We start from the raw sequence: 115,835 nt of genomic DNA on the forward strand, positions 1-115,835 counted from the left end.
AAATTACAAATACTGTAGTTTATATTCAATGTGAATAGAATGTAGTTCTAAAACTAGAAAATAAAATTACAAAATTATAAATCAAGCAATTTATTACACAATTAATAATATGGTAAACTTATAGTACCGTAGTGATAATAATAATAATAATAATAATAATAATAATAATAATAATAACTAAAATTTACCTTTCCACATTCTTGTGACCATCAGTTTCCCTGTTCTTAGGCATATTATCTTCTGTCCTAACTAATCCTCTCCCTATGACACAGCCAATTAATTTGGCTTTCTTTTATTTGTTTACAGTTCAAAAATTCATAATTATTTTCTACTCACAAAACTGCCAGAAACAATAATAAAGGAAAAGCTAAGGGCTTGCAATTGTCAAAGGAAAAGAAAATGAACAAAAAAAAAAATTATCTTATTCTAGAGAAATAGTGTATTGTTTATCATAATATTGGCACCTATCAGAAATAACTCATTACTTCACATGTGAAATAATTTTTGTTGATTAGAAACAAACATTAATTTATATCTGGCTGGTAACTTAGCAACAAACGAATTTTTACATCATGCTTGGGCTTTCAACAATCCATTATGGCTAACTAATATTATATAATACATATAAGTAGGAAAATAATTTACAGTAATTACTAGGCTAAGATAAAACGTTGTATTGGCTAAAGTTCGTGGGAAAATATGACATTCGCAAATAATGAACAATTTAAGCCATTTAATTTAATTTATAACTATTATATCAAATCGATGCATTTCACACATAGGTATATCCACTCAAGGATTAAGGAGCAATTTTGAAATATCTCTATAAAATGTAATCATTCATTTCTCTCATATTTTATGTTTACATCTGGTATTCTTTTTTCTTTTTACAGTTTCATACTTATGTTAAATTTATGATTTGTATATCTATAGTCTATACCGCTCCCATGAAATATATTTCTGCATTACTTTATTTTCCTAAGTCCAATGTTCAAACTTCAAAGCGCACTATAAATTTTGATGTCCCACACTGTAACCACATGGTTTAAAGTGGCATATCTTGGACTATGATACAGAATGAGCGCTGGCTCGAGTCCTAATGGGGAAGAATATTCTTATGAAATTTCGGTTTGTGTAAAGGACTGGTGTCCACCCATCATCATGATTAATTTGTAAAGTTACGATGGGTAGTGAAATCCAGTAAAAAAAAAAAAAAACACCTATAATGACACTGTGCTAACCATACAACAATACATTACCCCTGTGCTGTTTGGGTACAGAGAAGCAGTTGGCTGGTCGGGTCTGGCCCTCTATGGGCTGTCACACCACGAATTTTATTATTATTATTATTATTATTATTATTATTATTATTATTATTATTATTATTATACTTCTGTCTATGAATTTCCTGAAATGTTTATATCTATAATGCAGCAACATTAGAGCTCCAAAAAAAATGTTGAAGGAAATATAAATAAATCATCTGTATGTTACAGTTATACTGATTTTATACACAACAAAATGTTAAGTCAGATGCAGGAGTAAAGACAAATTCTTTTGGAGATGGCCAATGTGTTAGACGTGCATATTGGCATGCCACACAAATAAAGAGCACTGGTATGATAAAATGAAACTCGTTTAAACTATATGCAACAGAATGCAGTCGTATTTACAACAATCTTATTAAATCTTACACATATACAAACCTCTCAACTTTACAATATATTACACATTACCTCTTTCATTGTGGTGCCAGCCCTCATTAATTTATCTTTCAAGTTACGGTTCTTCCTTTTTATTATACAATCTTTCAACCAAAATACATATCCTTCTCAAGTTTCTATAATATTGAATATTTACAATGAAGTTTCAAAGGAACACATGTCTATCCTTCATATCATTGGCAATCAAACACAGCATAACCACACTTTCTCTTGTGCTCTAAGATAATGAGTGTTGAATCACTCACATACTAAAATTCTCATCTTGATAATTTACAGAAGAAAAATAATTAAAATTACAATAGCACAGCATAAATAACAGTAAAAACCTTACCACAATAAAGTGAGTTCACAATTTGCTTTTATCATGTTAGGCACTCACATATATTTTAAAGAAACCACTGTCTTCTGTAAGATAGCTGCAGGAAACTGGAAAGAATGTGCAAGTCATGGTAGTATCTTTATCACAGAATGAGTTTTCAGCATTATTTACATGTTCCAGTAATGATATCCAAATCTCGATGAATTTTCTACACTGTGTTTTTCTGGTATAGGACATAAGAATTTAACATTGCCTTAAGAAACATATGTATAAATACAATGAAGAAATAATTTAATCAATGGGCCTTGTTTAGAAATTAACAGACTTTGACAATTTATAAAACAAGGTCAAAGCCTACTAATTTCTAAACATGACTCACTGATTAAATTATTTCTTCACTGTTTTTATACAGTAAGTAGTGGCAAAAAAACCGGACCGACCCTTGTAGCTGATTTCAAAGTCACAGATTCAAATTTTGCTAGTCACAAAACACATCCATCTTGTATAATTAATTGTAACAATGAAATTTATTGCATTTGTTCGATTCTTACCGTCTTTTGTTTCCTTCAGTGCCTCAAACTTACAGAAGAAAAAACTTTGAGTTTTATTTTCATCTGGCATCAATATTACATTTCTGCCTCTATTCGGCAAAGATAACTGCGCATTTTTACATTAAATAGCAGTACATACCTCTGGCTTCACTATCCATATTGAAATTACCACAGTTTGACACAATACACAGCACAGGATTCTTTTGTATCAGCTACAAGAGTCAGTCCGGTTTCTTTTTTGCCACTACTGTACATAGGTTTCTTAAGACAATGTTAAATTTCTATGTCCTATACCCAGAAAAACACATGATATAAATTATGTTTGTCATTATGATTATTGCTTTATGACACCAGAGTTTCTCAGAAGTAATATATCATTTTTCTTTTTTAAGAACATTTAATAACGGATAGCTGGTATCTGAAGAAAACTGATATAGTAAGAAAGAAATAAACATTCTATACTTCATATTATATTATTCTTGAAATTTATTGATACACTCGTTCTAATAAATTATCATTTCATCAATACCAGTACTGAAGAATTCTGTGTTTGAAGCTATTATCTACCATCTCATTGTCTTAAAAATGTACCAGTGCTGAACATTACTACAGAACACTAGGGAAACTGAAAGCCTACATAAATGCAAATGACCAAAATTCCTGACAAGAGACATGATTTTGATGTACAACTCTGCTCCACACTCTGGAATTCACTACAGAATAACTGCATTAAAATCACTAACACATCCTCCATACAGTTCAGATCTAGCCTCTTTAGACCATTATTTGTTTACTCCATCAAGAAAGAACTTTCCAGAAGACATTTCACTATACATGGGGAAAATACCAGGTAGTGCAATTGTGATTCATGTGTCTGGATATGGATTTCTTCAGCACTGGCGAAGATATTAATCTATTTTATTGTTGGAACAATGCATCAATAAATTTAGAAATGATATGAAGGAGAAGTTATATTTTTTTCTTGGTGTATATTTTCAATTTGTTATTATTAAACATTCCTGAGAAAAAAAAAGTATTAGCAGTATATCATATGAGGAAACAAAGAGGAAGGCAGAAAATAGGAAAGGCTGGAGAAAGCTGGATTTGCAGTGAAAGACCTCCCTTGGGCAGAACACTAAATGAAATAGCTTCTAAAGACTCTTGAATCATCCAGTTATAAGCCCAAATCAATAACAAAGGTAATGAATGCAAACTGCCTTATATTCTATCGAAATTTATGTCTAATGTAAGGTGTTCTGTTTAAAATATTAATTTGAATGTTTTACATTATTTTCTGCTATGTCTGACTCCTACCAACTTCCTGCAAATTAATTATATAAAATGCATCAGGAAAGCCTATAATCAATGTGCGTATATTCTTAAGTATGACGAAAATGCATTGCTGTACAGACCCAGAAAGAAAATTTGGGCCACCTGAATTTTCCAAGTTCCAGTTATAACATATTGCATAAGCTCAGTGCTCACGTAAAAAATTCAGGTGGCCCAAATTTTGTTTCTGTATCTGTACATGATTAATGCAGTAGTATTTTTTTTTTACATAATTTCATATAAAATAATGGAGATATAATTAAGAAAGTATGTGCCATTAATGTGGGACTTGCCTCCAGTGTTGCCAATTTAGCGAGTTTGTCGCCAATCTGGAGACTTTTAACTGTTTTTCGGAAATAATATCTTTCAACTTTTCTATCGCTTGTATAGAAATTTAACGACTTTTTCAGCACCTTCTAGCGATAAAAATAAAACTTTCTCTATAGATAATATTAATTTAACTGTTGCATGAATTTCGGTGAAGTCCGGAGGGCCTAATTAGTCAAATCCACTCTCCTTATCTCCACACTGGGGTCTCTGGGATCTCTTAAGATGCGAAAAAGAGTGTGGTGTAAGGAAAACAACGGGAAGCTACCGCATTTACCTTTCCCAGGAAAAACTGCAGACATGGCATAATGGGTCTTTCCATGGTAAAGGCAGAAAACAGGAAATACTGGAGAATGCTGGGTTTGTAGTGAAAGATCAGCCCTTGAGCAAAACACAATGACTGAATGAGTAAATGAATGAATAAGGAATCTAGCAACTTTTGAACTACTGTCTGGTAAAGGCTCATTCACAATGAAAATTAAACATAACCGTAACATAAACACAGAAGTTTGTGCCCAGGCTACCAAATGGAATCATTCACAATGATTCACATAAGCATTGACATAAACATTACCGTAAGACGTTAACATGAAAGTTTGCAAACTCCAAACTTTCATGCTTATGCTTACGTGATTTGCAAACAGAATACAATCGTGGAGCACTGAAGTATATGACAGAATATGAGGAAATGGCGTCGTTGTTATGTTCCCATGGTTACCAAGTATGTTTGCTGTTATGTTTATGTTCCCATCATGAATGATGGTATGACTTCTTGATTTTACCGTAACATTTACATTCTTTTGTTATGTTTAATTTTCATTGTGAATGAGCCTTTACTTTACATACACTTCAGTTGGCAACACTGCTTGCCCCCCAAATTTATGATAAATGCATTTTAAAATATGAGTCAGTAAAATCTGCAACTATGCAGATTTATTTTGTGCCTGTTTAATGCTTCTTTGTTCAGTTTTCTCTGCAAACTATCCACACCAGTGCGTGTTTTATCTTTATAATCAGTTGGACCACTGAATTGTTATTCATTAGCATTACTTAAAACAAAAGTCTGTAACACATTTCATATGTGGTAAGGCATTATCTGGCACTGTCATGTTACACAACGAACAACATTACGTACATAAAAAAGTAGCAATCAATATAAATAGAGGTCTACTGGTACTTAAGTACATAACAGTTCAGAAATTAATCAGCAAGGTATAGCATTTGCACTCTGATTCAAACAAATTATTAGGTAATATACAAACTATATGTACAAACCCATCGTGAAACAAAACACACTAACACCATGGCCATCTCTAACTTCTACGAGGGCTAGGATTCTGTGTGTGTGTGACGCATGAGGAAAGCTCTAATAGAGGTGAGGGACTAGTCAGGTGAAGACAGAACTGTGGAGAGAAAATGTTAAGAAGTCACTAACATCACGCAGTGCTGCCAAAGAGCTCAAGTCCAACTCTCAACAACCTGCTAAAACAATTAATCTTTCATATTACATCTGTGCACAATCTAGAACACATAGGAGGCAATGAAATGAATTTTAAACAAGAAATCCTGTTTCGGTTCTATCAGACTAATATACAAACTTTACTAAGCTTATATCTAAATAAAAATAATAAATAGAGAATATTTAAAAAAGACTGATACACACTTTCTCTGTAAACTTCACGGCTTCAAATCCAGCGGAGGTAAATTTAGTTTGGAAGGAAAGTAAATTAGTGGGTTCAATCTAGCAACAGTTTACTTCATATGAAATATGAAGCAGAATCATGTATGTAAGCAGAATCATGGGATGGTCATTTGTAGTCAATTTACGAACATCGTGACACCTGAGAAAATTTGTCCTGTAACAAAACTTGTACGTCTGTACGTCTGTACAGCAGCATCAACAGTTGGGCAGTTCTTACAGGGAGAACAAGGGGAATACAAAGAAAACAAGGGGAAGACAAGGAGAACCTTGACTTGAGAATCTCTTATCAGGTCAGGAGAACAAGGGGACAAGTAGAACAAAGGGAATACAAGGAGAACAAGGGGAATACAACGACAATGTGGGGAATAAACGGATAATACAAGGAGAACAAGAGAAATACACGGAGAACAAGGAAAATACAAGGAGAACACAAACGAATACCAGGAAAACAAGGTGAATACAAAAAAAACAAGGGGAAGACAAGGAGAACCTTGACTTGAGAATGTCTTATCAGGTCAGGAGAACAAGGGGACAAGTAGAACAAAGGGAATACAAGAACAAGAGATATAAACGGAGAACAAGGAAAATACAAGGAGAACAAGGAAAATACAAGGAGAACAAGGGGAATACAAGGAGAACAAGGGAAATACAAGGAGAACAAGGGGAATACAAGGAGAACAAGGGGAATACAAGGAGAACAAGGAAAATACAAGGAGAACAAGGGGAATACAAGAACAAGAGATATACATGGAGAACAAGGAAAATACAAGGAGAACAATGGGAATACAAGGAGAACAAGGGGAATACAAGAACAAGAGATATACACGGAGAACAAGGAAAATACAAGGAGAACAAGGGGAATACAAGGAGAACAAGGGGAATACAAGAACAAGAGATATACACGGAGAACAAGGAAAATACAAGGAGAACAAGGGGAATACAAGAACAAGAGATATACACGGAGAACAAGGAAAATACAAGGAGAACAAGGGGAATACAAGGAGAACAAGGAAAATACAAGGAGAACAAGGGAAATACAAGGAGAACAAGGGGAATACAAGAACAAGAGATATACACGGAGAACAAGGAAAATACAAGGAGAACAAGGAAAATACAAGGAGAACAAGGGGAATACAAGAACAAGAGATATACACGGAGAACAAGGAAAATACAAGGAGAACAAGGGAAATACAAGGAGAACAAGGGGAATACAAGAACAAGAGATATACACGGAGAACAAGGAAAATACAAGGAGAATAAGGGGAATACAAGTAGAACAAGGAAAATACAAGGATAACAAGGGGAATACAAGAACAAGAGATATACACGGAGAACAAGGAAAATACAAGGAGAACAAGGGGAATACAAGGAGAACAAGGAAAATACAAGGAGAACAAGGGGAATACAAGGAGAACAAGGGGAATACAAGAACAAGAGATATACATGGAGAACAAGGAAAATACAAGGAGAACAAGGGGAATACACGGAGAACAAGGAAAATACAAGGAGAACAAGGAAAATACAAGGAGAACAAGGGGAATACAAGGAGAACAAGGGGAATACAAGAACAAGAGATATACATGGAGAACAAGGAAAATAAAGGAGAAGAAGGAAAATACAAGGAGAACAAGGGGAATACAAGGAGAACAAGGAAAATACAAGGAGAACAAGGGGAATACATGGAGAACAAGGGGAATACAAGAACAAGAGATATACACGGAGAACAAGGAAAATACAAGGAGAACAAGGGGAATACAAGGAGAACAAGTGGAATACAAGGGAATACCAGGAAAACAAGGTGAATACAAGGAGAAAAGAGGAATACAAAGAAAACAAGGTGAATACAAGGAGAAAAGGAAAATACAAAGAAAACAAGGGGAAGACAAGGAGGACAAGGAAAATAAGGACAATAAAGGGAAAACAAATGGAATATTAGGAGAACAAGGGGAAGATAAGGAGATGAGTGAGAATATAAGGAGAACAAGGGGAACAAAAGGAAAACAAAGGATACACGTACTTGTACGTAAAGATATGAGCACAACAAAGCTCTGCACCTCTCTCTTTTTATTTTATTTTGTAATTCTCAGAATTCGGTATAACCTTCATTAAAATACAGCATTTCCAGATTGTGACCTCCACTTCTATAGTTATCAGGCAGAAACAAAAATGTCATTAGAACAAAAATGCCTAGAATTAGAAACCAACCAAAACACTAGTGATTTAAGAAACAATTTTTAGCTATGAAGTCCATAAAGTATTGTTACTTGTATCAGTTGTCAACGAGCAATACAACTATAAAAAGTGCGTTTCATTTTTTTTTTGTCAAGGCATCAATTAGATAAAGCATTGGTGAAGCTTCTATTATAGTTTCCAGGATAAGAGAACACAGCTTTATAATTTATCAAATTAACATCTGCAGATCACAAGAGGATACGTAAGAGTTGACTTCTTCTTCTTCTAATGTGAGAAACATGACACCACTGTGAGAAAGAAGAGTTGGCTAGATGAGCTCTTTGTAGCAGACATAAGCAGTCTAAAATTTGTATGACACATGATGATAAACAACTTTACAACTGCCAGACAGAATTGGCAAGTATGACTGTTGAAATGGCCACATGAAGATAGAACAAGATTATGTAGGACACTATCAGACAAGAATATGCAGTTGGTAACCCTGTCTTATCATTGTACAGCCTTCAGAACCAATATCTGTAAGTCCACATCACTGAATTTCACTGGAGATCTCAATTTACCAAAATTATTCAAGACAGAAGTACCGGTACAATTTTTAGTGTTCAAAATTAGACTCAATTTTCAGTAATCTTACTTCAATTTTCCTAGAAAACAGTGTAAGTATTTTCTTTTTTAAACAAGAATATTAAAGAATAAAAGCACAAGAGATTCTCTGATTGAAAAAAACTGAGTAACTTGGTTATTAGTGAAAGTTTTGTTTCTTTTTGACAGAAAGAACCATCTTATAGCTCTTCTCGGGTTCTCAGCCAGGTGAGTTGGAGATTTGCTTCCAAGCTTTCGACGGCTAGCTCTGCCATCTTCTTCAGGGAATGAAATCTCTAACTCACCTGGCTGAAACCCGAGAAGAGTTATTCTACATCAAACGCCGGGAAAGCCTCAAGTCATACAAGAACCATCCTTTTTTGCAGTCCAGTCAAATGTCCCATTACACCCATGTAGAGTACATGGAGGGTAAGGAACCCTGCTCCGTCGTGCACAAGGTATAGAGAGACAGCATACCAGCCAGCAGCCACGAATGCATGCTAGAGCAGTGTTTGTCCGCAGTAGGAGATGCTAGCCCGCGAGTGCAGTGTTCTGATGACCGCTGTCCTAGAGTATTGACTTTCTACACTGAAGACATGAATTCTAAATTCCAGCGAGCCACAATAGAATTTGTGCTACTCTATTGGTGGTCAAAGATGGATCTGGGATAGAATTTCCTGGATGGTTCCAATCCTCTATCATTCTTTTTCTCTCCCAAATTGTTTGCTTCCCTCGTGGCTCTAAGCAACAGACCATGTATAATATTCCAGATGTCAACTGTTCAGAAGTTGCCATGCCAACATGGATTATGTGACACATTCCTGTCTCAGCAAGATTTTATAAATGATCGTATCTGTACCGAATATCTTACTATAATAATACCGGACAGCTGTATACTAGCAGCATTGGCATGAGTGCGAAATATCGCGGACCTGACATCTAGGGGAGAGGGATGGAATTACGTCCACATATACAAATATTAACATAGTGAGATTCGGACTATTGTTTAAAACGTGAGTTACTAATATGGAATTGTATATGGAACACTTAAGAAATGTTGAATAATATTTAATGTAAAATTATTATCTTATATCAAAGCTGCATATTTCATATTACTTTCCGTAATTAATTGTTACATATTTTTTCTTTGGTTTACCGAGACAAAATCAATCTGATATTAGGAATGAATTTACAGTAATGTTTTATATACGCATTGCAGACAACTGCAAAGATAAAATTGATAGTAATCTGATGCTTGTAATAATTAGTAAAGGCATGTGGACAACAATAAAACTTAATTTGATAAAACCTTAAAATCCAATACATTTTCTATTTATTTACTAGGTCTAAATAAAAAAACGAATTTGTATTTTTCTATCAACACAAAGACGAAGGAATTAGGCGTACTAAAGAATGTTGTTGACTTAGGTTTTATGAACTATCGGAAATCGAAAGTACGATTTGGAGCAATTTGTAATGCTGCAATTATAAACCGCACACTTACACCCTGACATTTTAACACAGGACTAATTCATAAAACTATTAACAAATTAACTAGCCCAGCAACAATATACATTACAGTTGATTACAGCTTGTTTCGCGAGTATCTCCATCCCGGCAGGTAGGTAGCAGCACCATCGTCGTTCGCACGTAAAACTGCTAGCTGTCCGGTATTATTATAGTAAGGTATTTGTCTGTACACCTGTCATGTCACAAGTATCTTTCACTGACAGCTGGTAAAAAAAAAAAAGGATAGAAATTATTATGTGGAGGGGGAGAACAATTATTTCTCCATTCAACCACCACTTCCGACTAGCCCTAGAAAATACTGCATTTGAATGTGGTATTTGAGACCTCAAGTCTAGTGGACTCATGCAACTTGCTTTCAAAATTTCATTTCACATGCAACAAGTCAGTGTCCCTTCACAACCCTACAGTGTGCATAAGCACTTAATAAATACAATATGAATATAAGCCAACTGCATCTCTGTCTGATGTTGTCCCTTCCTATTCTGTACAATTCACTTCACATCTTAAAAAAGTTCATGGTATAAATAAATAATGACAATAAAAAAGAAACTAAATGCAATAATGCCACTTGACTTGGACACAAACAATAAATTACAGTAAAATACTGCAGAGAAAGTAATAACAGTCGTCCAATCAATAATAAATATTATTTATAAAGAAATGTAGTCAGCCCTCGACTGCACAGAGAAAGATACAAGTAGCATTAATTATCTATGCTTGCCACTAGAGAGCTAAGTTCATGGGTTCAAACCCAGCTGAGGTGAAGGATTTTGAGGGACAATACAAATCTTTACGGAATATGTATGATAAGAGCTTTTTATGTTAAATTTTAACGTACCTTGTTTACATGTTTCGACCTATTTATAGGTCATCTTCAGAACTGGTCGTTGTTGGTCTTGGTGCCTCTTGTTGTTTCCTGTGTGGATCCATTCGTAGTGTAGAGCCAAAGGGTGTGTGTGTTTTGAAGTTGAGTTGTGTGTTGAGAATATCGTTGGGGTGTGTTTTCGTGTGTCTGTATATTTCATATTGTTCTAGTGTGTTGAGTTTATGGCTTTTTGGTTGGATGTGCAGTATTTCCATGTCTGTGTTGATGTCTCTGTAGGTGTGGTTGGCATTTGTGATGTGTTCTGCATATATGGAAGTGTTTTGTAATTTTGTTACGGCTGTGATGTGTTCTTTGTAACGTGTTTGAAATGATCTGCCTGTCTGTCCTATGTAGAAGTTGTTGCAGGTGTTACATTTGAGTTTGTATACGCCTGTGTGGTTGTATTTGTTTGTTTGTTTGTGTTGTTTGTGTGTTGAGATGTTTTTGTAGAGTGTTATTTGTTCTGTATGCGATGTTGTAATTTAATTTCTTGAATGAGGTTGCAATTTTATGTGTGTTTTTGTTTTCGTATGTTAGTGTGATGTATTTTTTGTGTTCTTGTGTTTGTGTTGTATTCTTCTGTTTTTTGTGGTTATGTTTTGTCTTACGTATTATGTTGTCTATTATGTTGGGGTTGTATCCGTTTTCTTGTGCTATGTATCTGATATGCAGAACATATGCAGAACACATCACAAATGCCAACCACACCTACAGAGACATCAACACAGACATGGAAATACTGCACATCCAACCAAAAAGCCAGAAACTCAACACACTAGAACAATATGAAATATACAGACACACGAAAACACACCCCAATGATATTCTCAACACACAACTCAATTTCAAAACACATACACTCTTTGACTCTACACTACGAACACACCCTCATAGGAAACAACAAGAGGCGCCAAGCCCAATAACGACCAGTTCTGAAGATGACCCATAAATAGGTCGAAACATGTTAACAAGGTACGTTAAAATTTAACACAAGAAAGTCTTATCATACATATTCCGAAGTGATACAGTGTTAAAAGTTGTGTAATCAAGATGTACAAATCTTTAGTATGGCTTCCTTTGGAAATAAAGTCAAATCGGGGAACCCATGTATAGATTTCTGCCCCTATAAACAAGTCCTGACAAAATTCATTATTTTTCACCCTCGAAATTTCTTGCTTTGTGGACAGATGATCTGTATAGATAAGCTCTAGCCATAAAGGGGAAGAGAAAAAGAAAGGAGATACCCTGCCAATGTCCTTTTCGCTTACACTTCTTTAGAAACAAACACACAGTAAAGCAATGTGCATCAGTGGTGGATTTTAGGTGACCAATGAGAGTTGAACGCTATAGGTAAGCGTTTAGTACATCGTATCGCACTCCTCATACGAATCGCACGCAACGGATATTTTAAGTGCAGTGTGTTCACTGTAACGGCTTCACCTCATCGCCTCATCGGATTCCCCTATCAGCTGTTTAAAACATGACGTCGTACGATATTGACATTGCTGAAAACAGAGGAGTTGAGGTTAGGTCTATTAATTATGATTGTTAGCGAATAAAAATTTGTAATTACTTCTTGCGCCTTAATTAAAGAGGAAGAACCGAAAGAAATATTGGTTACATAATATATATGTAAGACATGACTTGATTACTGTAATGGGAATGCTTCAAATTACATAACTCTTCGCAATTTTCTACACGCGAAATAAGTTTTCCGTCCGCCATTTTGGCGCGACACTGAACATGGCACGACATAATAGTAACAGTTGACCAATTAAAATTGATTTATTAAAGAAGGCCATGATCGCACGCATCGGAAAAGTTGCTCATCCGAGAAACGTGGATGGATTTGCCGAGAGGCGATGCATGTGATACGATGTAGTGAACGCGGTTACATAACAATTACAGCAAAGATAGTCTTTTTTCCGATCCATGCGATTCGTCCGATGAGTGCGATACGATGTAGTGAACGCTTAACTTATGATCTCTGTCCTATATAATCTGTCACTCAGCAATACTTGCCTTCCTGTATACTCGTATCGATCCGAAACATAACTGTCTCAGCCAGGAAAGATGGAGTGGGGAGTTAAGGGGTAGTCTGCACTGACTCGATTGAGGTATTAGCGCCCATGGCCTGGTATAGACAATGTTTTGTTGTTATCATAGAGACCTCTGTCCAACAAAATAGAAAAAAAGTAGAAATAAAATATAAGTGAGGACACAAGACATCAATAGAGATGCAATGTATATAGGGTTGGGCAGTGGATAGATCGTCAAATTGCTGTAACTCATTTTAACAATAATCAGGAATGAAAACCGTACAGCATTAAAAGCTCCAGAAACTGGTCGATAATAGGATTTTGGACGCATGTAACCCTCTACTGACCAATGTTGCTTAGCAACAGACCAGTTTTTCTTATTAATTTTTTTGATTCTATCACTCATTTGATGCATTTGCATAATACATTCGTAATTTTTTTTTCTATAAGAAAGGGACAAAATACTTCTCCTGCAGTTAAAAAAACCGCCATCAGCTTCCAGGAGTGCCACACACCAATAATTATTTTATATGTGCACTCCCCATTCATTACCACAAGCTACAATTGACTGCAATAGCTAAGTTTTGAACATGCGATCTTAGACTAGTTATGATGGCCATTCATAACTGACATGTCTTAACTACCAAAACCTGACGTTTCTTCTTCCTTCTGACAAGGTGGCTATACAACACCAAACTAAAGAAATAAATCAAAAGTGGCATAAGTTGCATAAAAATTCGGTCAATAGCGGGTCAATTCTTGAAGGATCAGGGTAAAAAATACAAATGATAGACCAAATGCAACCTTTCAGACCTGATAAACGTACAAACATTTTATGGGATAGGCAGTGGTTTTTATATGAGGTTATTCAAATAATCAGTGGCGTAGCGTCAATGTAAGCTAAAAAGCTCAGCTTCCCCAGTTAATAATAATTTCATAATAAACCTGCAGTCTATGGACAAAATTATTTATTAATTTTAATAGAATTTATATTTACGTGTTAAATATTGTGATGCGGCAGCTCAGGATGATTTATGATGCGGCAGTAAACAAGAAGCCTGCACACACCAGCTTCCAAGCAGACTGGTTTCTTACACTCATTCTTCTGTGTAACCCACCCCGCAGATTTTCCATCCCTTTCTAACTAAACTACCCTGGTCGCAAGGCTCGCAAGAAGCTAGCTTTGACATTGAAAATAAGTAGTTTCCGAGTTATCCCTTTTCGTCAGTTGTGTTCAGTTGAAGTGTTAGTGTGCATTGTGGCTGATATAATAAATAATGAGTGAAATAACAGTTCCTGACACCAATTTACTTGAATTTTTTAGGACAATTCTATTATCAAGACTGACTTACGAACAAAAGTGTGATCTAAAAAACAAATGACCGACTCCCTTGCTGTCAATGAAGGACACAACCAAAAGACAGACGCATAGTTACGTAATGATACTAATACTGTGTCTATTGACTGTTAATATTGTGATTTCTCTAAGTATGACAGGGAGTGAGCTAGTGTTATACTATATGTGTCTATTTGATGTGTAAACCGTGAAATCATATTTTACTACGTATCATTTGAGGTCATGCCTTATTGGTGTTACTTACGAGGTTCCAACCAATCTTCGACTGCTGACTTGACATTGACTACTATTTATTTTAAGACTATATTTTTGTAACACGTTTTCTCATATTGCATGAAAGACAACTTGAATTAGCGTCCCCTGCTCAAAATTTCATGCTACGCTACTGCAAATAATAGGGAATGTTTTTAAGAAGGACAGGTGCAGCCTGGTTATATTAACGCAGCTGTAAGGAAGGCATTCACTTTTTGTAACAGGTGGTAGCACAAATTTGCTTTCGCCCCTTTGGAGATTGCACCATAAAAGAGTAGCACTATGCTATTGTAAATGCCCCTTTTTCTTTATATCCTTTTATCTACTGTTATACTCTCCTTCTGGTCGTAATGCTCTGATAATGTTGAATTATTTTTTATGGAAACCTCCTCTTTTAGGGAACAATTTTCTAAGGAAGCACAAATGTTTTGAGTGCTGATTTCTGAAGCAGATTTGTGTTGTCACTTGTTCTATACTATGAGATTTAATTTTCCCTACTATTAGACGTGAGTGGGAAATAAATTAACAGTTCTTTAGACAAATGAAGCAGTTCCAAAAAATAACAGATGACTGTAACAATCTGTTCCAAAAAAAAAAACAGTTATTCTGAACAGAAGTGGTCTAGTTCTTACAGTGCTTTTCATTATATCAGAGTTCAAACCTTGCAATGGACTTTTAAGGGGCGATAAAAAAATTCTTAATACAACTACCAATGAATGAGGATTAAAGCCAGGGGTGTCCAGTCACAGATTTATGGTGCGTAAATGAATTAACTCTGTTCCTAACTGCTGAGATAACACCAGGTAAAACCAGGTGGCCCGGGTTCGATTCCCGGTCGGGACAAGTTACCTGGTTGAGGTTTTTTCCGGGGTTTTCCCTCAACCCAACATGAGCAAATGCTGGGTAACTTTCGGTGCTGGACCCTGGACACATTTCACCGACATTATCACCTTCATCCCATTCAGACGCTAAATAACCTGAGATGTTGATAAAGCATCGTAAAATAACCTACTAAAATAAAAAATAAAAACACCAGGTAAAATTACTGGCTAGTTGTTTCTCGTTCTCACCAAGTTCCCTACTCTACAAACAGATGTCTCTGCATGTTAATCTCACAATTAAAATTAAACTGTCTCTACAGTATCTCATTAGAGTAGAAAATATGAAAGCGATTATTTATAAGACAATAGGCTGCAGTGTATCCAGAGTTGGATAGCATACATGCTCTCAAAAAGAAAAAAAAAAAAGTTTTCTGGTTAGCTAATTTATTTCAAAATATCTTTCCTGAAATAGAATGCAGGAAAACATAATGCACTGAAAGACTAATGAAATGAACTATTTAAATTCTTGTCACTTCGAGGCCTTGTAATACCATTTCGTGACGTCACTTCTTTCTGGAAAGCAGTCACAGGGCTGACAACATGTTAAGTCTTCCTCTTTACTTGAGGTCACTGAATCTCGGTGAAGGTTAGTAAACAAAATCAACCGATGATGATGGCCACACCCGCAATTGTGGAACACATATCTATAGCAACCTAACCTAAGATATGCTCTATTGCCATTGAATTAATGTCTATTTTCCTTTTGTTCTGTCGGAATCACATAGAAATACACATTAGTAATCTCTCTGTATTGTGGACTCTGCCAAAACGAGAGTATTTTCTTTTAAATAACACCCTGTGTGTTATCTTCACATTGTCTCTTGGTATTTCAACGAAGAACTAGTATTATTTATGGTGTTGTACCCTTCTCATCGATCAAGAAACCAAATCTTAACACATTCACTGTCAACAGCAGCTTCACATGTTGCCACAGTCATTAAATTACACAATCCCATCTTCAGTTTATTCTTGCAAGTTTTTAGAAATCAAATTTCTGATTGTCAGTAGACTTTTGATATAGAGATGTCTCGTTATGTCGCTATTTCCATTATTCTTTAATCTCTGCATAGTAAATGACCGGACCATGGGATCTAACGTGGCAGTGAATGTGTTAAATTCTGTGCACACTTCTCCCACCTTCTTTTCCAAAATTATTGTCCCATGACACTGTTAGTAGATATTATATTTGAGGGTGTAAGATTTTCATTACCTTAATGTTTCACAATGCAACAATTTCTTTTCTATCATTACAAACACATTTACGCATTCTGGTCTCTTTCTCGTTAATATTGAAGTAATATGGTAATGAAAGAGATATTAAGATGCTTACGAAACAAACGTTTCTCAAAGCTGTGGTTTTTCCCTTTGTTGTCACATTTCTATCAACATGTTTTAAGAGTATACGATTATTTATAATAATAGACAATACAACTGCATGTGTTAAATCTATAAAAACTGACTAGAGAAATACACGTATAGGTATATATTGGTTGTTTGAACCGTTGTCAAGGAAAATCTGTAAAAACAATTGAAGTAAATATTCTACTTAAGTTTTCGACATAATCTATTACGTCTACTACTTAATGAACATCAAAACATAACATAAAAACATAACTTAAAAATTACTTAAAAATCTTAATTAAATTCAAGAAGAATTTACATTAAGTAAGATAAAATTTCTATAATTCTGCATAAAAAGAAATAATACTGTCACATTAAAAATGGACCATGCTCTCCTTATTTAGATATTTCCAAGGAATAGAGACGTCCTTATAAACGAAGTGTTTATTTGCTTAGTCACAGGCTTTTCTCGGACGCTTGGAGATTAGGCTGATATGTGGAAAGGCCTGTACGTTGACCCCAATGCCAGGGACAATATCATTGGAATATGTGGGGTGATGGAGACTGCATCTAGAATAATTTGGACAGCAATATCCTTTGATTAAAAATTGTACATTTGGATTGATAACAAATGATGAGAGAACCGTACCCGTGGTGACACACTCCGATGCGTGGTTTGTACAACGTGGTCGAGGAATGTGTTCGCTGAGTCACCCACTCGCTCAGACTAGGATGTGGCAGTCTCCTTGCGCGCAGAGAACGACACTATTGATCTGATGCCCTTCACAGAAGTCTGCAACATGACCAATGTTTTCAGTCGGTACAATGTAACGTGAAAATCCATAGATAGTCAAAGCCAACAAGCCAACTGATAATGAAATAGCTGTTAATAGGTGGCGCCTCATGGGGGAAGAAGTTTTCTCATGAAATTTCGGCCAGTGTATGGGACCGGTGCCCACCCAGCATCATAATGCACTTGGGGAGCTACGATAAGTAGCGAAATCCGGTTGCAAAAGTCAGCTATAACGGCTGGGGGGGGGGGGATCATCGTACTAACCACATGATACCTCCATTCTGGTTGGATGATCGTCCACCTCTGTTTCGGCATGTGGACGTGAGGTCAGCATATTATAGATTTATTAATTTGTCATACAGAATAATATCTGTAATACTGACAATTAATATTTGAGGAGAAAAATTCGCTCCGGCGCTGGGGATCGAATTTTTCTCCTTAAATATTAAGTGAGGTCAGCAGCCGGCTGGTCCAGTCTGAGCCCTTCAAGGGCTGTGGCATCACGGATTATTATTAATAGCTGACTTATAATTATGATTATGTCTCGTGACGAGAATATTGTACAAAATGGAAATATAAAAATTGGAAATTTATCTTTTGAAGAGGTGGAAAAATTCAAATACCTGGGAGCAACAGTAACAAATATAAATGATACTCTGGAGGAAATTAAACTCAGAATAATTATGGGAAATGCCTGTTATTATTCGGTTGAGAAGCTTTTATCATCCAGTCTGCTGTGAAAAAATCTGAAAGTTAGAATTTATAAAACAATTATGTTACCAGTTTTTCTTTATGGTTGTGAAACTTGGACTCTCACTTTGAGAGAGGAACATAGGTTAAGGGTGTTTGAGAATAAGGTGCTTAGGAAAATATGGGCAGGGCATGTAGCACGTATGGGCGAATCCAGAAATGCATATAGAGTATTAGTTGGGAGGCCAGAGGGAAAAAGACCTTTGGGGAAGCCGAGACGTAGATGGGAAGATAATATTAAAATGGATTTGAGGGAGGTGGGATATGATGATAGAGACTGGATTAATCTTGCTCAGGATAGGGACCAATGGCGGGCGTATGTGAGGGTGGCAATGAACCTGCGGGTTTCTTAAAAGCCAGTAAGTAAGTAACTAAGCCGGCTTACGAAACTGGATTTCGCTACTCATTGTAACTCCTCAAATTCATATGATGTGTGGGCAGGGTTCCATACACGGTCGAGATTTCATGAGAAAATTTCTTCTCCCATAAGAACTCAAATAGCACTCATTCTGTATTATCAGTCCAAGACATGATGCCTTAGGCCAGCGCTGTTCAAACTTTCTCAACATGTGGCACACTAAAGGTGTAATTTAAAATCCTGCAGCACACTTACGTAATCTAAACCAGTGGTTTCCTACCAGAGGGGAATTTTGAGGGTTTTGTATGGAATGTGTTTACTGAATATTGACTTGTACTGTGTTTGCTGAAAGTTGATTCTTGTGGACTCATTTTGTTACTACTGTTACTCTTTTCAATTTTACTTTTCCAATTTTTGCTACAGCAGTCTTTACTATTTTCATTTTCTCACGGCACACCAGTGGATCACACTGGCGTGCACATGTACGCATGCACACTTATTTTATTTAGAAGAAAAAAAAAGCTAGTGCGTGTAATATGAAATAATACAGCTGTATATCGAAAAATTTAGACTCCTCCCTCCCCCGCCACATGATCTTCTGTGGTGCCATGAATTGAATAGCAAGCAGAAACATTCAAGTTACCTCTTCGTTATATTACCGGAACTAATGTTTGCTTCACAATACAAGAAACAGAAATTAAATTGAGAAATCTCGGAACTTTAGAGGTCCTTATAATGAGTGAGCCTATATTTTGCAGGAAGTCTGAGAGGCTACTGGGACACCGATGTATATGTAGCTTCATGATCAAATAACTTTCACAAATATATGACTACCTACACAAATAAATATTATGATATGATGAAGATAACACAAATATATGACTACCTACACAAATAAATATTATGATATGATATGATGAAGATAACACTATACTCACCTTTTTCTTTGATCCATTTAGGAATTCTTTATACATCTCAGACCTCAAGTACCGGGAGTAACTGTCACTCTTCATCAAGTGGTAAACATGTGCCTGAGCAGAAAAATACAAGAATTAGCAGTATCCACATGAAACAATGTCAACAAAAAGAACAATGCGCACTGTTCAAAACATACAGAGGTGAGCCTGCCTGGAGAGAAATAAAAAATAGGTTACAGCCACCAATTTACTCTTCAAGGACCAATCACTCATATAAATTGAGGGAAAGAAGACAGAGGACGGACACTGGAAAGTTTTCTTTTCTCAATCGTACTATCAGGGACTGGAATGCTTTACCTGCAGACTTTACCAACAACCAAAAATGTATTTAAAAATAGGCTTAAGGACTTTACTAATAGACGGTAATTATACACAGTATTTAAAGGGTGTAAATGATATTTTGTTATTGAAGTGTTGTATCAGTGGTATCAGTGAAGTGTGTTGTGTGAGTGAAAAGTGTTCCTGTCAGTGAAGCTTTATAGTTTATAGTGGCAGTGCAAAGTATTTGAACAGTGAAATGTTTTTGAAGTGTTAGTGAAATCAGGATAGAATCAGTGAAATGTGTCGTAATTCCAGTGAAGTGAGTGAGTTGACAGCGAAATGAGTGTAGTGCTGAAAGGTACCTGTGCAGATATGAACATATCATACTCGTGGGTTTTAGTTCGAACTTAGGTTTAAGATACAATTTAGATTTATTTTAAATGTTATTTTAGTTGATCGTGCTTCATTTAATTTAGGATATTCCCTGTTATTGTTATTATTATTAATTGTATTTTTAATTAATAAGTTTATTATTGTCATTATTGAGTGTAATTAGTTACCACTGCCACCGGGTATATACCCATTGCAGTGTGAATAAATACATACATACAATTTGAAAAGAATAAAAAATCAAATTAGCAGCAAATATTTACAATAGGATTGCTATAAGTAAAAGATTTTTCAGCATCATTTCAGACTCCACTTAAAACCCAGTGACCCAAAATGTTGATTGGGATTGAAAATTGTCTTGCTTTTAGAGAGAAAATATTTTATTCTGAAAATGAATCAAAACGTTGGATATCTCTACATCTTCGACATTTTAAAAATACCCAAAAATTTCGAGCCATAAATAATTTTTGTTTGAAAACTAATACATAAGGGTGAAGATAATAAATAAAGGCTGAACGTTTTCAGTTTCTACAGCAGACACTTACCGCTGCCACATCAAAACTCCACCGATCATTGTTCTCCATATTCTTCTTTGTTATCTCGTAGGATCTGCCATCCACGTTGATGGGGCAGCTAGCATCAGGCGCCAGGAACTCCGCCCAGATCTCCTCCACCTTGTCCTGCACATCCTTCTGGGGCAGAGCCTTCAGTTGCTGTACAGCCTCCCAAAATCTGTAATGAACCAGTCCCATGTTCAGATCATGTACAGTAGTGGCAAAAAAAAAACCAGACCGACCCTTGTAGCTGATACAAAAGAATCCTGTGCTGTGTAGTGTGTCAAACTGTGGTAATTTCAATATGGATAGTGAAGCCAGAGGTATGTACTGCTATTTAATGTAAAAATACGCAGTTATCTTTGCCGAATAGAAGTAGAAATGTAATATTGATGCAAAATGAAAATAAAACTCTCAAAGTTTTTTCGTCTGTAAGTTTGAGGCACTGAAGGAAACAAAAGACGGTAAGAATCGAACAAATGCAATAAATTTCATTGTTACAATTAATTATACAAGATGGATGTGTTTTGTGACTAGCAAAATTTGAATCTGTGACTCTGAAATCAGCTACAAGGGCCGATCTGGTTTTTTTGCCACTACTGTACATGAAACTTCTTTGGAAAAACAAATGAACAGCTGAGCAGATATTGATAATAATTTATTATAAAAGCTTATAATATTAGTTTCAATATGATCAACGGGAGTAATTGTGTAAGTAGCATTTATGTTACTTTAAAATAGATTATATACATCATCATAAATTTAATGCAATTTATGTATTGTTATTATATTTCTTATTTCTTTATTGAATATATACCACCTATCTGTACAAATATTTACAATGCATTTACTGTATTTCATCTGAGTTGGTTTCGAGATTCAGTAGTAGGCCTATGGGTCTATGTTAAGAGAAATAAGAAATATATTTTTTATTGTGATGCACCGAAGTACGTATGATATTTCCATGTAGGAATTCTGCATTACCATATGATGAAGGATAGGTGGAGTGGAGAAAAATTCTCTCTGGCACTAAGACTCGAACCCGGGTTTTCAGCTCTACGTGCTGACAGTTTATCCACTAAGCCACACCGGATTCCAGTTCCGATGCCAGATTGAATTCTCTCAGGGTAAGTACCACCTCTTGGTTTTCCTTTAGTGGCCAATCCTTATGTACTGTGTCACAGATGTGTGACAATGGCAACACACTATGTACAGAGGTGCATTCATTATGAGTGACTAAGTGGCCGGGATTCGACCGAATGAGCGCCATCTTAAATCACTAAGTGATTATTTATGCATATCATATTATTGTGATGTACCAAAGTACATATGATATTTCTGTGCAGTGATTTAAGACGGTGCTCAACTGGAATCTGGTATGGCTTAGCGCAGCGTTTCTCAAACTTTTCTGAAGTGGGGACCACTTTTTTAAGTCAGAACAGTTCCGCGGACCACCTTACTCTTGTTCCCTTCGAAAGCAAATTTATCATTTATGTAGCATATTTTAATATCAATCCTACTTACATTTTAATGTAGAAATAATTAATTAAAATTAATTTAATTCAATTAATTTTATATTAGTATTAACTAATTAAGTTAATGTTAAAAGAAGGAAATTTCTTGTATTGTCATCTGCAAAAAGAGAAATAAAAAAAATTAATGCAGAAACATGCCCGATTTTCAACAAGTAAAGATGCAATTTTGCATGTTCTATTATTGGTGTACGATGTACAGTACATGACCATTTCAATGTGCAAAGTATTAAGAAAGTCATAAATACATCAAAAGGTTCGGTACTTTGGTCCTGTTATGAATTCGGGTAGTCCCTAGCTGGGTTACAGGCATGGTGCCAGATGTGCAGGGAAAAGATAGCGAGAAACACCACGTTCATAGCGCTTTAAATCGCTCTTTTTTGCTGAGGGTAGAGTGGGAAGGTGATAGACGGGTAGGGTAATAAATTTCATAAAATGTCAGTACTGGGAGAAAAAGTGAAAGGTGATTGCCATGTGTCATTTATAAACTCTGAGATTTTCAGCTATAGTGTGATATGCAATTCCTTTGAATTTGATTTTTTCTTCTGTCTTTTTTGAAGGACCACAAGGGCTGACTTCGAGGACACGGACCATAGTTTGAGAAAAGCTGGCTTAGTGGATAAAGCATCAGCATGTACAGCTAAAAACCGGGTTCAAGTCCTGGTGCCGGAGAGAATTTTTCTCTGTTCTATCCATCCTTCATCATACGGTAACGCAGAATACCTGCATGGAAATATCATATGTACTTCGTTACATCATAATAAACAGACAGAATGCTAAAAACATGTAACTCTCGAAGATGGTTTCCGCAACATAACAACAAGAAGGGGCCACTTACTTGAGGTTCTCCCCACTGAACTCCTTGTCGAGGAACTTGATAAAGTGCTCCCGTCCCACAGGGTCCTGCAGAAGCTCCTGCAAACTGAAGGCCCAGCGCTTCACTCGCCGCGCAGGGATGTCCTTTCTGGAAGCAAAGACATCTTCAATTTAATACAAGAGAAAATGCCATGTCACACAGACTCTTTGCAACCTAGCAAGACTACGGATTTCTCCATCTGGTGGGCACCAAAGCTGTAGTTCTTTCAACAGCCACTAGGCATTACCCTTGGTGCACCTTGAGAGGTGAACTGCACAAGACTAAGAAAATTGGTTGATTCTATTCGAGCCTTATACAGGGTGATTCACGAGGATTTACCGTCCCTTAAGGAGCTTATTTCCTAAGATATTCTGAGCAAAAAAGTCATATAAACATTTGTCCTAATCTCAATATTTTCAGAGTCACACTAATTTGAAGCTATAAATAAAATACCTTTTTTCTTTAGTTTTGAAGGTAAAAAAATATTACAAATAGAGAATGAATTATTCAGAAGTATTATTTCTTTAATTGGCTAATGTTCTGAAGCTAAAAATGTGTTGTTAATTGCTTTGTACAGATTTTGTTTTTCAATTTTTAACTAAAAATTACATCATACTTATGCACTTATTACAAAAATTGTTACAAATCATACGACTTTAGTAACTTGATTCTTTACAGTTTAATTATGCATCCTAATGTAGTTTTAAAGAATTTACAGGAATGGCGTGATTTGTAACAATTGTTGTGATAAATGCGTAAAAAAATGTAATTTTGTAGTTAAAAATCTAAAAAAAAAATTCTGTACGAAGCAACTATGGAATTCACAACACATTTCTAGCTTCAGAATATTAGCTAATTAAAGAAATGATAATCCTGAATAGTTCATTCTTTATCTGTAATATTCTTTTACCCTTAAAACTAAGGAATAATGGTATTTTACAAACAACTTCAAATTAGTGTAATTCTGAAAATATTGAGATTAGGACAAATGTTTATATGACTTTTTTCCTCAGAATGTATTTGTAAGGAACGGTAAATCTTTGTGAATCATACTGTATTCTTTTTACAAGGTGAAAATATCTGCAGGAGGACTTTCCATCTGTTGCCATTTTGACGTTGAGACCTAACCTACGATGCAGGCATGAGGAGTGGGGGGAGGAGAAATATAGTAGTGGAGTCAAACGTCCAGTGAAAATGAGATATAATCTTCAATTATTGTCGTCAATTCATTTCACAGAACTATAATGATTATCAAAATAACTATAACAAGAGCATTTAAACCCATGTTATAGTGACAATCCATTCTGTTAATAAATTCTTGTCGCACATGAGTATCTTCCTTTTAGGTTATAACTTTGAACAAAATTACGAAAGCGGCGTGACAATTTAATTTCCAAAATGACCGTGTAGTGTTGCATGGTGTTACAAGTTGGGCAGAAGAGTGTAGTTAGACATGTTTCTGCTAGTGTGTACATAAATAGCAGATCAGTAAGGCTCTTCATTACTGAGTAAAAAAAAAAAAAAAGGTAAAGGTATCCCTGTAACATGCCATGAAGGCACTTGGGGGCCATGGAGGTAGAGCCCCATGCTTTCCATGACCTCGGCACTAGAATGAGGTGGTGTGGTTGGCATCACGCTCTGACCGCCTTTTACCCCCAGGAAAGACCCGGTACTCAATTTTATAGGAGGCTGAGTGAACCTCGGGGCCGTTCTGAAAGTTTGGAAACGAGAAAAAATCCTGGTACCACCTGGGATCGAACCCTGGACCTTCCAGTCCGTAGCCAGCTGCTCTACCAACTGAGCTACATAGTAGGTGTCTGTGTTCTAGTATTGGCAGAAAAGTGAATAATGGAATTTACATCAATATATTAATATCAAAGTTTGTGGGAATATTGGCAGAACTGACAGCAAAACGCCTTTTGAAATTATTATTTTAGTAGAGAAAAATCAATTATCAATCAAATCATTTTTAATACACCTGTCAAAATTGCCAGGGAGCTGCCTACAAAAGAACGATCCATTTGACATCATTAATATAAAACACGTTATTGAAAGTGAAGCTTGAAAAAAATAGATGAAAATAGTCTTGAAAAATGAATAATTCAGAAAAATCTGATATTTAGAAGTTGCCTGTCTATGCTGATTCCACAAAAGTCAAAGATGTTATCTGAAAGAACTTAAGAAAAGTTTGGAAGTTAGTGTAAAGAGAAAAAAGTAGCTCTGGCGGATTTTTCAAATTTATGTTCTATACGTAAGCCTTGTACAGTATTTTACGAAGTATACCTATTCGATACTTCGAATCACAAATTATCTAAATAAAATGTGGAAATGAGTAAATACGAGTATGTTGTTGCATTTTTTTTAAAGAAAATCAGATGGTTATAAACTGCAGAAATCCAGAATATTTTCCAAGAGAGCAGTTTTAAGATTCATGAAGGACGCAGATGATGAAAGGTATGCAAATAGTGCTGATTGTTGGTGTATATGGAGCCTGTAAGAGGGTGAAACTATAGTCCCGTCACTCTAATTTCCGGCAGCCAATCACGTTGCAGGTCGGCTACATTTAAACGTGTGCGTCTTGTGATTCGCTGATGAAGATGTTAAGCATTTCCTAAGACTGGATAAATACTTAATATAATCGCCCGCCATTTTGGCTCTTTCGTTGGCGTTCACAGAAAGCACACGAGGACGTTATTTGCCACTCAATTATCTGCTGAATTACAGTGCGTTTGACTTATTATCATAGAAGCTACGACATGATAATGTTCAACGGTGTGGCAAATAGATCCCTCGTCTGGTAGCTCGGCAACGAAAGAACAAAAATGGCGAACGATACTACCTACCTAGACTTTATAGAGCCTTCACTTCCTAAGACGTAAGCAAAGAGGAGGAGTCACGCCGGGAATAACAGCGTCGTGACTATAACTTGTTTGCGTATGGATGACAGTAAAGATGTTTCTTCTTTCATTATGATTACTATCCTCAATACAAAAAGCAATGTGCCAAGATTATTTATAATAACGAAGGGAAATATGCGTGTAAAAGAATGTAACTTCGAAATTAAATTGAAGATCAAAAAGCTGCTGTTTTAGTATGGCTGTATAAAAAATTATTTCAAATTCAAACTACTGTTCTTAAAACAAATTCGTTACTAGTAACAGATGTCGAGATTTTGAAGACTGCATAAAGTTAGTGAAGACAGGATCAAATTAAATTATATTTTATGTTTTGAAAAACCATATATTTTTCATTTACTTGTGAAATTATAAAAACTGTGTGCCTTTATGGATGTTAAGAACACAATAATCTGCAGCTGTGAGCTGCGTCTACAGCTTCAGAGGAAGAAAGTGCTAGCTGCCAGTAACTGAGTAAGTAACTTACGCCATCTTCTCTTGCTCCCAGAACTCTGTGCTATCTGACGTCCATGGGTTGGGGAGCTCTGGAGGGGTGAAGAAGGGGTCGTACTCCGCATACTGTTCAAAGTAGCTGATACACCTGCAAGTACAGCAATAGGAATTCAACTCCGTGGAAACTAGATAGATAAAGTGCATTTATTGATGCATAATAAATTATACAAACTCATGTACACAAGATCCTTCGCACGAGCCCGTACGGCCATTTGTATTATAACTATGCACAGTTTGAAACTTCAAAACAAAAATAATACTACTAATAATAAAATAGTAAAACAACAATTATTATTATTACTACCATTATCATTATCACCATTAGGGCCTACAACTAATCTAACTTCATACCAAATTTCACAAAAATAATAAAATAAAATAAATGTAAGATATGAAAAGAAGAAAAAAATAACACACAGTGAAACATTATCATTATCATCATTATTAGTTCATAAGAAAGATATTATCCCACTTCGAAGAAGTTCATACAATTTTAATAGTGTTCCAAAAATGGGGTTAAAAGAATGCTAAGGGAGAGATCCAATACTTGAAATGCTATGGCGTGTCGTGATTTTTATATGAAATTAACTTGCAACTTTATGCAAAAATAACTACTGATAAACATTCCACATTTGTTCTCGTTTCCCCGCAAATAAATTAACAGATGGTAAGAACTGTCTCAAACTGTTCAATTATTGTAGTCTGAACAATCGTTATTATAATGGGAGGATATCTTCTAAATTGGTGTACAGTAAATGATCGATATTAGACATATCTGCCAAACTGCAAACATCCATCAATACTGCTTTCAAGTCATATATCTGATTCAGTATTTTCCAAAACTGAATTATGCGTAAATTTTACTTCCATGATGTCATTGCAGTTCATATTTTTAAATCTTCGTTTGCTGAGTACATAAAGATAGCAGCTTGATACATAGCAGATAATAGAAAATATAGATACCGTAACAGCTTAAACTGTATCACTTCCCCAACACCATACCAGAAAGAAAAGGTGTTAATAATGTGTAACTGTTATGACATTTAAATTTCCGTGGAAACTAGTTCATATCTTATGTGACAGAATTAGATTCGATTAAATTTTTAGTAATTATTTACAAAGACTATGGTTTGCTTATGCGAATAAAAGACGAGTATTTTCCTAAAAGACGAGTATTTCCCCTGGACCAAAAATATAATACAAATGGAGTAAAAATTAATGAAGTTAAAATAAAAGTACTCACACTGCCAACAACCATGGTTACTTTAGAACAAAAACCGACATAAAAGTAAACCACAGTATTTGTAAAAATGTACCCAAATTCTTTATTCTCATAACAAAGTGCTGGTGACCCATTTGGTTCAAAGACCAGTTCCAAAAGTTTATGTTTTAATAATAATTCTGCTCGATTTACTTCAAGTTTTGCATAATTTATATTTATGCCGTTGAGAATAGCTGAGAAGCTGCTTCCTATGAGTAATACTTATTAATAGAGACTCGTGAAATTTGCAAGATGCAATTATGCAGGCTGTTGTGATTTTGCCAATTTTTTTTGCACAATTTCTTTATATTTTTTCCCATAATCTAAAAAAATACACTTCTGAACAGTATGTTGCTAAGAAATCCATCAACCTCTCTCAAATACTGTTTATTATTGAGCAGTGCAGTGAGTGAGTTGACAGCGAAATGAGTGTAGTGTTGAAAGGTACTTGTGCAGATATGAACATATCATACTCGTGGGTTTTAGTTCGAACATAAGTTTAAGGTACAAATAAGATTTACTTTAAATGTTATTTTAACTGATCGTGCTTCATTTAATTTAAGATATTCCCTGTTATTATTATTATTATTATTATTATTATTATTATTATTATTATTATTATTATTGATTATTGTTATTATTAATTATTAGTATTATTATTAATTGTATTTTTTATTAATTGTGTTTATTATTGTCTTTATTGAGTGTAATTAGTTACCACTGCCACCGGGTATATACCCATTGCAGTGTGAATAAATACATACATACATACATACATACATACTTTTTACTTCTAATGGTTGAACTTACGCTTCAGCAACTTTGGAGACCTTGATGTTGCGTCGATCTAGTCTCTGCTTCAGCATGGCTATGTGGCGCTTGATGGCTTCCGTTGGACTCGCCAGGTCAGTCTCTGACGTTGATGGAGAGATGCGTCCACCTGCAACACCGAGCTGCAAGTGTCGACTGCTCTTGAGTGGCTTGTTCACCCTACACGCCTTCTTGATGTCCACTTCCGTGGTGTTCACACAGCCCGGCTGAAACATGGCGTTAAGCCAGTCACAGATTGGCAAACATCTAATATTTGATATTCGAGATGTGCTGTGTAAAAGGAAGACAAACAGTCTGTCTAAACATAAAACAACATAGTCTATTGTTTATATCTAGACTGAAGTTTTATATACACTAAAATCTGCCAAAATATGCATGCACTTATGCACTAAAAACCTCTGAAATATATAATTAAATATGAAGAATTAAAAAATAAGCTGACTATGGAATGCTTTAGTGCATTCTTAATGAGATATTCACTTAACTTCTAACTATAATTTTACTTTACAAAATTCTGATAAGTATAAAATAATTTCAGTTGTGTTAATGCAACTGCTTTTGCCGTAGTTTAAATCTATACAGGTTTACTCCAGGTTTTCTTTTGACAACCAATGGCTTTTTGCAGTTAATTCAAGCCCGACTGCTGAAAATGAATGTTCAACATCACACGATGTAACTGGGCAAACTTAAAAAAGAGGGACCCTTGTAAGATTCCCAGTACATAGTCCAGAGTTCAGATGCCACTTGCTGTGATAGATTTTTGAGAGAATTTCTCCATGCTCCTTTCAGCCTCTCCTCTGCATCTTCAACTACCGCCAAGGAGTCAAGGAGAGGTAGACCCCTGGTCTCCAGTTTTTCAACGGTATTAGGCAGGAACGAGTAGTATGCTATTAAGAATTCTAGGCTCTCCTACAGACCGGACGAACCAGCGCTCTGCCCTTTATAGGTGTTTGCTGGAACTTAAGAGCCGGCTATTTGTAATTGTCAGTTTCTGAACTGAGAATAAGCTGTTCATTTTCTTCTTATTGGGGGCTGGCTCAAACCAAGTGCATAAACAACCAAACATACTGGAATATTTGGTCAGCACCATGAGCTACGAATTCCTTGACCAGAAAAAGTTTAAGAACCTGTACTATAAACACTGTAAAGGAAATGAACATTTATGGCATCTTAAAATTTATAATGAAAGCGTCATTTTCATTACATGGTTTTTAAAATGCAGGCAATGATCTTTCCAATAGTATTGTATGGATGTGAAAGTTGAACACTAAAAATTGAGGGCTTTGCCGGAAGAAAGGTGGATAGACCTATACGCCCTTCTTCGGGAAAACGGTTTAAAATGTCGTGAATAATTCGCTAATTATAGTAGCGAAATTTTGTTTTGATTGTACTGTACATACCTGCAGGACAGGGCTGCGTGCGTGTATAACATTTTATTCAGGTGCATTTTAAAATCTTAGATTGCATGTATCTCAATTCGCCATATTGACATATACGCCCTTTTTCCGGCAAACCCCTCAATTGCAGACAAGAGAAAAATGGATGCTTTTGAGATGTGGTCATGGAGGAAGATGCTAAAAGTAACATGGGTTGACAGAAGAACAAATGTATCTATTCTGCAAGAAATCAAACCTAGTTGCTCTCTGGAAGCTACAGCCACAAAACACAAGCAATCATATTTTGGACACACAGTGAGAAGATCGTCAGCGATAGAGAAGAACATCATGTTAGGAATAGTTGAAGGAAAAAGAGGAAGGGGAAGAAGAATGAGATGGCATGATGAAGTCAAGAAAGCAATCAACCTCCCGTAGACAGAGATAATGAACTTGGCCCGAGAAAGAAACCAATGGAGGAAGATAATCAAGAACGTGACGACCAGAAGAAAAAGACAATTCGAGCTGTAAAGAAAGGCTGACAACCAATTGCTGTGTATATCCAGTGTGGATCATCAACGGTACTACTACTACTACTACTACTACTACTACTACTACTACTACTACTACTACTACTACTACTACTACTACTACTACTACTACTACTAGGTGTTCATTTCGAAGTGTGTCATGACGTCACTGTTGATGAGTCAGCGATTTGAAGCGAGTTTCAGCTTTTGTGTCAGAGAAGTTGCCTATTACTCAAGGCATTCAATCTGAACTTGAGAACGTGTACGGTATAACTTGAACGTTGTAGCAACAGATGGCGGTCTGTACAGTCTGTGTGATACCATAACCTCTTTTGAACTGTGTTTTGCACAGGCAAGTCATATGCAGGGTATTTGTTTTCATTGGTTGCGTACAGCAACATTCTACAACACAAATCAAATGCTCCGTGTCCATGTTGACCGTCGAAATTAGTGTCAACAAATACGTAAGTAATCGTCTTAACCCTCTCCACATATCCCGACAGTAAGAAAAAAACTCACCTCAGTACATGTTTCGAAACAGTTCACATTCCTGCCACTACCGGCATTACCGTACATATCGGTAAGTACTCTTCTGAATGAACGCTGTACTTGCTAGGTAACTTCTCTGGCACATAAGTAATACACCTTTGCGAAAGTGTAGGAAGATTGAATTCTCTAGGCTCATCGACTAGCCACATGACGGCATACAGCGAGCCATGACACACTTTGAACTGAACACCCAGTACTACTACTACTACTACTACTACTACTACTACTACTACTACTACTACTACTACTACTACTACTACTACTACTAGTGTTACTCTAAGTTAGGGGCTGGGGTTCAAATCCCACTCCACTCTGAATTTTTAATGTGTGTTGGGTAAGCTCAAGGTCCAGACAACACAGGGTTTTCTTCGGGTGTTCCAACAATTCGTCATCATCATCATCATCATAATCATGATCACCACCACCACCATTCATTACGAGTGTAATGTAGACTCACTGCCTGGAGCGCAAAGTCTCTGTCAAATTAAGTGGTGCACATTTCTGTGCACTAGAGACAAATATGAGCCATACGTATAGAGTGAAGACAAATAACAGCAAGTTAAAGGTCCTGCCATTACACAAGAGCTTTAGAGTGAACCTCTTATTTGGCGGCACTCACCATGGGGCGGTGGACGTCCCAGAAGGCGCGCTCCTGGCTGTCCAGCACCTTGCGCTCCAGCTTATCTCTCTTCTTGTCCACCTTGCTCTGCGCCTCTGCCTGCATGAAGATGAACTCCCACTTCCGTGAGAACATCTTCTGCAGTCTCGCCAGGTTTTCTGCCTCGTAGTCCGCCAGCTCCAGCCGTGTCTTGTTCTGCATGGTGCGCTTGCAGAGGTACACGGCTGCCAACATTATCAAACATAAGTCACACATCTTTAAGTCTTCTGATAAGTAAATAATATATACATATAACTTTTAGCACTTCATTATATGAAGTACGAAGAAAGTACTGAGATATCGAAAAGCTGATTTCAAGTTTCTTACGATTTCAGTATTCTTGACACTAAAAAAAGATTAGTCGATACGTTAAAAAGTGTTAAAATTTAAAATAGGTTATGTACCTTAGACAGACAGCCCATTCCGAGGCCGGTGCTGCTGCCGAGATATTACTGAGAGAGACCATGTGGCATGGCTAATTTTATATGCAAATTCGGCACCCTCATGCCCGTAACAAGGAAAGGTGGCATCATTCGGGGTGGACACAAAAGTTACACTGGTTCATGGCCTAACTACTAATAACATTAGCATTCGTCTGTGGCTCATAGTGTTGTTAAAGTAAGTGCTTGAAATTCTGACATTTTTTGTATCACCATGGATCCTGGAATGGGTACCCATACTCGGTGCGGGGAAAGATATATTATTCTGTGTCAAAACGAAGTGAGATTATGTGAAGCTCATAGTCTGTAACTTTTTATTTTCCCAGGGGGCGCTGCCTACTTCACTAGTATTGTCTCTTTGCTGGATTTCAAATTCTTGGCTGTTTATTCTAGAGTTACAAAATTGTGCATTTGTAGTGTTCGAAAAGTATAAAAGTGATGAATTCAAGCTTATTTTTAATTTGCTTTTGCTATTATTCCATACTGGTTCTTTTTATATCCAATTCCACTGCAAATAATTTACATTTAAAAACAGCATATGTCTATAAAAAAGAATCGTTCAAAATGCAGAGCATTATCATCAATACGTAACTGATCTCTTCCTACTGCAGAAAAATATGTATAAAGAAAGAAAGAGAGAAAGAACACTAGTCACCCAAAAAATAAGTTACTGAATAATATGAAATATATTCAAGTTGCAATACAATATTCACAAACATGTCAGAAGCTTGATTACATTTGATTTATTCATACTGAGTGATAGTACTCATGTAATGAGATCTGGCAAAAATGGAGCAATGATGAAATGAAAAGGAAAGAGAAACCGAAATAACAGAAAAAGACTTGCTCTACAGTTGTATGAAACTACTAGAAATAATGCTCCGGTTCCATCCCTAAAATGTCCTTGCTATTTATGTACCGCTAGTGATGTGTGAAGAGTGGGACTGTACTCACCGTAGTCGGTGTTCTCAGGCTCCCAGCAATTGGACGGCCAGAAGTACGGTGTCTGTTGGAGAAGAACAGCTGTTAATAACGCTTCATGTAAAGAGAAATGCTGAAACTGACTGTTGCCAAGGCAACAATGATTATCAAATGTTTGAACTGCATTACATAACCTGTCCTACCCAAATCCCATCCTCACTTCCTGTGATGCAATCTGTTTTTAACAAACGAGGCTCTGGGGACCGAGTCACAGCGGTATAACTGTTCCAGCGAAAATGGAGGAATTCCCATTTCAGCATGCTGACCTGCCATGGCATGCATAAGCGTCCCCTAAGTGGTGAAGAGAGGATATGGTCGTTGGAGTTGTCTGACAATCCTCCGGCTAGGTCATAAGGACACGCTAACCAAGGGTCCTCCAAATAGCTTTGGTGTTGAGTGTAGGTGATATAACCGCCATAATATAAAAATATGTTTTTTTATTTTATTTTATTGGGTTATTTTACGACGCTTTATCAACATCTAGGTTATTTAGCGTCTGAATGAAATGAAGGTGATAATGCCGGTGAAATGAGTCTGGGGTCCAGCACCGAAAGTTACCCAGCATTTGCTCATATTGGGTTGACGGAACACCCCGGAAAAAACCTCAACCAGGTAACTTGCCCCGACCGGGATTCGAACCCGGGCCACCTGGTTTCGCGGCCGGACGCGCTGACCGTTACTCCACAGGTGTGGACAAAAAAAAAATATGGTGTCTACATTAAAATGATTATATTTTTTGTTACATGACTCTCCTATATTAGATAGCAAGAGAGTTAATGGCTTTATTGTCAAGAATTCAGCATTAGTTAACGACAACATATTTCATACTTACTTACTTACAAATAGCATTTAAGGAACCCAGAGGTTCATTGCCATCCTCACATAAGCCCGCCAGTGGTCCTTATCCTGAGCAAGATTAATCCAGTCTCTATCATCATATCCCACCTCCCTCAAATCCATTTTAATATTATCTTCCCATCTACGTCTCGGGCTCCCCAAAGGTATTTTTCCCTCAGGTCTCCCAACTAACATTCTATATGCATTTTAGGACTCGCCGCCCATCTCAAACGTCTGGATTTAATGTTCCTAATTATGTCAGGTGAAGAATACAATGCGTGCAGTTCTGTGTTGTGTAACTTTCTCCATTCTCCTGTAACTTCATCCCTCTTAGCCCCAAATATTTTCTAAGTACCTTATTCTCAAACACCCTTAACTTATGTTCCTCTCTCAGAGTGAGAGTCAAAGTTTCACAACCATACAGAAAAACCGGTAATATAACTGTTTTATAAATTCTAACTTTCAGATTTTTTGACAGCAGACTGGATGATAAGAGCTTCTCAACCGAATAATAACACACATTTCCCATATTTATTCTGCGTTTAATTTCCTCCCGAGTGTCATTTATATTTGTTACTGTTGCTCCATGATATTTGAATTTTTCCAGCTCTTCAAAGATTAATCTCCAATTTTTATATTTCCATTTCGTACAATATTCTGGTCACGAGACATAATCATATACTTTGTCTTTTCGGGATTTACTTCCAACCCTATCGCTTTACTTGCTTCAAGTAAAATTTCCGTGATTTCCCTAATCGTTTGTGGATTTTCTCCTAACATATTCACGTCATCCGCATAGACAAGCAGCTGATGTAACCCGTTCAATCTTATTGTATGGATTCGTAACAAGCTGTTTTTTACAGTGATGGGTTGTTAACCCTTAACCATCCCCCATACAACTATTATATATCTGGGAAAAAAATTACTGTCCTTGGACAGAAAAGAAGAAAACCGACTGACCTGAAACCTATAAAAGGTGTTGTCATTCTTCACTGTTAGCATGTGGTCATCAATGGGGAAAAAATAACCATGTGCTGCCATCAGGTGAGCCAGGTGTAAAGCTTCAGCTGTTGGGAAAACAAACGAAGTTAATTCCTTTCATTTCAACCCATTTATAATCTAAGACTTTAAGTACCACATAAATCAGTCTCAGGTCGTGTCTAGCAGCCACACTACTGGGAGCTTGGTACATAAACACCTCGTCAAAAATACACGTTTGCAAATGAAAATTGTCAAGCTCCAATATAGAGGAAACGCATGTTGCTAGTTCACTAACAAATGAATATCTACAAATACTTCAACAACATTAGTACAAATCGCAAGCTATCAATGGAAAAGTTTTCTTGGAACTTCCTTTTTAAAGGGAGGCAGAGGTGAATATTTCAAAATCCACAAAATTTATCCAATTTATTTGAAATTGATCATGGATACTAAGTATGTTATTAGTAATGGACATACCAAGTTTCAACTTTCTAAGTACAATAGTTCTGTAAATATTAATAATTTTATAAAACTTTATATCGTTTGATATAAAATGCTCCATGCACCATATTGTAAGAAATTTTCAATATTTCTTTTTATTTATATGTTCAGAGAAGGTATATAAATAATGATAAGTATTAGTTTATTATGGGAATAATATAGTAATACAGTTATCTTGGTTTTAATTTCATACTTTTAAGGGCACAAAATCGAAAACTAACATCGGAATATCAAAATAAAGATAATAAAAATGGAAAAAACCAAATTTTCATTTTTTCTTCACTTTTGTTCGAAAATTTCACCTCTGCCTCCCCTTAAAATTAACTATCACTGTTAAGTGACTAGTCAAACATAGATACGAGTACATACTATAAGCAAAGATTAATGTTAAGTTATTAATATGTACAGTATATGGATATAGGAATAGAAACTGATTCTACTAGTAAAAAAATAAATTTTCTCATGCATAGTACAGATCTAATTTATATTAATAAATACATTATTATTATTATTATTATTATTATTATTATTATTATTATTATTTATTTATTTATTTATTTATTTAACGATTCTGCATTAACTGCAAGTTTATCTAGTTTCGATGCAATTAGTGATAGCAAAATAGATATTTTGGCGAGATAAATCCGAAGATTCGCTATGGGATTACCAGATATTCGCCTTACAGTTGCGGAAAACCTTAAAAAAATCGTTAGATGCATAGTTTTACATGCTGCATATCTTTATATAGAACTATGTGTGTGGGTGTTGAGAGTATAAAAATACCAAGAGAACAAGGGACGACAAGAAGAACAAGGGAAGAAGAGAAGAACAGGGGAATAGAAGGAAACAAGCAGAACAAGATGAATACAAGGGAAAGACAAGGAGACCGAGAGAAAGACAAGGAGAAGAAGGGGGATACAAGGAAAACAAGGGTACCTAATACAAGGAGAACAAGGGAAATCCAAGGGTAACAAAAGGAATACAAGGAGAGCAAGGGGAATACAAGGAGAATATAAGGAAAACAAGGGGCATACAAGGAGAACAACGGAAATACAAGGAAAACAAGGAGAATACAAGGAAAATTAAGGAAAGACAAGGAGAACGAGAGAAAGACAAGGAGAAAGGGTACAAGGAAAACAAGGGTATCTAATACAAGGAGAACAAGGGAAACCCAAGGATAACAAAAGGAATACAAGGAGAGCAAGGGGAATACAAGGAGAATATAAGGAAAACAAGGGGCATACAAGGAGAACAACGGAAATACAAGGAAAACAAGGAGAATACAAGGAAAATTAAGGAAAGACAAGGAGAACGAGAGAAAGACAAGGAGAACGAGAGAAAGACAAGGAGAAAGGGTACAAGGAAAACAAGGGTATCTAATACAAGGAGAACAAGGGAAATCCAAGGGTAACAAAAGGAATACAAGGAGAGCAAGGGGAATACAAGGAGAATATAAGGAAAACAAGGGGCATACAAGGAGAACAACGGAAATACAAGGAAAACAAGGAGAATACAAGGAAAATTAAGGAAAGACAAGGAGAACGAGAGAAAGACAAGGAGAAAGGGGTACAAGGAAAACAAGGGTATCTAATGCAAGGAGAACAAGGGAAATGCAAGGATAACAAGGGGAATACAAGGAGAATATAAGGAAAACAAGGGGCATACAAGGAGAACAATGGAAATACACGGAGAACAATGGAAATACAAGGAGAACAAGAAGAATACAAGGAAAATTAAGGAAAGACAAGGAGAAAGGGGTACAAGGAAAACAAGGGTATCTAATGCAAGGAGAACAAGGGAAATGCAAGGATAACAAGGGGAAGACAAGGAGAACAAGGGGAATACAAGGAGAATATAAGGAAAACAAGGGGCATACAAGGAGAACAATGGAAATACACGGAGAACAATGGAAATACAAGGAGAACAAGGAGAATACAAGGAAAATTAAGGAAAGACAAGGAGAACGAGAGAAAGACAAGCAGAAAGGGGTACAAGGAAAACAAGGGTATCTAATGCAAGGAGAACAAGGGAAATGCAAGGATAACAAGGGGAATACAAGGAGAATATAAGGAAAACAAGGGGCATACAAGGAGAACAATGGAAATACACGGAGAACAATGGAAATACAAGGAGAACAAGGAGAATACAAGGACAATTAAGGAAAGACAAGGAGAACGAGAGAAAGACAAGGAGAAAGGGGTACAAGGAAAACAAGGGTATCTAATGCAAGGAGAACAAGGGAAATGCAAGGATAACAAGGGGAAGACAAGGAGAGAAAGGGGAATACAAGGAGAATATAAGGAAAACAAGGGGCATACAAGGAGAACAATGGAAATACACGGAGAACAATGGAAATACAAGGAGAACAAGGAGAATACAAGGAAAATTAAGGAAAGACAAGGAGAACGAGAGAAAGACAAGGAGAAAGGGGTACAAGGAAAACAAGGGTATCTAATGCAAGGAGAACAAGGGAAATGCAAGGATAACAAGGGGAAGACAAGGAGAGCAAGGGGAATACAAGGAGAACAAGGAGAATACAAAGAAAATTAAGGAAAGACAAGGAGAACAAGGGAATACAAGGAATACATGGAGAAAACAAGGAGAACAAGGGAATACAAGGAATACATGGAGAAAACAAGGAGAACAAGGGAATACAAGGAATACATGGAGAAAACAAGGAGAACAAGGGAAACACAAGGAGTACAAGGGGAATACAAAGAGGTGGCGATGGGTTTTTGATTATAATAATGATGATAACGAAAATATGGCGAAAGATTGATGATGATAATGATAACGATAACAAGATGTCGTTGGGTTGATTATAACAATGATAGCGACAAGATTGTGATGAGCTGAAGATGATGATGACAATAATGACAAGATTGCGATGGGATGTTGATAGAAGAAATTAATTTAAGTATATAAGTGTGAATTCTAAGTGTCACCTAGAGTATGTTGTGTGTTTAGTCAACAGTCCGAAAACTGATTGGAACCTCAAAAGTGACAACAATAAGGCATCACTCATGAGGCAACTAAGCTAGGAGATAATGGGATAGGGTGGCCACTTTCTTTCCCCCTACATCACTGACTAGTAACAATAACGGAAATTCAAAGTTGTGACAAATTCTAAATATTAAGTAATTGAGACCAACAATAAAACGAACCTTTGAGTTATGATAATACCCTCAAAGTATTACACAAACAAACATGAAACTTTACCTTGATCTTCGACATCTAAATTTTTCATCATCCACATAATGAGATCAGAACCTGTAAGCACAAACAACAATGAAAATTGCAGCTTGCTGACGTACAACATGTTAAATGTGTTATTTCAATGCAATCAATTTAAAGCAAAACTAGTTCAACTAGGTTATACGTACTGAAAATTCATAAGAAGCACAGATATTATCATATTACAGAGCGATTCTAGCATTTGGGGCCTTCAGACTCTGTTCTGGACCTGCAATATACCTCACGCTGCTACTGGGAAAATGGAGCCAACGTCACCACTAATAATAGTACACAAAGTAACTATTTTTACTGAAAATATAAATTTATATGTTAAACTAATAATAAAGACAATCTTCATCATTTCTCAAGACCAGTTGATTGGTGCAGTGAACGATTTTCAAATTGCGATATCAACACCACTCTTACCGGGAATCTCTCCAATACTCCGGCTTTTGACAATCATGATACAAGTACAGTGAAACTTGTGTAATTCGAATTTGAAGGGCATAAGAAAAAATTCGAATTATGGAAACATTCGAATTAAAAAAATGGTAATGCAGAAGGCAAACTACAGGTGTACTGTATGTACTATGTATTACTATAACATTTCAAGACGGGTATTATAATACAAGAAAATATAGTGCTGTATAATGATAGGCCTATTACATAAATACAGTACGGTACAGTAATTAGTAAACATTTATGCACAACACATACAGTAGTTAAAAACATACCTTACTAGGCCTTTGTTAAGTAGGATGTGATTTTAGTCTGCTTCTTTTTATTGATTTGCTGGGTTACTGTAAAGTCCTCCAGTTTATTTAATGCATCAAACAGAGAACCATGCACATTTTGGTGCCCCTCAATGAATCTTCTTAGCTCTCGGAAGTGAAAGATCGGGGTTTCGGAGTTTGTGAAAAGCAATGCACAGTGACCGTTTTAACTGAGTACGGTAACTGTACTTTCGAGGTGAATGACACTCCAAGGGTTGTCAACCCGCACTGGGACCACTTTCTCCGAAAAGGAGATACAATGCATTCCCGGTTCCAGCCTCCAACCCCTATGGTCAGGTCAATTTGTTACAGTACTGGCTCGTTCCGCCTTTGCCACATTTCACTGTAAAACTCATGTCCATTCTGGATTTTTTTTTCTTCGAATTAAACAAAATTATGTTCGAATAAAAGACGATATTTATGCACTGTTTCCATAAGAAATTCAAGGGGACAAAGGAAAACTTCGAAATAAACAATAATTCGAATTAAAAACGTTCGAATTACACAAGTTTCACTGTACTACTACGGATAATGATTTTAATCTTAATGTACCGGTTACTACTAGTTGTGGCGATATTTCCAGTGATTCTTCTGGCTTTGTTACCTGTCACTTATGTCCTTCTGGCGCCGCTAAACTTTTCAAAGGTTCCCGTGGCTTGCATGTTCATTGGTCTCGGGCCCACCCTAATATTCCATTTGCTCCTAATGACATTCCCTTTCCGAAATCATCACTAGACGATTTTCAAACACGTCTTATTCATAGTAAACAACATATACATGTTTTGAGGAGAATTCCTAAAGGGGCTCGTGCATTAGCGGCAAGCCGTTTGTCTCATTTCATTTCCCAATGTTTATCTCAAAATTCTGTTGAAGGTTGGTGCAATCTCCTATTATTTGCCTACATCGCGCTTCGTGTTCCTGAGAAGTCTGGGAAAAAAATCACTCGTTTCGAAGATAAAAGACAATATTAATAATAGAGAGCATTAATCTGTGTTACAATAATTTCTGAAAATGATGTCCATCAGCAGCGACACATTCTCAACATCGGGATAGAAAATTCCCGTTAATGCACATAAGTTCCTCAGTCTGATTAAAGCAACTTCTCGACTGATATTCTCTTTTAGTTCCTTTACTGTGTGAGGATTATTCTTATAAACATTGTTTTTTAAGTTCCTCAACAAATAAAAAATCACACAGAATGAGATCAGAGCTACAAGGGCGCCACACCTCAGCGCGCTAATAACTCTAGCCTCAAGAATCTCTTAAATAAGATCTAATGATTCGTAAGCAGTGTGTACAGTAGCAGTATCCTGCTGAAAGAATGATTGTTTCTTGTTTGAAAAAAGGTGTTTGCATAATAGCAATTCAAGGACCACTGTAATTTATAAAGTTTTTAATTTAAACAGTTCAATGTCAATTTTTCCTGAGGATTATGAAATGCTTGTTTCTTGAGCTAGTCGATGGAGAGATTTTTTTAAGTATGTTCATATATTTCATCCCATAAATCTGTGCTTCAGTGGCTGACCATGATAATATCTTTGAAAAATATTGGAGTGCAAGACGTCAAATGACTTTATTGTCAAATGCCTGGCATTAGAAAACAACAACAACATATTTCATCCCGTTTTTTCTTCCAAAAAAAAAAAATCTGCATCTATACTGTTTTCGCTGTAAGAAAAATCCTAATGTAAACATAAGCACATTGCTGTCATACCCGTGATTGGCTCCCAGTCGAAACACTCACATGACGCAGGAAAATATAGTTCGTATTTGGAAACCACAATCTTGTATTATTTGAAAATAAAAAATTGATTTCTAGTTGTTAAATACGATGAAACATTTAACTTCACTCATGTGTAAAAGAAAAGCTACTTTTATATTTTGTTATGTACTATGAACACGGATGAATACCAACAGTAATACCGAGGTAGTCTGTTCTTGTAACAAGCTGGCGTCACTTGAGCTCGTAGTTGTTCACGTAAGCACGTGGAACTGAAGTATCGCTTCTGCATCCTCAACTGTCCTTTGTGAAGACATAAGACTTAAAAATAATTTAATTGCAGTAATTATAAAGTAAATGTTTCCTAAGCAAACGAATGCATAGTAGTAAGGTTTGGCCTATTTGACGAGTAACAGGAAATGTTTACATGAAACAGAATGTACAACAGTGGGCGGGAACACGTACTGAGAATCTATGGCGCCAAACAGCGGCCAATGAAGCCTCACTTCAGTCACGTGCTATTGTTTTCATTAGGATTTTTCTTACAGCGAAAAGATTATAGTGCCTAGCAGGTTTTCTGTTAAGAGATTCTGTCTGTTGTAACTTTTTAATAAGTTGATGAACAGTTTTCGTACTTGGAACAGGATTGCAAGGATACTTTCTTGCAAGTCACCTGACCATTATTCTGCATGATTTCGTTTTTATACAGTATACATATTATATGAAAAGTCCACTGGAAGAATGATGGATGTCACTTTCTTGTCGAAAATGAACCAAGACTGTGAATGCATAGCTTAAGACATATAGAATGTACATAGAGAGTTATATGGCATTAATGCTGATAGTCATTGTCCAGTAATGATCGGAAAATCACAGTTAAGGTTTGAGAGCTAAGCATTTCGAACTTTCAATTGCTTCTCCTGCAAAATGTATTCCAAATGACATCCATCATTCTTGCAGTGGACTCTTCATATATAAAACTCTTTGTTCTAGTCTATACTTACGTTGTGGCATAACTAATAATACGATGAAAGAGTAATGGAACGGAGAAAAATTCTCTCTGGCGCCGGGACTTGAACCCGGGTTTTCAGCTCTAATATATATAATATATATAACTAATAATGGTTAATAATTATTAGTGTAAGCACAGTGATAACAATTTTAACACAGAACTGCGTAACATGTCAGCTCACTAAGGAACTCTAAACCAAACTGATTGGTGTAATAAGTCAAGCGCTGACAGTCCCAAATGCTACTAACCACTCTGTACTACGCAGTATCTCTGATTGACATGTACTATATGAATATCATGTAAGCTTTAAACAACTGAAACACTTAGAAGTAAATAATTGATTAAATGGCGATCTTACTCGTGTTAATTATGTAAGCATATGTGGCTTACAGCTGTTTCGGTGTTACTTGATACCATCCTCAGAGCCTACTAGATCTCGGCGCTATCTCAACTTCGCTGCCTGTTGTGTGGGTGCGTTCGTGTGATGAAGAGTTGTGTCAAATAGTGTGTGTGTTCTGAAATTGATCTGTGTGTTGAGAATTTGATTAGGGTGTGTTTTAGTGTGCCTGTATATTTCATATTGTTCTAGTGTGTTGAATTTTTGGTTTTTGGGTTGTATGTGTAGGATTTCCATGTCTGTATTTATGTTATTGTATGTGTGGTTAGCATTAGTTATGTGTTCGGCATATGTAGATGCATTGTGTCCTGTGGTTATTGCTTTAATGTGTTCTTTGTATCAAGTTTTGAATGATCTGCCTGTCTGTCCAATGTTACTTAGAAGTAACTCCCAAATTCTGATTTTCTTGATTTGGTATATATGTCTTTGAAGCTTTATATCTACTTACCCGTAAATACTGAGGGAATTTTTGACATAAAACTCTTGACAGTCTTGACTGGGACGCCAGTTGCTTCATCCTGCATTTTCTCGACGATCTGCTCCATCTGCAAATCATCAGATGAAACCAGTTCTTGGACTGAAGATATAGTTAACATGCTCAACAGCAAAAGTGAGCATTATCATCTCACAGAGATCAAGCTCAGGCAAGAAAAGACAGAGTCTGTGGATGTAGTAGAGTAGCGCGATCATCGAGTCAGCCACCATTGTTATTCCTTTTCAACACACTTGGGATAGCAATATTTAAAGTAAGACAATGATATTTTTAATTTTAAAGGCAGAAACTTCAAAAGTATATTCGTATATTTTAGAACATTATTGTCAGTCAACATACTAATGTACAAAAACTTCATTGAATAATTGAAGGGGTCACCAGCAAAAAGTGCTGTCTAACAAAATCTGAATTTGTGCCAAGGTGAACTTCCACTTTCGATCCTCTTATAAATATAATTCAATCTGAACAGCAGATTAGCATGTTGTTTCGGTTAATCCTTTCCGAAGAATTCTGCACTTAAGACGAGAAAATCGAATGAAGCTGATATGGAAGCAGAAGTGAACCTATGCACCACATTTAGATTTTGTTAGATAACACCTTTTACTGGTGACCCCTTCAATTATTACAACATAAATAGGCTATACAGTAGAATCCCGATTATCCGTCACCCTATTAACCAATTGGCGGATTATCCGATGGTCTATTTCTCGATTTTTTTTTTCTTCAGAAATAAATAACTTATATGAAGTACTGTTTTGTACATCATATTAGTAGGTTCTACATGTTTTTGCTAGAGAGTGTTATTACAAGCCTTTATCGTTACACAACATTGTCTACTGTTCGAATTGCTGTTCTATAATATAACTTGTATAGCGATAGGTGTTAACAGAAAACGTGTTGCTAAGTATCGAAAAATAAATGGAAATAATTGAATGGTTTGAGAAAGAGAAACTGTGGCTCATCTCGCGTCAGAATACGAGATTGGAGTTACAACTGCGCGATTTAATAAAATAAATGTCGTTGTAGAATATGTAAATCTACAACATGAGACCTCCTTTATTCCTATCTTTCCTGAGACAGTCATTACAAATGGCTTCCTTGCCCCTTAAAAACCCGTTGTTGACAATCAGACTTAAATTAGTGAACTTCTGATCCACTGCACAGCGAGTTAAATACAAGACCACGGAGGAAATTACAAAATTTTTCATGGTACGGATTATCCGATTTTTTCGATCAACCGTTCAGTCCATCCCCTTCATTACCACGGATAATAGAGGTTCTACTGTATATTTAAGTGTCCAATACGGTACATTTCTTCTTACATATCACAATATAAATTACAAGTAACAAATGAAAACAACAATGTTGCAAATAAAAAAATAATCAATCTAAACACTTCCAACTGCATTCCTCGTGCCCACATTTCGGCTTCTGCATTTAATAGGGTTTCTACTGCCTTTCTTTGTATTTTCCAATAGAGCCAAACAATACAATCTTGTTCTCAAGAATGAATTCAGAATTTTAACAAAATTATGACATTTTGGCAAATAGCAATCATAATTGAATTCAGAAATGTTTGGTGGTAAAGGGAGAAGATTGTGAAATTTGGCATTTTTTCCTAATTGATACATAATTTTAATTTGTTTTATGTACAAATGTCATTGCTGCAACAACTTAAATTCTAGATTAGTTAAAAAAAAAAAAAACATTTCGGGGCCCAAATTTTGAAAAAATAAATACCAAGATACAGTAATTTATTAATCTCACAATTAAAATGTATGCTCGCTTGGGTAATGGATCGTTTCTTTTCATATTTATAACCACTTCTTTCCTTATTTATTTCATTTTGTGACAGAAAAAACAAATGTGCGCTTTTTTCAGTTCTCTGTGAACAGTTCCGAACACAGCAGCACGGCATTTTTTTCGCACTTACATTACATTCATTCCCTATACGACTGTATACAGCATAGCACGCATTTGAATAACAATGACTGATTTGTGGGCATTTGTCGGTGCAAAGGATTGCGGTACTCTGGGGATATCCATGGACTCTTAGAAAAGAAATGTTTCATTTTACACAAATTACAAGTAAAAGGACTATGAGAAATATTGTGATATTATTATTACTAGTATTAGTATCAACATACTTTCTTGTACACAAGCTGGTTTGGCGAGTCCTCGTTGTTGGAGGCTGTCGCCGCCGGAGCCCCGGACCCCGCTGCTGGCCCTGCCTGGCCACCATTGTTGGAGTCTGTTTTGCGCCGGGCGGCCGCCTTCTCGGAGCTCATGGTGACCATATCACTCGGGCGCCTCGAGCCGCATCGCTCCCCTGCAACATCCAAATTTTCATGCATTATCCAGACCTGGAATATTTCCTAAATCCACGGTGGTCTAGCGGTTAGAGCGCCGAACTTATAACTCTATGGACCCAAGTTCGATCCCCAGTGTATCTCCGACTTATACTTTGTGCTGGACAAGATCGTGGTCCAGGTAACACAGGGGTTTTCCCCAGGAGCTCCAGTTCCTCTGTGGCATCCCAACAAATCTCTATCATCATCTCATGTCATCGCGGGTGAAGCATAGATCAGCCTCCTATGGCGCACCCTGGGCAACGACTGTGTCGGTAAATTGATCTACACAACTGGCTTCATATGGATGAATAAGTACCCGCCATTAGTAAAAAAAAATTGCTAAATTCTTTCCTGCTTTGACCACGAGTATTTTCGAATGAGAAGTTACTCTTTGGGTTACAGTTGAGTCGTCACGCGGATGAAATGTGCGAAATAGTAATATGCGTTACAAGAGCGGTATGTTGAAGTTTCCATGTTCGAGTAAAAGATTGAAAAAGCGAAACGTAGTTGAGCGAAGATCGTTTATTACATACCTGAAAGAGGAATTTGTAATTAGTTGCAATGAAATCTCCATCTTGGTTTCTGTTCAATGACGGCAAATTTGCAAAACAAAAATATCTACCTTCAACATTGTTGCTTTCAAATGTTTTCTGTGTTTACTGTACTCCAGCAGGCCGTGATATACGTCTATCTCTTCCCCCCCCCCCCCCCAGTCTATGATGAGTCTGAAATCTTCTTGATTTTTTTCACGGCTTCCTTAATGTTACTTGCATCACGAATGCAGTAACTTTAGTGGAGTTGTAGAGTTTACTTAATTTTTGCAAATATTTAAAAACAATAATTAACAGTGAACGTCTCTAAAAATAATATGTTAAAAGCCTAAAGCAGTAAAATCAATATGTCACTTAAGCGGTAAGAAGAGGGAAATTGTTATGTGTGTTAGGTTGGGAATACTGAATGTGGAATTTTAGACTTTCCGCGGATTGGTTTTGTGCGGAAACCAAGCAAATACGCACGATCTCGCACAAAAATAGAATGTTACATCGCAATATACATTTACAATATTAACAAAAAAATGTGCGCTAAAACACATAATATAGAGGTATGAAAGGGATTATTCTGAAGATTTCCATAAATATATTCAAAATATTCTGTACTGTAAGCTTGATGTTTTGACCTAAAATTAAATTAAATTGTTATGCATACAGCTATTACGGGCGATCATGCTGCAAAATAAAACTTTTCCGAATTTTAAAATTACTTCAGCTTGTTAGTGGCCCATTTTTCAGAACGTCTACAGTCTCATAACACAGAGTCACTGTATTCCAAAACATAACTACATGCGCCTGTAAATATAATTATCGGTTCGATTTCCAGAGTTTAAAATTAGCATAACAAGATAACAATGGACGATGCAAATTTGCGCTGTTTCAATTTTCCTGCAATTTGCAGAACAGTTTGCCTATTGGTCAGTTGTCACTCGTATGAAATGTATGGCGAAAATACAATGTCGCATCACAATATTCTTTGTCAATGCCTGGAGTAAAATGTGCGGCTGGGAAAAGAAATGTTTCCATGGAGGGGAGTATTCTGAGGATTTCTTTTTCATGAAATTTCCCAAATACTACAGGAAATCGTGTGGGAATTTGAAGTTTCATGTCATGGCAACACTAACGGTAAGTAACAAAAAACGCACGATCGTCTAAAAATGTCATTGTTTATGTTACATTTATGTTTAATTTTCATTGTGAATGGGCCTGCTTTCAAGAATGCGACAACTGCAAAACCTACATTTTGGAAACGGTATAAAACTACATATTTCTTCTATATTTCCCAAATTCTCCAGGTGCAGAATAAGATACAAGCACAGTCTAGTATATACAGTCACGAAGCTTGAGTTGTTGAGGGTCCTAGGAACAATAGACTGTGCAGGTACTATTTCGCATTGTCTGAGATGAGGCGATAGTAGCGATCCTAGTGGTTAGCAACTATCTATAGATGCATATTTACTACATTTTGAGCTTCGTGACTGTATATACTAAACTGTGATACAAGGCTTATTCTTCTATGACGTTACGCTTAGTGTAACCTTGGCCTCTCTAATGATAGCCTTCTTATTTCTCCATCTTTTAACCCTGACAACGATTATTTTCTTAGGGCCGTATTCATAGACATTTTTAGCGCGGGCTTCCGGTGGATGATCAGCGTTTTTCGTATTCATAAACCAGTGTTAGTGATAGGATATGATTTGAATTCTGTACTAGTAACCAGTGGATAGCCGGGGCTAGCTTAGTACGCTCGTAGCGCGTGCTGCGAAATGTCTATGAATACCACCCTTATTGTTTAACTTTAACATTTAGGTCTGTCACATCTCTTTCCGTTTAACACAATTTATTATGATTCTGACTCTCCTTCCATAGATAAACTTCATAGAATTATGACGCAAGGAAGTAAAAGTTCCGCATTTTCCATGTCAATAACGTTTTCCACCATTCAATAACCTTATATCCTTGTAAATCCTTGCGAAATGTGAGAATCTCTAAGAAATCTCGTCGCCACAAAGTCTGCAATGTATTTGTGAAGCGAGGAGGAAGTACAGATAAGGTCTTTTTCTTGTGGTTTCCTCGGCCTGCTGTAAACACTGAGAAAGCTTCCAATTGTGTCAACGATCGAGTTCCATCCCGCAGAAAATTAACTCAGCAAATACACAACTTCTTTATCGCACCACTAGTTCTGCAATTGAGACCACGTTTGATGAACCTGTACATAGAATCGTGGGATGAAAACAAAATGGAAGGACGTGTTTACATGTCAGCCTATTGATTTATTGTGGCCGGCCAAAGAGTTTTTACTTCATGTCCAACTTTGTCCGCCAAAGGCCTCTGCGGTCTCACGAGACATTCTATAGATAATCTGCAGGCTAAATCGAAACGCCGTCCAGTAGAAACAGACATTTATCCCACAGCAGGAAACTTAGCGGGGCGAGAAAAAGTATACCGTACTCAAGTCGTCGTAACTATGCACCTGACAGCGCTAGTAATGTTGGTGGCGAGAGCTGCGATGTTGCCATAGTGATACTACACAACAACTGAAAAGTTCTTCGTACCAATTATGACATCTATTTAATGCTACGCCTTTACGCAAAGCATTCTAACTCCGTGACTTATCATTCTCCGGACGAAGAGTCTTTTTTCATTTCACAGCAGCATTATAAATTAATTTATAGACACAAATTACGCACGTGGTAACAACTAGGGAAAGGAAGTTCATGCATTTGCATATTTGTTCTCTATCGTTGTGTGAATATGCTGAAAGATTATCTATATGAATCACAAATTTCTGAATACAACATATTTTGCCTTTATTTATAAAAGCATCATATTTTAACATTTATGTAGGGAAACTGCATATTATGTATGTTTATTTGTCTTTCCCTCAATTTAAAAGTGTGTAACCTGGTAAACACTACTAATTTATGTTTATGAATTTTGAACGTAACGATGACGCCCTCATAGGGAGTTAGCAACTGGTATTCCTTTACTGCAGTCTTTAGCAGATTTCGATAGAACAATATCCAGTTTAACATCAGTTCCAGGAAATGTAGGAGATAAAGTGATCGAGAAAACAGCAAATATTCTTTCCAAAAACCCTGGTTATTAGCAACTTAAAGAAATTCAAGATATTCTCGAAGGAAAAACACCCCAAAAACCAACAAAATTTTCTATAGAACAGCTCACAGCTTTTGTGCAAGCCCCTCTTACTTCTTGTGACGTAGAACGAAGTTTTTCGCGCTACAAAGCTATGCTGAGAGACAACAGGCGAAGAAGACAACAGAAAACATACGTCACTGCTTGGTTGTGAACTGTAACAGCATAAATGGAGCATTCTGCAATGAGGCAAGGACTTCAAAATCCATAGACTAAACGTAAGTTACCTATACCTTATTATTCTGATAAAAAATCTCAGACTGATAATGCATATTTTGTAGCATATTTATCTATTTTTACGGCATAAATGCATACATATTCTTCACGTTTTTAGGCATGAACTTTCTTTCCCTGATAATAACATACGGTTCCCATAATTAAAAATAGGACATGTTAGAAATTAAGAAAACCAAAATTAATCACCACATGTTTCATTTTAAATAAGACAATTAAAAGGTAAAAGGTAAAGGTATCCCCGTCACACGCCATGAAGGCACTTGGGGGCATAGAGGTAGAGCCCCATGCTTTCCATGACCTCGGCACTAGAATGAGGTGGTGGTCGGCACCACGCTCTGACAGCCTTTTACCCCCGGGAAAGACCCGATACTCAATTTTATAGGAGGCTGAGTGAACCTCGGGGCCGTTCTGAAAGTTTGGCAACGAGAAAAATCCCGTCACCACTCGGGATCGAACCCAGGACCTTCCACTCCGTAGCCAGCTGCTCTACCAACAGAGCTACCCGGCCGCCTTAAATAAGACAGTTACTACTATTTTTAGTAGGTTATTTTATGACGCTTTATCAACATCTTAGGTTATTTGGCGTCTGAATGAGATGAAGGTGATAATGCTGGTGAAATGAGTTCGGGGTCCAGCACCGAAAGTTACCCATCATTTGCTCATGTTGGGTTGAGGGAAAACCCCGGAAAAAACCTCAACCAGGTAACTTGCCCCGACCGGGAATCGAACCCGGGCCACCTGGTTTCGCGGCTAGACGCGCTAGCCGTTACTCCAGAGGTGTGGACCAGTTACTACTATAAAATACGCACATTCACATAAATTTTAGTTTTAAAATAAGCATAAATCACAAACACACATAGATCTATTTAGAAAAATGCATCTTCAAAAATTATACAACAGTCAAGTTTATATTTTAGATGCATCAGAATATTTATCGGATTTATGGACCTGTTCAAGGAGTTTTTATTTATTTTTTTTTTATTTGGGCATAGAACTCGGTATAAGACAAATCTTTAAAATTAGTTTTTACGATGGTTAAAGCTTTCACAATCTCAATTTTATATATATATATATTTTTTTCATCTGTCCACAACGCAATTATTAATGTGGGGGGGGGGGGACACGTTCAACAGCTGCAATGAATCCTGTAAGTACTAAACAAAAACTTAACATGCATTTCAGATTATCAGAATTTATATCCAGCTTTGACATTTCATTGCCAACATCGTAAGAGAATTTGATTAATAATGTTTCACTGATTTGGCACCAGTTCATATAGTTATATCTATAAACGGAATAAAATCTGTAATCCACGATTCTTCTTCAAGGACAGTCAAAAGCGGCACAATTGGAATAAATTCGGGACACCGAAACATTTTACCAAAAACCGGGACCGTCCCGGGAAGAACGGGACGAATGTGAACCCTTGTAATATAGCATGTAGCAAACCGACAGCTCACAACAAATGTTGATAATAATAATAATAATAATAATAATAATAATAATAATAATAATAATAATAATACTTACTTACTTACAAATGGCTTTTAAGGAACCCGGAGGTTCATTGCCGCCCTCACATAAGCCCGCCATTGGTCCCTATCCTGAGCAAGATTAATCCAGTCTCTATCATCATATCCCACCTCCCTCAAATCCATTTTAATATTATCTTCCCATCTACGTCTCGGCCTCCCTAAAGGTCTTTTTCCCTCCGGCCTCCCAACTAACACTCTATATGCATTTCTGGATTCGCCCATACGTGCTACATGCCCTGCTCATCTCAAACGTCTGGATTTAATGTTCCTAATTATGTCAGGTGAAGAATACAATGCGTGCAGTTCTGCGTTGTGTAACTTTCTCCATTCTCCTGTAACTTCATCCCGCTTAGCCCCAAATATTTTCCTAAGCACCTTATTCTCGAACATCCTTAACTTATGTTCGTCTCTCAAAGTGAGCGTGTAAGTTTCACACCATAAAGAACAACCGGTAATATAACTGTTTTATAAATTCTAACTTCCAGATTTTTTGACAGCAGACTGGATGATAAAAGCTTCTCAATCGAATAATAACAGGCATTTCCCATATTTATTCTGTGTTTAATTTCCTCCCGAGTATCATTTATAATTGTTACTGTTGGTCCAAGATATTTGAATTTTTCCACCCCTTTGAAGGATAAATCTCCAATTTTTATATTTCCATTTCGTACAATATTCTCGTCACGAGACATAATCATATACTTTGTCTTTTCGGGATTTACTTCCAAACCTATCTCTTTACTTGCTTCCAGTAAAATTCCCGTGTTTTCCCTAATCGTTTGTGGATTTTCTCCTAACATATTCACGTCATCCGCGTAGACAAGCAGCTGATGTAACCCGTTCAATTCCAAACCCTCTCTGTTATCCTGGACTTTCCTAATGGCATATAATAATAATAATAATAATAATAATAATAATAATAATAATAATAATAATAATAATAATAAAGCTTCATTTACTCCGTATGCTCTCAAGTTATGAACTAGAATGGCTTTCAAAACAGTCCAACATTTATAAATGTTCATTTGCAGCACACATTCCACTACAGCTGCGTCCGATCTGTGTGCTATGGAACTCGAGATCCCTGACTGCCACGTAACTGTAATCCACACGACATGCATGTGTTGCGTGTAGCGGTCACGCACGGATCTAGGGGAATTAATGATAAAATGACACATAACTATTTTACCCAACAGCGGAAATCAGAGACTGGGCTATTATCAACACGACAAAGAATGCGAAAAATCGTTACACATGAACATAGCAAGCACATGGAGCACGGCGATGGAAAACAAATGAACATAAATGCCTATCATTTTTAAATAAACGTGGAGCACAGTGATGGAAAACAAATGAACATATAAATGCCTATCAATTTTAAATAAACGTTGAGCACAGCGATGGAAAACAAATGAACATAAATGCCTATCATTTTTAAATAAACGAAGATTATAATCATCACGACAAAGAAAACAAAAAGTCGTTACATAATATGAATAAAAATAAAGAGAGATCGAATAGACAAACGCCTATCATTTTGATAAACAAATGAAGGTTTAATAATAATCAAAGCAAAGACTATGAAAAATCTTTACACTGGAAACATAATACGAAACAGGAGTTAGAAAACAATACAAACTCCTATTTTTAAGAGCAAGCGAAGAAGGTTATATTGTTCCAACCTTTAAAATTTTCTCCATTTAATTTTACGGGAATTTTCTAATTGCATATTAATATTTGTTTTACGAAACATTTTATGATTAAATTGAAATTAAGAAATAATTTATTAATATGTCAGTTGTTTCTGGATCATTAGTTATTTATAGGCTTAATTAAATTTATAATTTCTATACGCCATAAAATCTAAATTAAAATAATAGATGAGTTTGTGTAGCGATACGGCACTTGTGGAAAGGCCAACAATGCCTATAACAGTAATATGCGTTACAAGAGCGGTAGGCCTATGTTGAAGTTTTCATGTTCGAGAAAAAGTTTGAAAAAGCGAAACGTAGTTGAGCTTTTTTAATTTCCGAGAATTGAAAGAAAACATACCGCTCATGTATCGTATATTATTTTGTGCGAAGATCGTTTATTACATACCTGAAAGAGGAATTTCTAATTAGTTGCAATGAAATCTCCATCTTGGTTTCTGTTCAATGACGGCAAATTTGCAAAACAAAAATATCTATCTTCAACATTGTTGCTTTAAAATGTTTTCGTGTTTACTATACTCCAGCAGGCCGTGATATACGTCTGTCTTTTTTTCTCCCAGTCTATGATGAGTCTGGAATCTTGTTGATTTTTTCACGGCTTCCTTAATGTTACTTGCATCACGAATGCAGTAACTTTAGTGGAGTTAGAGTTTACTTAATTTTTGCAAATATTTAAAAACAATAATTAATAGTGCAATTTAGGTGAAATTGCAGTGGTAAGTTTCCAATTTATAATTATTACTATATTGAACGTCCATAAAAATAATATGTTAAAAGCCTAAAGCAGTAAAATCAATATGTCACTTAAGCGGTAAGAAAATGGAAATTGTTATGTGTGTTAGGTTGGGAATATTGAATGTGGAATTTTAGACTTTCCGCGGATTGGTTTTGTGCGGAAACCAAGCAAATACGCACGATCTCGCACAATTAATTTTGCATATTTGCTGTAAACATTGAAACCAACTCTAAAAGTTGTTATAATCCACCTACTGTACATTAATCTTTTTTTTAAATCGGAAAAAAAAAAAAAATTATAGCAGAAGGACAGTGTTTTACACATACTAATTTTCATTATTATACAAGATACAGTAATGGAGGAAAACAATGTTGAATGTTTCCAAAATTTTACTGCTGTAAAATAATATTTTACTTATGGTTTGATGTTCGCTGAATCCAAAAATGCATCTCTTTTCTTCGTATCACGTAAGATTTTTAAGATATACATAATGTGATATTTTCACACCCAGAAACTGAAAAACGAGAGACGTGACAGAGAAGTAGGCAATTTTACACTCTCAGAATGACCTGAAAATGCGTAGACAGTGGAAAATTGACACTAAAACTATGGACCCGTACGCTAGTTACAGTTCTTACTTCTTGTTGCGTGCTCATCGTATGGTTGGATACATAACCATCCGAGAATCACTGGACACCGCAAACGCGGTCTGGGAGAGACTTAATTTTCGCACCAGAGAGCATCCAAGCACGTTTCGAATGCCGCCGCGACCTGGCGTGGCTGGGAAAAACGTCGCTCGGTTCCCCTGCATGTGGAATCTGACGAAAATGACAGTTTCCAACATCAAATAAATAATTTAAACTAGGAATGCGCAGAACTTAAGCGCTCCCCACGATCAATGAAATAAAATATTCCCACAACCAATGGGAGCCGACTGTGTTTGAGAAATACGATTATAAGCAGCGGCAAAGGTTTGCAAACCGTGGATCACGATCTGGGAAGTAGGTGCTTGAGTACCCGACAGGAGCGTATAATAATAATAATAATAATAATAATAATAATAATAATAATAATAATAATGACAATAAAAGGTAAAGGTATCCCCGTCACACTCCATGAAGGCACTTGGGGGGCATGGAGGTAGAGCCCCATGCTTTCCATGACCTCGGCACTAGTAGCAAGAATGAGAAAGAGGGAAAGAAAGAGAAAGGAAGAATGAGAAAGAAAGAAAGAAGAAAATAAAGGAAGAATGAGAAAGCGGGAAAGACAGAGAAAGCAAGAATGAGTAAGAGGGAAAGAAAGAGAACGCAAGAACGAGAAAGAGGGAAAGAGAAAGGAACAATGAGAAAGAAAGAAAGAAGAAAATAAAGGAACAATGAGAAAGAAGGAAAGAAAGCAAGAATGAGAAAGAGGGAAAGTAAGAGAAAAGAAGAATGAGAAAGAAAGAAAAAAAGAAATAAAGGAAGAATGAGAAAGAAGGAAGGAAAGAAAGCAAGAATGAGAAAGAGGGAAAGAAAGAGAAAGGAAGAATGAGAAAGAAGGAAGGAAAGAAGGTAAGAATAAGATAGAGGGAAAGAAAGAGAAAGGAAGAATGAGAAAGAAGGAAGGAAAGAAAGCAAGAATGAGAAAGAGGGAAAGAAAGAGAAAGGAAGAATGAGAAAGAAGGAAGGAAAGAAAGCAAGAATGAGAAAGAGGGAAAGAAAGAGAAAGGAAGAATGAGAAAGAAAGGAAGGAAAGAATGGGAAAGAAAGAAGGAAAGAAAAGAAGAATGAGAAAGAAAGATGAGAAAAAAGAAGGAAAGAAAGAAAGAATGAGAAAGAGGGAAAGAAAGAGAAAAGAAGAATGAGAAAGAAAGAAATAAAGGAAGAATGAGAAAGAAGGAAGGAAAGAAAGCAAGAATGAGAAAGGGGGAAAGAAAGAGAAAGCAAGAATGAGAAAGGAAGGAAAGAAAGCAAGAATGAGAAAGAGGGAAAGAAAGAGAAAGGAAGAATGAGAAAGAATGAAAGAAATAAGAAAATAAAGAAAGAATGAGAAAGAAGGAAGGAAAGAAAGCAAGAATGAGTAAGAGGGAAAGAAAGAGAACGCAAGAACGAGAAAGAGGGAAAGAAAGAGAAAGGAACAATGAGAAAGAAAGAAAGAAAGAAAGAAGAAAATAAAGGAACAATGAGAAAGAAGGAAAGAAAGCAAGAATGAGAAAGAGAGAAAGAAAGAGAAAGGAAGAATGAGAAAGAATGAAAGAAATAAGAAAATAAAGGAAGAATGAGAAAGAAGGAAGGAAAGAAAGCAAGAATGAGAAAGGGGGAAAGAAAGAGAAAGCAAGAATGAGAAAGAAGGAAGGAAAGAAAGCAAGAATGAGAAAGAGGGAAAGAAAGAGAAAGGAAGATTGAGAAAGAAAGGGACGAAAGAATGGGAAAGAAAGAAAGAAAGAAAGAGAGAAAGGAAGAAAGAAGAAAAAAAGAAGAATGAGAAAGAATGAAAGAAAGAACTATGAAGGAAAGAAAGAAAATAATCTGCACAGAAGTCAGATTTATATACAAACATGCATTACAGGATATTTAGCCCTTGCGGTGAATTTCAGTGAAGTTCGGAAACCCTAATTAGTCAAATCCACTCTCCTCACCTCCATTCTGGGGCCCCCTGGGATCTTTTAAGATGCGAAAGAGAGAGTGGAGTGCGGAAATCAATGGGAAGCTACTGCTTTTATCTTTCCCAAGAAAACTGGCAAATAGGAAAGATCAGAGAATGCTGGGTTTGCAGTGAATGACTTGCCATTTGACAGAACACTATGTATGTATATTTATATGAATTACAGGTAATACAAATTATCGGATGGAATGGTTAACTGTTCCCATTTGAAAACCAGCAGGTGTTTCTGCTCAGCACTGTATGGTTATGGTAGCTTAGTATGTTATTTAACGACGTTTTCAGTTCCAGAGGTTATTTAGCGTAGAAATTCAATGTAGTAGAGAAATGGTTGACTTTTTCTAAAGTTCTCTACACAGGATTCTTCATGTGTCGCAAATCAATAGGGTTTTAACGCCCTTTAAAATGCATCACCCTCGGTCGGGTTTGAACCCGTGAACATAGGATCCAACAGTTGGCATGTAACCGCGAGACTACCAAGGACGACTACGATACTAATAATAAATACCAATAAAATAATAATATTATAATTATTATTGTAATAATATAAAATTCCCTTGTTCTTTCGGAAGACCATGTAATCACCTTCGGGGATATAAAAGAACCCAGTCTCTCAATGAGAGGGCTGCGGGTAAGATATACCGACAATTTCTCACTCAAGTCGGAATTAGGAAGTGATACGAGTGGTCTAAAAGCGCGTGAGTTTCCGTACTCTACCTACAAAGAGCCGATCATGGAGATCGAACTCTGACCTTTAACGAGGCGGCGAACACTACCGGTGGAGACAATAACCAGCGCGGCTGTGATCGCCAGTCCGATGAGCGCTCTGCTTTAAACACGGAGCTCAAAGGTGCAGGACGTCCGGACCACGGAAACAGCCCGTCTGCTGCCACAAGCTGTGCCACATGCAGCCAGCAGCAGCACGAAAATATTCACACGACACGAAGTTAGTTACACGCAATACTATACTACTACTACTACTGCCACACTATTGCTGCTACTATTTTTGTACGATACTATTACTATTACTACTTGAACCCCTATTGCTACACTACTATTACTTCCACTACTGCTACTATTAAGTACTACTACTTATATTATTATTATTATTATTATTATTATTATTATTATTATTATTACTACTACTACTACTATTACTACTACTACTACTACTACTACTACTACTTGTATACTACTGCCACACTATTACTGCTACTATTTTTGTACGATACTATTACTATTACTACTTGAACCCCTATTGCTACAATACTATTACTTCCACTACTGCTACTATTAAGTACTACTACTTATAATATTATTATTACTACTACTACTACTACACTACTACTACTACTACTACTACTACTACTTGTATACTACTGCCATACTATTACTGCTACTATTTTTGTACGATACTATTACTACTTGAACCCCTATTGCTACACTACTATTACTTCTACTACTGCTACTATTAAGTACTACTACTTATACTATTACTACTACTACTACTACTAATACTACTATTGCTACACTACTACTACTACAAGTACTGCTACTATTAACACTAGTTATTTATTTATTTATTTATTTTGCTAATAATTGTAACATAAAATATAATATAAACAGATAAAACTTTAGCTCGCCACTGAAAGAGTAGAACTCGTGCTCAGGGGCGGATTCCTGAATTGAAATTAGGAAGTATACAATACAATTTGTCTTATGTCTACTACACAATAAGAATACAGAAATTTAAATTTACAATGTTTCATTATTTATAAAATCCACACATAACTTTTTAAATTTAATACTATAACTATTAGATTTGACAAGATTAGGATACTTAAATATAAATTCGTTATATATTCTTGGGCATAAATTACTACTATGATTAAATACTGTAGCAGTGTTGCATTTTGGTTCAAAAAATCTTAAAGAATTCATACCTTTTGTTTCATAACTATGAGAATACAATTCAAAATATATTTAGATTTTATGTATGAATTGTACTATTACTATTTGTACAACAACTATTGCTACACTACCACTATTACTACTACTACCACCTGTACTGCTGTTACTACTACTTGCACTACTGTTGCTAAACTACAACTAATATTACTATTGCTACTGTACTGCGTTCCATAATATGACAGGCAAAGTAAACATTGCCGGCAGACGATCCCGATGGTGACGGGATTTTCTCGTGACCAAAATTCCCGGACGACCTCCAGTTCACTTAGCCTCCTATCAAATTCAATACCGAAGTCCACTCCTGTGGAGTAACGGTCAGCGCGTCTGGCCGCGAAGCCAGGTGACCCGAGTTCGATTCCCGGTCGGAGCAAGTTACCTGGTTGAGGTTTCTTCCGGGGTTTTCCTTCAATCCATTATGAGCAAATGCTGGGTAACTTTCTTCACCGGCATTATCACCTTCATCTCATTCAGACGATAAATAACCTAAGATGTTGATAAAGCGTCATAAAATAACCTACTAAAAAAAAGTACCGGGTTTCTGTCGGGAGTAAACGACGGTTGAAGCGTGGTGCCGACCACACCACCTCATTCTAGTGCCGAGATAAAGAATGCATGGAGCTCTACCTGCATAGCCCCATGTGCTTCATGGCATGGGTGGGAGCAGCTTTACCTTTATTTCATTAGACTCTTGCTTTCACTTATTGCTGTATTTTTTTATTACCGCAAAAAATTTGTTTTGTTATTGCCCATATTGATTTTATTTCTCCAAAAATTGTGTATGACTACAAAGCAAAAAGAGGATCCTGTTGATCAGAATTTTAATGACTTTTCTTCCTCCTTTCCCGCCCTCCTGTCTGAGAGGGCCTCGCGGCGATACTTCACACATGGTCTCCCCAAGTGTTAACGGAGGCACTGACACATGGATGACTTCCACAGACTCCAGCTTGTGTAAGTATTTTGTATTCAACTGAGAAGGAATGTACTTCGATATCTAATCCGCTTCTGCTTTGCTAATGGTGTGATCTAATGGGTAACATCTATGACAAAAGTAGTTTTTTATGCGCAGGAAAATATCCGTTCTTACTTACTTACTTACAAATGGCTTTTAAGGAACCCGAAGGTTCATTGCCGCCCTCACATAAGCCCGCCATCGGTCCTTATCCTGTGCAAGATTAATCCAGTCTCTATAATCATATCCCACCTCCCTCAAATCCATTTTAATATTATCCTCCCATCTACGTCTCGGCCTCCCTAAAGATCTTTTTCCCTCCGGCCTCCCAACTAACACTCTATATGCATTTATGGATTCGCCCATACGTGCTACATGCCCTGCCCATCTCAAACGTCTGGATTTAATGTTCCTAATTATGTCACGTGAAGAATACAATGCGTGCAGTTCTGTGTTGTGTAACTTTCTCCATTCTCCTGTAACTTCATCCCGCTTAGCCCCAAATATTTTCCCAAGCACCTTATTCTCAAACACCCTTAACCTATGTTCCTCTCTCAGAGTGAGAGTCCAAGTTTCACAACCATAAAGAACAACCGGTAATATAACTGTTTTATAAATTCTCTCAGATTTTTGGACAGCAGACTGGATGATAAGAGCTTCTCAACCGAATAATAACACGCATTTACCATATTTATTCTGCGTTTAATTTCCTCCCGAGTGCCATTTATATTTGTTACTGTTGCTCCAAGATATTTGAATTTTTCCACCTCTTCGAAGGATAAACCTCCAATTTTTATATTTCCATTTCGTACAATATTCTCGTCACGAGACATAATCATATACAATTCGTAATATGAATTATTATTATTATTATTATTATTATTATTATTATTACTATTATTATTAAACATAAAATTTACTCTGTCACACGTTAAAAGTGTTAAAATTGTTAAAAAGGTATTTACCTTCGATAGACGGCCCGTTTCGACGCTATTTGTCGTCGTCTTCAGTGTCTCTTGAACCGAAGGTAAATACCTTTTTAACAATTTTAACACTTTTAACGTGTGACAGAGTAAATTTTATGTTTTTTGAGAAAGTGTTAACGAGAACTTTAATCAATATTATTATTATTATTATTATTATTATTATTATTATTATTATTATTATTATTATTATTAATTGAAAATTCATCCTTTGAAGAGGTGGAAAATTTCAAATATCTTGGAGCAACATTAACAAATATATGACACTCGGGAGAAAATTAAACGCAGAATAAATGTAGGAAATGTTTGTTATAATTCGGTTGGGAAGCTTTTGTCATTCAGTCCGTTTTCAAAAAAAAAAAAAAAAAAAAAATGAAAGTTATAATTTATAAAACAGTTATATTACCTGTTGTTCTCTATGGTTGTGAAACTAAGACTCTCAATTTGAGAGAGGAACAGAGGTTAAGGGTGTTCCAGAATAAGGTGCTTAGGAAAATATTTGGAGCTAAGAGGGATGAAGTTACAGGAAAATGAAGAAAGTTACACAACGCAGAACTGCACGCACTGTATTCTTCGCCTGACATAATTATAAACATTAAGTCCAGACGTTTTAGATAGACAGGGCATGTAGCACGTATGGGTGAATCCAGAAATGCATATAGAGTGTTAGTTGGGAGACTTGAGGGTAAAAGACCTTAGGGGAGGTCGAGACGTAGATGGGAGGACAATGTTAAAATGGATATGATGGTAGGGATTGGATTAATCTTGCTCAGGATAGGAACCGATGGCGGGCTTATGTGAGGGACTAGAACAGATGGCGGTTCACAACTTTTGATCACTAGATTGTGTACCAATATGCCTGGGTTAAGTCCCAAATCTCTCCGCAGTGCATATGAAAAGAAGGCATATGTCACTGCTGGTAATGATTCGTCCGTCGGACATCCCCTTGGTGCTATTCGACAGGAATAGGCAACGTGCCGCACCGGGTTTCCCCTTATCCCTTCCTCCTCTTCATCATTATCCTCATCCACTATTTACACGAATATTTACACACACGCTCACCCTAGTAACACGATATAACTCTCCCGCCGAAGTGGTGTGCAACTTGAAAAATGGGTCACAGTCCTGCCATCCATCCGCAATATGCGGAAGCCGAATCACGCAAGTGCAATGGATATTCATTGGATACAAACATAATTATAATAAACGATTGGAAACAATTATCTGCAACTGCTTTTGAGGGCTGTCCCCTAACAATCAAAAGGTTAAATAGTAACTTAGGAACACTGGCGTAAATAGTAGGCATAAGGCTTTAAGAAAAGACAGACTATTGTAGAATGAAATTTCATTCAGTAGAAGAAATTACTATTCAGCCTAATTGCTATTGCTATTATAACTATTATTATTATTATTATTATTATTATTATTATTATTATTATTATTATTATTATTATTATTACGGTTTTCAGTTATGCTAGCATTTACGTGACACTTGGGGAAGATTTCAAGTGACATGAAATAAACGAGCATTTGCAAGACGTGTTTATTTAAATACCGTTTCCGATTTAACCGCAAATTACCCTAATTTTCTTATTTCAAATGAAATATCCTGTGTATTAGTACATATTTCTGTTCCTCTCAATTTTGAATCCAAAAATGCATAACATGTCCAGATTTGAAGTGATAGTCTTTTATATTTCAATTCAACGAACTGCAATATTCGTTGCTATGGAAGATTGTGGTTGGAAACAAAAGAAAGTTTGTTTACATGTGACGTTGTTGTGGACAAATTGTTATACAGTTATTTAGCTATGTACAGACGTGGACAAATTATTAGACAAAATTAATTATATCTGCAACAAAGTTGTATTTATCGGCAGAAATAATGAACAAAATGTATTTTGCACAGAAATAATGAACAGAAAATTGAGTCTTGAGGATACTAATATTTTGTGAAAATTCCCATATTCTTTATTAACACGTTGATTTTTTCAGGGATGCTGGAAACCAAAGTTTGACACTTTCTTTGAATATTAGCATCATTTGGCCAGATATCAGACAGTGCTTAAGTGAGTCCATGTTTTGTTGTAAGCCTCTTTTTGTTCACTTTCTTCTTCAGTATAGATCACATATTTTCAATTTCGTTCATGTCCGGTCTTCTTGCAGGCCATGGGAGTACAAACTGTTAAATACCTTCTGCAGTATATAATTAAAACACCAGTAGTACCGATACAGCCTGACAAAATATACTTAACCATTGGAAAAATATAACAGAAGATGTAAACAATCATCTTTACAACAATAGAGACTCTGTGAATTGTACTGACTGTTGATATGACGAATTATATTATGTTTCCAAGAAAAACGTTTTAGTCTAATAATTTGTCCACGTCTGTATATATAGAATTTTATTCAGCTTCCTCCAAGTGAAGGCTGCCTAGAAGACAAAGCTTACCAAAAAATTGTTGTTTTTTTTTGAGTAAATGGTAGGTAAACAATTGTAATGAAAAAAAAACAATGGAGAAGGAAAAGAAAAAGAAATAACACAATTATAAATAATTGAAAACGACTAAATAAAAGATCATTAATTCCAGAGAAAAAAAAACATAAAATTTTCCTAGTACGATATCTATTTGCTATTTGTAGGTGATCACAGCCGTCTATTTAGCACTAGTTGCAAGACCCAACTTAAGTGAGCAGATCGCCATAGGAAAGAGATCAATCTATTTACGTGTAGAGATGGTTTCTTAGGATTTTTATAGATCCCTTCACTGCAGATAAGGATACTTCAGTCACAAGAGTTTGTCCTAGACCAAACTGCTTGCAAAAATGCGCGAATCTTTTTATGATGGTCCCTCTAGCCCCAATTAGTAATCCAATAACTTCGAAAGACGTTAGATGATATTTTTCCATATAATATGGTATAGTGGGGTCGTGTACAGTACCTGGCCACATTATTATAATCACTCACATTTTTACTATACTTTACATATTACTTCCTCATTTGAACTCTGGTTTCCTTTCTTAAGCAGAATTCACATTACATATTTAATTTTTAAACAATATTAAGTAAAATTACAGTTATAACAATGTTAATACAAGAAATATTGATAAATAACCAACAACATCTCATTTTTACAGAAATTTCAGTATTTCGTACGACCTCCTTTGGCTTTAATTACAGCTTCAATTTTCTTTTGCATGCTTACAAAACACTTCTGTATTATTTCCTGGATCCTCTCATTGTGATTCCAGACATGTATCAGCCTTTCAATAAGTCGAACTCTGGTAGTAATGAATTCTTTTGCCATCACTCTTTTCACGAGTTCCCAGACATTCTCAATGGGATTCAAGTCCGGTGAGTTTGCTGGTCATGGCAAAAGTGGAATGTTTTTGGAAGCCAGAAACGTTTTGACTCTCCTAGCAGTGTGGCAAGGTGCACCATCTTGCATAAAAATATATTTCTCCCCATTTGGGAACCATTCGTTCAGCTGAGGGATAAGCCTGTTTTCCAATACCTGGATATATTGATCTTGTTTCATTCTTCTCTGAACAATGTAGAGTCGTCCTGAACCTTTGATTGATATCACAGACCATATCATGACTGATATTGGGTGCTTAACCAGGCATCCAGGAGCAAAATTTTCTCCCTTTCGTCGACGAACAAACATTACTTTGTCCATCAAACACTGAAGGGTTGATTCATGGGAGAAGCAAACCTGTATGCAATTCTTAATATTAACCAGTAATGAACTATTTAATACTTAAAGACCAAATTTAGAGTTTTTATCAGTTTCTTTGACAGTTTTCAGGTCTGGGAACTCGTAAAAAGAGTGATGGCAAAAGAATTTATTACTACCAGAGTTCGACTTATTGAAAGGCTGATACATGTCTGGAATCACAATGAGAGGATCCAGGAAATAATACAGAAGTGTTTTTTAAGCATGCCAAAGACAACTGAAGCTGCAATTAAAGCCAAAGGAGGTCGTACGAAATACTGGTATTTCTGTAAAAATGAGATGTGGTTGGTTATTTATCAATATTTCTTGAATTAACATTGTTATAATTGTAATTTTACTTAATATTGTTTAAAAATTAAATATGTAATGTGAATTCTGCTTAAGAAAGGAAACCAGAGTTCAAATGAGGAAGTAATATGTAAAGTATAGTAAAAATGTGAGTGATTATAATAATGTGGCCAGGTACTGTATGTCCTGATGTACCTCAGCAGGTTGATTTTCATATGTTTCCATCCTTACAGTTGGATCAATTATGAATCCGCTTGTTGATCTTGTCGGGATAGCGATGATGTCAATGCGCTTGTAGATCCATTGAAAATGGAACGTTATTATTATACTCGTTCTGAACAGGTCAGTAAGTTAATATTTGGTGAATGCAGAAGAAATGAACGCGCAGTTCGTGTTTTGTATGCTGAACGGCACCCTGATCACCATCACACGGCGGAAAATTATTTTCATAGAGTCGAACAGAAATTTCGTAAGGATTATGATAAAAGACAACATTTCGTTTTTTCTGAAGAAACAGAAACGGATATTTTAGCGTATACGGAGGTAACTCCTACTGAATCAACAAGAGAAATTGCTGCGGTTTCAAAAGTTAAGTCATCAATCTGTTTGAAGACTTTTAAGGAAACGTGAATTTCATTCATTTAAATAACAGTTACACCAGCATCTCTATGAGAATGTGAGAATAACGGAAGACGCCTTGACTAATATCAAATATAGTCCGCGTCATCGTTTTTGGCGTGTGAAATAAGTAATGGGAACGTTAAATGCTAGTGTTTTACATTTGCCGCAGTCAGTCTGACAACTGTGTTTGGAAAACGGCTCATGTGACGTGGTACAATTCTCAGATGCACTAGAAACATGTTCACAAACTGGGCACTATATATCTAGGACTCACGCCAAAAACGCTGGTGCCAGCTATACCTTACTATAATAATATCGGACAGCTGTATACTAGCAGCATTAGCGTGAGTGCGAAATATCGCGGACCTGACATCTAGAGGAGCGGGATGGAATTATGTCCACATATACAAATATTAACATAGCAGGATTTGACTATTATTTAAAACGTGAGTTACTAATGTGGAGTAATATATGAAACACTTAAGAAATGTTGATTAATATTTACTGTAAAATTATTATCTTATATCAAAGCTGCTTATTATGAGAAATATTGCATACTTCATATTGTTAATTAATTCTGATATTAGGAATGAATTTACAATAATGTTTTATATACGCATTGCTGACAACTGCAAAGATAAAATCGATAGTAATCTGATGCTTGTAATAATTAGTAAAGGCATGTGGACAACAAAAAAACTTAATTTGATAAAACCTTAAAATTTCCGATACATTTTAACGTATATTCATTTATTAGGTCTAAATAAAAAAGCTAATTTGTATTGTTCTATCAACACAAAGACGAAGGAATTAGGCCTACTAAAGAATGTTGTTGACTCACGTTTTATGAACTGTCGGAAATCGAAAGTACGATTTGGAGCAATTTGTAATGCTGTAATTTTGTAGCAATTATAAACAGCACATATACACCCTGACATTTTAACACAGCCCTAATTAATAAAACTATTAACTAGCCCAGCAACAATATACATTGCAGTTGATTACAGCTTGTTTCACGAGTATCACCACACCGGCCGCCTAGGTAGCAGCACTAGCGTCGTTCACACGTAAAATTGCTAGCTGTCCGGTATTATTATAGTAAGGTATTTGCTATAGTATTTTTCAGTTTTGTGTGTCTTATTCAGTTTTTTGCGTAAAATTGTAGTATACTTTGTAAATTTGTAGTGTTTTTTGTAACGCAGTTTTACTCCTGGTTGAGTGTTGGAGAAGGCCGTATGGCCTTAACTCTGCCAGGTTAAATAAATCATTATTATTATTATTATTATTATTATTATTATTATTATTATTATTACAGTACCGTCGCTCTTATTTCCGGCAACCATGTGATTGGCTGATAATGACGTTATGCATTTTCTAAGGCTCGATAAATACTTAATATAATCGCCCGCCATTTTGGCTCTTTCGTTGGCGTTCGTAGAAAGCACACGAGGACGTTATTTGTCACTCAATTATTTGCTGAATTACAGTGCGTTTGATTTATTATCATAGGAGCTAGGACATGATAATGTTTAGCGGTGTGACAAATAGATTCCTTGTCTGGTAGCTCGGCAACGAAAGAACAAAAATGGCGAACGCTACTACCTACCTAGACTTTATAGAGCCTTCACTTCCTGAGACGTAAGCAAAGAGGAGGAGTCACGCCGGGAATAACATCGCCGCAACTATAATATGCAGATGAAGACAATTTATTATTATTATTATTATTATTATTATTATTATTATTATTACTAGCCGTACCCGTGCGCTCCGCTGCACCTGTTAGAAATAAATATAAAGTAATTACATAATTAAAATACGACGTTTGATCCAGGGAACAACTTTTACAACAGCACAAGATAATCTGCTTCGCTCATTACCCAATTTTTTTGCATTGCATTTATTGCATATATATTTTATGTATTTTTAACACGATTCAATTGAGCATAGTTAAAATTTGAATTCTAAAATAATGGATTGCTAAGCTAACGTACTATTGCTGCATACTAAATCAATACACTCTCGTTGTTCGTTAATTCTCTGAGATTAAAATGAGTGTAAATAAATATTATTTTAAGAAATACAGAAAACGAATGTGCAAAATAGCCTATCAAATTTTCTGTGCATAAGAAGCTATTTTAATCTTACCTGTCGTCGATTTACTCAGACGTTACTGTAATAACATTATAGCATTATGTCCATCTAGAGAAACTACACTTTCCAATGGTGAAATAATAATTAATTATACAAATCGGTTAATTTAGCTTCTGATATTACTTCATAAAAACACAGAAACATTCTCTGTAGGCTATGTTTAATAGCTTTCGATTGTTGATGTCTAAGGCCCCTGTTTCGATTGTTGTTGTTCAAGGCCCCTTATAGACGAAGTCATTTGTTCTTAATTCATTGCACCGTCTTAGATGGCGTTATTTTAATTTTAAAACGCATTTATCTAATTAAATATCAGTCCTATCAAAATTTTGTAAAGAATAAAACTTATCGGAAATCCTTTTTAAAGAAACTTTTGTTATGTAACATTTTTCACAAAAATCAATAATAAGCGAGATATTTCGATTTATTTAATTCAGGCCTCCTTATAACCCCCCTTTTAAATAAAGTATTTTGAATGCCATATAGCCTAAAATCTAAGTTACAACGAACTTAATTTATATTCCAATTTTCATATAAATCGGTTCAGCCATTATCGCGTGAAAAGGTAACAAACATACATACAGACAGACAGACATACAAACAAAAATTTCAAAAATGCGATTTTCGGTTTCATGGTGGTTAATTATATATGTTAGGACCAATTATTTTTGGAAAATCGAAAATTACCAGAAAAATTTCGGCTACAGATTTATTATTAGTATAGATTATTATTATTATTATTATTATTATTATTATTATTATTATTATTATTATTATTATTATTATTATTATTAACTGCATTAGCATCATGGAGAACTTCTAACACCATGTGTTGTGCCAAATAAGAGAAAAGTAACAGACATGCACAACATAAACAGATGGAGATACGAATCTGAATGCGCCCACAGATATTTCACGTCCATAAAAAAGCAACAGGCGGAGACCCATAGCATGCAAAAGCAGAACGAAAAAAAAAACAAAACTGAAACGGAGCCATGTGCATATCGTACGAGTTAGAGAGTCTGTGTTTACTATTATAATTTTGATTTGACATGCAATTTGTTAAAATACATAAAACTATGTGTAGCTAGAATAAATTTCTCATAGCTTGTAAATTTATTGTTCTCGTATTAATAATTTTTTACTGTATAATTACAGATGGAAAATAAAACATTTAATAACAAACATATTGTTGAGAAAAATAATAAAAACCAATCACATATCATAAGTTCGAAATAAACCCACATATTATGGCATGTTGAAGAGTTGACGGTAAATGGCGTGTTGAACTTAGACATTCCATGATGGCATTATTTCCTGTGTTGAGAAAGCTATTCTCTGTACTTCCGGAGCTAGAAGTACCGTCTGTTTCGAATAAAAAGTAATTTCCTTCTAGATCACACGAAGCTTTTATAGGGCTACAGTATTCCTCGAAAACTACGGTTACTCTATAGTCTGTCATTTGAACTGGATCCTTTCCTCCATTTGCCATCATCTCGTGTTCTCTGAATACGGTCCGAGTTTAAATGGGACGTTAACCCTTAAATTGGAAAAAATTCATTTCTCACACTTACTTACTTACTTACAAATGACTTTTAAGGAACCCGAAGGTTCATTGCCGCCCTCACATAAGCCCGCCAGCGGTCCCTATCCTGTGCAAGATTAATCCAGTCTCTATCATCATATCCCACCTCCCTCAAATCCATTTTAATATTATCCTCCCATCTACGTCTCGGCCTCCCTAAAGGTCCTTTTCCTTCCGGTCTCCCAACTAACACTCTATATGCATTTCTGGATTCGCCCATACGTGCTACATGCTACGTCTGGATTTAATGTTCCTAATTATGTCAGGTTAAGAATACAATGCGTGCAGTTCTGTGTTGTGTAACTTTCTCCATTCTCCTGTAACTTCATCCCTCTTAGCCCCAAATATTTTCCTAAGCACCTTATTCTCAAACACCCTTAACCTATGTTCCTCTCTCAGAGTGAGAGTCCAAGTTTCACAACCATATAGAAGAACCGGTAATATAACTGTTTTATAAATTCTAACTTTCAGATTTTTGGACAGCAGACTGGATGATAAGAGCTTCTCAACCGAATAATAACACGCATTTCCCATATTTATTCTGCGTTTAATTTCCTCCCGAGTGTCATTTATATTTGTTACTGTTGCTCCAAGATATTTGAATTTTTCCACCTCTTCGAAGGATAAATCTCCAATTTTTATATTTCCATTTCGTACAATATTCTGGTCACGAGACATAATCATATACTTTGCTCATTTCTCACACTAGCTTATTAAACCGTTTCGGACTGTAAAGAAAACAATTATCGCAATATCCATATTGTATATGTTGTACAATAGTGTAATATTGGGAAGTTTTAATTTTCCTACCAATTCATAATACACAGTTAATTCCCGATTTACCACGCAAATTGTCTGTAGCTGCATTTAGATTGGCAACAGGCCATGACTGTTTGGCCAAACACCTGCATAGAATTGGAATATATCAGTCCCCTAACTGCCCACTATGCAACTCAAACCAAGAAATGGATTCGGAACACCTCAAAATCTGTGCTTCAGTGGGTGACCATGACAATATCTTTGAAAAATATTGGAGTGCAAGAGGTCAAATTACTTTATTGTCAAACGCCTGGCATTAGGAAACAACATTTTCCTACCAATTTTTTTTTTATTTTTCTATTAAAATTATAGAATATAGCTTATTAACCTGTTGTATCCTATAGGATACTTTGCGACTTTAAGGGTTAAATAAAGAATTACGATTACAATATCATCTCAGCGTATGGACACTTCGCGTCGGTACCTTTGATGTAGCAAAACTGATGTCAATGACCTTCAAACCAGTTTGAGCGTGAGATTCTGCTTTCTCCCTGGAGTTGGCGCTGACATCATTCCAGTTAGCAGTCGGCACAGCGAAAATATAACACATACAATTAATACATCTAGGTACATTATGTACTGAAATAAAATAAATTGGACCGATGAAATAATAAATCCGCCATTATCTGTAATGTCTAGACTCTAGAGTTCCTTTATAATGAAAGTTGAGACGTTGACCCCAACAACAATTAAATTATGTATTCATTTGATAGCGCTGAAAATGGAAAAACAAAACTCCTATGAGAAGCAAAACTATATACCTATATTATATTGTATAAAAATATTGAACGAATTTGATAGGTACATAATTTTATAATGTATTATATTATTTTATAATATAATTTATTATATAGGCCTATAAAATATAAAAAATTATTATTACAACAAGGCACACCAGTATCTTCAGTTCCGATAGTGCCGTTGTCAAAATTTTTAACAATTGAAGCGTTGGGCCGAATAACGGTCTATGTTACAATTTTTAAAAATCGAATTTTTAATGAAATAATGCTCTGTATAGTCTTACACAGCTGTTACAGCATTCGTATAAGCTCTCGCTAATTTATAATACTCTTGCGGCCTGCCAATGATTCTGCATTGACTGTCGTTCAGGTTCTGAATAACAGTGCGGAGCGGAGTTAATAAAATGAAAAGGACAGGGACTCAGCAACTCTGTATCAGATGTCATAGATCAACGAGTCAAATTTCTTATTCTTTAAACTGCGACTTGATCTTGAAGATCTTAAAATATTCTAAACACCGCCTATACGCTGACGACTTACAACTTTACATTCATTCCCGAACTTGTACAATAAACGACTCTGTGATCAGAATTAATGAAGATCTAGCATCTGTAGCTCAATGGGCGCAAAAATTTGGACTCAGATTAAATCCAGACAAATCACAAGCTATAATAATAGGCCACCAACGAGCATTAAACAAAATAGATCTAGCCACTGTATCAAATACAATGATAAATAATACCACAATTACATATAGTAAGACACTAAACAATTTACGGGTATATTTAGATTCAAATTTAAATTTTCAAAGTCAAGTGACCTACTGTACATATTAAGAAAACTTTTTCCATAATTCATTCCCTCAGACACTTAACCAACATTTTACCTCTCGGTCTTAAAAAGAACCTGATCCAAACTTTAGTGATGCCCCACTTCGATTACTGCGATTCTCTATTCACGAATCTAAATACTGATCTTGCCCATAGACTACAGCGTGTTCACAATATCTGCGTTCGTTTCGTTTGTAACATTAGAAAATTCGATCATGTAACACCGTCACTAGAATTGTTGTCTTGGAATCCACTTAAAGAAAGAAGATTCTTCAACTCCCTCTTATTACTATATAAAATCATCCACACCTCCACACCCTCGTTTTGTTTACCTTTCACTACCTCGAACCCGGAACATGTACCTTCTCTCTATTCCTCTGCACAGAACATCCTTCTACTCATCATCTTTCAGCATATCTATTCCACGCCTCTGGAATTCTCTCCCTGACCATGTTAGAGACTGTCGGACACTATCAAAATTCAAATTTAAATTAAAAAATCACATTCTAGTTCATGAAATTGCTTGTTGAACACCTGTCAGGTTGCGCAACTTCGCCTTAACCCATGACATATAATAAATATTGTAACTATGCTGACAATTAATATGTAATGCATTTATTATTATTATTATTACCAGTTATTACTATCAACATTGCTATCTCTGTTTTTCTCTCTTTTTTTGTATTAGCTCAATGAGAGCTCTATAGTGTTCTTTTGACCCTGTTGACCCTCCATAGGGCTTTAATTTAATTTGTATTATTTTCATCAGCGTCTGTATTTCTTTTTTTGTATTTATATGTGCTCTCTGGTAGGATGGAAGAGAAGGCCTTATGGCCTTAATACTGTCAGATTAAATAAGTAAACTATTCTACTTGAGTATCCATTTCAAGGACTGCGAAACAAAGGTTCCAGCTATAAACGTAGGGCCAGAAATAATTTTCTTACGCTAGTAATAAATAATGAGGGAACGGATTCTAGATCCTTACCTGTATATTATTCAGATATCTCTAAGTTTCATGTAAAGACCTATAGGACCTAAAACGCCTAAATTACCATAAATACTTAAGAGCTATGTTCGTGCCTGAAAAGAGCATATTTTTTTCGTATTTTTGCGTATATTTAAAGCAAAACTACCGGTAGTAACAAGCAAAAATGCCCAAGAAAACTACAAAAATTGCATTTAAAAAATCTACAACTACTGCTCTGGCAAGTTTGTTCAATATTAGTCTTAGAAGAGGAGGAAAGAAAATTTTACGTAATTTCCAGGAACCGAACTTCATTAGAAAAAGTCCATCCTAGCATAAAAGGGGTGGTAGGTTGTTCAGGTTAGGCGAGAGCTTACAAATTAATGTTCGAGTCAATGCACCCCCACTATGCGAAATGAAACTGACCAATCAGCAATCAGTCTCTTTCTCTGATAGCATTTGAGTCTTCAACTCAGTGGCACTCATTGTCAGCACCAATCAACAATCATTCTCTTTCTCTGATAGCATTTGAGTCTTCAACTCAGTGGCACTCATTGTCAGCACCAATCAACAATCAGTCTCTTTCTCTGATAGCATTTGAGTCTTCAACTCAGTGGCACTCATTGTCAGCACCAATCAACAATCAGTCTCTTTCTCTGATAGCATTTGAGTCTTCAACTCAGTGGCACTCATTGTCAGCACCAATCAACAATCAGTCTCTTTCTCTGATAGCATTTGAGTCTTCAATTCAGTAGCACTCATTGTCAGCACCAATCAACAATCAGTCTCTTCCTCTGATAGCATTTGAGTCTTCAATTCAGTGGCACTCATTGTCAGCACCAATCAACAATCAGTCTCTTTCTCTGATAGCATTTGAGTCTTCAATTCAGTAGCACTCATTGTCAGCACCAATCAACAATCAGTCTCTTTCTCTGATAGCATTTGAGTCTTCAATTCAGTGGCACTCATTGTCAGCACCAATCAACAATCAGTCTCTTTCTCTGATAGCATTTGAGTCTTCAATTCAGTAGCACTCATTGTCAGCACCAATCAAAAATCAGTCTCTTTCTCTGATAGCATTTGAGTCTTCAATTCAGTGGCACTCACTGTCAGCACCAATCAACAATCAGTCTCTTTCTCTGATAGCATTTGAGTCTTCAATTCAGTGGCACTCATTGTCAGCACCAATCAACAATCAGTCTCTTCCTCTGATAGCAATTGAGTCTTCAATTCAGTGGCACCAATCAACAATCAGTCTCTTCCTCTGATAGCATTTGAGTCTTCAACTCAGTGGCACTCATTGTCAGCACCAATCAACAATCAGTCTCTTTCTCTGATAGCATTTGAGTCTTCAACTCAGTGGCACTCATTGTCAGCACCAATCAACAATCAGTCTCTTTCTCTGATAGCATTTGAGTCTTCAAGTCAGTGGCACTCATTGTCAGCACCAATCAACAATCAGTCTCTTCCTCTGATAGCATTTGAGTCTTCAATTCAGTGGCACTCATTGTCAGCACCAATCAACAATCAGTCTCTTCCTCTGATAGCATTTGAGTCTTCAATTCAGTGGCACTCATTGTCAGCACCAATCAGCAATCAGTCTCTTCCTCTGATAGCATTTGAGTCTTCAATTCAGTGGCACTCATTGTCAGCACCAATCAACAATCAGTCTCTTTCTCTGATAGCATTTGAGTCTTCAATTCAGTGGCACTCATTGTCAGCACCAATCAACAATCAGTCTCTTTCTCTGATAGCATTTGAGTCTTCAATTCAGTAGCACTCATTGTCAGCACCAATCAACAATGTCTTTTCCTCTGATAGCATTTGAGTTTTCAATTCAGTGGCACTCATTGTCAGCACAATCAATAATCAGTCTCTTTCTCTGAGAGCATTTGAGTCTTCAATTCAGTGGCACTCATTGTCAGCACCAATCAACAATCAGTCTCTTTCTCTGATAGCATTTGAGTCTTCAATTCAGTGGCACTCATTGTCAGCACCAATCAGCAATCAGTCTCTTCCTCTGATAGCATTTGAGTCTTCAATTCAGTGGCACTCATTGTCAGCACCAATCAACAATCAGTCTCTTTCTCTGATAGCATTTGAGTCTTCAATTCAGTGGCACTCATTGTCAGCACCAATCAACAATCAGTCTCTTTCTCTGATAGCATTTGAGTCTTCAATTCAGTAGCACTCATTGTCAGCACCAATCAACAATGTCTTTTCCTCTGATAGCATTTGAGTTTTCAATTCAGTGGCACTCATTGTCAGCACAATCAATAATCAGTCTCTTTCTCTGAGAGCATTTGAGTCTTCAATTCAGTGGCACTCATTGTCAGCACCAATCAACAATCAGTCTCTTTCTCTGATAGCATTTGAGTCTTCAATTCAGTGGCACTCATTGTCAGCACAATCAATAATCAGTCTCTTTCTCTGATAGCATTTTAGTCTTCAATTCAGTGGCACTCATTGTCAGCACCAATCAACAATCTGTCTCTTTCTCTGATAGCATTTGAGTCTTCAACTCAGTAGCACTCATTGTCAGCACCAATCAACAATCAGTCTCTTTCTCTGATAGCATTTGAGTCTTCAATTCAGTAGCACTCATTGTCAGCACCAATCAACAATCAGTCTCTTTCTCTGATAGCATTTGTCTTCAATTCAGTAGCACTCATTGTCAGCACCAGTTCTTTGTACATAAATTCCACTTAAAATCGAATATTTACTAAAATTATTAAGTGTTAGTTTTATATAAACAGCTAAAAGTCCTAAATTGGATTTTATAAGGACCTAAATCTCTCTTTTTCAGCACCTAGAAATCCGATCCCTTAAATTACTATACGTGTAGAAGCAAATTATTAAAAATGTGTGCATTTTATTCAATATATTTCTTTTTGGCTGAATGAGGCGATTACCATTCGTGGTTTCCGACTGTGTAAATATGATAAAGAGATGGAAATTTCCGAAGACATGTGTCCGAAATTTGTACGTTAATACTGATGTGTGTGTGTAATTCGAGCTCTGCATACATCATTATCTCGACACTGCATCTTAGTATACTGTATATCCTTAAAGATTGTCGAGCCCACATGCGATCGCAACCCCAGGTTTGCTAATCGCAGAAAAGTATTAGACATCCTTCCCGTCTCCTTAGTACGCTTAAATATTCCGTCCGCCGGCGCCCCGTTCAAACATAATCATATCGATTGGAAGTCGTCTCGACATTTGAGAGAGAGAGGTCTTTGTTCGCGAGGCCACCTTCCTTCCCGACATGCGTTTTGGGTGCACAAGTCTGATAGGAATACCCTACATAGATACATACATATTGTACAGACAGTACCTCTGCAAAATAATAATAATAATAATAATAATAATAATAATAATAATAATAAGAAGAAGAAGAAGAAGAAGAAGAGAAGATGATCTACAAAAAGCAATTTATAATCTACAAATAATCGCTTCAGGTTTCAATATGGAAATTTCAACAGAAAACAAAATCCATGTTGAATCTTTCGTACACTACTTTTAACACTTGAATATAAATAATTGATTAAACGGCGATCTTACTCGTGTTAATTATGTAAACATGTACGGCTTACAGCTGTTTCGATGCTACTTGACACCATCCTCAGAGCCTTCTGTGTCTCGGCGTCATCTCAACTTCGCTGCCTGTTGTGTGGGTGCATTCGTGTGATGAAGAGTTGAGTCAAATAGTGTGTGTGTTCTGAAATTTATCTGTGTGTTGAGAATTTGATTAGGATGTGTTTTAGTGTGTCTGTATATTTCATATTGTTCCAGTGTGTTGAGTTTTTGGATTTTGGGTTGTATGTGTAGGATTTCCATGTCTTTATTTATGTCATTGTATGTGTGGTTAGCATTAGTTGTGTGTTCGGCACTAGAGAAATAACACTCGCCAGTAACTTTCATTTCATGTATGTTGGCAGCTTTTTCAAAGACAAACGATGCTGTCAACTAACAGAAAATAACTGCCACTTGTATTTGTAAGTAAAACAATTCGAAATAAAATTGGCAAAAGAAAATTCAACCTGATAACTAGAAAATCACTATAATTCATTAAAAATTGTAGTAATAGGGTGGAAATTGTTAGGTTTCACCCTTCGGTATAACGTAAAAAGACCCTGACTATTGACGAGGGATCCGAGTCTCGTGGTACATTAAATAAACAAGTGAGCGTGGAAAACCACGAGACAAGAAGTTCATCTTATATTTGTTTCCATGGTACGAGTGACGTCACCGTTTAAAGAAAAGTCTTGCATGCCATAACGTTACAATTTATCTCTTTTTGTAGGTCAACTATTGATGTTACATGTAAAAAATAAGCAAAGAAAAGAAGGAGATAAATTGAAAAAGGGAAGAATAAACTGAAGAAGAGGAGGATAAAAATAAAAGAAAGAAAGAATTGAAGATTAAAAATAAACAAAAGGAAAGAAGAAAGATATGAAGAAAGGAAGGATAAAAATAAGCAAAAGAAAAAATTAAAAAAGGAAAGGACAAAGAAATAAACAAAAGAAAATAAAAAGAGAAACATAAACGGTAAAAGAAGGGACAAACGAAGAAATATTGAAAGAAAGAAAAAAAACAGAAAAACGAAACGTAGAGGAATAAGAAAGAATGAAAACGAAATAATTAATTTGTTGTGGCTTATTTTACTACGCTTTATCAACTGCAGCATCGAAAGTTACCAGCATTTGCCCTTAATGGGTTGAGAGAAAACACCGCAAAAAAACTCAACCAGGTAGCTTGTCTCAACCAGGATTTGAATCCGGGCCCACTCATTTCGCGGTCAGGCGTGCTAACCGTTACTCCAAAGCGGTGAAACATTAACTAATGAATGAATAGATGGAAGGAGAAGTAAAAGAAATACGTACAAAATTAGGAAAGAAACAAACAAAATAATAACGGAAATAGTGCAAAGACAGAAGTTACATATTTGACAGCCATTTCAATTTCCGGGATTAGTCAGCATCGAAATTCAAAAAAGAAACATCTTGTTTGGCAAAGCTCTGGTGCACGGGAACAAATTCGCATGAACTATACTGCACTACACGAGGGGTGCAAAGAAAATGCGGTTCGAGAAATTCTCTTTCCCATCCTTCAGCTGCAATTGTCCAACTGGGTCTGATCTAGGGACTGCTGATGTATAGACAGTGCTCGCTGCACTACAAAATCACGCCTCAGAGTTGGGCGTCGAACCGTCGTTCGTTCTCATTTTGCTGGAAATTTACGACCTGCTGTAAAGAAATACATCTTCATTTTTATTACGGAAAAGCAATCAAAAAGGGGATGGCGGTTAGCGGTGGAAAATAAAACCTATCTTATAGCGTGATCAGGAATGTTTATTTTACGAGCTAATAAATGAAGGGTGCAGACAAAATGGAAGGGAGAAGGGATGTCCAGTTTTACATATTTTGCAATAAAGCATTTTGTATGTTTAAACCGTTGTAATTTACAAACCCTTTCTTTATTAGAACTTCAATTAAAATCGATATATGCTGGAATTAATTCAATCGTACTTCGATGCAATATAATGGAATGCATGCTAGTCTCTTACGCAGAGGGCCCGGGTTCGATTCCCGGTCAGATTGAATTTCATGATTGAGGTTTTTCAGGGTTTTTCCTCTCGACCATAAGGCAAATCCTAGGAAATTCGGGCCACAACATCCCTGAATATCACCAGCCTCATTCATCACCGAAATCATATTCATAACAAATCACACAAATTCCACAATTTGAGACATCTGGCCGACATCTACGGCTGACCACTAGGATCCAGAATACAAAGCAGAGGTTAAATTAAAAATACAATATGATTGCGGAGAGAATACGGAACAATGATAAATTTAAAAATAAAGTACAATTTGATTTCGGAGAAACATGAGATGAAACTACATTGAAGAGTAATGAAATGAAGTAAAAAAAATATTACAGAGTATTATACAAGTGATTGTGTAAAATGGATAATGAATCTCTCAATACCATTAGACAAATTTTGTTAATGTCCTCATTGGAAAATTTAAGGGAAAGGAGAATGGTTTTGGTTAACCTAAATGAAGTTCCCCTAGCGCCAAAAAGAAGTCCTTTCACTTCTTATGTATTAATATTTCATACATACAGTGTCTATCATTCTTATTCGTACATATTTATTTTAAACGGATAAAACAACATTCTGTACAAAGTAATTATACTTATACAGTAACACTAGTGTACTATGTTTTAAAAACATTTCTTAGAGCGTTAATTTACAACCAGTTGTATTTTAATCCCTAAATAACACAAATATTAATAAACATGTTACTTTGAAAATAAAATTGTATGTCATTTATATTCGTACACTTGAGTAATGTTCACATATTCGGGGGTCCATGCCCTAATGATAACAGCGAGTGCAACGTAAACAATGCATTACCCCGTGCCCTAGGGTTTGTTTTGCTTCAGCAGCCAGTTCTGTTCAAAATGGGCAAGTCGAAGGAAATCAGTGCCGAGCTAAACGGGACGATAGTTAGACTGACTCTTAAAGGTTATTCTTTAAGGAAACTAGACAATATAATAAATAAAAGCCATTCCAGAATACAATATGTGGTTAATGAATTCTAATACCGTGGATCTACTGAAAATCAGAAGAGGAAACCAAAAGAAAAAATACTTAATGAGAGGGAAGAACATTTTATCATAAGACAGATAAAATCAAATCAACTATTAAGTGTGCCGAAACTACGTCCCCTCATGACAAAAACCACAAGGAAGACTGTTAGCGAATCAACGGTGCGGCGTGTTCTATATAAATATGGATTTCATGGTAGAAGGATAAGGAAGAGGCCCTTAGTAAATAGGAAAAATCGAGTTTCAAGAATTAAATTTGCTAAAGCTCATGTAAATAAGGAGCAAGAATTTTGGGACAGTGTTATATGGTCGGATGAGACCAAGGTTAATCTTTTCGGATCCGATGGTGCCCATGGAGTGTGGAGAAAGAAGAATGAGGCCGACGAAGTGGATAACACTCTTTCCATTCTGAAACATGGATAATGACTTGGAGCTGTATGTCCGCGAAAGGCGTGGGTAATATCTACTTCATTGATGGAATTATGGACAAAATGATTTATAACAACGTCAAGAAAAATAATGTTAAGTAAAGTGCAGTATAAATGGGTTTGCCGTCTGTCTGCATTTTCCAACAAGACAACGACAGCAAACATACGGCCGAAATGAACAAACACTGGTTGATACGGAACGTCCCGAAGCAGCTTCATACTCCTCCTCGATCACCCGATCTGAATTCCGTCGAGCATTTATCATTAAGATTTAAGTAAAATGAACATAAAAATACAATTTCGTCCAAAGAACACTTCAGATCTGTTGCGCTGAAAGATTGGCGAATGTTCACTCCCCAGCAATGTAAAAAGTCGGTAAATTCCATACAGAGATGGTGCCAGGCAGTGATCAAAGCCAGAAGATATGCAATCATATATTAGCACGTAATTTTTTGTTATTTATGTGTAGTTGTTTAATTTTGTTACTAAGTGTACGAACATAAATGACAGGTGAAGAAATTCTATTTTTTTGTTAAATTTTATTTATTTACATGTTTATGATCTTAATATGGAGTGTATTTTTTGTTTTACTTGTATTCATAATGCTGCTGAACAGAATTTTCAAAGATAAATATAATACTTGCATTTCATGTGTCTTTTATCACTAAATTTGTTACATATTTTCACCTGTACGAATAATACTGATAGACACTGTATACAGTCGTCATCTAGTTCACAACAATAGAACCAGTCTCAACAATAATACACAGGCCTTCGGATTTCACCCAAAAGATTAACTCGCGATATGACCAGAGATGTTAAAGCGAGTATAAATAACGAGAGAAAAAAAAATGGAATTCTGAAATAATTTGTTTTTATAAACATTTCCTGAAATAATGGCCATGATTCACAACGGGAAAGGAAGCATAGATACCAAATGAAGTGCCGTACAAATACGGAGAAAATGTTTCTTATGCGGATGTTACTCATAACATAATATTTATGTTCTAATTTGTATTTAATCTTCGTATTAATTGGTAAATTTTATAAACAAAAACGCAAATAAGTTAATCTTTTGCAAATTAACAATGAAATACGTGTTTAATTAATCCATTACGTATACGGCCTACATTTAATGAGCGATATAGAAGGGGGAAGGAGTCCATTTTGGAAGCAGAAACTACATGACGTATTAAATCGCGATTATACGTGGATTATTCAATAATAATAATAATAAAAAAACAAAAACAAACAAATCACTTTCTCATAACAACGGAGATATGATACGCATTTATATTTTTATTTATTGAATTACTACTAGTAGACAGTAAACAAGAAAAGTGTTAGCGAATAAACGTAAAATCGTTGCAAACATTAACGATCAAATAATTTCAAGAGAAAAATTGTTCCGGGGCCGGGTATCGATCCCGGGACCTCTGGTTGAACGTACCAGCGCTCTTACCAAACTGAGCTACCCGGGAACTCCACCCGACACCGTCTCAACTTTTCCCTTTATATCCACACAACTCGCGTGGGCTGACGAAACGCCAGAGACCCACATCGAGTGCACACAATCTCTGTGTGACTTGGAATTGTGGTTTTCTGTTAACGTACACAGTGACGTATATATTATGCAAATCTAGTCTAGGGAGCTTTACCTGAAAGACTAGATTTGCATTAACGATCAAATTTGTGATAAATCCATCGAGAATTAAAGATTTACGGGTTTGTAGTTAGATAGCCATCAATCATGGAAACATAATATGAATAACATACTTAAATCAGCCTACGCAAAATTTTCTCAACAAGAATTCTTCTCTAAAGCTACAAAATTACATGCTACTCTATTACGACAACTACTGTTTTATGCCTGTCCTGTCTGGAGCGAAGCTGCAATAAGTGAAATCAAACGTATCCAGTCACTTAAAAATAAAGTCATATGAATCTCGTTCAATCTTCCGTTTGTCCATAACAGCCAACTACACAAAGAAACTGGTACTGAAGTAATCAAATATTTTATTCATTCACAAGCTAAGAAGTTCTATAGGCAAACAATCTAGAAAACGTTTCAGGCGCGGTCCACTACTCTGTCGGAAGTAAGTCTACATTTCCCACAAGAATCGGGAGCCGACTTCCCTTGAACCTGATATTATAATCAAAATTTATTATCACATCAACCTTATATAGGCTATATTTATTCACATTTTTGTTTACTGAGGAGCCCAATCTAGGCTGCACTCAATTCAATGTCACATATTGTATTTGTTTACTTAATTTAGAAGTATGCGCGAAATGCGCTGATCGATCAAGAAATTACTTTTAAAAAAGGTATCAGGTAATTCATTTTTTTTACGTGAAACCTCTATGTTCGAGCTGCAAGAGAGAAAAATTGTAACATTTCGACATGAAAGGTTTACTCTGATGTCACTCGTGGCACCATGGAAACAGAAATTGTTTTCCATGCAGTCCGTCTCATCCCACTCTCTGTTTAATGTGCCTTGAGGTTTTCCACACAAGTCATGAAAATTATTGGGTATATTATGAGTTATTATGTACACAGTGGGCCAAAAAAAGGCACAAAATTTAAATGGTTATATTCCAGTAGCTAATGATTTCACCTGAAAGTTTATTTCACAGTCAAATTTCACAGTCTTTGTAGACCGGGAAAGTACTGTAATATTTAATTTTTTGCCATTTATTAAACATTATTTTTTATTTTGTTAAGGCAGTGCAAAATCGATCGTTTATGCCGAACTAAGCATTATGGTCTTACGAGTTCAGTAGGCCAAGCCGTTTGTTGTGCTATCATCATTTTTTTCTTTCGTTTTGAGTTCTCGTTTTGTGAATAATGGGTTGCTTAACGAACGAAGACAAGATTTTCACTAAACATTTGCACCAATATGTAGAAAACAAAGAACGGACGTGGCAAAATTTTCCTTTGTTAACCGCACAATAGTAGACTGGAACAGCTTACCTGCGGCAACCTTTCAGGTGGTCTTCTTAAAATCAATACATTTAAGGAAAGGTTGAGAAGATTAGACTGAAAATGTAATTGGAGGTGCAGTGTAATTATTTAAGTTGTGTCATGTAACTAATTCAGTTGATATATAATTAATTAAGTTGATATGTAATTAATTAAGATGATATGTAATTTAGTTGATATGTAAATAAATTAGGGTGATATGTAATTAATTAAGATGATATGTAATTAAGTTGGTATATAATTAGTTAAGGTGATATGTAATTACTTAAATTGGTAATAGTTGGGTGAAATAGAAGTACTTATATGTTAGACTTACTTTTGCTTATCGTAGGCGTTATTATAGAATAGTTTTTATTTATAGTCCTAGGTTTATTGCATCTAATATTTATAGATTTACGTTTATTTTATTTTATTTCTGTAATTGTAATTATTGTATATTATATATCACTGCCACCGGGTGTATACCCAAGTGTAGTGTTAATAAATATATACATATGATAATTTATCTGCCCGTCAAATTGTAAGGAACTACGCCCAGCGAGAATGGTCTGTTTCAAGTGTACAACGATTGAGTAGCAAGATACGGACATGATATCCCTCCTGAGAGATTATTGCGTGAAAGATCACATTTCTCAGATTCTCTGATGATTTCCGCTGGAGTTTAAAACGAGATCTTAATCCCAGGCACTATTTTGTATGGAGTCAACTACAAAAAGCAGTTTACTACAAAACAAGAATTAGTAACATTGAACATTTAAGGCAACGCCTTCTTGAGTGTTGGGACCGGCTTGATCAAAGACAGATATCCAGTGCTATTGGACAATGGACAAGACGCCTACAAATGGTTATGCGGGCAAATGGCGGTCACATAGAGGATCATTTTTAATTTTGATTATTTGAAAGATCATTAATTATTAATTTTATCAACATTCAGTTTCTGCATTTTGAAGTAATAAATTGTCTTCAAAACCTACATTTCTCGCATCATTGTGTATTGACCTCCATAAGATTTTAATTGAGCCTAAAAGAGATACAATAAAAAATCCTGCTCATCTTTAAAGTCTGCTCTTTCCAACAGTGTATCTATACTAATAATAAATCTGTAGCCGAAATTTTTCTGGTAATTTTCGATTTTCCAAAAATAATTGGTCCTAACATTTTTGTTTGTTTGTATGTCTGTCTGTCTGTCTGGATGTTTGTTACCTTTTCACGCGATAATGGCTGAACCGATTTCGATGAAAATTGGAGTATAAATTAAGTTCGTTGTAACTTAGATTTTAGGCTATATGGCATTCAAAATACATTATTTAAAAGGGGGTGATAAGGGGGTTTGAATTAAATAAATCGAAATATCTCCATTATTATTAATTTTCATGAAAAATATTACATAACAAAAGTTTCTTTAAAAATAATTTCCGACAAGTTTTATTCTATGCAAAATTTTGATAGGACTGATATTTAATGAGATAAATGAGTTTCAAAATTACAATAACTCCATCTAAGGAGGTGTAATGAAATAAAAAAAAAACAAATGACTTCGTCGATAAGGGGCACTGGACAACAACAATCGAAAGCTATGAAAAATATCCTGCAGAGAATGTTTCTGTGTTTGTATGAAGTAATATTGGAAGCTAAATTAACCGATTTGTATAATTAATCATTATTTCACCATTGGAAAGTGTAGTTTCTCTAGATGGACATAATGCTATAATGTTATTACAGTAACTTCTGAGGGAATCGAGGACAGGTAAGATTAAAATAGATTCTTATGTGCAGAAAACTTGATAGGCTATTCTGTACATTCGTTTCCTGTATTTCCTAAAATAATTTTTATGACCAAATGAGTGGTCTCTGGATCAAAATGATCGCATTTTAATTTTTTAATTCAATTTAAATTAAGTAACATAATAAACGATTTATCCTTCTATCAAACACGAATGTTCCCTGGATGAAACGTCCTATTTTAATTATGTAATTACTTTATATTTATTTCTAATGGATGCAGCGGAGCGCAAGGGTACGGCTAGTTCATTATAAATTAATGTTATGTATTTCCGAAAATAGAGTATTTCTAATTTTGTGCCTTTTTTTTGCCTCACTGTGTATACACATGAATATCAAATAAAATATACTACATCTGTAAAAATAATAAAAAATATACTGAGTATGGCTGATTGGAATTTGTTACTTCACACTGAAGCGTAGTTCTCATGTAAGATAACGCCATACTTCTCATGTTTACATGGATCTACGGGTTCAAATCTTGTTGAGGACTTCATGAATAACATGTGACATACAACACTTTGCCAGCCGGTTTGTACAGTTCCACAATCGTCCTCCGTGGTGTTTACCGAGAGTTAAATATTTTCTAACAGAAAAGTAATTTTCTATGCTTCTATAATACACTATGCTTCCAAATAATTGGGGGATCATAAAAATACTGCTATCCTAGGTGAGTAAAAAGTATGGAACACTGCTTGTAGCTTTTCTATTTTTCATCTTATGAATAAATTCTATATGAAAACGTTTTACGGAGGTGAAAAACGAATATTTTTAATTTGTTTTCAAAAGTATGTTTTTTATTTATAGATGCGTGTCACAGAGTTTTTTTTAATGGCACCATGTACTCATTTTTTCATTTTGGATTTTTCAGGTCTCAAAATAATATTTTGTGGCGAACTAGTACACAATTGTTCAATTTCTCCATGGATACGATATATGTAATACAGCCCATTATACCTTTGCGAGCCTAAGAAAATTTATAGGCCCTAGGGCCAAAAAAAATGTCGTTTATTTATACTTATATTTATTTAATTGGCAACAACTTATCTTCAGCTTGTTTGGCTTTAATAACAACTCCAGAAGAAATTTCGGTTTCAACAGATCCCGACATTATTTCCAACAGAACATTGTTTATTAAATTCAGGGACTAGTAACTTAACAACAAAGAAATAATAGCATCATGCATGGCCTCCCTCAAGGAATAGTTTTTATTCTACGTATTTTTTTACCAACCCCGTAGCCCTCGCTATAAACATCTTCATTTAGCCCTTGATACATAAATTTATATTTTTACTTACTGGCTTTTAAAGAACCCGGAGGTTCATTGCCTCCCTCACATAAGCCCGCCATCAGTCCTTATCCTGACCAAGATCAATCCAGTCTCTATCATCATATCCCACCGCCCTCATATCCATTTTAGTATTATCTTTCCATCTACGTCTCGGCCTCCCTAAAGGTCTTTTTCCCTCCGGCCTCCCAACTAACACTCTATATGCATTTCTGGATTCGCCCATACGTGCTACATGCCCTGCCCATCTCAAACGTCTGGATTTAAAGTTCCTAATTATGTCAAGTGAAGAATACAATGCGTGCAGTTCTGCGTTGTGTAACTTTCTCCATTCTCCTGTAACTTCATCCCTCTTAGCCCCAAATATTTTCCTAAGAACATTATTCTCAAACACCCTTAACCTCTGTTCCTCTCTCAAAGTGAAAGTCCAAGTTTCACAACCATAAAGAAGAATCGGTAATATAATTGTTTTATAAATTCTAACTTTCCGATTTTTTGACAGCAGACTGGATGATAAAAGCTTCTCAACCGAATAATAACACGCATAAATTTCTATTTTTAGCATTTATAAACTACTATTTTGTAAAAAGAAAACTGCCTGAAATGTATAATCCCAAGAAAAAGTGGCCGTTCTCTAGAAACAATGTTCTCTTCGGGTATCTCCGCTACAATTCGGAGACAGGCGATGTTACATGTTGTTGGGCCACATTGTCTAACATCTACAGTTATAATTAAAGTATTCTCCATGTTACTATGAGAGTTTAATGGTACTGTTTCGGGCTGGTATTTGTGAGTTCATGCGTTCAAACACAACATGGTGCTTTTTATGTTTTTTTAAGAGAGAGAGTAAATATAATCGCTCTTGTCTGTTTTATGACTGTTTTATTAATTAACATCAGGTTCAAGAATGTATTATGCCATGACTTTTTCATTATTTATTATGACATTAAGGCTGCAAATGGAAAGAAAGAAAGATTATATTCTCAACGAAAATATCTTTCGTTGCATAAACGAAACAAACTTACTGGTGTCTGCCTTTGAAAATTCAAACAATTAAAAGTTCAAAAAACAAAACAAAAAGGCCACGATTCAATATTTAGTCATTTTCCTCCCATCTCAAACACATCTTACAGTTGAGTGGGAACGGAATCGATTAGTCTTTTCAAATAGCAACTGTTCTCGATCACAGCATCCCAGGCATCCTGGACGACCTTCTACAAATCATCAGGACGTCTTGGAGGGGGAATGGGCCAATTTTTCCGCAGGTGCTCCTGTACTTGTGTCCCGTAGCTCAGTCGGAAGAACGTCCGAAACGTCCGAATTTAGATGTCAAGGTCTCAGGTTCAAATCTTGGACACTCATTTTCATTTTACTATGTTACAGGATAGTTTAATGTAATAAAATATGAAGAAAAAAACTAACACTAGTATTATGCAACTATGTTTCAAATCTAACATTAAATATTTTATATTACTTATATCGCTAAAGAACGATAACAGAATACAAAAATGATAAGTTGAATATTATTTATATCGGTAACGAATAACAAAATAAAATGATAACTTAAATATTATTTATATCGCTAAAGAATGATAACAGAGTATTTACAAATGATAACTTGCATATTATTTATATCGCTAAAGAACGACAACAGAATACAAATGATAACTTGAATATTATTTATACCGCTAAAGAACGATAACATAATACAAATGATAACTTGAACATTATATAACGCTAAAGAACGATAACAGAATATAAATGATAACTTCAACATTATTTATATCGCTAAAGAACGATAACATAATACAAATGATAACTTGAACATTATATAACGCTAAAGAACGATAACAGAATATAAATGATAACTTCAACATTATTTATATCGCTAAAGAACGATAACAGAATACAAATGATAACTTGAATATTATATAACGCTAAAGAACGATAACAGAATATAAATGATAACTTCAACATTATTTATATCGCTAAAGAACGATAACAGAATACAAATGATGACTTGAATATTATATAACGCTAAAGAACGATAACAGAATATAAATGATAACTTCAACATTATTTATATCGCTAAAGAACGATAACATAATACAAATGATAACTTGAACATTATATAACGCTAAAGAACGATAACAGAATATAAATGATAACTTCAACATTATTTATATCGCTAAAGAACGATAACAGAATACAAATGATAACTTGAATATTATATAACGCTAAAGAACGATAACAGAATATAAATGATAACTTCAACATTATTTATATCGCTAAAGAACGATAACATAATACAAATGATAACTTGAACATTATATAACGCTAAAGAACGATAACAGAATATAAATGGTAACTTGAACACTATTTATATCGCTAAAGAACGATAACAGAATACAAATGATAACTTGAATATTATTTATACCGCTAAAGAACGATAACAGAATATAAATGATAACTTGAACATTATATAACGCTAAAGAACGATAACAGAATATAAATGATAACTTGAACATTATTTATATCGCTAAAGAACGATAACAAAATAAGATAACTTGAACAAGGCTCGAACTCACAACCTTTGAATCATTTAGCGAACACACTACCGCTCCTCTACGAGACGCAGATGTGAACGACCTCTGCTTAAACACCTCAGTTCCGAAACTGCTTCTATAAGCGTATGCATCATGTAACATCACCGTTATCCGAAGTGAACTTAGAAAATATTCGCTGTTCACGAGTGCGGCCACTTATTATTATTATCATCATCATCCTTCACGAATTAGGCCTCTGTAGACCTGTTTCGGCCCCATCTAGCAGTCTTCTTAACGGTCTTCCTGGTCGACGATGTCCTCTAGGTTTATATTGCATCATAATTTTTGGGATTCTTGAATTTTCCATTCTTCTTACATGATCTAGCCAATTGAATTTGTATCTGCTGATTTTTTCTTCTACTGACTCTACTTCTAATTGTTCTAAAATTTCTTCATTCCTTTTTCGGTCTAAAAGAGTATATCCTGCTGTCCTCCTGAAAAATGTCATTTCCGTTGCTTTGATTCTGTTCATGTCTTTTTTCTTTAATGTCCAAATCTCGCTTCCGTATAGAAGGGAGGGTAATGCTAGAGTATTATATATTTTTATTCTTGTAGATTTTAGTACTAATTTAGCTTTTAATGCATTGTTTATTATTCCTAGAATTTGTGTAAATTTGGTAATTTTCTTGTTCACATTTTTTTCATTTTGATAAGATATTTCACAACCCAGATAATTGAAATTTTGCACTTGTTCGAGGCATTGGTTATTGTGTATTATCTTACTTCTCACTGGGTCTTGTCCTAAAAATGCCATTACTTTTGATTTTTGTGCTGAAATTTCCATCCCAAAATCTTTTAATATTTTATTTAATGTATACAATCCTCTTTGTAAATTATCCTCTGAATTGGAAATTATGACTTGATCATCGGCATAGAGTAAGGTATTTAATGTTAGAGCACTGGTTATTTTGATTCCTGATGTGTAGATTTGGTTCCATTTTAAAATAATTTCATTTATATAAATATTAAATAAAGTTGGTGATAGTGGACAACCTTGTCGAACTCCATTATTAACTAATTTTCTTTCGGATCTTATTATTATTATTATTATTATTATTATTATTATTATTATTTTTTTTTTTTTTTGATAGCTGTACATTACAAAGAGATATCCTTCAGAATATAAATTAATTTATCACCATGGAGAATAAGGAGGTCATGAATTAAGCTAAGTCTTTGTCTATCATTATTCTCAATAGCATCAATGTCTACAAGATCGCGTAGATTTCATTAAACAGTGATAGACAAAAGGTCAGTTTAATTCCTGGGCCTCTTATTCTCCATAAGTGATAAATTGATAATGCACAATGTAAACACGGCCGAATAGTGAGTAGCTCAGCAGAGAACTGTCTTCGGACTGGAAGGACCTAGGTTCAATCCCGGATGATCACGGAATTATTCTTGTTGCCAAAACTTCCAGAACGGCCCCGAGGTTCAATCAGCCTATCAAATTGAATACCGGTCGTTCTCAAGGATAAAAGGCGGTCGGAGCGTGATGCCAACTCAGCACCTCATCTAATTCTAGTGTCCAAGTTATCTTTTATCAATATAAGCGCATGAACGTACACACATAGGCTAAAACAGAGGTATTATGGATTTTTTTTATTAATTTGTCCTCAAATATTAATTGTCAACATTACAGAGATTCTGTAGGACAAATTAATAAAAAATCCATAATATTCTCATAGCCAGCAGTGCATTATAACTGCGGAATCCCGACCAAACAAGTCACTCAGCTGAGTGCGCTCCTAGTATAATGGCAGTTGACACTATACATATACGTCAACATTTGAGCCGTTCAGAGCAAAAGTGGTGTAAGTCAAAATTGGGTAATGAGGTTTGAAGTAAAAATTCTGTAAAATACAGTGCAAAGTAACAATTAATATGGTCTTCTTGCTATTCACTTACTACTAATAGTTTAAATAAATTGAATATTAATTGCTACTTTGCGCTGTATTTTACAGAATGTTTACTTTAACCCTCATTACTCATTTTTTACTTACACCACTCTTGCTCTGAACGGCTCATATATGCCTAACTAGGAGTCAGGCCACAAAGGGAAACACTGAAGGACGAAGATTCGATCCGATGCTGTGGATTGAATTCGGCGTAGCTCAGTGGTCAGAGCGCTTGGTACATGGAACCAAGGACCCGGGTTCGATCCCCGGCGCCGGAGTGAATTTTTCTCCTCAAATATTAATTAAAACAGGGGTGTTCAATTTTATGAATACTACGGGCAAATATAAAAAAAAGTTCTTTTGGAGGGCCGCAGACATCCTCCAATAATAAATACAATTTACATAAATTTCTTACTAATTAGTAAATACTGTAATTTATAGTAATTAATGATACAAGTCTGTTCAAATATTTTTTTTTAATTTTAATTATGAAACTTTACTATCGGGCCGCAGCAAACATAGTGGCGGGACGCATGAGGCCTGCGGGCCGCGAGTTATATACCGCTGGGCTAAAATCTAGATACATATCTTTAAAAAAGACTGAGCCCGCCTCTTTAGTTATCTATTTGTGATATACATGTTATTTTCTTAAAAAATAATACATAAGTACTAAATTAAAATGTGCTATAACTTTGCACAAGATAATTTTTCTTCACATGTAGTCTTTTATTAAAATAGTGCGGTAATTTAATAGTATACTATGATTAGAAATGGATATACCTCCTTTTTCCATGTATTTTTCAAAAATTACATCACTGGGGAAGAAAATACTTTCTAGGCATTCCACAACTATGGAAGCAATCGGCGCCTTGCATTTTGCAGTATTACGAAATTCAATGTTGGCCAACATCCAATTGTAAATATACACTACGGCAAGAAAATATACATTACTCTTTTCCCAAAATAAACACCGCTACTTGGGTTCTAGTTGCACGAGTGGTGGTAAGTTTTCGTCCTGCACAAGAGCCAAAGCGGGGGAGAATAGAGGGTCTGTCCCCGTTCCCATATTTATATTTAAAACAACTCGTCAATTAATAAGAAACCCGTGTCTATATTCCCCTTCCACTGCTTCCCTCGAACTCTTTTATAAGTTGTAAACCACGTGGGTAATTGGTTATTGTCAGTGGGGGAAGTGAAACCCTCCAAGGGACAGAAAATGAGCACCACATAAAAAGGGAGAGAGGGAGGAAAAGAAATTGACAGCGGGGTAAGGGGTAATCCCCGACCCGGACCAAAACAGCTGAACGGAGACGAACTATTACGAGACTGACCGAAAGAAACCGAACTAATTGATCGATACTTAAGGACCAAAGAGGGTTACATGATGAAGATAACTTACATCTTACGATATGTATGACAATGTCACACAATAAATTATTTTAATATGAGAAACGTAAGAATCCAAGCGCAACGCCAGTCAGTATTACAACTAAGATATCTTACGCGACACTAAATAAAAATAGACTTTGAGTACAGTACAAATTAATTATTCTTTGATTGAAACTCTAAAGCTATAAACACATTCCATTCCTTATGCAGAAGCATTTGTTTCAAATCACAGTTGCAATCTCTGCATTGCAATCACATACGTTACGCAGACCCTCTCTTTACCTTCCAACATCTTTGCTCTCAAGAGGCAAATCATGTAATGAGCAGATAACGAGCGGAGCGGGAAGACTTGTAGGTCGGAAGGAATTGAGATTCCATTTCCCGCCAGCGGACGTACGTCAATTTCAGCCATTCGTAACCGCACACAATCAACAATGAGAACAGCCTCTATTGTGTTTGGAGTGATACTTCAGTAACACTGATAAATGTACAAATTATAACACCTTCAATAAATATTGTACTATGAACACTACGTACTATCACAAATCAAAACACACAACCATATCGTAAACTAAAGTAAAATAGAGAGCATAAATTACGTTAAAATAAATACTATACGATTTTTGCCACTACTAATTGTTAATTCATGCATAAGCACACAAACATTCCTCGCGCAACAGACGAAAAAGGCAAACCTTGATCATGAATGCAATAAACAACGAAGCTGACGACGACAGGCTCATACAAGTAGTTTATTTAGGTCCAACACCGCTTCTTTTCGCAGGGTAACATCATTTCACACAACACTTAACATTCACAGACACGAAATAAACACGGCAACTGGCTTCAAATGACCACAACTCCCCGACCACCGTCCAAGACAGCCTCCTCCGCACTGAATCTCCAAGCGATCAATCCTCCTCCGACGCTAGTGACATCTCGTGGTAAACAATGTAAACTATGTTCGGAACTGAGCGCGAGAAATGAAATTGTTTTTTTTTTCTTTCAACGTCTCTGTATTTTGTTTTGTTGAACTTATACAATTATGATTGGCTATGTAATTGCATTATATGCACAAAATATAGAGACCACATACAGTTTTTGGAGAAAGAAACTGAAATATACACCCCCACGAATATTTTTATATTACATGTATTGTGCTAAGGGCACAAAAGCCCATAGCATTAGCCACGTAGCCATAGCTGATGCGCTCTTCTTAAACTCCATTAACTGTATTGTGCTATGTCTTACTCATGCTGACCAAACAATCTGTCTTAATGTTCTTCAATGATGTAACAGAAATTATATGCGGTATTGCGTTCGAAATAGGCCGTGTAGTTCAATTCTTAAAAAAGAAGATGATACTGACGTGTGATGGAAAAATTTATTTATTTTCTTTTTTAAATTCACCATAATGATGAAGTATCTCAACACGAACTGTTTTCTGACTTGATACAATCATTATGTATGACTTCATTATAAAACTGCGTCCACTTAGTAAATATTTACGTGGTGTTTTGCATTCTGCACAAATTTGTCTGTACTGACAAATTTATGCAAATTTGAATGCTGCACATTAGAATGCGCAAATCCTTTTTGCACATTCAATGCATCCAATTCATCCATTGTTGAATTTTGTAAAGATATCGGTGAAATTTGCGCCACAACATAACATAGTTGTAGCACAGTCTAATATATACAGTCACGAAGCTCAGTACGTAATAAATATGCATCCATAGATAGTTGCTAACCACTAGGATCGCTACTATTGCCTCATTACAGACAATGCAAAATAATACCTGCACAGTCTGCTGTTCCTAGCACCCTCAAAACTCAAGCTTCGTGACTGTATATACTAGACTGTGGTTGTAGTATAGATGTATTTCTGAATGCTGAACAGTCAGTGATTTTGATATAATGTTGTGTTGCTGCACTCATATTATTTGACTGAACTGAAATAAAATACCAGTATTTAATTTGACCATGTCTGATATATTGTTAGTGTTGTTTTTTTATCTCCAACATATATTACCAAAGCTTTCCCAGTTACGTTCCAAGCATCTTTTTTCTTCTTATTATTGAAATGCCACTTGTTTTTTGGATCCCACAGGATTCGATATTTTCGTATTCTTGAATTAAAAGTAATACTTCTTTTTAAGCCAATCCATTGCAATATCCCCAACGACAAACCACTAATAAACAAAAGTCCAGCACACAAGGTAAACTTTTATGGAGCATGAGCATTTTAATTTGAGGCGAAAATACTTACATTCAACACAAGACATAAATTTTACTGTGGACTCAGCTTCATGATAATTAATTTACCACCACTAGGCTGGGATTTACACTTGAACCAACCCATAGTATCATCTCGAGTGTTTTCATCCAAATGATGTAGGCTACTGGTATCTTCTCAAAAATATCATTATACAAATTTTTCATTCTGCAATTAGGATTGACTTTGCAACAAATATGGAAAAAAAAGACAATGTTTCATTCAATATATAAACATGGATGAAAATATTCAACATTCTAATAATTGTCTTTGGACAAACTGTAATGGCGGAAGGCAGAAGGATTGAGAGAGAAAATGGAGAAGCTGCTGGAAACGATCTTCCTCAGAATTCTTTGGAATGACATTTTTTAAAGAATGAAAAGGAAGGTCCTGCAAGGTGGAGGATGTGAACATACTATACTTATCGCCCTAAATCTTCTCGAGTCTCTAAAAACCTATCTTCAGGAAATAAGAGGCAAATTTAATGAAAAAAATTTGAAGGCAGTAATAGGTGTTCACATTCAGATTGCAGATATGTCAAGAAACAGGAACACAAAAACGAAATGTACGAGGAGACTTACTAGATATGACAGATCAGAACAAAAGGTGGTTATGCATTATAGGGGCCAATCTCCTTATTGGTTGAATGGTATGAATATTATTATCGATATGTATTGTTGTTATAATCGATGTAGAGAGAAGAATCCAAAAAGGATAGCTGCCCTTGAAAAAGGGGTACCGAGCGGTAACAGCACCTAAATTAATTGTAGATCAACAATATTCTATTTTAAATTTAAATTTTATTTTTATTTTATTTTAATTTAATTTATTTTTCGGGGGCAGCTATCCTCGACATGAATAATTTATCTTTTATATATAGAGCTGTACAGATGGTTATTTACAATTAACAAGGAATGTCTTAAAACATTAATGGCTATATCTTGAAGTTCCAAAAGATTGATATGGAAACGATGAAAGAAATTGATACAAAATCTTGATATAGTGCCCCTTGCACCAAAGAGCAAGCCAATTACAACTTGCCAACTTCTAAATTAACAGTCAGTTTTATATTGTTGACTTGTAACCTACTTCAAAGTGAAAATAACGGCAGTAACAATAAAATGTATTTTCCCTGGACCAAAAATATAATACAAACTGACTAAAATCACATCTAGTAACAAACTATTCAAATCATTTTTATTCATTTTTTTTTTAAATTTGGTAGCATTTAATGCTTATCGAATATTGAATACTAAAAACGATAATCGAACCATTATTTCCGCTGATCTTTTTTTGCGTATAATGTGTGATGGGTGGCCCCTATAATGCATCTGTTCCCAAAAGGTAAAAGTAAAAGTGAAAAGCTAAAGGTAAAAAGATCCCTTTCTGTTCTAGACTCTTTTAAATCCTGAATAGACAAAACGTGCAAAAGCTTATTCATTGATTCCAAATCTGTTTTCCTTCTTCAGCTAATATATTCTGATGTGTTATGCAAAGAGTGAGGACATCTGGCTAATATAATATATCACAAAGACCTGATTACGGTGACCTCGTAAACGAATGTGAGCATCTCAAGCAATACATCGTCCTTGATGAAAAATGTGATACTCTCCCTGCATTGTACAGACAATTTCGGACAACTCGACATGTTGAAATTGCACTTGGGGTGTTCATGTGTATGATGGTGACCAGAAGAGTACTCCATTTGAAGACTGGAACTTATATTTAAGAAAAAAATCAGCCTCACAGCACAATGGGGCAGCAGCATTAGAACTGGCTTTCACTCGTGTATGGAAAATTATAGATTGACAAATCGAACTGAAACCCTGACTGAGTTACTACGTGAGCTGTCTTGGGGAGGAGCAAGTGAGAAAGCAGGGGGGAAGGGAGAGAGCACTATGCACTATGTACTTGCAGGTCCACTCACAGTTTGTCAAACCTGCTAACAAAAGCATTAAAAGGTTGACTAGTTGCCTGCAATGCTAGCATAATGGAACCTTCCTAGCCGACAGTCGAGGCAAAAATGAAGAATCCGTTATTGTGGCAATACTGGAGAGTGGTTCTTCTATTGGTCGCGATGCCCACACACACCCTCTCAGATATTTACGTGGTGATTGGTGACTGAATGACGAGGAGCAAAGGAGAGAGAAGAAAGAAAGAGAGAGATTCCAGAAGTTGGCGTGTTTTACGGGGTTTCACTTGAAGTTGTCAAACTATACATCCTTAAAGAACTATTGACTTCAAGCCAATTATAAATAAATTCTCTGCAAATAAATTTCGGAAATGTTCATGTTGAACACTTGACCAGTAATAAATAATTCATGGTAATTTTATAATGTGTGCCTGTGGTATCTCCGTCAGTAGGCCTATGATTTACCAACCAAGTGTCATTTTTGTTGAAATTTTTTTTTCATGTGCAAGGCTGATGTTACATTGTCTAAATATTTGTACTAACTAATCTTTGATGTAGGTACCGTAAACTGGGGTTACTTTGAACACAGAGGAAACTTTGAACAATTTTTTCAGAAAATCATACTTAGCTTTCTACTAGAGATGGGTAAAAAAAGCTGGAACAGTTTATTTGAAACTGTTTCGTATCGAAACAGTTTCGTGATATAACCTGTTCCAACTGTTCCAAAGTTTCTAAACTGTTTTTCTCTTCTTTTTTTTTTATTGGGTTATTTTACGATGCTTTTTCAACGTCTGGGTTATTTAGCGTCTGAATGAAATGAAGGTGATAATGCCGGTGAAATGAGTCTGGGGTCCAGCACCGAAAGTTACCCAGCATTTGCTCGTTTTGGGTTGAGGGAAAACTCCGGAAAAAACCTCAACCAAGTAACTTGCCCCGACCAGGATTTTTCTCTTTGTTGTCTGTAAAGGCCATGTGTAGCACTATCATTGACCTCCAATCGAAAGTAGATACAATATCCATTTCCACACGGCCTTCGTGCAACAGTAGCCTATGTAGGATCGCGCAATTTAATTGTATGTATCAAATTCCCTAATAAATCTCCTAATTATTAGCTGTCCATTGATGAAGAATATGTTCATGGTGCCCTGTCATAGTGTTAATTATTAATATACCGCGAAAAATATCATTGGCTAATGTCATCATTCTTAAACTCTCCTAGGGTTATATGCGTTTTTTTTTTTTACTAAAATCGATTTATTTTGAATTGTAGTTATTTACTTAGTAACCTACGAAAACTATCTTTCGTTGTCATTGTGCACTGAACAGCTGATTTAAAGGCGATTCAAGGGCCTTGAAACATGTTCCCGAAGCAGATGAGAGGTTAAAACAGTTGGAACACTTGGAACAGTTGGCACTGATGTTGTAAACATATTCTTATGAAACTGTTTCTTTCAAACTGTTATTTTGGAACAGTTTCGTTCATGAAACAGTTACAGTCGAAACTGTTTCTTAAAAAGAACAGTTTATCCCATCTCCAGTTTCTACATGCTGCACTTGTTAGGATAAAGGCAAATTATTATAAAATCATTCTCATACCAAATTTACCTCCATCTGTAACAAGAGCAGCATGTAGAGCATTATATTTATGATTTTCTGAAAAAATTTTCAAAGTAACCCCAGTTTACGGGACATATATATTTTTTTTAATGTCTAAACATTGATTTTGTTGGAGGTAGCAATAAAATATATAAGTTTATTTTACAAATTTACGTTTTTACTCCTGTGAGTGTTTCTATAGGCAGGACCCAGTGCACTGCTTTCCTCGAGGGCCTATAATGGTGTTAAGACGTCTCTATGTGGAGGTTCTAACAAATGAAATAGGACAAGAAAAATCCAGAATGCTTATATATCAGTCATTTCAAAGCAATATTTTGCATGGAAAGATTACTGTATTCGTGCAATCATACTATGACTGATCACACCACCTGATACGAAAGAATTACATAACCAGTAAGAAAAAATCAAGGTTGCCTGTTGGTATTTTGTTTTAACACAAATATCTTGTGTAGCTGAAAATTATATTATTTATTTTTGTTACTAAATCATCTAAAAATTTTAGCAATGTTAAATTAACTTTTTCTGCAATAATATCACAATGTAGAGGTCTTTTATTTTAGGCATATATTTATTTCTCATGTATGAAATTGTATTGGAGGAAAATAGCGGGTAAACAACATTGCCTATATTATAATAGGAAACTGGAAAACATTCTTTCAAACAGATAATATGGCAATTTAGTTTAACATTATAGTGTGCTATTAGGAACGGAAAAATGAATTTAAGATGAAAATATATAGGAACAATGCTGCATACACTGTAGTTAGGTCTATATATTCTTTACACCATTGCATTTCACAGAGCATGAATGATTATGAATGTATCCTTGTTCAAAGTGACATATGCAGTCGATTTTTTGTTCACTTCCTGCTTCAATGCATTACACAGCAAAAACACAGAATCTTTCACAGCTAAATTTTGTCAACAAAATGGCTGCTGAATTCTAATCTTCTATAACAATATAGGCAATGGTCAATACATAACAACGCCTTTATTTTAAGTACCATTTACTTCATAATATTAACATTATAGTTGTTACAGAATGTCAAATTATAATTCACACATTAATTAAATCGCACATAAAAATATATAGTATATATATTTATATATATCTGAGAACATTATTAATTATTTTCGTTTTACATTCATCACAAACAACGAAGAGTGTGGTGTCTGCCAGTGTCTAGAAACCTGTTCAATTATTGTTGAGACAATATCAACACTCGTACACTCATACACAGGCTACATCAACAAGGTGGGCCATGGCTAACACATTTTGTTACAATTGAAGTGAATTATAAGGATTGTACTAGAGCGGGGGTGGGGTGGGGAAGTCGTGTTAACATTTAACAAAAAACCATGTTACATTATATTAAAATGTCTTTATAAAGACAGATTACAATAATACATTATTATTATTAAAAATTATAAATTACACAAAACACGGGTTGAAGATGCCTGCTAGCACCATAAACACATCATTATGGAACTGAAGTAATTGTGTATGTCAGAATTCAGTATGGACAAGTGACGATGCATTTCACTCAACATTTTAGGCATGTTAGCAGTCAGGCAGTATTCCTGTCTTTATGAAAGATTTCACTTCGTAGTGAATATCACACTTAGCAGTCTTTCAAGACAGCGAGCGACGAATTCAATCATGATTCAACTCTGCTCTGTGGTAAACTGTTGGTCTTACTAGTAGAGAAGTGATTCCTAACCTTATTGTAAGGAATACCTTAAAAATTCTACGAATCACAATCAATTACTGATCTGTTATAAAACACTTATCTACGTCAGTTCTACAAACATTAAAATAAAATGATATGAGTTATTAATTGTATTAAAACTGTCCAATAATTTAAATTAATTTTTTCATTATATGATTCAAACTAATACGAGGCGTGTTCTTAAAGTAAGTTCCGTTTTCAATTATAGCCGTTGCAATTGTTATTTTGCGCATGCATGTTTTCTTCTTGAGTCCTCAGGTAAGCTGTGCATGCAGTTTCAGAGCTTCAGTCCGTGTGTGTGGTTAGTTGTGATCAGTTGAAATGTATAAAGTGATCGAGCACCCGCAGACTGTAAGATGCGGTCTGTTATCCATTTCTTGAATGCGAGAAACATCAAACCAGCTGACATTCATCGTCAACTTTATGAGGTGTAGCCTATGGTGATGATGCCATTAGTGATGGAATGGCCAGGAGATGGGATAGGAAGTTCAACGAGGGCAGCGTCTCTGTGCATGACGAGCAGCGTACCGGTCGGCCATCTTTGATCAATGACAATTTGGTGCGTGTTGTCGATGAAAAAATTAATGAGGACAGGAACAAATTGACCATCCCCCCTACAGCCCGGATTTGGCTCCGAGTGACTTTTATCTCTTCCTGCACCTCAAGAAGTTCCTCGGTGGTCAACGTTTTGATGGTGACGATGAAGTGAAAACAGCAGTACGGGAGTGGTTCGCATCGCAGGCGGGCGAATTCTACAATGAGGGGATAGAAAGACTTGTGCCACGACTCGATAAATGCCTCAATAATGGTGGAGATTATGTTGAGAAGTAATTGAAGTATGGGGAATACAATGCAACAAAAATGGTTTGTAAATATCTTCCCGTTTACTTACTACACCTTTTGGAACTTATTTTAAAACACTCTTCGTATTTCAGCTAAACAGTGCTTTACTAAACCACCATTTGACTACAGTTCAACTACAGTACTGGCTTAACACACTGGAGACTGGGTTCAAATCCCGGTGGCTCCAACTAGAATTTGTGAACTAAGTTGGAGATTTTCACACGGTATTCCCAATCACTATACTATTTTCTCATAATTCATAATCAACCTAATCACTAGTGAAGAAGCGAGAAACTACTGCATCAGGCCACTAATTCCGTGGGAGCTACACACAACTAACTGAGACAATGTCTGGAGTTGCAGCCAGTGCCTGAGTATTCATACATGCCACTACATTATTTTTACACTATCAGATTTTTAAATAACACAAATATTAATACAATTACATAATCATTATTTCAGACGAGACATGGAAAACATTTTTTGTGGCTGCATCAGAATCTCAAACAACATTTTATTTCCTTAAACATAATCAATATCTGCATACATATTAAGGTACATTACTGGAATACCAGACAGTATTTGCCGACAAGGGGGAGTTGTGACTGGGAACACAATATTTTAATAAAAAATACCAAGTTGTAGGGTTTGACTATCAGGTTTCACCACATTTACTTATAAATGCAGATGGTAAGAAACTTGTAAAACAGAGCACGGCTTATGATAACTGTGGATAGAACAGACCCAGTTCGAATTCCAGTGATAGTGGAGTCATATTATGGTGCCTGTGGGTTTTTCTCGGGCTTCACCCATTTCTCTCCATTATCTCACCGTTATTCTCCATTTAAATATCCTTTTATAGCCATTTTACTAGCATTACCAAAGCAGAGATGGTGTGATGTCATATTGTGACTGAACCAAGAGTCAGGAAGTGATAGGGAAGAAAGTAGTGAAAAGAATAAGGGTGCGAGTGTAAGTGGAAATCTAGCATGTGAAAGTGAAAGCGTGGGGGGGGGGGGAATAAAAGAGGAATAGAAGAAGAAATAAATAGAAAGACAAACAAAGACAGAAATAAGGCAGAGACGAACAGTAAAGAAAGGGCAAAACCTGTGACAGCTGAGGATATAGCAGAGATATTTGATACGTTTAAAAAAATGTGGGGATGTGATCAAAAAGTGCAAATAAAGTGAAACTGGAAAAGATTGAGAAGTATAGGAGAGAGAGAAAGTGTATAAGCAGATGTGTAGAATAAAATATAAGTAGGCTATTTATAGGAAGTGAGAATAGTGACAATGGATTAAGTGTAAGCAGAATAGTGAGAAAGTGAAAGTGAGCGCAAATAGGAATAAGAGAAAATAGTGAGAAAGGGTTAAGAGAAGTGAATGAGTGACAGCATAAAATTAGTACTAACATTTGAACGTTGGAACAGTAAATGAATATAAGAGAAAGATAGGAGAAAAGGTCAAAGAACAAATAGGACAAATAATTCAATATGATAATTTATAGAGAAAAATTGAAATTGAGTTTTTAGTGAATAGTAGTTAGAGGATAAAGGGGGTGTGAAAGTAGTATGGAATATTAGATATATTAGGATTAATGAACAAATAGAGAATAGCAAATTAAATGTAGGAGAAATACTGAAGGGGAGTTTGACCAAGTAACAAAAAAGGTACATAGTGTAATTGGGAGTATTTGTGTAAACGTGTACTGCAAATAATGTGTTATTGTAATAATATGTTAATGGTGGATACAGAAATGTGAGGTACACCATTACATGTAAAGAAGTGCTGTGACGAAATATATCATATCATATTGTGAATGGCATACAGATTGTATCAGCCTGAGAAGGCCAAATATACTCCTGGGAGGATGAAGAGCATTGCAATGAGACTCCATCAGAACCATAAAGACACAAACTAAATCAACAGATGGACCACATAGCTGAGTTACGATATCAAATCGAGACACAATAATCTCAATGTAAATCTAGTTTTTTGATATCCACTTTTCTCTTTTCAATCAAATTAAATACATGTAATTACATTCAGAAGCACTTACCGACTTTCTCCATGAATATTTATGAATACGGATATTCTCATACTTGATAATCCATGTTGAATCTTTCGTACACTACTTTTAACACTTGAATATAAATAATTGATTAAATGGCGATCTTACTCGTGTTAATTATGTAAGCATGTGCGGCTCACAGCTGTTTTGGTGCTATTCGACACCATCCTCAGAGCCTACTAGATCTCGGCGCTATCTCAACTTCGCTGCCTGTTGAGTGGGTGTGTTCGTGTGATGAAGAGTTGTGTCAAATACCCCAGTCAAATTCTCAACACACAGATCAATTTCAGAACTCACACACTATCTGACACAACTCTTCATCACACGAATGCACCCACACAACAGGCAGCGAAGTTGAGATAGCGCCGAGATCTAGTAGCCTAGGCTCTGAGGATGGTGTCGAATAGCACCGAAACAGCTGTAAGCTGCACATGCTTGCATAATTAACGAGTAAGATCGCCATTTAATCAATTATTTATTCTCATATTTATTGATTGCATGAGGGCAACAATAAAATAACGACAGTATTACAGTATTATACTGCCAGGATTAATGATCGTGTGAGAATAGTTTAACATACAGTAAACTCTTGATTATCTGTTGGCGGATTATCCATTTTGCGGATTAACTGCGGCCTTTATGCGTTACAAATTTTTTATCATGAGGTGTTGAATGACAGTGCTATGTTCAGCGAGCCCAAGGGAATTCAGAGGAAATTAATGAGAGTGACGCAAATGACGTCCCTCTAATTCCGGCAAAGCTAATCAGCCACACATCTGACCTTCAATAGGCCGAAAGCTTAATGGATTATCTGAAGCAAAGGAAGATACATCCCTTTACAATAAGTTGGTACTGCAGAAAATTCGTACAAACAATATGATATGTAAGAAATAAGCTAAAACGCTGAGACATAAGTCAATTAAGGATTATTTTACATCAAATAATGTTAAATGGTTGTATGGAGAGAAACTTGTGAGTACAGCATTTACTTTGACCTCAATGAGTAATGCAGCATGCATTGTATAATAATAATCCGAGGCATGACAGCCCATGAAGGGCCCAGACCGACCAACCGGCTGCTGGTCTCAGGTCCACATGCCATACATCTGACCTTCAATAGGCCGAAAGCTTAATGGATTATCTGAAGCAAAGGAAGATACATCCCTTTACAATAAGTTGGTACTGCAGAAAATTCGTACAAAGTATATGATATGTAAGAAACAAGCTAAAACACTGAGACATTAGTCAATTAAGGATTATTTTACATCAAATAATGTTAAATGGTTGTATGGAGAGAAACTTGTGAGTACAGTATTTACTTTGACCTCAATGAGTAATGCAGCATGCATTGTATAATAATAATCCGAGGCTTGACAGCCCATGAAGGGCCCAGACCGACCAACCGGCTGCTGGTCTCAGGTCCACATGCCGAAGTAGAGGTGGACGATCATTCAACCAAAATGGAGATATTGTGTGGTTAGCACGATGATCCACCCCGCCATTATAGCTGGCTTTTGTAACCGGATTTCACTACCTATCGTAGCTCCCTCTGGGTGAGCACCAGTCCCATACACTGGCCGAAATTTCATGAGTAAATTTCTTTCCCCATGAGGACCTAAACCAGCGTGTATTCTGTAATGCGAGTCCTAGGCAGGATGTCTTAGACCACGACACCATGGTGCGGGACCATTCATTGTATAAATTAATAGTACATTATGCAACGAGCCTATAATGGTAGTAATTAAGACGCGAGTATATTTATGAAACGAGTGCAAGCGAGTTTCATAATTTTCATATGAGCGTCTTAATTACCATTATAGGCAAGTTTCATACGACTTTTTATGCTCGACCATATTTCTAACTTGAAATTATTCATAAGTATTCATGTTATTCTTAACTAACTGGGGAGGGGAACTGACCTTGTGCAATATCTCGTAAATTGTGAGATGTGCGCAGACGCGAAAATACTGATTTTTTCCGAGGAACAAATGTCATTGACCTTGATATAATCTAAGAGAGTAAAATGAACATTAATCTTGATATAACCTTGAAATTGATTTAGATATTGAAAAACGAGATGGCAAATTGAATTTATTTGAATATTATTTACAATTAACGCTAATTATTATAGTAACAGAACATAACCTTCTGCGACAGTATTGGATTTCCAGCCTCTGTGATGTTTCGCTAGTTGTCTTTCGATTGCATATCCGAGAATAATCGATACTTGCGCTTTCATATTGCTACAATGGTGTTTTCTGATTGGTGGAACACCTGAACTTTAATGAATAGGTGTACTTTAATCAGGTCCATTAAAGGGCTGCTACCAGGTTTATAATTACTACATTTCGGCATGGTCGAGCATAAAATAATTTAAATCCATAGCATATTTGTATTTTAATGATTAAATAATTCACAAATTTCTTCTTGAACATCTGTATCACCTCTGTTGTGGTTTATCTGCAGTTTTCAATTCCCAGTTACCGCGGATAATAGGGGGTGTATTGTAATATAAAAATAATTGTCGGAAAATGGTGCTTAATCAAGAAACCTATAATATGTGTTGAAATCATCCCTTCAAACTCCATTCAGTATTGAAATATTGCGTTTCCATTTCACAAAGACCTTGCAAACTTGGCCATACTTCAGTGTCTGATCATTTTCTGGTCTCACTTGTATACACTGAACTGCTGACAACACACTTTTAAGGCAATGGATGTGATTGCTTAGCACAGTGATGCTACAATGACTAATCGTCAAATCATCATAGGCACACTCCCTAACTGCATCGTCTTTTCCCTTAGTCAAGCAATGCAACAACTAATGTTACACATGAACTGAATGTGACAAAAGTCACCATATACAACAGCCTACAATACAGCAAGTAACAAGTTCAACTTATTAGTAACCCTTTCAGTGTTACAAATCATTAACCATGCACCAGGAGTCTTGTCAAAACTTAACGCAGGAAACTAACCAGTGTTATAATACAGTAACTTTCATTTCACCTAATTATAACCTATAAACATGTTGTACTTTTTATTTAGCAACAGTTACTGAGAAATTCGACTGTTAAAAAGATAAGATTGCATGACAGCCCATTTGGAACCATTAAGAATTAATCCTTCTCCAACATACTATCGTATACAGAGAAGAAGATACATTGATGTACCGGTATCTGAAGTTTTTTATGAAGGTACTTACAAGCACAAGAAACCAATCGGCAAATTATACTGGGATGCCAGAAAGCTCCTGGAGTAACACAAAGCCTAACAAATAAAAAATAAAGGCAGGAAATGCTTCAAAGACAAGATCTTCTGCATTAGCAGGGCTAGCTTCAATATTTTTTCACATGCTGGACTAATCCCAGTGAAGTTGATCATCGCATTTTAATGTGTGCAAATATTATCTTATATAACATGGAATTACATGCACTGCTTTAGGATCTATTTCTTATACCGACAACAAGCTACAAAGATGGGATCATACATTTTAAACAAATGGTGACCACAACAAAATGAAGTACATAATCATTCAAAGTAAAATTAAAAATATGAAAGTAAATTTTTGGATGTTTCATAAAAAGAAGAATGTTAATGATAGAAAGCAACTCAAATGCACTTCTTAAGACCGATTTAAGGATTCACATGGTTACATCATCAAAGAAATGCCAACACACGAAAAACATTTAAATATAAATACATAGTAAAGATAGAGGGGCAGAGAAGGCCTGACGGCCTTATCTCTACCAGGTTAAATAAATAAATCTAATCTAATCTAATCTAATCTAATCTAAACAGCTATACCGTGCACCAGTATGGCTGCAACACTTTGACATGATGAACACTGATTGACTACCTAAAACTTGCTCTTCAATACAGACTTATGGGGTTAGGTACAGCTTACAGCAGTACATTTTTTGGAAATATTCAACATTTTTCCCCTCCATTACTGTATCTTGTACAATAATGAAAATTGGTATGTGTAAAACACTGTCCTTCTGGTACATGAAAAAAAAAATTTCTACGATTTGAAAAATATATATATATTTTTTTCAAAATTCAAAATGATGGCAGGTCACTGTGCAGTGATGAAGCGTTTCCCTCATAACTCATAAACTTGTCAACTTTTTCATGTTCTCTCTCTTTTCTTTTATTGCTGAAACTCATGTTTACGATATCATGCTCTTTCAACTACATTCCTTAATAAATATTATTTTTTTTAATTTGTGTTAGAAGAAAATAGGCTACTGATATTTCACCATTTTTAAATGAATTTATTTTTTATCAGACAATCTATCAAAGGTAGAGGAGTGAATTTGCATCATATTGTAGGTATGACATGCATAAATACACACAAAAAATTTCATCACAGAATGTTGGATAGTTTCTGAGTTATGTGGGAAACGCTTCATCACTGCACAGTGAACTGAATTAAAAAAAAAAAAAAGTAAATAGGCTATTTTTTTATACCGTAAAAATATTTTTTTCATATAGCAGGACAGTTCATTATTGTACAAGATACAGTAACGGAGGAAAAAAAATGTTGAATATTTCCAAAATTTTACTGCTGTAAGCTGTACCTAACCCCTTAATGGATGATGAGATCCGGAAGATCAAAAAGACATGCAAGAAACAGGACATTTAAAAGTGTTGAATCAAAACATGCTAAGTCCATCAGAGAATGGAATTCCCTTTGATACAGATATCACCTACTTTCATAGAAGACCGAATTGATCCATATTGTTGGTTTGCTTTAAGAAGTACTTCATTCATGTCTACACGAGCCTCAAAATACGTCAAAATTTTAATTCAGTGCTCCTCCTTCGAGGTTTATGAAACAGGAACAATCATTCTCTTCTGCTCCTGGTGGTGATAATTAGGGTAATAATAAATATAAAGTACCGAGCAATACTTTTCTTATTCATAAATTTTCAATACTACATTACAAATCAGTTACTGTCTTTAATCCTGTTTTTATTCACATGTTTCTGTGAAAGGTAATGCATGTCCCATGAAGGCATATACCACAAGCCAGTATAGTGATCCTGATTTCATTACTTTCACATTAGAAAATGGCAAGTGGTAACTTCTCCAGATTCCAAATGGACTTTAAAAATAACGAGAGAACCTTCTACCCATCCTCATTCTTCGTTTTAGGTTGAATAAGACCTAAAAATCATTCTAATAATTGTGGCAAAACAGCATTTCTTTGTATCTGCTTCTGGCTTGCAGTAGAGTCACTCTGTCAACAATAACTAGGCCCCATCATCATCATCATCATCATCATCATCATCATCATCATCATCATCATCATCACCATCACCACCACCACCACCACCACCTCCAATCATTATGAAGTTCACAGATCAAAGCATATAGAGATAAAAAGAAGAGAACAGATTCCCTCAGTGAATTAGGAAATAAGTCTGGCTTAGACACCAAACAAGTGAAGGACAAAATTAAAAGTTTACAATCATATTTTTCAAAGGAGTATGAAAAGACGAAGAAAATGTAGTGGCAGTGCACATGTAGATACAAAATCTGCATTCACCCTAATTGAATGTGCGTTTTCAGCTTGCATCTTTCAATATCCTCCCCAGATAGTTGAACCGTGTAGATGCAGCTTAACTGAACTCCATCATCATAATCATCACCATCAATCATGGTACCAGTCATTTGACCCACTGCCTTCATTACAATTTAGATAGTCATTCCATCTTTGTCATGGTCTTTCCATTTTTTAATATCCTTCCTGCTTATACTGCAGCATCAGATTATAAGGTTTGTCTTCTTTCATTATCAACATATCATATAATTATTTGTTTCTGCAATTACATGTCTTTTTGTTTAGTTTCTTTCCATTTGGCATCTCTTTAATGTTGTATATTTTTTGTTGAAAATGTGATTAGTTTATGTTATATTCTTTACATGTGTAAAGGAAATTTCTCTGGATATATAAAGAGAGTAGAAATGTCAATAAAACAATTATTTAAAGAAGAAGAAGAAGAAGAAACTTAAATACTTAACTGCTTGTAGGCAAGTTATACTCCAGAGATTTCTGGCAATGGAAACAAAGCACGGGATAAACATTACAATTAAATTGTTATAAGAATATAACTAAAGGCTAAACGCTTTTTAGAGCTCAATTGATAGTTATTTAAAATTTACAATACCATTCTTATACAGCTGGTTAGAAATGAAATCAGAAAGTCACCACCAATACAACGAAGTTTTATATACAAAAGCACGCAATATCTTATTAGCTTGCATCTTTTCATTTTGTATAACAATCAACAATACCAGTTCCCGTAGCAACTAAATTAATCAACATCAGCTCTGCCAGCACACAATTATTATGCCATCTAACAGCTATAGCTGCACAATATTGCAACGTTATTCTTCGTTACCCATTTTTACATTTCGCATTTCTGGTCATAAAAGATGCATTTCTTTAAACACTGAAAGGGCTGAAATACACACTCATGTCTTTGAAAACAAATGAACAAAATTAAGAAACAAATGAAAATGATGTCAATTTTGCATCACATATGAGGCAAACATTTTATCATAAAACTCTAAAATGATGCAATACAGAGTTTTGAGTGGACCCTTTACATGCCTTACACATTACATCAAGAGAAAAAAACTCAGTCTACAATCTCATAATCTTGTATTGACTCTGTAGTTTTCTCTCTCACACGTTTTTCTACATATTGCATAGGTTGATGGGTTGCTGGAATTTCACATTTGCTAAGATGTATCACTGGAAGCTGGGGAAGATTTGGAGAATCAAATAAATTTATAAAATATATGATTTTAAAAAGTTATCTGCTTCATTACAATATGAAGCATTATTAAATCTTGTATTTTCTAAAGGTATAAATTGTAATTCAAAATACTGAATTAAACTTGCCTAAAGAATTTAACAATATGATTATTCTAAAATGAGTCATAGCTATTATATGAATATGGAAACAGACAAATACATTTTCGCTTTTCTTTATTTTTTTCTCCATATTATAGTTTCTCGTTTCGGTGTAATTTTTGTGAACATCACTTTCCCATCTATTTCTCTTTCTCTCTCTTTATATGCCTACTGCTATCTCAATTGTACTTTTTCTTATGGCTTGTAATGTACGTCATTTTAAATTACTATTCCTTCTTTGTATGGAAAGAAACGTCATTCTTTGTTTTAGGGCAGCAAATGCACAAATTACCAATGTGGAACTGTAGAAAATCCGGCAGAATGATCTCCCCGGTTTGAATTGGCCGCCATACAGGTTTCTTCATAGTTGTGCTTGAGTGGCATATATCTTTGAGCAGCACAAGCCATGCCATTTCAGTTATCATCATGGCATGGACAGGTAAACATCGTGCATTTTGTTGTCGAGCATTTTAAAAAATGGTGACTGTGATTGCAATGCTGTGGCAATTTCGTACCCATTTTAGAGTAGGTCGACACAAATTAATGTCTGATAAGAAAATATTACTCATATGGGCGAGAAATGTTAGACAAAAGGTTCAACTTTCAAATAGAAGTCGTCCGGTAAATGTCGCAATGTTTGGGCTCCCGAGAATTTCGCAGCAGTGAGGCTTGCTGTTACCACATCTCCACGACGTTCAGCCATTAAACGTGCTCTGGTATTGGGAATATCTGATCGGAGTGTCAGGCGAATCTCACACCTAGACCTCAAGTTCCATCCCTACAAAGTTATGATGGTTTAGGAACTTCGACAATGTAACTGGCTCAACCGCCAAAATGCTTGCAGACCATATTGGAAAATGTTCCAGGCAATGTTATTGTGCTCAGTAATGACTAAGCTCATTTTCATTTGTTGGGCTGCATCAAAAAACAAAACATTCCACATTGGTCCCCAGAAAACCCTCGAGAAATGCATCAGCGAACTCTCCACAGCAGCACATTACTGCTTAGTGTGCTGTTGCACAATTTGGAATAATAGAATCATGTTTTTTTGAGCAAGAAGTACGCAGTCATTGTTTGAGGAATGTACAGCTCGTGAGGACAAGCATTTGGATGATATTATCTTTAAAACAAAGTGATGTCAAAATAACAAACATTCTTCTGTAAGATGGTAAAATGAAATTCTGAATTATTTATGTTTCTAATGGAGGGGATCATTCTGCCAGATCCAGCCTATAAAAATCAATTCCAAAATTATAATTTTTGTTTGGTTTGTTATTTTAATGCCTTCTTAGTCATATTACAATTATGGTATCGAAACGTCCCTTATATGAAGAGTGAACTGGAAGAACTACGCATTACTGCAATACCAACAATGGAAGTTGAGATAAATGGCCGAGGAAGAACTACAAGCAAACTCACATAACGGGGGTAAGTTTGATTGTTGTCAGTCATGTAGAGAAAGATAGAGAAGCAATGTTAAATGCAGTTGCTTTGTTTAAACTGGTTATCAACTAAACAAAAGTATCAAAATTACTTAGCATTCCCATTTTCTTAAAATCCCTTCCCCTCGTAATATTTGCGGTGCTGGATACCCTGCACTTCACTAAAAAACGAAATGTTCATACTCTCAATGTTAAATTAAAGAAACACGTATAATTATATACTTTCAAGGGTAAAAGTGTTGAACCCGTGGCTGTGACATGGTACCACCCTTATTATAAATGTAGCAATATTATCTTCTTCAGTTACCGCCCATCCTTTTATTTCTTACATTACGATGTTATGATCCTTCGAGAATTCAAACACTTATTCCTTACACCTGAAATACCAAGAAATGTTACAGGGTGCCAACTTATGAAATTAAAATTATGCTAGAGAAACAGATGAGTATAACATATGATACAGTCATCACGTGCTTGAACGCATGCATGCACCCAATGGCTGCTTACAATACCTGCTCATTCAATGGTCAAACATATAAGATGAATAGGAAAAAAATTGCCGCTAGATGGCAGCTCCTAACAACCAGTTAAGTCACTTGTGGATATAGGTCGCATACTTTATGTTTGTAGTATGTGATTAAAATATTTCGCGACTATAATAGCTTTGTTAATTCATTATATTCTTTGCTCTTGAAATAAGAGGAAATACAAGACAGGCATAATTTAAAATATGAAAGCCAATGAGTTGTTGAGTTACAAAAGCTGCTATGTGACAATTAAGAACAGTTTTCAAGTTAAAATTGCAAACTAACTACTAATAGAACATTTTAAAGAATTTGTAAGGTTAATTAAATATTTTTGTTCTTAAAAAGTGTCGAAGACCATGATCTATTCATATGCTACCAGTTTTTGGTGTTTACAAAAAATATATGAACTTTTTAGTTAGAGACTTTTGCAACTAATCAATTCAATAAAAAATGAATTAGTGACCGAGAAGCTTACAGCTTCAGTACTTTCCGAGAAAGGGGTTTCTCCGAACAAAAAAAACCGGAAAAGTTTTTCTGTTTGGAACTTCCCTACATTACTAAGTAGAGGTTTCACGAATTTATCCACAATAGTTTCTGACACCAGTTTCTGATTATTATTATTCGTAACACACTTCAATATGTCACACTGACAAAGTAGGTAGAACAACATTTCTTTATAGTTTGAAGCAGACATACAGATGAGTTGATTGGTGCTGCACCTACTGTTGGAATTAGGAAAAACACTATTTCAGTGAAAGCATTGTTAGAATGGTCTTATGAGCAGACATCGGATGCATTCCAGCAGGCAGTGGTTACAGTACAATATTATTTGCATTGGACCAGAGCTTATTGTTTAAAATTATGCCACAAACCGAAGTTTATTAGAGATCTTCACGGAAATGTCCTCAACTGTGGTTCCACTAACTTCTTCTTCTTTTTTTTTTTTTTTAATTATTATTTTTAGTTGACATATATGCAAGAATCCTACTGTGAGTCTTGTGAACTAATGATTCAGAATAATTATTGAATATGATAGGTATACGGTATAACTAACTTTACAAAGATCTGTAACATTTGTGTGAGATAATTACAGTGACATATAAATGTAAGTATTAGTGAGCAATAGCGAGTATTGTATTGTGTAAGTGAATGAAATATTGTACAATGTGATATTGAACTATAAGAACAGCGTTATGTCACCATCACAGATTCAACACTTTAACTGTTTTAAGTAGATTACTCAGATTTGAAATTGTACTGGTGATCAAACACAACACCAGCACTGAAAACAGAGATACATCTTAGCAAAAAAAGAAATAATGAAGAATGCTACTTCTTACATGTAAAATTTAATCAGGTAAGCAAAACATGTAGTTTCCATTCCAGGCAATTTGCAATACATTCAAATTAATTAATAAAACTACAACTTCATCTTAATGTGTAGAAATTTTGCTTGGATTCTTACCTTGGAAAACCTTCTTTAAAAATGAATGGTGCAAAAACCTAAAAGACTTCAACATACTATTATATAGTTAACCTTGGACCTTTGTTATGAACAAAATCAAAAGTGGTTATCATGTAAAAGAGCACACGTTGTTTGATAAATAGTTACTCTACGTTTGGTGGTAAAATGTTTAGCTGATTCAAACAGTGTGAATTTTTAAAGAAATCATGTCGGATAAAAAATGCGATTTTTTTTTTATAAAATTCAGTACTGGTCAAACATAAAACACCATTTTAGAAAGGGTTGCCTGGCAAGACAATTTATGTAGATATGGTGGGTACATTGACAGATCATTGTTCTTTGTAAGCCTCTTTAAAAAAATGGATTGCGGAATTTAAGAGGAAGAATGGAGATCAAAGATGAACACCGTTTTGGAAGACCTGTTCTTGCAACCACATCAGAAAACACTGGTGTCATGCACGACATGATTTTGGACCTGCACTGATGATAGAATGTTAAGTTACACAATTATCACAACGTAATTAAACAATGTCTTGTATGAAGTTTTATTTATTATATCGACCCAGATGACACTGCATGAAAAGAAAAATTAGAAGGTCTTAAAAAATTCTAGAGCTAAATATGCAAAAATATTTGAGAAGTTTATTTTCAAAACCGTAAACTGGGGTTACTTTGAACATAGAGGAAACTTTGAACATTTTTTCAGAAGTTCATATTTAGGTTCTACATGCTGCACTTGTTATAGATGGAGGTAAATTTGGTATGAGAATGATTTTATGATAATTTATCTTCATCTATAACAAGTGCAACATGTAGAAACCTAAATATGACTTTCTGAAAAAATGTTCAAAGTTTCCTCTGTGTTCAAAGTAACCCCAGTTTACGGAACGACCCTTGTCCAGTCTCAAAACTTTGTGAAAAATCACGGAAGAAGTTTTTAGATCTAAAATTTCTTACTAGCTATGCAAAAGACATTATGAAACCAAAGAGGTTGGATGCATTTAGAATCAAATGGGAACATGAGACTCTTTGATTCCAAAGCTGGAACTAATATTTTGTCGCAATTTTGCTGTGGACAAGAATCAGTTTGATTCCAAAAGTCACTTTTAACTCAAGATTTTTGTGGTTTAGAAGACGTTCTGAAGACAAATCATGACAGTTGTATGTAGAGTTGTATTTGAAGAATACATGGACACAGGAAGCTCATTTTCGTTATCAGGTGGACAAGAGACATTTTGAAATTGAGCTCCCCATTTCCACTATGGAGTTGCATATAAAAAAAATACAAAAAATCAATTCTCTTACAACCCTCATATATGTTAGATGAATGTGAATAAGGATAACTGTCACCCATTAAGGAAATATCAACAAGATATTAAGGGGAGTGATGGGTGAAATTTTGGTCATTTTCATTAAAAAACCTCATTTTCGTTTTCTTGAAAAAAAAAAAGAAAAAAGCAGCAATCTCTTATTTATATGCTGAACAAGCTTCAACACTCTGCAGCGCTCGAAAGCATAAAAATTACGCAATATATAAATGGCTGCACTCTTGAACTTCAATTCCATGCAAATTTTACAAGCTGTTTTCTCACTCTTTTTTTTCAGCACATTTCGTCAGGTTCGAAGTGTAAAGGCTCTTACAATTTTGATGCTAGGAACATGAAATTTTTACTGCATGATCTATACACTGTGGTTAACAAAATAGCGCATGAGTTTTATGATTAAATGAATACTTTTTTAAATAAAAACTGAAATATTTATAGTGGCAATGGAAAATTTCTATTTTTAGGTATGCAGTGGTTATAAAATTTTTTTCCCTTTTCTAGTAAAAATATAGGAAAACTGATGCGTGATATTTTTTCTAAATATGCCACCGGTATTGCAAAAAAAGTTTCAAAATTTTACTAGAAAATTGAGCGACATATTTCATTTTGAAATATGCAAATTTTTCAGAATATTTTTGTTAACTCAGAAAGTAAGTGACTCACAGAATTTAAACTTCGCATCATTATCTATCACACCGTAATTATGTGTACAAAAAATCAAAGATGTAGCTTGAAAAATGTAGAAAATAGAAATTTCACCCATCACCCCCCTTAAATATTACCAAACAGTTGAGTCACCCTTGTATGCATTATGACAGAATCATAAAAAAAATCTTAGCACTTAACATACTTCAACTGCCTGAAAACTGAATTTTCTGAACTACTTTCATAAGACAAAAATATACATTACATTTTGTACAAATCTACTACTAACCGAAAATATTTTCATCATAAATTTCCACTATTTCCACATTTTTCATACAATCTAAAGTAGCCTACTATACCAAAGTCTTCTGTCAAAAGTCTTTGCTCTGATAATCGAACTCATGACTTACTAGAAATCGAATCAGTAGCCACAATTTTAATGAATATGTCGAAAGGCTCCATAAATGAACCAAACACCGAAATGTATTTATTTTTTGCACCAAACTAGTATAATCTTGGGGAATTATAGGCAATGGCTTATAGAAAACAAAAAGTTTAATTTTATTCTCTTTAAACTTCCATAAAGTACAAGAATCCAAGCATTCAAGAATTTTTTTAAGACAGTGAAATTAAAAACATTGGAATTACTGACTATGAGGTTGGCAGACATTTTCTCTATGAAACTAGGCCGACTTTAAACAAAGGAAAACATTTTACGTTACTTGCAGCTGTTCACATTCCACAGTCTCACTGCACTTTGGTATGTCTGCGACTCCTCGCCATCTTGGATCCGGATACAAAACTAATTTTTGAACATGTACGACATCTTTAGTTATATCCAGTCATTTAAATTTATTGAAATGTACATCATAATAAAAATATTATAATAGTCAAAACTGTTTGTTGTTCCAATAAGAGTACATGACGATAATTATTTATATTTTACTGTAAATAATTTCTTAAAATTTGTACAATAAGTTACTGTGAAAATCTTGATATTGAGAAAAATACATATTTTAACACTTATCAGTCATGGCTGAACATTTCACTGTTCACGTTGTATGAAGTATAATTTCATTGTTGTCACTACAAGATGAGCTACAGTATATGTTTCATTCCTGCCAACATATCTTCCAGTAATAAGTCACAGTCCACTAGCCCGCAGACTCTCTTATCATAATTTTTTGGATTTTGATCGTTTTGATTGTAGAGGCACTGAAAAAACTTCTGTACAGTCAATTGTAATATATGGCTTGAAGATATTACACTAACATATGGATTAATGTGCATCAGAAATGTAACCAAAAGCTTTTAAAAGTACCGGTACTTGTATAAGACAAAATCGTGGAAACCAAATGAAAAATCTTGTTCTGTCAACTCTCTTGAAACTCATTCTCGGAAGTCTTATTTAATAACATGCAAAATTATGATAAACAATCATGCAAGGCATATCTATACAAACTCTTCATAAGATGAAGCTGGAGCCGTTGAGATTTCCTAGCAACGAATCTGTTGATCACTGATGACGAGTCCTTCAACAAATCCCAACTTTTCTCCCCTTGATGGGTAAAATTGCTAGATTACAAAGCCTTGTGTTTGACATGGTTGTCCTGGTGTAAGTTTTTATTCGTCGTAAAACAGAAAAAGTTCTTTCTGCGGATGCAGCACTGGAATGAAATTCTTCGATTTTTTCTTCATTTCGGAGCTTTGAAAAACTATCTATTGTTTCTTAATGAGGGACGAGCATTTACTAATATCCATTTTTGGAGACTGAAGTGCTTCCGATAATGACTTTGCAAGAGCAAGAATACCGTCTAAACATACCAAATAAAATAGGGTGTTAAATTTTTCTAGCTGACATAACAATCCAGTAGCCTCCACAGCTTCCTTCTTTTTATCGCTGCCAGACAAATTTTTAGGCCCAGTCTAATACAGTTAAATTAACTCTTGAAGAAATGAACGCATTTTTTACTTCTTATCTTAATTCTATCGGTTGTAACTATTATTCTGGATACATGGTTTATTTTTAATGTTGAGTGTTTTCCCTAAAAAGAAACGCAAAAA

General features: G+C 35.5%; 1 protein-coding gene and 1 non-coding gene across 2 annotated transcripts; one reads left to right on the forward strand and one right to left on the reverse strand.

Annotated features, from left to right (window-relative positions):
- Nucleotides 1-16,999: 16,999 nt before the first annotated feature.
- On the reverse strand, nucleotides 17,000-91,897 carry RSG7 (Regulator of G-protein signaling 7). The gene is made up of 13 exons (XM_069824601.1): nucleotides 91,689-91,897; nucleotides 45,589-45,770; nucleotides 43,397-43,493; nucleotides 39,032-39,082; nucleotides 35,291-35,397; nucleotides 33,467-33,518; nucleotides 32,034-32,257; nucleotides 28,942-29,168; nucleotides 26,845-26,958; nucleotides 23,446-23,571; nucleotides 21,067-21,253; nucleotides 19,832-19,924; nucleotides 17,000-17,785 (listed from the first exon to the last, which is right to left on the reverse strand). Exons 2-13 carry the CDS (start codon nucleotides 45,736-45,738, stop codon nucleotides 17,720-17,722), a joined length of 1,494 nt encoding a protein of 497 aa, XP_069680702.1. The 5' UTR covers nucleotides 45,739-45,770; nucleotides 91,689-91,897; the 3' UTR covers nucleotides 17,000-17,719.
- TRNAH-AUG (transfer RNA histidin (anticodon AUG)) lies at nucleotides 89,810-89,882 on the forward strand. Its single transcript has one exon. It is a non-coding gene; the product is annotated as a tRNA-His (tRNA).
- Nucleotides 91,898-115,835: the final 23,938 nt, after the last annotated feature.

Source organism: Periplaneta americana, chromosome 4 (assembly GCF_040183065.1).
Source record: "Periplaneta americana isolate PAMFEO1 chromosome 4, P.americana_PAMFEO1_priV1, whole genome shotgun sequence".
Lineage (NCBI taxonomy): Eukaryota > Metazoa > Arthropoda > Insecta > Blattodea > Blattidae > Periplaneta > Periplaneta americana.

What these genes read in the sequence shown, in the direction of transcription:
- RSG7 (XM_069824601.1), bottom strand. Translation starts at nt 45,738, where the DNA reads ATGGTCACCATGAGCTCCGAGAAGGCGGCCGCCCGGCGCAAAACAGAC. An exon ending in GCCTGAGAACACCGACTACG is followed by an intron (nt 32,258 to 33,466) that starts GTGAGTACAGTC and finishes TAATGTTGGCAG; the next exon opens with CCGTGTACCTCTGCAAGCGC. An exon ending in GGAGTTTTGATGTGGCAGCG is followed by an intron (nt 19,925 to 21,066) that starts GTAAGTGTCTGC and finishes TTTTCTGCTCAG; the next exon opens with GCACATGTTTACCACTTGAT.